General features: G+C 39.3%; 2 protein-coding genes and 1 long non-coding RNA gene across 8 annotated transcripts; 2 read left to right on the top strand and 1 right to left on the bottom strand.

Moving 5' to 3' along the window:
* Positions 1–62859: 62859 nt before the first annotated feature.
* Positions 62860–66617, top strand: LOC307163646 (uncharacterized protein). Its single transcript, XM_079879778.1, has 6 exons — positions 62860–63129; positions 63450–63578; positions 65005–65198; positions 65284–65431; positions 65722–65926; positions 66203–66617. Exons 2-6 carry the CDS (start codon positions 63474–63476, stop codon positions 66505–66507), a joined length of 957 nt encoding a protein of 318 aa, XP_079735904.1. The 5' UTR covers positions 62860–63129; positions 63450–63473; the 3' UTR covers positions 66508–66617.
* On the bottom strand, positions 66386–116270 carry LOC307164073. 2 transcript variants are annotated; one of them, XR_013822205.1, is made up of 3 exons: positions 78468–78711; positions 74342–74529; positions 66386–68270 (listed from the first exon to the last, which is right to left on the bottom strand). It is a non-coding gene; the product is annotated as an uncharacterized lncRNA (long non-coding RNA). The 2 variants fall into 2 exon arrangements; XR_013822204.1 differs by lacking the exon at positions 78468–78711 and adding an exon at positions 114570–116270 and having other exon boundaries at positions 67835–68270.
* On the top strand, positions 82765–114441 carry LOC307163222 (uncharacterized protein). Of its 5 annotated transcripts, XM_079879219.1 has the most exons (14): positions 82765–82951; positions 83699–83761; positions 84007–84057; positions 85938–85985; positions 87510–87578; positions 87984–88034; positions 91829–91934; positions 105763–105840; positions 106268–106381; positions 106493–106603; positions 106715–106825; positions 107069–107179; positions 107294–107326; positions 112056–114441. In XM_079879219.1, exons 2-14 carry the CDS (start codon positions 83702–83704, stop codon positions 112307–112309), a joined length of 1197 nt encoding a protein of 398 aa, XP_079735345.1. In that variant the 5' UTR covers positions 82765–82951; positions 83699–83701; the 3' UTR covers positions 112310–114441. The 5 variants fall into 5 exon arrangements, with proteins under 5 accessions (XP_079735345.1, XP_079735346.1, XP_079735347.1 ...); XM_079879220.1 differs by lacking the exon at positions 87510–87578 and having other exon boundaries at positions 107294–107356; XM_079879221.1 differs by lacking the exon at positions 105763–105840.
* Positions 116271–129757: the final 13487 nt, after the last annotated feature.

Here is a 129757-nt window from a genome sequence, read left to right as displayed (position 1 = left end):
TATTATTATTAAGTTGGCTTGAGAGAGCCAACATATTGAAATCCTATTTAAACTTATTATTATTAAGTTGGCTTGAGAGAGCCAACATATTGAAATCCTATTTAAACTTATTATTATTAAGTTGGCTTGAGAGAGCCAACATATTGAAATCCTATTTAAACTTATTATTAAGTTGGCTTGAGAGAGCCAACATATTGAAATCCTATTTAAACTTATTATTATTAAGTTGGCTTGAGAGAGCCAACATATTGAAATCCTATTTAAACTTATTATTATTAAGTTGGCTTGAGAGAGCCAACTTACTGAAATCCTATTTAAACTTATTATTAAGTTGGCTTGAGAGAGCCAACTTACTGAAATCCTATTTAAACTTATTAAGTTGGCTTGAGAGAGCCAACTTACTGAAATCCTATTTAAACTTATTATTATTATTAATCTTCTGTTAAAAACTGTTGACTCAAACTCGTCCTAGAGCTTTAACTCTACATACTCCAAACTCGGCTCAGACACTCAAACTGATCTGAAGTTAGTTGCTATATCTTTTCAGACTGATCGGACTTACGGTTTTCCTAAAAATGACGATCAAAACTCGGAAAAACTCCCATTGACTTACATTAGGGAGTTCTAAAAAATTCAAATTTAGATTCAAACTGACCAACCGACGAAAATTCAAATCAAAATACCTTGAAGACTAAACCAAACTGCCGTTCTATATACTATATGAGCCATTGAGACTCATTTAAACTAATGCACTCTAAACTCATACACTTATAAAGTAATTAACTTATAAACTCATGAATTCATAGACTTATGAACTCTAAAACTCATAAATTAATAAACTCTGAACTCTTAAACTCATTTAAATTTATAAACTCTAAACTCATTTAAACTTATAAACTCAAAACTCATTTAAACTTATAAACTAAACTCAAAAACTTGTACACTTATAAACTCATCCATTTATACACTTATAAACTCTACACTCATAAACTCTGTGTGTGTGTGTGTACACACACACACACACACACACACACTCTAAACTCATTTAAACTTATAAACTCAAAACTCAAAAACTCGTAAACTACTTTAAACTTCAAACCACTTTAAACTTATTAAGTTTAAAGCTCCCAGCTCCCAAGCAACTCCATAGCAACCAAACTTGAGTACCCTAGCAACCGTTTTGCAAGACCTATATCTCTGCATCAGAACATCGTATAGAGATGAGGTTTGGCTCTTTTGACTCATGCTAGCAAACAGCACTTCCAACATGCTACACATGCTAGCAGTGAATAGCTACATGCTAATAGCGATTAGTTAAGTGCTAAATCATACCAAGATCATGCTAAGAACTCTATAAAAACTCCATAGTAACCATCTGTGACAACTACCAACCACCTAGCAACACCATAGCAACCACCCAGAACACCCTAGCAACCAGCTAGCAACACCCTAGCAACCACCCAGAATACCCTAGCAACACCATAACAACCACCAAAACACCCTAGCAACCACCTAGCAACATCATAGCAACCACCCAGAACACCCTAGCAACCGCCTAGCAACACCATAGCAACCACCCAGAACACCCTAGCAACTGCCTAGCAACCACCCAGAATACCCTAGCAACCGCCTAGCAACACCATAGTAACCACCCAGAACACCCTAGCAACCGCCTAGCAACCACCCAGAACACCCTAGCAACCGCCTAGCAACACCATAGCAACCACCCAGAACACCCTAGCAACTGCCTAGCAACCACCCAGAATACCCTAGCAACCGCCTAGCAACACCATAGTAACCACCCAGAACACCCTAGCAACCGCCTAGCAACCACCCAGAACACCCTAGCAACTGCCTAGCAACCACCCAGAATACCCTAGCAACCGCCTAGCAACCCCCCAGAATACCTTAGCAACCGCCTAGCAACACCATAGCAACCACCCAGAACACCCTAGCAACCGCCTAGCAACCACCCAGAATACCCTAGCAACCACCTAGCAACCACCCAGAATACCTTAGCAACACCATAGCAACCACCCAGAACACCCTAGCAACCGCCTAACAACACCCTAGCAACCGCCTAGCAACCGCCTAGCAACACCATAGCAACCACCCAGAACACCCTAGCAACCGCCTAGCAACCACCCAAAACACCCTAGCAACCGCCTAGCAACACCATAGCAACCACCCAGAACACCCTAGCAACTGCCTAGCAACCACCCAGAATACCCTAGCAACCGCCTAGCAACCCCCCAGAATACCTTAGCAACCGCCTAGCAACACCATAGCAACCACCCAGAACACCCTAGCAACTGCCTAGCAACCACCCAGAATACCCTAGCAACAACCTAGCAACCACCCAGAATACCTTAGCAACCACCTAGCAACACCATAGCAACTACCCAGAACACCCTAGCAACCGCCTAACAAGACCCTAGCAACCGCCTAGCAACACCTTAACAACCACCCAGAACACCCTAGCAACACCATAGCAACCACCCAGAATACCCTAGCAACCACCTAGCAACCGTCTTGCAACCACCCAGAATACCTTAGCAACCGCCTAGCAACACCATAGCAACCACCCAGAACACCCTAGCAACCACCTAACAACACCCTAGCAACCGCCTAGCAACCAACCAGAACACCCTAGCAATCGCCTAGCAACCACCCAGAACACCCTAGCAACCGCCTAGCAAAAAACGTTCTGGTCCAAACTTTCTCAAGCCAACTTAAAGTTTGTCTCGACGAACTTTTGCATCTAGTTATTATTATTAATCTTCTGTTAAAAACTGTTGACTCAAACTCGTCCTAGAGCTTTAACTCTACATACTCCAAACTCGGCTCAGACACTCAAACTGATCTGAAGTTAGTTGCTATATCTTTTCAGACTGATCGGACTTACGGTTTTCCTAAAAATGACGATCAAAACTCGGAAAAACTCCCATTGACTTACATTAGGGAGTTCTAAAAAATTCAAATTTAGATTCAAACTGACCAACCGACGAAAATTCAAATCAAAATACCTTGAAGACTAAACCAAACTGCCGTTCTATATACTATATGAGCCATTGAGACTCATTTAAACTAATGCACTCTAAACTCATACACTTATAAAGTAATTAACTTATAAACTCATGAATTCATAGACTTATGAACTCTAAAACTCATAAATTAATAAACTCTGAACTCTTAAACTCATTTAAATTTATAAACTCTAAACTCATTTAAACTTATAAACTAAACTCAAAAACTTGTACACTTATAAACTCATCCATTTATACACTTATAAACTCTAAACTCATAAACTCTGAGTGTGTGTGTGTGTGTGTGTGTGTGTGTGTGTGTGAACACACACACACACACACACACACACACACACTCTAAACTAATTTAAACCTATAAACTCAAAACTCAAAAACTCGTAAACTACTTTAAACTTCAAACCACTTTAAACTTCTTAAGTTTAAAGCTTCCAGCTCCCAAGCAACTCCATAGCAACCAAACTTGAATACCCTAGCAACCGTTTTGCAAGACCTATATCTCTGTATCAGAACATCGTATAGAGATGAGGTTTGGCTCTTTTGACTCATGCTAGCAAACAGCACTTCCAACATGCTACACATGCTAGCAGTGAATAGCTACATGCTAATAGCGATTAGTTGAGTGCTAAATCATGCCAAGATCATGCTAAGAACTATAAAACTCCATAGTAACCATCTGTGACAACTACCAATCACCTAGTAACACCATAGCAACCGCCCAGAACACCCTAGCAACCGCCTAGCAACACCCTAGCAACCACCCAGAATACCCTAGCAACAGCATAGCAACCACCAAAACACCCTAGCAACCACCCAGAATACCCTAGCAACAGCATAGCAACCACCAAAACACCCTAGCAACCACCTAGCAACATCATAGCAACCACCCAGAACACCCTAGCAACCGCCTAGCAACACCATAGCAACCACCCAGAACAACCTAGCAACCGCCTAGCAACACCCTAGCAACCACCAAAACACCCTAGCAACATCCTAGCAACCACCTAGAATACCCTAGCAACCGCCTAGCAACACCCTAGCAACCACCCAGAATACCCTAGCAACCGCCTAGCAACAGCATAGCAACCACCCAGAACTCCCTAGCAACCGCCTAGCAACCACCCAGAATACCCTAGCAACCGCCTAGCAACACCATAGCAACCACCCAGAACACCCTAGCAACCGCCTAGCAACCACCCAGAATACCCTAGCAACCGCCTAGCAACACCCTAGCAACCACCCAGAACACCCTAGCAACCGCCTAGCAACCACCCAGAACAACCTAGCAACCGCCTAGCAACACCCTAGCAACCACCAAAACACCCTAGCAACATCCTAGCAACCACCTAGAATACCCTAGCAACCGCCTAGCAACACCCTAGCAACCACCCAGAATACCCTAGCAACCGCCTAGCAACATCATAGCAACCACCCAGAACACCCTAGCAACCGCTTAGCAACACCATAGCAACCACCCAGAACACCCTAGCAACAGCATAGCAACCACCCAAAGCACCCTAGCAACCGCCTAGCAACCACCCACAATACCCTAGCAACCGCCTAGCAACAGCATAGCAACCACCCAGAACTCCCTAGCAACCGCCTAGCAACACCCTAGCAACCACCCAGAACACCCTAGCAACCGCCTAGCAACCACCCAGAACAACCTAGCAACCGCCTAGCAACACCCTAGCAACCACCAAAACACCCTAGCAACATCCTAGCAACCACCTAGAATACCCTAGCAACCGCCTAGCAACACCCTAGCAACCACCCAGAATACCCTAGCAACCGCCTAGCAACATCATAGCAACCACCCAGAACACCCTAGCAACACCCTAGCAACCACCCAGAATACCTTAGCAACTGCCTAGCAACACCATAGCAACCACCCAGAACACCATAGCAACCACCTAGCAACCACCTAGAATACTCTAGCAACCACCTAGCAACACCATAGCAACTGCCTAGCAACCACCCAAAACACCCTAGCAACCGCCTAGCAACCACCCAGAACACCCTAGCAACCACCTAGCAACACCCTAGCAACCACCCAGAACACCCTAGCAACCACCTAGCAACACCCTAGCAACCACCCAGAACACCCTAGCAACACCCTAGCAACCACCCAAAATACCTTAGCAACTGCCTAGCAACACCCTAGCAACCGCCTAGCAACACCCTAGCAACCGCCTAGCAACACCCTAGCAACCACCCAGAACACCCTAGCAACCACCCAGAATACCCTAGCAACCGCCTAGCAACACCATAGCAACCACCCAGAACACCCTAGCAACCGCCTAGCAACCACCCAAAACACCCTAGCAACCGCCTAGCAACCACCCAGAATACCCTAGCAACCGCCTAGCAACACCATAACAACCACCCAGAACACCCTAGCAACCACCCAGAATACCCAAAACACCCTAGCAACTGCCTAGCAACCACCCAGAACACCCTAGCAACCAACCCAAATACCCTAGCAACCACCTAGCAACAGCATAGCAACCACCCAGAACACCCTAGCAACCGCCTAGCAACCACCCAAAATACCTTAGCAACCGCCTAGCAACATCATAGCAACCACCCAGAACACCCTAGCAACCGCCTAGCAAAAAACTTTCTGGTCCAAACTTTCTCAAGCCAACTTAAAGTTTGTCTCGACGAACTTTAGCATCTAGTTAAGTTGGCTTGAGAGAGCCAACATATTGAAATCCTATTTAAACTTATTATTATTATTATTATTCTTCTGACCGTAAAAATTTACAACTCAAACTCCTCCTAGAGCTTTAACTCCACATACTCCAAACTCGGCACAGACACTCAAACTGATCTGACTCGCGTTGCTATATCTTTTCAGACTGATCGGACTTAAGGTTTTCCTAAAAATGACGATCAAAACTCGAAAAAACTCATTCAAAAACTCCCATTGACTTACAGTGGGGAGTTCTAAAAAATTCAAACCGACAAAATTTAAATCAAAACACCTTGAAGACTAAACCAAACTGCCATTCTATATACTATATGAGCCATTGAGACTCATTTAAACTAATAAACTCTAAACTCATACACTTATAAACTAATTAACTTATTAACTTATAGACTTATGAACTCTTAAACTCATAAATTAATAAACTCTGAACTCTTAAACTCATTTAAACTTATAAACTCTAAACTCATTAAAACTTATAAACTCTAAACTCATTTAAAACTTCTAAACTCTAAACTCAAAAACTCTTACACTTATAAACTCATCAATTTATACACTTATAAACTCTAAACTCATAAACTCTGAGTGTGTGTGTGTGTGTGTGTGTGTGTGTGTGTGTGTGCGCACACACACACACACACACACACACACTAAACTCATTTAAACAAACTCTAAACTCATTTAAACTTATAAACTCAAAACTCAAAAACTCGTAAACTACTTTAAACTTCAAACCACTTTAAACTTATTAAGTTTAAAGCTTCCAGCTCCCAAGCAACTCCATAGCAACCAAACTTGAGTACCCTAGCAACCGTTTTGCAAGACCTATATCTCTGTATCAGAACATTGTATAGAGATGAGGTTTGGCTCTTTTGACTCATGCTAGCAAACAGCACTTCCAACATGCTACACATGCTAGCACTGAATAGCTACATGCTAATAACGATTAGTTAAGTGCTATATCATGCCAAGATCATGCTAAGAACTCTATAAAGACTCCATAGTAACCATCTGTGACAACTACCAACCACCTAGCAACACCATAGCAACCGCCCAGAACACCCTAGCAACCGCCTAGTAACCGCCTAGCAACACCATAGCAACCACCCAGAACACCCTAGCAACCGCCTAGCAACCACCCAGAATACCTTAGTAACCGCCTAGCAACACCATAGCAACCACCAAAACACCCTAGCAACCGCCTAGCAACACCCTAGCAACCACCTAGAATACCCTAACAACCACCTAGCAACAACCTAGAAACCACCAAGCATACCCTAGCAACTGCCTAGCAACACCATAGCAACCACCCAGAACACCCTAGCAACCGCCTAGCAACATCATAGCAACCACCTAGAACACCCTAGCAACCGCCTAGCAACACCCTAACAACCCCCAGAATACCCTAGCAACCGCCTAGCAACAGCATAGCAACACCTAGCAACACCCTAGCAACCAACCAGAATACCCTAGCAACTGCCTAGCAACACCATAGCAACCACCAAAACACCCTAGCAACCGCCTAGCAACATCATAGCAACCACCTAGAACACCCTGGCAACCGCCTAGCAACACCCTAGCAACCCCCCATAATACCCTAGCAACAGCATAGCAACCACCAAAACACCATAGCAACCGCCTAGCAACAGCATAGCAACCACCAAAACACCCTAGCAACCGCCTAGAAACAGCATAGCAACCACCCAGAACAACCTAGCAACCGCCTAGCAACATCCTAGCAACCACCAAAACACCCTAGCAACATCATAGCAACCACCCAGAATACCCTAGCAACACCATAGCAACCACCAAAACACCCTAGCAACCACCTAGCAACATCATAGCAACCACCCAGAACACCCTAGCAACCGCCTAGCAACACCATAGCAACCACCAAAACACCCTAGCAACCGCCTAGCAACAGCATAGCAACCACCCAGAACAACCTAAACCTAACTGATTTAAACTTCAAACTAATTTAAACTTCAAACTTCTTCAAACTTTCTGGTCCGACTTTCTCAAGCCAACTTAAAGTTTGTCTCGACGAACTTTCGCATCTAGTTATTATTATTCTTCTGACCGTAAAAATTTACAACTCAAACTCCTCCTAGAGCTTTAACTCCACATACTCCAAACTCGGCACAGACACTCAAACTGATCTGACTCGCGTTGCTATATCTTTTCAGACTGATCGGACTTAAGGTTTTCCTAAAAATGACGATCAAAACTCGAAAAAACTCATTCAAAAACTCCCATTGACTTACAGTGGGGAGTTCTAAAAAATTCAAACCGACAAAATTTAAATCAAAACACCTTGAAGACTAAACCAAACTGCCATTCTATATACTATATGAGCCATTGAGACTCATTTAAACTAATAAACTCTAAACTCATACACTTATAAACTAATTAACTTATTAATTTATAGACTTATGAACTCTTAAACTCATAAATTAATAAACTCTGAACTCTTAAACTCATTTAAACTTATAAACTCTAAACTCATTAAAACTTATAAACTCTAAACTCAAAAACTCTTACACTTATAAACTCATCAATTTATACACTTATAAACTCTAAACTCATAAACTCTGAGTGTGTGTGTGTGTGTGTGTGTGTGTGTGTGTGTGTGTGTGTGTGTGTGTGTGTGTGAACACACACACACACACACACACACACTAAACTCATTTAAACAAACTCTAAACTCATTTAAACTTATAAACTCAAAACTCAAAAACTCGTAAACTACTTTAAACTTCAAACCACTTTAAACTTATTAAGTTTAAAGCTTCCAGCTCTCAAGCAACTCCATAGCAACCAAACTTGAGTACCCTAGCAACCGTTTTGCAAGACCTATATCTCTGTATCAGAACATCGTATAGAGATGAGGTTTGGCTCTTTTGACTCATGCTAGCAAATAGCACTTCCAACATGCTACACATGCTAGCACTGAATAGCTACATGCTAATAACGATTAGTTAAGTGCTATATCATGCCAAGATCATGCTAAGAACTCTATAAAGACTCCATAGTAACCATCTGTGACAACTACCAACCACCTAGCAACACCATAGCAACCGCCCAGAACACCCTAGCAACTGCCTAGTAACCGCCCAGAATACCTTAGCAACCGCCTAGCAACACCATAGCAACCACCCAGAACACCCTAGCAACCGCCTAGCAACCACTCAGAATACCCTAGCAACCACCTAGCAACACCATAGCAACCACCAAAACACCCTAGCAACCGCCTAGCAACACCCTAGCAACCACCTAGAATACCCTAGCAACCGCCTAGCAACACCATAGCAACCACCCAGAACACCCTAGCAACCGCCTAGCAACATCATAGCAACCACCTAGAACACCCTAGCAACCACCTAGCAACACCCTAACAACCCCCAGAATACCCTAGCAACCGCCTAGAAACAGCATAGCAACACCTAGAAACACCCTAGCAACCAACCAGAATACCCTAGCAACTGCCTAGCAACACCATAGCAACCACCAAAACAACCTAGCAACCGCCTAGCAACATCATAGCAACCACCTAGAACACCCTGGCAACCGCCTAGCAACACCCTAGCAACCCCCCATAATACCCTAGCAACAGCATAGCAACCACCAAAACACCATAGCAACCGCCTAGCAACAGCATAGCAACCACCAAAACACCCTAGCAACCGCCTAGCAACAGCATATTAACCACCCAGAACACCCTAGCAACAGCATAGCAACCACCCAAAACACCCTAGCAACCGCCTAGCAACCACCCAGAATACCCTAGCAACCGTCTAGCAACAGCATAGCAACCACCCAGAACACCCTAGCAACCACATAGCAACCACCCAGAATACCCTAGCAACCGCCTAGCAACACCTTAGCAACCACCCAGAACACCCTAGCAACTGCCTAGCAACCATCCAGAACACCCTAGCAAACGCCTAGCAACCACCCAGTATACCTTAGCAACCGCCTAGCAACACCATAGCAACTACCCAGAACACCCTAGCAACCGCCTAACAACCACCCAGAACACCCTAGCAACCGCCTAGCAACACCATAGCGACCACCCATAACATCCTAGCAACCGCCTAGCAAAAAACGTTCTGGTCCAAACTTTCTCAAGCCAACTTCAAAGTTTGTCTCGACGAACTTTTGCATCTAGTTATTATTATTATTCTTCTGACCGTAAAAATTTACAACTCAAACTCCTCCTAGAGCTTTAACTCTACATACTCCAAAATCGGCTCAAACACTCAAACTGATCTGACTCGCGTTGCTATATCTTTTCAGACTGATCGGACTTACGGTTTTCCTAAAAATGACGATCAAAACTCGAAAAAACTCATTCAAAAACTCCCATTGACTTACAATGGGAGTTCTAAAAAATTCAAACCGACGAAAATTCAAATCAAAATACCTTGAAGACTAAACCAAACTGCCATTCTATATACTATATGAGCCATTGAGACTCATTTAAACTAATGAACTCTAAACTCAAAACGTGTGTGTGTGTGTGTGTGTGTGTGTGTGTGTGTGTGAGAGAGAGAGCGTGTGTGTGTGTGTGTGTGTAAACTCAAATACTCGTACATACTCATTTAAACTTATAAACTCTTAACTCAAAAACTTGTACACTTATAAACTCTGTGTGTGTGTGTGTGTGTGTGTGTGTGTGTGTGTGTGACAGAGAGAGAGTGTGTCTATGTGCGTGAGTGTGTGTGTGTGTGTGTGTGTGTGTGTGTGTGTGTGTGTGTGTGTTAATGAGCTTGTCTGTGTGTGTGTGAGTGAGTTAGTGAGTGTGTGTGTGAGAGAGATAGTGTGTGTGTGTGAGAGAGAGTGAGAGTCTGTGTGTGCATGCTTGTGTGTGTGTATGTCGAAAATTTAAATCTAAACACCTTGAAGACTAAACCAAACTGCCGTTCTATATACTATATGAGCCATTGAGACTCATTTAAACTAATAAACTCTAAACTCATACACTTATAATTAGAATAAGTGTATGAGATTAACTAATTAACTTATAAACTCATGAATTCATAGACTTATAAACTATTAAACTCATAAATTAATAAACTCTGAACTCTTAAACTCATTTAAACTTATAAACTCTAAACTCATTTAAACTTATAAACTCAAAAACTCATACACTTATAAACTCTAAACTCAAACACTTAAGTGTGTGTGTGTGTGTGTGTCTAAGTGTGTGTGTGTGTCTGAGTGAGTGTGTGAGCGAGTTAGTGTGTGTGTGTGTGTGTGTGTGTGTGTGTGTGTGTGTGTGTGTGTGTGTGCGTATGTGTGTGTGTGTTTATCTATCTATCTATTAACTTATTTATCTACCTGCCATAAACTTCAAACTACTGTAAATTACTTTAAACTTCAAACCACTTTAAACGTCTTACGTTTAAAGCTCCCAGTTCCCAAGCAACTCCATAGCAACCAAACTTGAGTACCCTAGAAACGGTTTTGCAGGACCTATATCTCTGTATCAGAACATTGTATAGAGATGAGGTTTGGCTCTTTTGACTCATGCTAGCAAACAGCACTTCCAACATGCTACACATGCTAGCAGTGAATAGCTACATGCTAATAGCGATTAGTTAAGTGCTAAATCATACCAAGATCATGCAAACAACTATATCAAAACTACATAGTAACCATCTGTGACAACTACCAACCACCTAGCAACACCCTAGCAACCACCTAGCAACACCATAGTAACCACCCAGAACACCCTAGCAACCGCCTAGCAACCGCCTAGCAACCACCCAGAATACCTTAGCAACACCATAGCAACCACCCATAACACCCTAGCAACTGCCTAACAACACCGTAGCAACCGCCTAGCAACCACCCAGAACACCCTAGCAACCACCTAGCAACACCATAGCAACCACCCAGAACACCCTAGCAACTGCCAAGCAACCACCCAGAATACCCTAGCAACCGCCTAGCAACCACCCAGAACACCCTAGCAACCGCCTAGCAACCGCCTAGCAACCACCCAGAATACCTTAGCAACCGCCTAGCAACACCATAGCAACCACCCAGAACACCCTAGCAACCGCCTAACAACACCCTAGCAACCACCTAGCAACCAACCAGAACACCCTAGCAACCGCCTAGCAACACCATAGCAACCACCCAGAACACCCTAGCAACCGCCTAGCAACCACCCAGAATACCCTAGCAACCGCCTAGCAACCACCCAGAACACCCTAGCAACCGCCTAGCAACACCATAGCAACCACCCAGAACACCCTAGCAACTGCCTAGCAACCACCCAGAATACCCTAGCAACCGCCTAGCAACCACCCAGAATACCCTAGCAACCACCTAGCAACCGCCTAGCAACCACCCAGAATACCTTAGCAACCGCCTAGCAACACCATAGCAACCACCCAGAACACCCTAGCAACCGCCTAACAACACCCTAGCAACCGCCTAGCAACCAACCAGAACACCCTAGCAACCGCCTAGGAACACCATAGCAACCACACAGAACACCCTAGCAATCGCCTAGCAACCACCCAGAATACCCTAGCAACCGCCTAGCAACCACCCAGAACACCCTAGCAACCGCCTAGCAAAAAACGTTCTGGTCCAAACTTTCTCAAGCCAACTTAAAGTTTGTCTCGACGAACTTTTGCATCTAGTTATTATTATTATTATTAAGTTGGCTTGAGAGAGCCAACATATTGAAATCCTATTTAAACTTATTATTATTAAGTTGGCTTGAGAGAGCCAACTTACTGAAATCCTATTTAAACTTATTATTATTATTATTCTTCTGACCCTAAAAATTTACAACTCAAACTCCTCCTAGAGCTTTAACTCCACATACTCCAAACTCGGCACAGACACTCAAACTGATCTGACTCGCGTTGCTATATCTTTTCAGACTGATCGGACTTACGGTTTTCCTAAAAATGACGATCAAAACTCGAAAAAACTCATTCAAAAACTCCCATTGACTTACATTGGGGAGTTCTAAAAAATTCAAACCGACAAAATTTAAATCTAAACACCTTGAAGACTAAACCAAACTGCCATTCTATATACTATATGAGCCATTGAGACTCATTTAAACTAATAAACTCTAAACTCATACACTTATAAACTAATTAACTTATAAACTCATGAATTCATAGACTTATGAACTCTTAAACTCATAAATTAATAAACTCTGAACTCTTAAACTCATTTAAACTTATAAACTCTAAACTCATTAAAACTTATAAACTCTAAACTCATTAAAACTTATAAACTCTAAACTCATTTAAAACGTATAAACTCTAAACTCAAAAACTCTTACACTTATAAACTCATCAATTTATACACTTATAAACTCTAAACTCATAAACTCTGAGTGTGTGTGTGTGTGTGTGAACACACACACACACACACACACACACACACACTAAACTCATTTAAACTTATAAACTCAAAACTCAAATTCTCGTAAACTACTTTAAACTTCAAACCACTTCTTAAGTTTAAAGCTTACAGCTTCCAAGCAACTCCATAGCAACCAAACTTGAGTACCCTAGCAACCGTTTTGCAAGACCTATATCTCTGTATCAGAACATCGTATAGAGATGAGGTTTGGCTCTTTTGACTCATGCTAGCAAACAGCACTTCCAACATGCTACACATGCTAGCACTGAATAGCTACATGCTAATAACGAGTAGTTAAGTGCTATATCATGCCAAGATCATGCTAAGAACTCTATAAAGACTCCATAGTAACCATCTGTGACAACTACCAACCACCTAGCAACACCATAGCAACCGCCCAGAACACCCTAGCAACCGCCTAGTAACCGCCCAGAATACCTTAGCAACCGCCTAGCAACACCATAGCAACCACCCAGAACACCCTAGCAACCGCCTAGCAACACCATAGCAACCACCCAGAACACCCTAGCAACCGCCTAGCAACCACCCAGAATACCCTAGCAACCGCCTAGCAACACCATAGCAACCACCCAGAACACCCTAGCAACCGCCTAGCAACCACCCAGAACACCCTAGCAACAGCATAGCAACCACTCAGAACACCCTAGCAACCGCCTAGCAACCACAAAGAATACCTTAGCAACCGCCTAGCAACACCCTAGCAACCGCCTAGCAACCACTCAGAATACCCTAGCAACCGCCTAGCAACACCATAGCAACCACCCAGAACACCCTAGCAACCGCCTAGCAACCACCCAGAATACCCTAGCAACCGCCTAGCAACACCATAGCAACCACCCAGAACACCCTAGCAACCGCCTAGCAACCACCCAGAACACCCTAGCAACACCATAGCAACCACTCAGAACACCCTAGCAACCGCCTAGCAACCACCCAGAATACCTTAGCAACCGCCTAGCAACACCATATCAACCACCCAGAACACCCTAGCAACCGCCTAGCAACCACCAAGAATACCCTAGCAACCGCCTAGCAACACCATAGCAACCACCCAGAACACCCTAGCAACCGCCTAGCAACACCATAGCAACCACCCAGAACACCCTAGCAACCGCCTAGCAACCACCCAAAACACCCTAGCAACCGCCTAGCAACCACCCAGAATACCCTAGCAACCGCCTAGAAACAGCATAGCAACCACCCAAAAGACCCTAGCAACCGCCTAGCAACCACCCAAAAGACCCTAGCAACCGCCTAGCAAAAAGCGTTCTGGTCCAAACTTTCTCAAGCCAACTTAAAGTTTGTCTCGACGAACTTTTGCATCTAGTTAAGTTGGCTTGAGAGAGCCAACATATTGAAATCCTATTTAAACTTATTATTATTATTATTATTATTATTCTTCTGACCGTAAAAATTTACAACTCAAACTCCTCCTAGAGCTTTAACTCTACATACTCCAAAATCGGCTCAAACACTCAAACTGATCTGACTCGCGTTGCTATATCTTTTCAGACTGATCGGACTTACGGTTTTCCTAAAAATGACGATCAAAACTCGAAAAAACTCATTCAAAAACTCCCATTGACTTACAATGGGAGTTCTAAAAAATTCAAACCGACGAAAATTCAAATCAAAATACCTTGAAGACTAAACCAAACTGCCATTCTATATACTATATGAGCCATTGAGACTCATTTAAACTAATGAACTCTAAACTCAAAACGTGTGTGTGTGTGTGTGTGTGTGTGTGTGTGTGTGTGTGTGTGTGTGTGTGTGTGTGAGAGAGAGAGCGTGTGTGTGTGTGTGTGTGTAAACTCAAATACTCGTACATACTCATTTAAACTTATAAACTCTTAACTCAAAAACTTGTACACTTATAAACTCTGTGTGTGTGTGTGTGTGTGTGTGTGTGTGTGTGTGTGTGTGACAGAGAGAGAGTGTGTCTATGTGCGTGAGTGTGTGTGTGTGTGTGTGTGTGTGTGTGTGTGTTAATGAGCTTGTCTGTGTGTGTGTGAGTGAGTTAGTGAGTGTGTGTGTGAGAGAGATAGTGTGTGTGTGTGAGAGAGAGTGAGAGTCTGTGTGTGCATGCTTGTGTGTGTGTATGTCGAAAATTTAAATCTAAACACCTTGAAGACTAAACCAAACTGCCGTTCTATATACTATATGAGCCATTGAGACTCATTTAAACTAATAAACTCTAAACTCATACACTTATAATTAGAATAAGTGTATGAGATTAACTAATTAACTTATAAACTCATGAATTCATAGACTTATAAACTATTAAACTCATAAATTAATAAACTCTGAACTCTTAAACTCATTTAAACTTATAAACTCTAAACTCATTTAAACTTATAAACTCAAAACTCAAAAACTCATACACTTATAAACTCTAAACTCAAACACTTAAGTGTGTGTGTGTGTGTGTGTCTAAGTGTGTGTGTGTGTCTGAGTGAGTGTGTGAGCGAGTTAGTGTGTGTGTGTGCGTATGTGTGTGTGTGTTTATCTATCTATCTATTAACTTATTTATCTACCTGCCATAAACTTCAAACTACTGTAAATTACTTTAAACTTCAAACCACTTTAAACGTCTTACGTTTAAAGCTCCCAGTTCCCAAGCAACTCCATAGCAACCAAACTTGAGTACCCTAGAAACGGTTTTGCAGGACCTATATCTCTGTATCAGAACATTGTATAGAGATGAGGTTTGGCTCTTTTGACTCATGCTAGCAAACAGCACTTCCAACATGCTACACATGCTAGCAGTGAATAGCTACATGCTAATAGCGATTAGTTAAGTGCTAAATCATACCAAGATCATGCAAACAACTATATCAAAACTACATAGTAACCATCTGTGACAACTACCAACCACCTAGCAACACCCTAGCAACCACCTAGCAACACCATAGTAACCACCCAGAACACCCTAGCAACCGCCTAGCAACCACCCAGAATACCTTAGCAACACCATAGCAACCACCCATAACACCCTAGCAACTGCCTAACAACACCCTAGCAACCGCCTAGCAACCACCCAGAACACCCTAGCAACCGCCTAGCAACACCATAGCAACCACCCAGAACACCCTAGCAACTGCCAAGCAACCACCCAGAATACCCTAGCAACCGCCTAGCAACCACCCAGAACACCCTAGCAACCGCCTAGCAACCGCCTAGCAACCACCCAGAATACCTTAGCAACCGCCTAGCAACACCATAGCAACCACCCAGAACACCCTAGCAACCGCCTAACAACACCCTAGCAACCACCTAGCAACCAACCAGAACACCCTAGCAACCGCCTAGCAACACCATAGCAACCACCCAGAACACCCTAGCAACCGCCTAGCAACCACCCAGAATACCCTAGCAACCGCCTAGCAACCACCCAGAACACCCTAGCAACCGCCTAGCAACACCATAGCAACCACCCAGAACACCCTAGCAACTGCCTAGCAACCACCCAGAATACCCTAGCAACCGCCTAGCAACCACCCAGAATACCCTAGCAACCACCTAGCAACCGCCTAGCAACCACCCAGAATACCTTAGCAACCGCCTAGCAACACCATAGCAACCACCCAGAACACCCTAGCAACCGCCTAACAACACCCTAGCAACCGCCTAGCAACCAACCAGAACACCCTAGCAACCGCCTAGGAACACCATAGCAACCACACAGAACACCCTAGCAATCGCCTAGCAACCACCCAGAATACCCTAGCAACCGCCTAGCAACCACCCAGAACACCCTAGCAACCGCCTAGCAAAAAACGTTCTGGTCCAAACTTTCTCAAGCCAACTTAAAGTTTGTCTCGACGAACTTTTGCATCTAGTTATTATTATTCTTCTGACCGTAAAAATTTACAACTCAAACTCCTCCTAGAGCTTTAACTCCACATACTCCAAACTCGGCACAGACACTCAAACTGATCTGACTCGCGTTGCTATATCTTTTCAGACTGATCGGACTTAAGGTTTTCCTAAAAATGACGATCAAAACTCGAAAAAACTCATTCAAAAACTCCCATTGACTTACAGTGGGGAGTTCTAAAAAATTCAAACCGACAAAATTTAAATCAAAACACCTTGAAGACTAAACCAAACTGCCATTCTATATACTATATGAGCCATTGAGACTCATTTAAACTAATAAACTCTAAACTCATACACTTATAAACTAATTAACTTATTAATTTATAGACTTATGAACTCTTAAACTCATAAATTAATAAACTCTGAACTCTTAAACTCATTTAAACTTATAAACTCTAAACTCATTAAAACTTATAAACTCTAAACTCAAAAACTCTTACACTTATAAACTCATCAATTTATACACTTATAAACTCTAAACTCATAAACTCTGAGTGTGTGTGTGTGTGTGTGTGTGTGTGTGTGTGTGTGTGTGTGTGTGTGTGTGTGTGAACACACACACACACACACACACACACTAAACTCATTTAAACAAACTCTAAACTCATTTAAACTTATAAACTCAAAACTCAAAAACTCGTAAACTACTTTAAACTTCAAACCACTTTAAACTTATTAAGTTTAAAGCTTCCAGCTCTCAAGCAACTCCATAGCAACCAAACTTGAGTACCCTAGCAACCGTTTTGCAAGACCTATATCTCTGTATCAGAACATCGTATAGAGATGAGGTTTGGCTCTTTTGACTCATGCTAGCAAATAGCACTTCCAACATGCTACACATGCTAGCACTGAATAGCTACATGCTAATAACGATTAGTTAAGTGCTATATCATGCCAAGATCATGCTAAGAACTCTATAAAGACTCCATAGTAACCATCTGTGACAACTACCAACCACCTAGCAACACCATAGCAACCGCCCAGAACACCCTAGCAACTGCCTAGTAACCGCCCAGAATACCTTAGCAACCGCCTAGCAACACCATAGCAACCACCCAGAACACCCTAGCAACCGCCTAGCAACCACTCAGAATACCCTAGCAACCACCTAGCAACACCATAGCAACCACCAAAACACCCTAGCAACCGCCTAGCAACACCCTAGCAACCACCTAGAATACCCTAGCAACCGCCTAGCAACACCATAGCAACCACCCAGAACACCCTAGCAACCGCCTAGCAACATCATAGCAACCACCTAGAACACCCTAGCAACCACCTAGCAACACCCTAACAACCCCCAGAATACCCTAGCAACCGCCTAGAAACAGCATAGCAACACCTAGAAACACCCTAGCAACCAACCAGAATACCCTAGCAACTGCCTAGCAACACCATAGCAACCACCAAAACAACCTAGCAACCGCCTAGCAACATCATAGCAACCACCTAGAACACCCTGGCAACCGCCTAGCAACACCCTAGCAACCCCCCATAATACCCTAGCAACAGCATAGCAACCACCAAAACACCATAGCAACCGCCTAGCAACAGCATAGCAACCACCAAAACACCCTAGCAACCGCCTAGCAACAGCATATTAACCACCCAGAACACCCTAGCAACAGCATAGCAACCACCCAAAACACCCTAGCAACCGCCTAGCAACCACCCAGAATACCCTAGCAACCGTCTAGCAACAGCATAGCAACCACCCAGAACACCCTAGCAACCACATAGCAACCACCCAGAATACCCTAGCAACCGCCTAGCAACACCTTAGCAACCACCCAGAACACCCTAGCAACTGCCTAGCAACCATCCAGAACACCCTAGCAAACGCCTAGCAACCACCCAGTATACCTTAGCAACCGCCTAGCAACACCATAGCAACTACCCAGAACACCCTAGCAACCGCCTAACAACCACCCAGAACACCCTAGCAACCGCCTAGCAACACCATAGCGACCACCCATAACATCCTAGCAACCGCCTAGCAAAAAACGTTCTGGTCCAAACTTTCTCAAGCCAACTTCAAAGTTTGTCTCGACGAACTTTTGCATCTAGTTATTATTATTATTCTTCTGACCGTAAAAATTTACAACTCAAACTCCTCCTAGAGCTTTAACTCTACATACTCCAAAATCGGCTCAAACACTCAAACTGATCTGACTCGCGTTGCTATATCTTTTCAGACTGATCGGACTTACGGTTTTCCTAAAAATGACGATCAAAACTCGAAAAAACTCATTCAAAAACTCCCATTGACTTACAATGGGAGTTCTAAAAAATTCAAACCGACGAAAATTCAAATCAAAATACCTTGAAGACTAAACCAAACTGCCATTCTATATACTATATGAGCCATTGAGACTCATTTAAACTAATGAACTCTAAACTCAAAACGTGTGTGTGTGTGTGTGTGTGTGTGTGTGTGTGTGTGTGTGTGTGTGTGTGTGAGAGAGAGAGCGTGTGTGTGTGTGTGTGTGTAAACTCAAATACTCGTACATACTCATTTAAACTTATAAACTCTTAACTCAAAAACTTGTACACTTATAAACTCTGTGTGTGTGTGTGTGTGTGTGTGTGTGTGTGTGTGTGACAGAGAGAGAGTGTGTCTATGTGCGTGAGTGTGTGTGTGTGTGTGTGTGTGTGTGTGTGTGTGTGTTAATGAGCTTGTCTGTGTGTGTGTGAGTGAGTTAGTGAGTGTGTGTGTGAGAGAGATAGTGTGTGTGTGTGAGAGAGAGTGAGAGTCTGTGTGTGCATGCTTGTGTGTGTGTATGTCGAAAATTTAAATCTAAACACCTTGAAGACTAAACCAAACTGCCGTTCTATATACTATATGAGCCATTGAGACTCATTTAAACTAATAAACTCTAAACTCATACACTTATAATTAGAATAAGTGTATGAGATTAACTAATTAACTTATAAACTCATGAATTCATAGACTTATAAACTATTAAACTCATAAATTAATAAACTCTGAACTCTTAAACTCATTTAAACTTATAAACTCTAAACTCATTTAAACTTATAAACTCAAAACTCAAAAACTCATACACTTATAAACTCTAAACTCAAACACTTAAGTGTGTGTGTGTGTGTGTGTCTAAGTGTGTGTGTGTGTCTGAGTGAGTGTGTGAGCGAGTTAGTGTGTGTGTGTGCGTATGTGTGTGTGTGTTTATCTATCTATCTATTAACTTATTTATCTACCTGCCATAAACTTCAAACTACTGTAAATTACTTTAAACTTCAAACCACTTTAAACGTCTTACGTTTAAAGCTCCCAGTTCCCAAGCAACTCCATAGCAACCAAACTTGAGTACCCTAGAAACGGTTTTGCAGGACCTATATCTCTGTATCAGAACATTGTATAGAGATGAGGTTTGGCTCTTTTGACTCATGCTAGCAAACAGCACTTCCAACATGCTACACATGCTAGCAGTGAATAGCTACATGCTAATAGCGATTAGTTAAGTGCTAAATCATACCAAGATCATGCAAACAACTATATCAAAACTACATAGTAACCATCTGTGACAACTACCAACCACCTAGCAACACCCTAGCAACCACCTAGCAACACCATAGTAACCACCCAGAACACCCTAGCAACCGCCTAGCAACCACCCAGAATACCTTAGCAACACCATAGCAACCACCCATAACACCCTAGCAACTGCCTAACAACACCCTAGCAACCGCCTAGCAACCACCCAGAACACCCTAGCAACCGCCTAGCAACACCATAGCAACCACCCAGAACACCCTAGCAACTGCCAAGCAACCACCCAGAATACCCTAGCAACCGCCTAGCAACCACCCAGAACACCCTAGCAACCGCCTAGCAACCGCCTAGCAACCACCCAGAATACCTTAGCAACCGCCTAGCAACACCATAGCAACCACCCAGAACACCCTAGCAACCGCCTAACAACACCCTAGCAACCACCTAGCAACCAACCAGAACACCCTAGCAACCGCCTAGCAACACCATAGCAACCACCCAGAACACCCTAGCAACCGCCTAGCAACCACCCAGAATACCCTAGCAACCGCCTAGCAACCACCCAGAACACCCTAGCAACCGCCTAGCAACACCATAGCAACCACCCAGAACACCCTAGCAACTGCATAGCAACCACCCAGAATACCCTAGCAACCGCCTAGCAACCACCCAGAATACCCTAGCAACCACCTAGCAACCGCCTAGCAACCACCCAGAATACCTTAGCAACCGCCTAGCAACACCATAGCAACCACCCAGAACACCCTAGCAACCGCCTAACAACACCCTAGCAACCGCCTAGCAATCAACCAGAACACCCTAGCAATCGCCTAGGAACACCATAGCAACCACACAGAACACCCTAGCAATCGCCTAGCAACCACCCAGAATACCCTAGCAACCGCCTAGCAACCACCCAGAACACCCTAGCAACCGCCTAGCAAAAAACGTTCTGGTCCAAACTTTCTCAAGCCAACTTAAAGTTTGTCTCGACGAACTTTTGCATCTAGTTATTATTATTCTTCTGACCGTAAAAATTTACAACTCAAACTCCTCCTAGAGCTTTAACTCTACATACTCCAAAATCGGCTCAAACACTCAAACTGATCTGACTCGCGTTGCTATATCTTTTCAGACTGATCGGACTTACGGTTTTCCTAAAAATGACGATCAAAACTCGAAAAAACTCATTCAAAAACTCCCATTGACTTACAATGGGAGTTCTAAAAAATTCAAACCGACGAAAATTCAAATCAAAATACCTTGAAGACTAAACCAAACTGCCGTTCTATATACTATATGAGCCATTGAGACTCATTTAAACTAATGAACTCTAAACTCAAAACGTGTGTGTGTGTGTGTGTGTGTGTGTGTGTGTGTGTGTGTGTGTGTGTGAGAGAGAGAGAGCGTGTGTGTGTGTGTGTGTGTGTAAACTCAAATACTCGTACATACTCATTTAAACTTATAAACTCTTAACTCAAAAACGTGTACACTTATAAACTCTGTCTGTGTGTGTGTGTGTGTGTGTGTGACAGAGAGAGAGTGTGTCTATGTGCGTGAGTGTGTGTGTGTGTGTGTGTGTGTGTGTGTGTGTGTGTGTGTGTGTGTGTGTGTGTGTGTGTGTTAATGAGCTTGTCTGTGTGTGTGTGAGTGAGTTAGTGAGTGTGTGTGTGAGAGAGATAGTGTGTGTGTGTGTGTGAGAGAGAGTTAAGCCGGCCGCACACCGGACGCGCAGCTCAGCGCCGCGCAGCGCAGCGCCACGTCTTTTAAATTCGAACACATTATTCTCTATGAGAGTACACACACCGGCGGCGTCTGTCCGCGGAGCCCAGCAACGGCTCAGGACCGTGTTCAAAACCCTGCCGCGCCACACAGCGCCATTTACATAGTTTTATATTAAATTTACATTTATGTGTCTCAAATCGTAGTTAATGTATATACGCACTTAACCCCGTGCTGCAATATACATTTAGTTTTATATTTATTTACAGAAATCAGAAAATTGCTGATGCTAACGGATTTTCAGGTGACAGTTATCCTAGACGTGGCGCTGCGCGGCGCTGAGCTGCGCGTCCGGTGTGCGGCCGGCTTGAGAGTCTGTGTGTGCATGCTTGTGTGTGTGTGTATGTCGAAAATTTAAATCTAAACACCTTGAAGACTAAACCAAACTGCCGTTCTATATACTATATGAGCCATTGAGACTCATTTAAACTAATAAACTCTAAACTCATACACTTATAAACTAATTAACTTATAAACTCATGAATTCATAGACTTATAAACTATTAAACTCATAAATTAATAAACTCTGAACTCTTAAACTCATTTAAACTTATAAACTCTAAACTCATTTAAACTTATAAACTCAAAACTCAAAAACTCATACACTTATAAACTCTAAACTCAAACACTTAAGTGTGCGTGTGTGTGTGTCTAAGTGTGTGTGTGTGTCTGAGTGAGTGTGTGAGCGAGTTAGTGTGTGTGTGTGTGTGTGTGTGTGCGTATGTGTGTGTGTGTTTATCTATCTATCTATTAACTTATTTATCTACCTGCCATAAACTTCAAACTACTGTAAATTACTTTAAACTTCAAACCACTTTAAACTTCTTACGTTTAAAGCTCCCAGTTCCCAAGCAACTCCATAGCAACCAAACTTGAGTACCCTAGAAACGGTTTTGCAGGACCTATATCTCTGTATCAGAACATCGTATAGAGATGAGGTTTGGCTCTTTTGACTCATGCTAGCAAACAGCACTTCCAACATGCTACACATGCTAGCAGCGAATAGCTACATGCTAATAGCGATTAGTTAAGTGCTAAATCATACCAAGATCATGCAAACAACTATATCAAAACTACATAGTAACCATCTGTGACAACTACCAACCACCTAGCAACACCCTAGCAACCACCTAGCAACACCATAGTAACCACCCAGAACACCCTAGCAACCGCCTAGCAACCGCCTAGCAACCACCCAGAATACCTTAGCAACACCATAGCAACCACCCATAACACCCTAGCAACTGCCTAACAACACCCTAGCAACCGCCAAGCAACCACCCAGAACACCCTAGCAACCACCTAGCAACACCATAGCAACCACCCAGAACACCCTAGCAACTGCCTAGCAACCACCCAGAATACCCTAGCAACCACCTAGCAACACCATAGCAACCACCCAGAACACCCTAGCAACCGCCTAGCAACACCATAGCAACGACACAGAACACCCTAGCAACTGCCTAGCAACCACCCAGAATACCCTAGCAACCGCCTAGCAACCGCCTAGCAACCACCCAGAAGACCTTAGCAACACCATAGCAACCACCCAGAACACCCTAGCAACTGCCTAGCAACCACTCAGAATACCCTAGCAACCGCCTAGCAACCACCCAGAATACCCTAGCAACCGCCTAGCAACCGCCTAGCAACCACCCAGAATACCTTAGCAACCGCCTAGCAACACCATAGCAACCACCCAGAACACCCTAGCAACCGCCTAACAACACCCTAGCAACCGCCTAGCAACCAACCAGAACACCCTAGCAACCGCCTAGCAACACCATAGCAACCACCCAGAACACCCTAGCAACCGCCTAGCAACCACCCAGAATACCCTAGCAACCGCCTAGCAACCACCCAGAACACCCTAGCAACCGCCTAGCAACACCATAGCAACCACCCAGAACACCCTAGCAACCACCCAGAATACCCTAGCAACCGCCTAGCAACCACCCAGAATACCCTAGCAACCACCTAGCAACCGCCTAGCAACCACCCAGAATACCTTAGCAACCGCCTAGCAACACCATAGCAACCACCCAGAACACCCTAGCAACCGCCTAACAACACCCTAGCAACCGCCTAGCAACCAACCAGAACACCCTAGCAACCGCCTAGGAACACCATAGCAACCACACAGAACACCCTAGCAATCGCCTAGCAACCACCCAGAATACCCTAGCAACCGCCTAGCAACCACCCAGAACACCCTAGCAACCGCCTAGCAAAAAACGTTCTGGTCCAAACTTTCTCAAGCCAACTTAAAGTTTGTCTCGACGAACTTTTGCATCTAGTTATTATTATTCTTCTGACCGTAAAAATTTACAACTCAAACTCCTCCTAGAGCTTTAACTCCACATACTCCAAACTCGGCACAGACACTCAAACTGATCTGACTCGCGTTGCTATATCTTTTCAGACTGATCGGACTTAAGGTTTTCCTAAAAATGACGATCAAAACTCGAAAAAACTCATTCAAAAACTCCCATTGACTTACAGTGGGGAGTTCTAAAAAATTCAAACCGACAAAATTTAAATCAAAACACCTTGAAGACTAAACCAAACTGCCATTCTATATACTATATGAGCCATTGAGACTCATTTAAACTAATAAACTCTAAACTCATACACTTATAAACTAATTAACTTATTAACTTATAGACTTATGAACTCTTAAACTCATAAATTAATAAACTCTGAACTCTTAAACTCATTTAAACTTATAAACTCTAAACTCATTAAAACTTATAAACTCTAAACTCATTTAAAACTTCTAAACTCTAAACTCAAAAACTCTTACACTTATAAACTCATCAATTTATACACTTATAAACTCTAAACTCATAAACTCTGAGTGTGTGTGTGTGTGTGTGTGTGTGTGTGTACACACACACACACACACACACACACACACACACTAAACTCATTTAAACAAACTCTAAACTCATTTAAACTTATAAACTCAAAACTCAAAAACTCGTAAACTACTTTAAACTTCAAACCACTTTAAACTTATTAAGTTTAAAGCTTCCAGCTCCCAAGCAACTCCATAGCAACCAAACTTGAGTACCCTAGCAACCGTTTTGCAAGACCTATATCTCTGTATCAGAACATCGTATAGAGATGAGGTTTGGCTCTTTTGACTCATGCTAGCAAATAGCACTTCCAACATGCTACACATGCTAGCACTGAATAGCTACATGCTAATAACGATTAGTTAAGTGCTATATCATGCCAAGATCATGCTAAGAACTCTATAAAGACTCCATAGTAACCATCTGTGACAACTACCAACCACCTAGCAACACCATAGCAACCGCCCAGAACACCCTAGCAACTGCCTAGTAACCGCCCAGAATACCTTAGCAACCGCCTAGCAACACCATAGCAACCACCCAGAACACCCTAGCAACCGCCTAGCAACCACTCAGAATACCCTAGCAACCACCTAGCAACACCATAGCAACCACCAAAACACCCTAGCAACCGCCTAGCAACACCCTAGCAACCACCTAGAATACCCTAGAAACCACCTAGCAACACCCTAGCAACCACCCAGCATACCCTAGCAACTGCCTAGCAACACCATAGCAACCACCCAGAACACCCTAGCAACCGCCTAGCAACATCATAGCAACCACCTAGAACACCCTAGCAACCGCCTAGCAACACCCTAACAACCCCCAGAATACCCTAGCAACCGCCTAGCAACAGCATAGCAACACCTAGAAACACCCTAGCAACCAACCAGAATACCCTAGCAACTGCCTAGCAACACCATAGCAACCACCAAAACAACCTAGCAACCGCCTAGCAACATCATAGCAACCACCTAGAACACCCTGGCAACCGCCTAGCAACACCCTAGCAACCCCCCATAATACCCTAGCAACAGCATAGCAACCACCAAAACACCATAGCAACCGCCTAGCAACAGCATAGCAACCACCAAAACACCCTAGCAACCGCCTAGCAACAGCATATTAACCACCCAGAACACCCTAGCAACAGCATAGCAACCACCCAAAACACCCTAGCAACCGCCTAGCAACCACCCAGAATACCCTAGCAACCGTCTAGCAACAGCATAGCAACCACCCAGAACACCCTAGCAACCACCTAGCAACCACCCAGAATACCCTAGCAACCGCCTAGCAACACCTTAGCAACCACCCAGAACACCCTAGCAACTGCCTAGCAACCATCCAGAACACCCTAGCAAACGCCTAGCAACCACCCAGTATACCTTAGCAACCGCCTAGCAACACCATAGCAACTACCCAGAACACCCTAGCAACCGCCTAACAACCACCCAGAACACCCTAGCAACCACCTAGCAACAGCATAACAACCACCCAGAACACCCTAGCAACCGCCTAGCAACACCATAGCGACCACCCATAACATCCTAGCAACCGCCTAGCAAAAAACGTTCTGGTCCAAACTTTCTCAAGCCAACTTCAAAGTTTGTCTCGACGAACTTTTGCATCTAGTTATTATTATTCTTCTGAGACTAAAAAAACTAAATTGGATCTCCTCCTAGAGCTTTAACTCTACATACTCCAAATTCGGCTCGGACACTCAAACTGATCTGACTCGAGTTGCTATATCTTTTCAGACTGATCGGACTTACGGTTTTCCTAAAAATGACGATCAAAACTCGAAAAAACTCATTCAAAAACTCCCATTGACTTTCATTGGGAGTTCTAAAAAATTCAAACCGACGAAAATTCAAATCAAAACACCTTGAAGACTAAACCAAACTGCCGTTCTATATACTATATGAGCCATTGAGACTCATATAAACTAATAAACTCTAAACTCATACACTTATAAACTAATTAACTTATAAATTCATGAATTCATAGACTTATGAACTCTTAAACTCATAAATTAATAAACTCTGAACTCTTAAACTCATTTAAACTTATAAACTCTAAACTCATTAAAACTTATAAACTCTAAACTCAAAAACTCTTACACTTATAAACTCATCAATTTATACACTTATAAACTCTAAACTCATAAACTCTGAGTGTGTGTGTGTGTGTGTGTGTGTGTGTGTGTGTGTGTGTGTTCACACACACACACACACACTCTAAACTCATTTAAACTCTAAACTCATTTAAACTTGTAAACTCGTAAACTACTTTAAACTTCAAACCACTTTAAACTTAAGTTTAAAGCTTCCAGCTCCCAAGCAACTCCATAGCAACCAAACTTGAGTACCCTAGCAACCGTTTTGCAAGACCTATATCTCTGTATCAGAACATCATATAGAGTTGACTCATGCTAGCAAACAGCACTTCCAACATGCTACACATGCTAGCAGTGAATAGCTACATGCTAATAGCGATTAGTTAAGTGCTAAATCATTCTAAGAACTCTATAAAAACTCCATAGTAACCATCTGTGACAACTACCTACCACCTAGTAACACCATAGCAACCACCCAAAATACCTTAGCAACCGCCCCGAATGCCCTAGCAACCGCCTAGCAACACCATAGCAACCACCCAAAACACCCTAGCAACAACCTAGCAACCACCCAGAACACCCTAGCAACCGCCTAGCAACCACCCAGAACACCCTAGCAACCACACAAAGTACCTTAGCAACCACCTAGCAACACCCTAGCAACCACCCAAAACACCCTAGCAACCACCCAGAATACCCTAGCAACCACCTAGCAACAGCATAGCAACCACTCAGAACACCCTAGCAACCGCCTAGCAACACCCTAGCAACCACCCAAAATACCTTAGCAACCACCTAGCAACACCATAGCAACCACCCAGAACACCCTAGCAACCGCCTAGCAACCAACCAGAATACCCTAGCAACACCATAGCAACCACCCAGAACACCCTAGCAACCACCTAGCAACACCAGAGCAACCACCCCGAACACCCTAGCAACCAGCCAAAATACCTTAGCAACCGCCTAGCAACACCATAGCAACCACCCAAAATAACCTAGCAACCGCTTAGCAACACCCTAGCAACCGCCTAGCAACCAACCAGAATACCCTAGCAACCACCTAGCAACAGCATAGCAACCACCCAGAACACCCTAGCAACCGCCTAGCAACACCCTAGCAACACCCTAGCAACCACCCAAAATACCTTAGCAACCACCTAACAACACCCTAGCAACCACCCAAAATACCCTAGCAACCGCTTAGCAAAACCCTAGCAACCACCCAGAACACCCTAGCAACCGCCTAGCAACCAACCAGAACACCCTAGCAACCGCCTAGCAACACCATAGCAACCACCCAGAACACCCTAGCAACACCCTAGCAACCACCCAAAATATCTTAGCAACCACCTATCAACACCATAGCAACCACCCCGAACACCCTAGCAACCACCCAAAATACCCTAGCAACTGCTTAGCAACACCCTAGCAACACCATAGCAACCAACCAGAATACCCAAGCAACCACCCCGAATACCCTAGCAACCAGCCAAAATACCTTAGCAACCGCCTAGCAACACCATAGCAACCACCCAGAACACCCTAGCAACCGCCTAGCAACCACCCAGAACACCTTAGCAACCCACTAGAAAACCCCCAACAACTTTTTAACTTTAAACTTCTTTAAACTTTAAACTAATTAAAACTTTAAGCTAATTTAAACTTCAAACTAATTTAAACTTTAAACTACTTTCAACTTTAAACTAATTTACTTCAAACTAATTTAAACTTTAGACTAATTTAAACTTTAAACTACTTTCAACTTTAAACTAATTTACTTCAAACTAATTTAAACTTTAGACTAATTTAAACTTTAAACTAAATTAAACTTTAAACTAAATTAAACTTCAAACTACTTTAATCTTCTAACTACTTTAAACTTCAAACTTTCCAGTACAAACTTTCTCAAGCCAACTTAAAGTTTGTCTCGACGAACTTTTTAATCTAGTTACACTTATTATTACCCAGTATTAGGGCTGGGCGATTTAAATCGCGATATTGTTATGCGCATCTCGTCAGTAAAGCCGGTTCCTTAATTAGTAGTAAATCACCATCACCTGCTTTCAGATGAAGCGGCATTTAGGGCTGAGGAAATAATTAAGTGATTAATTTAGTGATGATTGAGCATTATTGAAGACACCTGATGATAACAAGCAGAATCACTGAAGGAGCAAATCACAAATTGTAAGTTACCATTAAGGTGATGGGTGTTTGCTTTAGTTGGGCTCTAGACCATTATATGATTACTTTAATATTTACTGTTGTTCGTCTGCTGGTAATGATTTATAACAGTTAAATGAACAAAGTAAAATGTTATCTTATAGTGTTGGCTACGTTTTGACATAAGCATGCTGTGATCTGAAAAAGGAAACATATTGAGATAGTTTGGCTTAACTTGTTAGCAGCAGTTTTGTGATTCTTCAGCCTATGATTATCAGTACTTTACTTATAATTCAAATTTAATAAACATTGTTCTGATCAAAAAGACATTTAGATAAATTAATTTAAAACACAGACATCAATAATCAGCCTGTGAATCTCAACAATGGTGACAATAATAAAGCATGTTGCAGTGGCTGCCACCAATCACAACTCATTAATGGCTCCCATCATGCATTGCGGTATGAATAAATTATGATCTGAATTGTCTATGTAATTTACTTTTCCTCATTGAATATTCTGCTCCTCACCATTGTTGAGATGCATAGACTGAATCTTGACATCTGTGTGTGCCTAAAAGAATGATTTTTTTTTTTTAAACATCTTTTAAGAAATCCTTTAAATTACAGCAAAAAATTCTGGCCATTTATTCAGATTCACAGTTATGCTGTAACCAACAACATAAATCGAAGTCAGAAAGAAGGATTTTAAAGAGTTCAGTGATCAAGTTCAAATGATGATTGTCATAATATAACCAACACCATCAGATCACTTTTTATCCTTTGTTCAACTGGCAGTTTTAACTCAGTTACAACAGCCAAACAAAATCTAAAGTACACATAAAAGGGGCAGAGCCCAACTAAAGCAACTACCCATCACAATAATGGTAACTTACAATTTGCGATTTTCTCCTTCAGCGATTCTACTTGTTAACATCAGGTGTCTTCAATAATGCTCAATCATCACTAAATTAATCACTTAGTTATCTCATTAACTTAAACACTCTTGAGTGTGGACTCATACACTCCCAGGAGTGTTAATTTAACACTGGATGTTTCGCTGTGTACAAAGAGCCGTAGTTAACTGACAAGCTGAGCCATATCGCATTAAATATCGCTGGCGATACGTCCGCGATATTGATGTGATTTGGCTCAGCTTGTCAGTTAACTACGGCTCTTTGTAGTAAATGCCGCTCCATCTGAAAGCAGGTGATGGTGATTTACTACTAATCAAGGAACCGGCTTTACTGATGAGATGCGCATAACAATATCGCGATTTAAATCGCCCAGCCCTACCCAGTATGACTTTATGTCTGTCATACATCTACAGACGTTGTTATTGAGATGTTTAATTGAAAATGTTTGGTTTGAAGTTACCATTATAGAGATCAGTGTTTGCTTTAGTTGGGATGCTGACCCTTGATTTTTTAACATTAGTTTATCACTTACTGCTTGAATTGTGTTTTTGCAAGCCACACTTGTGCACACACATATTGTTTGTGAATGCAGTTTGTTATATTGATTATGATGACAAAATCATAAAATAGTCTGTCTCTTCACCAATCTCATGCAGCGTTTAATATTGTATCAAAAGTGTTACATTATCACCACTGTAAAACTACAGTAATGAGTTACTATGATGACATTTTTAACACATCATGCACGACCAAGGAAACAGAGCCTTTTTCTTGCAATAACAAACGTGTTTTATAAACTCACAGTTAAAGGTGCATTGCGCAACATTTCATGTTAAAAATACCAGTTTTTCTAACCCATACATGCTTAAACAATTGCCTGATGGGTTGAATGAGCCCTTCTATGATCACTGCGATTGCCTCTATAATACTGTACAGTAAAATAAATAAGAGGGATTCGGGTCGGAATCGACTGGGCGTGACGTCATGCGCGTTCACGCTCACCTGGCTATGTCTGGCAGGTTTGTGTATTCGCCGCCATCATCCGCATCAGCGAAGACAACTCAAGCGACTTTTGCAAAAGTAGAAGATGGATTCAAAGAGACCAGCTTCTAGTTCATCCCAAACCCCAACGCAAACTCCATGTAACCGCGTGCACAACTCTGGTTGCAGTTTTGCGTGTCGCCAGAAGGGGGCATAGTTCTGCAAAAACTCAGAGACTTGCGCAATGCACCTTTAAAGCAGCCAAAAAAAAAAAAAAAAAAACTAATGTTACGAAGGCAAGTGTCAAGAGCCCAACTAAAGCAAACACTGATCTCCATCATGGTGACTACAAACTTTATTGTTTTCAAAAAAACATCAACAACTAAATATCTGTTAATTCTCAACAAGAACTTTTGTACATGTATGAAATAAATAATGTTAAACTGGTTTCAAGTTCAAGTTGGTTGCATTGAAAAATTGTCAGTTATCTCAATTAAATAATGTGAACTGAATGTCTTTTAATATTGACACTTTAGTTGTTGAACCAACTGCACTGTAAATAACACAACTTGAAAAAAGTTGAAATTACTGATTTTGTTGTGTTGGTTCAGCAAAAATCCACACTGTAAAAATCTTGTACAGCAAAAAAAAAAAAAATCTTAGTAATAATTTCCCGTAGCTTTTTCTTGTTGACTCAACTTTTGTAAATAACAGTTATACGAACTGAAAATAAGTTGTCTGTGACACACACACACACACACAAAAAAAATTTTTAGTTGAGTCAACTTAACATTATTTGTTTTCTGGAGAGATGCATCTATTCTGTAACAAATATTTTGTAGTTGAGCCAATTCAACATTTTGTTTCTATTGGAAACATAAGTTCTTATTACACTGTAAAAAAGAATACATTGATTTTATTGATATCTAATTAATAAAAATGAGGCAACAGATTACAAGCAATATTATTAATTAAATTTAACAAATTAGAATTGAGTAATAATTAATCAAATGAATTCCTTAAAAGTTAACCATTTAAAATGAATACAATTTACAAAATATCTTTTATTGCCAACATTGAAGACACCTGGTGTTAACAAGCAGAATCACTGAAGGAGAAAACCATAATTAAAGTCACCATTATGGAGATCAGTGTGTGTTTTAGTTGGGCTCTTGACCTTAAATTATTAACTTTAAGTTTTGTTTGGCTGCTGTACATGAGTTATAACAGCCAGATGAACAAAGAGAAAAGGTGATGTAATGGCGTTGGTTGTGATTTAACATAATCATTATTTCACAATCATTTGACCTGAATCACTGAACTCATAGAGTCCAATTTATGAGTTAGGTGAACTATATTAATTATAGCAGCACTGACCTTGTACGGCATAATAATTTTTAACTTTTACAATGTAAGGCAAATAATTTCTTAAAAGTTTCTCTTATATAAAAAGGAGACACACAGAAAAACAATAATCAGCCTGTGAATCTCAACAATGGTGACATTTATAAAGCATGTTGACTGTTGACTAACAGTCAACATGCTGACTAACCAGACTGACTTTATTTCTGTCAGATGTCTGCAAAAGTTTTATTGAGAATTAACTCTAATGTGTTTCATTTGAAGTCACCATAACAGTGATTAGTGTTTCCATTAGTTGGGCTCTTAACTCTTATCATGTATTTTGTCTGTTTTTGGCAGTTGTGACAGTGTGTTTGTCAAACACATTTGCAGCAGCAAAGAAAGATAAATTTAATCAGGGCAGGTTATGTTGGTTATAGTGGTGGAAAGTTTGATTCTTTTCAGAGACTCGTTCATTTTCAGTTCGTTCACCAAAATGATTCGTTCAGACTCGTTCACTGATTCGTTCAGTGATAATTTCTTCATATTAGATATTATATACTGCAGCAGGTGGCGAAAAAGAGTGTATTTTATGTTATGTTTTAATGAACGTATTTACTTGTTACAAAAAAAAGGTGATTTGGCTTTGTTAAAATGTGTGCCTTATTTACTAAATTAATAACATAAGTCTAAATAAGTGGTTCAGATGACCAAACCAAGGTTTTCTTGCATAATATTAACATTTTAATTATTTAGTCAGACATACACATTCATAAATCTGGGATTATATTAAACGTTGATGTTCTGTATGCTGAATATGAATATAAACAATTATATGTGCACACCTATAACTGCGCTTTGAATGAGATTAAATCACATGCTAAATGACCGATCTACCCAGTACTCTCATTCACGAACGAAAGTACCAGTTCAATTCGTTCACGAACGAGATCTCTCCCTCTCGTTCAGACTCAAAACAGAGCGATCTCAGCAGTGATAGGCAAATTCGTTCAGTAGATCCAACCAAATACATGCCCCTTCACAGCCCGAACTGAAATGCTATTTGCTGACGTTATGAGACCAATAATACTGTCATATTTTTTTGGTTTGTTTTAGTTTTTAGAGAAGTGCATACATGAATAAAACGTAATGAATTCATTTTGATAATACAAAATGAACACAAGTAGTCAAGTAAATTGTTCAAATTGCAAAATACCACAAAACTAAGACTAAAACACACAACCAAAATATAAGAAAAGCAGGTAACGAGAAGTGTAAATTTAAATCAAGTAAACAGTCAAGTGCGCCCCCCTTAACTCAAACCAAGTAAAAAATGACGATGTTAATTTGTCTTTGTTATATTTAACCAATATATTGCGTTATTAACCTGTTTTCATTACAATGGTAAAGTGTAAATTTGATTATTTGATGCAAACATGCTAACTACACAAACCTAGCTCTATCGGTTCGCCATCATTATCGTTCAAACAACTGGTTATTTTCGTTCATGAACGACATACCAGTTCGTTCAACTCGTACACAAACGATAAGATCTCTCTCTCGTTCAGACCCGGTTCAGACTCAAAAGCAACTCGGTCAGTCAGTGAAGGGCGTATTCGTTCACTACATCCAACAAATCACATGCTCCGTCACATCTCATACTCGAAGGCTATTGGCTCGAGGTTCATTCTTTGACAGGTTGAAAACACCGGTTCACTGAGCTGCGCATGCGCTGCTAATAGCGCCGCGCTGCTGTGGAGGGAGGGATTTCAGTGAACGAGAAATATGAGTCAATTGATTACGTGAACGAGAACGATTCGTTCACCTAAAGGATTCGTTCAAAAAGAACGATTCGTTCACGAACGTAACATCACTAGTTGGTTACCTGTTGATGGCTTTGTAATCATAATGCTGTTGCCTGAATCATTGATGTAATTTGTATAATAAAATTGTATTGTTCAATTAATATCGTAAAACCTGTGTTACTGCAGCATGAGATCAAGCAGTATTATACATATCTGTTAAAATATTTTATCAATCATGAGAACAAACATTTTATTTATAGAGTGACACACACACTTATCAACAATCAGCGTGTGTGTCTCAACAATGGTGACAATCAAAAATATTCATATAAACTGATCAATTCTGAACATTACAAAAAAGCTCCTAAAGTCACTACAAAAACAACAGCAAAAAATAAAAGCAAATATTTAACATTAAACAAAATAATAGGACAATTCAGCTGCATAATTTATTCATGTTGCAATGCATGCTGGGAGTTTTGTACTATGCTGGTACCCAGCATGCATTGCAGCAAGGTACTTTTGATTGTCACCATTGTTGAGATTAATACGCTGATTATTGATGTTTGTCATAGTAGATTAACGGTTAGTGCTCAGGTTTATAAAATTCTTCTACCTGATTCTTATAATACTGCTGTATCTCATACTGTAATAACTCAGGGTTTGTGATATGAAAATATTAATGAAACATAACTGTTAGATTTGAAAAGCATCTGAGGAGCAGGATACTTCATGATGATTATAAAACCATCAACAGGTAACCATCATCACCTGATATCATTTCACTTTAGTTTTCTTTGCTGCTGCAAATGTGTTTAACAAACACACTGTCACAACTGCAAGAAAAGACATAATAAATAATAAGAGTTAAGAGCCCAACTAATGGAAACACTAATCACTGTTATGGTGACTTCAAATGAAACACGTTAGAGTTAATTCTCAATAAAACTTTTGCAGACATCTGACAGAAATAAAGTCAGTCTGGTTAGTAATAAGTGAAGCTGGTAATGCTGTTTGTGGAGTTGTTTAATCCTCCTCTGCTGAGATCTTCACAGATTTAATGTCTTCTTTTCTCTTCAGTTGATTTCATCTAAGACTGTGGCTGAAATTACAATTTTGTGGCTACGATAAGGTCCAGTTCTGGTTTATTTCTTTCCTCTTGGCTGACATGTAGTCAGAGGTGTAAAGTCCAGGTTCAGAAAGTAAAAGTCCTCCTCAGTATTTTGTTCCAATCACCTGGATTTGCTAATTCAGCCAGGAGAGAGAACTAATTAGTGAAATCAGCTGACTGAGTTCATGGGTGGAATAAACTATGGCAGGACTTCTACTTTCTGACCCCTGGACTATACAACTCTGGGCCTTTCCTTGAAATTTCAAACTCGAATGAGAGGCTACGGTGGCCGACGTAGGAAGCCGCGTCTTTTTCTGCTGCTTCTTATTCAAGTTAGTGATGAAACGCGCTCTGTAGCGCTGTCGGCTACGGTAGAAACATGACGTCACGATATGTCGACCTTCATAGAATGGGGTGGCCGCGGTTATGTACATATAAATGACTCATTCTAAGGTAATAAAAACATAACGGTTCATTAAGTAAGGTCTTTATACACCACTGAAAACATAGTTATGGATCTTATATTGCATTTCTGTCAATAGATCCTCAGAAATATCACACATTGCACCTTTAAAAAAGATCATTCTTTTAGGCACACACAGATGTCAAGATTCAGTCTATGCATCTCAACAATGGTGAGGAGCAGAATATTCAATTAGGAAAAGTAAATTACATAGACAATTCAGATCATAATTTATTCATACCGCAATGCATGATGGGAGACATTAATGAGTTGTGATTGGTGGCAGCCACTGCAACATGCTTTATTATTGTCACCATTGTTGAGATTCACAGGCTGATTATTGATGTCTGTGTTTTAAATGAATTTATCTGAATGTCTTTTGATCAGAACAATGTTTACTAAATATTTTGAATTATAAGTAAAGTACTGATAATCATAGGCTGAAGAATCACTAAACTGCTGCTAACAAGTTAAACCAAACTATCTTAATAAGTTTCCTTTTTCAGATCACAGCATGATTATGTCAAAACTTAACCAACACTATCAGATCACATTTTACTTTGTTCATTTACCTGTTATAAATCAATAACAGCACAGAAACAACAATAAATATTGAAGTAAACATATAATGGTCTAGAGCCCAACTAAAGCAAACACCCATCACCTTAATGGTAACTTACAATTTGTGATTTTCTTCTTCAGTGATTCTGCTTGTTAACATCAGGTGTCTTCAATAATGCTCAATCATCAATAAATTAATCACTTAATTATCTCCTCAGCCCTAAATGCCGCTTCATCTGAAAGCAGGTGATGGTGATTTACTACTAATCAAGGAACCGGCTTTACTGACCAGATGCGCATAACAATATCGCGATTTACATCGCCCAGCCCTATAATCTAGATAATTGATAAAGGAAATGTACATGCGATTTCTGAATTATTATGACCATGAGTTATGATTATTAATATTTCCAAAATTCCCTATATCCTTGAGCTAATTCGCATTGACCCAGAGTCGTTTACGTTACACTTTAGTAGGTCTCTTGTCCCTTGACTTCTTACCATTCATCTCTTTTTGGCTGCTGTAACTGTGAGTTTATAAAACACATTAGTTATGGCAAGAAAAAGCCAAGAGGAAGATGATCAAGTGTTTTAGACTGTTGAGATGATGCCATAATCATCCTGGACATGTCTGATTCTCTAATCTCTTAATATTTAGTGTATATCTGTTAATCTACTACATGAAATAAAGCAATATTTATGTAACCAATTATTCCGAAGGATATTGATATCATATAGTGCATTAAAACATTTTGAACTCTTGCTTAACTCAGACACACACAGACATCAACAATCAGGACATGAATCTCACAATGGTGACAATCAAAAGTACCTTGCTGCAATGCATGCTGGGAGTTTTATACTATCCTGGAACCCAGCATGCACTGCTGCATGAATAAAAAAAAAAAATAAAAAAAAAAAATAATGCCACCATTGTTGAGATTCACATGCTATTTTTTGATATCTCTGTGTTTCTACAATACAGTGTAGCTCTGTTTCATGATGTGTTAAAAAAAAAGTCATCATTGTAACTCATTGCTGTAGTTTCACAGTGGTGGGAATGTAACACTGTTAAACTTTGAATGAGGTTAGTGATTGAACAGGCTGTATGATGATTTTGGCATCATAATCCAGATAACTGCAATCATTCACTAACCATGTGTGTATGCACAAGTGTGACCTGCAAAAACACAGTTCAAGCAGCAAGAGATAAACTAATGTTTAAAAGTCAAGAGTCCGGACTTCCGGTGGCGCGCGCTGCAAGATGGCTGCACAGCACTAGGCTCCTGACTAAACCCCCCTAAATGAACGTTGTTTCTTCACGCTGAGGAAAAATATCATATGTTATCACAGCTGTACAAGTTTTATTTCAAGTATGGCAACTAAGAAATCGAGTTCACCACAGAAATCGGCAGCGGGCTGCAAACGACTCAAAACACTCGAGGATGACGTAGCCTCAATTGTTAACCATGCAATCGAAGCACAACAGGAGGCCATGCGCGAAATGGTCTCCCGCATGTTGACAGAGGCAATACAATCGGCCCTTAAGCCATTCAAGGACTTTATCGACGAAAACAACGCTGCTCTCCGTTCAATGAAAGAGGAAATGGATTCCGTGAGTAAAAATGTGGCGTCAATCACAACCAAAGTGGATAATCTTCAGTGCAATTTTCGCAGCACTAAAAAGGACGCGAACCTCTGCCTATCTCAGCTTGAACAGATGCAACGAAAATGCAATGACCTCGAAGACCGGTCACGTCGCAATAACGTCCGCCTGGTCAATCTACCAACTGGAATGGAAGGGGACGATCCGGTCGGTTTTCTACAGAAAATGCTACCTAAATGGATCCCCGACCTGTCGGCGCGCTCAAATCGGATCGAGATTGATAGAGCTCACCGAGTGTATTCGAGTTCCAACTCACCAAAACCACGATCGTTGATATTCCGGCTCCTCCGCTATCCTGACAGGCAAGCCATCCTTCAGGGAGCCCGGAAAGCAAAACCCACTTTGCCCGGAGGAGCGCGCCTGGAATTCTACGCCGATTACAGTCACGAGACAGCTCAAAAGAGGAAAGCGTTTTCGACCGTAAGATTCAAGCTTCATCAGAAAGGCGCAGAAACCTTCCTAATCTACCCAGCATCGCTGAGAGTCTCCCACAAGGGTCAGAAATACTCGTTTGAATCACCGGAGAGTGCTGAAAAATATCTCGAGGGTTTTGATGTTGACGCGTCAGTATCCACTGTTCGTAGATCCTTAAACTTCCCGCTACCGGAGGAAATGGAGGGGTAGACCTGACCATAAGGTGACATTGTTTGATTTTTTGCATCACAATACATGGACCAATTCCCTATCAACGTATACGGACTTTAGTTCACCAGAGTGAAATGGTAAATTATTTTATTTACAAATAATTGCATTGTGTCAAACTATTTTCAGTTTTCAAAATTTAATTTTCAATTTTCAAATTGTGCTGGTTGTAGATAGTTAATTATGAAGGTCGGGTTCTACTCAGAAAATGCGGACTAAATTACAGTCCTAGCTTAGTTAAATCTGGTTGCTGTAATTCTAGTTATGAGAATAGCGTAACCTATGTTTTGAGTTTGGAATATTTGTTCTCTAATTTAAACCTCCTCAACTGTCAAATTCATAGGGGGCTAAGAAGGTTATAGTGTTCAGACATTGCCTCGCGATCGCCACAGACGTTTGCTAAAAAGGGAAGGGGGGAGGGGGAGGGGGAGGGGGAGGGGGAGAGGGAGGGGACGCTTAGGCGTTTAAAGCACTCGGGACATTTTCTGTTTTTGTTTTTGCTCATTATTACGGTTGGAACTTTAATGGTACACTCAATAACTTGCTCTGACCATTACATGCTAATTTGTGATTGTCTGGTTACTACAGACTATGGTTAAAATAAACACGTTATCTTTAAACGTCAGGGGGTTAAACTCTCCTATTAAACGTACACGAGTGTTAGATCTTTTACACAGGAAAAAGGTTGATGTAGCGTTTCTTCAGGAAACCCACCTGACTGCCACGGATGCTAAAAGAATGCAAAATAGGTGTTATATCCCCATAGTATCATCTAGCTGTAAATCTAAGAAGAAGGGAGTGACAATTTTATTTAAACGTAATTCTAACTTTATTATTGAGCATACAGGTTCTGATGAGAATGGTAGAATTGCATATTGCTGTACGTTAATAGAAGGAAAGAGGTTAGCATTTGTTAATATTTATGCTCCGAACTCTTATGACGCCTCCTTCTTTCCAAATGTCTCCAAAATCATACTATCTCTCCAAGGCTATTCAATTATCATTGGATCTGATATGAATGCCGTGCTCGACACAGTTTTGGACCGTTCCAATCCTTCAGTTTCAGTAACACAAGCTCAGTCTTCTACAGCACTGAGATCCCTCATTAAAGATATAGATGTATGTGATGCTTGGCGTATACATAACCCAACAGCCAAAGAATACACCTATTTCTCCCCGAGTCATAAATCATTTTCAAGAATTGATTATATTTTACTCTCATCTTCGTTACTTTCAGGGCTAATCAATATTGAATTTCTACCACAAAGCGTTTCCTTCAGATTAATACATCTTGTAAACCATCCCGATGGAGATTTAATAATTTTTTACTGCAAAATGAAGACTTTCTTTCTCAACTGAGAGCAGAACTGATTGAATTTATCAATATAAACAAGGGCTCTGTTGCTAATCAGGAAATGCTATGGGCTTCCATCAAAGGGTTTTTAAGGAACAATGCTATCTCCTTTTCGGCTAAGCTTAAAAAAATTCATCTTGAACAAATATCAATGTTAGAGAGAAAATGTGGGGAATTAGAAAAGGAATTAAGCAATCAGTTTTCCAATGATACACAACAAAAATTACATTTAGAGAGGGTCGCACTTAATGATCTTTTGCGAAGAAGAGCAGAGTATTTAATGCACATTACAAAACATAAATATTATATAGATGGAAGCAGACCGAGCAGACTTCTTGCGCTTACTCTTAAAAAACATGAGCGACGTTTTAACATCCAAGCGATCCAGAGTTCAAAAAATGTTCTCACCTCACATCCCACCGAGATTAACACAACGTTTGTCATTTTTTGAAAAATTATATTCTTCAGAAACACAACCCAGTAATGATCAGTTAAAAAATTTTTTTGATCAGTTGAGCTTAAACATGCTTTCAAAGGAGGAAGCTGACAAACTTGAATCTGAAATCACCATAGAAGAATTACACTGCGCATTATTAAATTCAAATAAAGGAAAGTCCCCGGGAATCGACGGCTTACCAGTGGATTTATATCTAGCGCTGTGGGATCAACTTGGACATATCTGGTTAGATACTATAAATGAGTCCATATTCAAAGGCCGTTTTCATAAAGATCTCAATACAGCTCTAATCACGGTTATGCCCAAACCTGGCAAAGATCATTCAGACTGTTCTAATTATAGGCCCATCTCCTTGATTAATGATGACGTTAAAATGTACGCTAAAGTTATTGCCACGCGTCTACAGTCAGTGATTCATAAATTAATTGACTCGGATCAATCAGGATTTATAACAGGTCGTTTAGCTTCGGACAATGTTCGTCGAGTTTTACATATCATTGCTGAATCCGAGAAATTAGAAACGCCCAGCGGCCTCCTGTTTATTGACGCCGAAAAAGCCTTTGATCGGCTGGAATGGAGCTATCTATGGTATGCATTGAAGAAGTTCAATTTTGGTGACCATTTTATTAGAATGATTCAAACTCTATACGCAAATCCCATGGCCAGGGTTTCTACTGGTGGACTCATTTCAGATTCTTTTACTATTTGCCGAGGCACAAGACAGGGGTGTCCGCTTTCTCCTTTTATGTTCAACTTATCGTTAGAACCTTTGGCACAGTATATTAGACAATGTAAACGTATTACCCCAATTCAGTTAGGCTCAACAACCCATTCTATTTCTTTATATGCTGACGATACTCTGCTATTTTTATCTGATCTACAACGCTCACTTCCTAACGCCCTTCAAATTATAGACGATTTTGGCATATTATCAGGGTTTAAAATGAATCATCCTAAAACTATTTTAATGCCTCTCAATTCAGATGGTTTTAATTTTTCAATTCCAAGTAATATTCAGATTTCAAAACAAGTCAAATATTTAGGGATTCAGTTGAGACCTACTTTGTCCCTTATTTCCAAAGTTAATTATACGTCAATTTATGGGGAAGTTGAGTCAGATATTCAAAGATGGATGTGTCTACCTTCATCTCCATCCGCCCGTATGTCAACAATAAAAATGAATATTTTGCCCCGCATCAATTTTATTAGTTCTATGCTTCCTCTCCCCCCACCAGTGAATTATTGGAAAAAGTTGGACTCTTTATTGATAAAATATATATGGAATGGAAAGCGTCCTCGTATTAAGTGGTCTACACTTCAAAAAAGTAAAATAAAAGGTGGTATGGGCTGCCCTAATTTTAAATGGTATCACTGGTCTTTTATCCTGCTCTCAGTTTTGAAATGGTTTGATTCGAGCTCTCAGTCTTCATGGAAACAACTAGAAAAAGATCGTATTTCACCAATTCGTTTGCAAGATTTTTTATTTTCAGGCCTTTCGCACAGGAAATGCTCACTGTATTATGGTCCTATAATTTCCTACACTCTTCAAATATTCAAAAAGATTGAAGCCTGTTTTGCATCTAAAACTTTATGGCACACTCATACCCCGATTTGGCACAATTTGAACTTACTTTCTGGCGGTCAACCTTTCGTTCAACCTTCCTGGTCTACAAAAGGCATTCTAACATTAAATTACATAAAAGGGGAAGATTCAATTTTGGATTTTCGCGACTTAATAGGAAGATTTAATATCTCGTCTAACACTTTATTTTTATATTTCAAATTACGTGCCGTGCTAAAGACCCATAAGGTACCTTGGGGTGCAAATCTTCATACTCACCCGATGGTGAACTGGATCTCAAACGCTCCAAACACAGGAATTGTGTCATATTTTTATCTCTGCTTTCAAAATCTTAATACAGAGAACTTTTCTAAAGCTAGAGCTTGGATAATAGATCTGGAAGTTTCTAACAGGACAATTGAATGGGATACAGTATGGGATAATACATTTCATGCATCCACAAACCCAAATCACCAATTCATTCATCTTAAAGTTATTCACAGGGCATATCTAACCACACGCATACGACATGTAATGGGTCTTTCACCCCACCCATATTGTAATTTCTGTGGACCGGGTTGTGTGGACACTTTGATACATATGCTGTGGGACTGTCCAGATGTGCAAAAATTCTGGGATAGTGTGCTTGATGTTTTGTACAAGGCGTCGGGGATTTGTATCCCCAAAGATCCTGTTATTTTATTGTTGAATGACAAATCTCAATTTCCTCTATGTGAGAAGGTACGGAAATTCTGGTTAGCTGCCATGACCGCCACAAAAAAATCTCTTGTTCAACGATGGAAACCTCCCCATGACCTGTCTATTAAACATTGGCTTCACTCTCTACTGGATATATTATACCTGGAGCTGTCATCTGCACGGACCAATCACGCTAATCCTAGGTCTGTTTCGATGTGGGAGAACTGGATATCTACAGTCAAGATATTTTTGGCTAATTAATCTGCAGCTACGTATGGGTGTTATCATTAGCATTATTTTATTTGTCTTTCGCTATATGAATTTTATTTTATCCCTTGTTATTCAGATACTGCTCAATGTCCCGAAGTGCAATGGGGTACAGTAGGTGAGGGAGGAGGGCCTATAGGGGAATTAGTAATTGTATAAGTTTTCTTTACTTTAATGCAAATATTTTGTAAACTTTTTCAAAATAAATAAAAACACTAAATTACAAAAAAAAAAAGTCAAGAGTCCAGAACCCAACTAAAGCAAACACTGATCTCTGCAAACCAAACATTTGTTTTATCTCGATAACAACTTGTGTAGATGTATGACAGAAATAAAGTCATACTGGTTAATAATACTGTAAGTGTAATAATGTGTAATGGCTGGAAGTCAGTCGTAGTTATTGTGTTTCTCTATTTTGTGTTCTTGTGTTTCTCTTTCCTTCAGTGATTCTGCTTGTTAACAGCAGGTGTTCATCACTAATGCTCAACAATCCCTTACATATTCACTTAATTATCTCACTGCAACACTGAGTCAGTGTTACTTTTTACTCTTTGTAGTGTGGACTTGCCTGTGGGGTTGAAAGTAGGGATGGGCGATATATCGCACGATATTGTTATGCGCATCTCGTCAGTAAAGCCGGTTCCCTTGATTAGTAGTAAATAACCATCACCTGCTTTCAGATGGAGCGGTGTTAAATTAACACTCCTGGGCAGAGTTGTATAGTCCAGGGGTCAGAAAGTAGAAGTCCTGCCATAGTTTATTCCACCCATAAACTCAGTCAGCTGATTTCACTAATTAGTTCTCTCTCCTGTCTGAATTAGCAAATCCAGGTGATTGGAACAAAATACTGAGGAGGACTTTTACTTTCTGAACCTGGACTTTACACCTCTGACTACATGTCAGCCAAGAGGAAAGAAATAAACCAGAACTGGACCTTATCTGAGCCACAAAATCTGTGTATATTAAATATGGAGTCATTTCAGCCTTAATAAGCCTGTTAACAAGCAGAATCACTGAAGGAAAGAAGAGAACAGAAAAAGAGACGAGCAGAAACACAAGAACTACAGCTGAGTTCAGACACAGTCTTAGATCAAATCAACTGAAGAGAAAAGAAGACATTAAATCTGTGAAGATCTCAGCAGAGGAGGATTAAACAACTCCACAAACAGCATTACCAGCTTCACTTATTACTAACCAGACTGACTTTATTTCTGTCAGATGTCTACAGAAGTTTTATTGAGAATTAACAGAGGTTTAACTCTAATGTGTTTAATTTGAAGTCACCATAACAGTGATTAGTGCTTCCATTAGTTGGGCTCTTAACTCTTATCTTCTGTGTTTTCTGGCAGTTGTGACAGTGTGTTTGTTAAACACATTTGCTGCAGCAAAGAAAGCTAAAGTGAAATGATATCAGGTGATGATGGTAACCTGTTGATGGTTTTATAATCATCATGAAGTATTCTGCTCCACTGACGCTTTTTAAATCTAACAATTGTGTTCCATTAATATTTTTATATTACAAACCCTGAGTTATTGCAGAATGAGATTCAGAAATATATTATTTACACATCCATATTTTTTTTCAAAACACAAACCCTGTATTACTGAAGCATGAGATACAGCAGTACTATAGGTATCAGATAGAAGAATTTTATAAACTTGAGCACTAAATGTCAATCTACTATGACAAACATCAACAATCAGCGTATTAATCTCAACAATGGTGACAATCAAAAGTACCTTGCTGCAATGCATGCTGGGTACCAGCAGAGTACAAAACTCCCAGCATGCATTGCAACATGAATAAATTATGCAGCTGAATTGTCCTATTATTTTGTTTAACCCTCATGTGGTGTTCATGTCATTTTTGACTGGAGAAGATTTTCTTTTTCCTGAAAATACTAGTTAATGTTATCGCATTGAACTGAAACTTAATGACTTTGTTCACAGAGACTATAACAACTTGTCCAAATTTTTTATTTATTTTTTTTTTACTTTTTTTGTGTTGTTTTTTTCACCTTGTTACACTTATGGTGTTCCCGGTCAAAAATGACAGGCCTACACAAAATAGCTTATAAATCCCTCGTTATGCTATATTATCCCCAAAAATTGGATTCAATCTTTTTATCAACTTGTTTCCTTTCAATTAGGACTGGTTTTGTATTCAATTTTCAAACAGTTTAATTGTAGGAGTCATTTATCCGAGCTTATGCACCTCAGTTTTTGAGTGAAAAAAGCATTATTTGTTAATAATTTTGGCAATATTGAGAAAAATGCCTACTATCAAATAAATGAGGCCTATGAATAATCAGATGCAAATATAAATATAAAACCAGTCCTAATTGAAAGAGAACAAGTGGACAAAAAGATTGAATCCAAGATTGGGTGAAAATATGGTATAATGCGTGATTTATAAGCTATTTTTTATAGGCCGGTCATTTTTGACCGGGAACACCACAGGTGTTATAGTGTTTTGAACACCACATGAGGGTTAATGTTAAATATGTGCTTTTATTTTTTGCTGTTGTTTTTGTAGCGACATTTAGTAGCTTTTTTGTAATGTTCAGAATTGATCAGTTTATCTGAATATTTTTGATTGTCACCATTGTTGAGACACACACGCTGATTGTTGATAAGTGTGTGTCACATGATAGGTAAAAAAAAAAGAATTCTCATGTTTGTTAAAATATTTCAACTGATAGGTGTAATTCTGCTTGATCTCATGCTGCAGTAACACAGGATTTATGATATTAATATATTAATTGAACAACACAATTTTATTATACAAATTACATCAGTGGTTCAGGCATTATGATTTCAACACCATCAACAGGTAACCAACAGCACCTGTCCTGATTAAATTTTGCTTTCTTTGCTGCTGCAAATGTGTTTGACAAACACACAGTCACAGCAGCCAAAAAGACAAAAAACATAATTGGTAACATAAGAGTTAAGAGCCCAACTAATGGAAACGCTAATCACTGTTATGGTAACTTCAAATTAAACACATCTCAATAAGGAGTTCTAACAGAAATTAAGTCAGTCTGGTTAGTAATAAGTGAAGCTGGTAATGCTGTTTGTGGAGTTGTTTAATCCTCCTCTGCTGAGATCTTCACAGATTTAATGTCTTCTTTTATCTTCAGTTGATTTCATCTGAGGCTGTCTCTGAAGTCAGTTGTAGTTCTTGTGTTTCTGCTCGTCTCTTTTTCTGTTCTCTTCAGAGGTGTAAAGTCCAGGTTCAGAAAGTAAAAGTCCTGCTCAGAATTTTGTTCCAATCACCTGGATTTGCTAATTAGCAGTTTTTCAGCCAGGAGATAGAAATCAGCTGACTGAGTTCATGGGTGGAATAAACATATGGCAGGACTTCTACTTTCTGACCCCTGGACTATACAACTCTGCTCCTGGGGCTGGGAGTGTATATGAGTCCACACTCAAGAGTGTTAAAGTTAATGAGATAATTAAGTGATTAATTAAGTGACTATTGAGCATTATTGAAGACACCTGATGTTAACAAGCAGAATCACTGAAGGAGAAAATCACAAATTGTAAGTTACCATTGTGGTGATGGGTGTTTGCTTTAGTTGGGCTCTAGACCATTATATGTTTACTTTAATATTTACTGTTGTTTGTCTGCTGTTATTGATTTATAACAGTTAAATGAACAAAGTAAAATGTGATCTGATAGTGTTGGTTATGTTTTGACATTATCATGCTGTGATCTGAAAAAGGAAACTTATTGAGATAGTTTGGTTTAACTTGTTAGCAGCAGTTTTGTGGTTCTTCAGCCTATGATTATCAGTACTTTACTTATAATTCAAAATATTTAATAAACATTGTTCTGATCAATAGACATTCAGATTATTTCATTTAAAACACAGACATTAATAATCAGCCTGTGAATCTCAACAATGGTGACAATAATAAAGCATGTTGCAGTGGCTGCCACCAATCACAACTCATTAATGGCTCCCATCATGCATTGCGGTATGAATAAATTATGATCTGAATTGTGTATGTAATTTACTTTTCCTAATTGAATATTCTGCTCATCACCATTGTTGAGATGCATAGACTGAATCTTGACGTCTGTGTGTGCCTAAAATAATGGGTTTTTTTTTAAACAACTTTTAAGAAATCCTTTATATTATATCAAAAATTCTGGGTAATTATGCAGATTCACAGTTATGCTTTAGCCAACAACATAAATCAAAGTCAGAGAGAAGGATCATAATGAGTTCAGTGATCAAGTTCAAATGATGAATGTTATAATATAACCAACATCATCAGACAACTCTTTTCTTTGTTCAACTGGCAGTTACAATTCAGATACAACAATCAAACAAAATCTAAAGTAAACATATAATGGTCAAGAGCCCAACTAAAGCAAACACCCATCACCACAATGGTAACTTACAATTTGTGATTTTCTCCTTCAGTGATTCTGCTTGTTAACATCAGGTGTCTTCAATAATGCTCAATCATCACTAAATTAATCACTTAATTATCTCATTAACTTCAACACTCTTGAGTGTGGACTCATACACTCCCAGGAGTGTTAATTTAACACTGGAGTTTTTGCTGTGTACAAAGAGCCGTAGTTAACTGACAAGCTGAGCCATATCGCATTAATTATTGCTGCCGATACGTCCGCGATATTAATGCGATATGGCTCAGCTTGTCAGTTAACTACGGCTCTTTGTAGTCAATGTCGCTCCATCTGAAAGCAGGTGATGGCGATTTACTACTAATCAAGGAACCGGCTTTACTGACGAGATGCGCATAACAATATCGTGCGATATATCGCCCATCCCTAGTTGAAAGGGTTAACAGTGTACAATAAAAAGACACACCCACAAAATGTAGTTTAACACTAATAAACTAAGTTATAAAACACTGTTGCCAGTAGTTGACAGTACATATTTTGTTTTTTGGGTCACCATTGTGCAGAAGAGTAGAGCCTGTGCTTCAGTCCAGGAGAAGATCTTCAAACATTGAGGATTTGCTGCATTTTGCTTTATATAATAGGCGGTGACTGTGTAGTTGTTGGTCCACTTACTGAGCTGTTACTGGTATGTAAACAAACCTCCGTGATAACGCACCCTCGATGACAGCTACAGCCAGGCAGACTTGTTGGGTTGATGATGTTAGACAGTGGCCTCCAGTCACAGATGAAGGTACAAATGATCTTACAGATTATTTATGAAAATAGCTTGGCAATAACTATGCTAGCTAACGAGGAAACTATAAAAAGATCTGTCCATTTGGCAACAATAAATAAATGAATGATATCAAATAAACAAATTCATGTTTTTCATTTGTGACCATTATTTATCTCATTTTCACATTTCAAAAGGAAAGGGTAAGGTACAGCTAACTGCTAGCGTTGTTGGTTCTCAGAGTGAGAGTCACAGTCAAGCAAATCAAACATTAACAACAGACATAACATTAATATTACTACTGCCCCAACGCGCCCCTTCTGTTGTTTTAAAGGTATTCAAGAGTATTTTCTCCTTCACCTGGCATCCGATGATCAACAAAATGCCAACTACAGGTCACTGATAGAGGGTCAAAATGATCTGAGCTCCGGATGGGTTGGTCAAATAATGCACACTCTACCAGATGATAAACACATAGTTCTAAAAGGACCTGTCCGATTTTCACAGACCATTAACAACACTCATACTGTACAAATAACTCTGCAGAGGAAGAATAGGAAAGTTGTAGATGTAACGTTAGTGACAGTCGTAAATCGCGGGCTGTTTATTCCAGTGGACGCAACCAAACCAATAGGAGGCAATGGCGCAATGCTACCCAGCAACAGCTCAGTTATGGCGCCCACTTACTTCCGGTAGTTTCGCCGGATTCGTCTATAGTCTTCAGGGTCACGGAGGCACACAAGCCTCCCCACCACGACAAGGTAGCAACAACAGGGGAGGTTTCTTTTTGGTGTTTTTTATTTTAGTTTAGTTTTTTTTTTGTTTTTCTTTAACTAACCTAGATATTGCTGTAGCTAGCTTCTCATAACACTGCAAAGCTACTTTACAAATGGTGGAAGTCTGATGTGTGGCCCGCCTGGTCTGAAAATACTTGCTAACTACAAAAAGAGAAGCAGTTTTGGTGTCTGGCAAAATTATTGTAAAGAGCTGGAATGTCTGGACAGTGTGTCTATCTGGATCTCTTACGAGAGGTCTCTCGTACTGCGTAAGAGTATGAGTGTTCATTGTGGGCCTAGAGGTTCCCGCTGAAGGCTTCTTCAGACGGCGCGGCTTCCCTCCGGATCCAGCGATGCGTGTGCTTCGCTTGAAGGATGAAAAATCAGATATCAGCTGCCTGCGAGCCGTATTTATAGGCCTAAGCCACGCCTGTTTCGGCGGGACGTGACGCAGCGGGCGCAAAGCGCCCTCATTGGGTCTGACGTCACCCCAGGCCTCGCTCGATAGGCTGCTGCAGTTGCCGCAGGACAGCCAATAGGCACGCGAGCCGTCTTGCCTATGTCTGTATGCTGCCGCAACGCGTTTTACATTATTACAAAATTAAGGATAATTTTTGGCTTCAATATCTCGTGGAAAAAGGATTTTCCCCTAGCGTAAGATACTCTTACGCAGTACTCGTTCCCTCTACTAGAGAGAACCGAGGTTACGTTAGTAACCGAGTACATTTTTCATCTGTCTTCTGTGTGAGAGTGAATCGTTTAGTTGGTAAGAATGACTTCTGCCTCTAATCTCGTAATCTTAAAAAATTACGAGGTTACGTTAGTAACCGAGTACATTTTTCATCTGTCTTCTGTGTGAGAGTGAATCGTTTAGTTGGTAAGAATGACTTCTGCCTCTAATCTCGTAATATCAAATCATTTGTATCTAAAAATACCAATCATTTGTAAATCTACCAGCCCAAAATTTAATCTCACCACGTTACTAATGACTAAGATGGCTATTCTGACTTTCTTCTGATGTTATCTGTGGGGGAATGTCATTAGGTAAGGCTTGTTCACAAAAAAAAAGAAAGCAACTGGAGGCAATATTGTGCAATCAATTCTTAAGGTCAATATAAGTCTTTTTGTGGCAAGTGACCCAGGTAAGTGTGGCAAGTGACTTCAAATGTATCGTGTTTATGCATATTAACTTACTGAATGGACATGAATGTGTTAGTTATTTGGCCCCTGTTTTTTCTACTTGTGATTTTATGGTTTCTTGGCCATAAGTCAATTAGGCCTAGTGTTGAGCTCATTTGCATATTTAAAATAGATTTTTCAAAGAAACTTGTAAAACAAAAATGTTACTTTTCATGTATACTTTCACTCTGTGAGGTTTGATTGTGATAGGAGTAAAGGAAAAAAGTCCATTAGGGTGTATTTTGGGCATATTCGATTAGTATATTGCTCATTTGCATATTCAAATTCATTTTCAAAGGAACTTCTAATACAAAATGTTTTACTTTTCATGGGTACTTGCATTGTGTAAAGTTTCATTTTGATAGAAATAAAGGAAAAAAATAGCCCCATTGGGGTGTATTGTTGCCTGGCCTTATTGGCACACATCTCGGATTGATGAGAATTTAACATATTTCCTCAACTAGGATTTCTTAGGACTTTTAGTATGTTGTTCTGGACACCTCATAGAAATGATCTATGCTGAAAAAAAAATATTTTACAATTAGTTCTATTTTTGGCTCCAAAATGAGTTACTTTGCCTGGACTACGCACAGATTTGATCTAAGGGTAAGTTTACATGACAATGATATGCTTAAAACGGAGAAGTTTTTCCTTTGAGTTTTCCGCGTACAGACGACATCATTGTCAAAACGATCGTAGTACCCCAGAGTGCAGTCTGGACGATGGGGCGGGGCGACACTTTTAGGCGGGGCGACACGTGTCGCTCCGCCCACACCCAATTTAATTGGTTTATAATACCTCAATCTTATTGGTGTAGACGATTCAGGTCTGAGCATGCGCATTCCTTTAAGTACGATTTTATGAATGATTTGGCCGTATTAAAGAAATATTAAATGCTAACTTTAATCGTAGGCTATATGTCTATCTTGTCGGTTTACCATGGTAATTTTAGTTAAGATCTATTGGCTAATGTTTTATTGTAGGCTACTAAAGAAACAGAAGGGATGAAGTTATTGTTTAAAAACGAACGCAGGCAGGCCTACTTCAAGGAGATGTTTTACAAACTCGGGATTTTACGCAAAGGATGATAATTCACTGTAAGAATGTAAAAGCAGCTGATTTTAATTTTTAAAGCACAACCGTTTTTTGTTTTCATTTTTTTAACGAGATGTTGTCCAATGCGTGCATTATTTGGTAGGCTACAAAGTGCAAATACAATGTTTAATGGCAAACTCACGTTTCTTTGTTAATAAAATGAGGGCCTGTTGGTTCTGTAAATCCCTATGTTATAGTTTTAAAGATTCAACGTTTTCTATAAGTGTCAACCGTAGGCTACTTCGATCTGTTACTGTGACATCAGGCCATTGGGTTTTGTGCGTTGGCTACAATAGAATTAAAACCGTGTAGTGCTGAAATGTGAAAATAAATAAATAAATAAATAAATATGTATTAACTTAAACAGATTTATTATATTGATCTGGGCTATAGGGGAGAGCGGGGCACAAAGTAACGCCTTTTGACTTTCTCAGTTTGTGTAAATCTACTTATGGTTCAGAGTATTTATTTTTTCCCACATTAATTTCCCACGTCTACTACAATTATGTGTTTTTGTTTTATTAATACAGTATATGCTTTTTTCTTGATATACCCCGAAAGAATGGAAGTGAAATGTGACAACATGCTCCATAGGTGGGGTACATTGTAACATGTCGTGGGGCACATTGTAACATGACATATGGCAGCTTAAAATGTTATCTGATCTAATTAAAAAAATATACAAAACAAACAAAAATATTTTCTAAATATAATAATTAAAAAACGTTTTCATATAAAATAATGGCAATTTTTAATAATTAAATATAAACTCATTTTTGAGTTTTGACTACGAACACATGAAAACACAGCTATACAACATAGTTCAAATCAAATAAATAATTAGTAATATCTGAACATTGACTCTCAGTCTTTATTCACCTTTTTCTCAATAAAATTAATAAAAGTATAGAATATAATAGCATATTTCTAATAGGGGCACATTGTAACGCAGTGTTACAACATGCCCCCGCCTGCACAACTGGGATATAAACCCTGCTAGTGTCTTCTGCTAGTTAGCGAAGCATTAAAGAACTATCTCAACTGTTAAATAACATCTTAGAGATTAAAATAATATCAGATTTGTCTTATTTTAAATAAACACAAAAAATAGAGATGAAAAATTAACTTAAGTAAGAAATTTACTTTGGCTATGGTTTAATAAATGTCTATGGATATCTTCCAAAAAAACTTTTTTGGCGGAATTTTTTTTATATATATAGTGTTGATATGGCAACTAGTAAATACACAAAGTTTCGTCATCCAAGCATGTGCGGAAGTATTTAAAACAAGCGTGTTACAACCTACTATTTGGTAGGCTAGCCTATTATTGTCTTATTTGTCACTGTGGTTTTGCTTTAAAATAAAATAAAACACACTTTCGGATTTATCTGATGTTTTACTGAAATACAGTGAATTATCATCATTTGTGTAAAATCTCACTGATCCTAATGGAAAAACGAAGCATTTACGAATGATTTGAAATTCTGACATGCGGAAAAATATTGTCTAGCCTATATATCAGCCTATAGAAATGATCTCTCCTTTGATAGCCTATGCCAGTAATTTCATGCTGTCATGATCATTGCTCACTAAAAGTGGCACTGACTAGGCTAAATCTCAAACAGTAATTTATCAGCAACATATTTCGTGATATTGCCTAGCCCTAAAACTGCTCAATATTAGCCTAAAGCTTACAATATGATTTTTTGTAATTGTAAAGCTGGTTTGAGACGATGTGAATTGAGCGCTATACGAATACATTTTGACAGTAACTTCATCTAACTTGATTCGTAAATTCAGCAAAATATTATCCAATTGATCATTAGGCTACTGAAATCGGAAATCCCCATGGTTATCATCACTTAATATTTCTGTAGTATGGCCAAACAGCGTCGTAGTCATAGATCATTCATAAACTCCTACCATAGACTCGTACATAAAGGAATGCGCATGCTCATGCCTCAAGCGTCTACGCCAATTAGATTGCTGTATTATAAACCAATAAAATCGGGTGTGGGCGGAGCGACACGTGTCGCCCCGCCTAAAAGTGTCGCCCCGCCCCATCGTCCAGACTGCACTCTGGGGTTACTCAAACGATCCCCACTCACACGGATCCGAGAAAACGACTAAAAACGCTGTATTCTGCTGCCAGGCCACTAGATGGCAATGAAACACTATAGACTGAACACGTAATACGCATGTGCATGACCTCATCGTCTTCAGAGATTCGAGTTTTTGTCATTTACACAGAGACCGGTTTCAAAAACTTGCACTTTGAAACCCGTTTTCAAAAGTTTGCGGGGTTTTTTTGTGTGTATAAATTAATGGAAACACAGAAAAAGTTTTACGTTTTTACAGCCCCTTAGAGTGTGCGTATTCGCTAAAATCCACGCTAACGCAAACGGTCTTCGATACGGAAAAGTGCTCAGCGCCATGTCAGGGTCTGAGCAGACGTACACATTTTTCCTTGTCGTAGTACTGCGGGTTATGGAAATCTGAGCTATTCTTTCAGATCGCCATTCTAAATTAAACGATTTTTGAGGATGACTTGTGCTCTTTTATAAGTAAATGAGATTAATCAGGCGTTGTTTAAAAGGCGGAGAACTGAAATCAGCTTCAAGGTCAAGATCCTTTGCAATTTCTAGATTTCACATCTGAAAGAGAGGCGAATGCGCGTTTTCTGTGCGTACGTTCATTCTATAAATCACACCTACGCACATTTAAGAAATTAATGTACAATCAAATTTAGGATCGTTTCTTTGCAACATTATATAAATGAGGTCCTATGTGTCTGAATAACTTAATGTGCAATTTAAAGTGTTTTCTTTTTACCATGCCAATAATAAAGGCACAAAGTCCAATCATAACTGGATGCTTTATAAACCTGCTAATCAAACTTTTGGGCCAAAGTTTCACCAAATAGGTTTTGCCATTGCTTCAGAATTGGCAGGAAATTTAATTTTGGATGGCTGTTGTATTACGGTATACGGCCCAGATTATTTATTGGGACACCAGATTCAAGATCCAATCAGATTCTTTTAAACATGGATATTCATAAAGCTTCTGCCTCATCTGTACATTAATACATCATCAGCTCTTACATGTGTTTCAGTCAAACTCATTTTGAATCTTTCTCTCAGCTTGATTCACTCACGTTTTCTAAATCATTGCGCTGACAGTCACTCGGCTCTGATCTCTGAAAACATCTGAACACAGAATGACACTTATTAAATAAATATTGTATTTATTATAGTATTTCAATGTAGGCTATTCAGAGAGATGTTAAGATATTGTTTAGGACAGAAGTTTTCAAAGTGAGGTTCACAAATTAATTTACTATACTAATTTACAATAAGTTTATACATTGAACGCTCAGCAGCTGCGTTCAGTCTTACCCAGTAATCAACAGGGCACTCATTTACTTTGGGTCGAGTCGCGTAAAAGTCAGCTAGCGGTTGACATGATCCAGGACTTTCACTGAAGTAATGCCTTAACACTTCATAGATGGTTACAGGGGAGATGGCTTCGTCAGGGCTGCTTTTGAGTCTGACCTTGACAATGCTCTTAGCCCTGCCTACACTCTAAAAAGAGATGTGTTAAAAATGACACATGTTGTGTCAGTTTTAACACATGTAGTGAGTGTGCTCAGGGACAACACATGTTGTGTCAAATTTAACACAATAAATGTGTAAGTCATGTTAACACACAAATTGTGTCATTTAAAAAAATAAAGCGAAAGGGCCAGATGCTAAAATATTAACCGTTTAATTAATAGTCGAGTACAGAATGCATGTGAACACAAAGTACAACACAATGTTTCAAGCTCAATGACTGGACAGACTCACTGTACTGGACATTATTCAGTTATTCACACTTCAACCCCTAATTGATAATATAATGCTGCTATTGACAAAAGTTCATGAAGAGATAACAGTTATCAGAGTTTGCACTTTGAATTTAATTAAACTGTAGCAATTGACAAAATATTGTATATAAATAACTTGTATTTACACTGGCCTGTTTGTTTGAGAACATAGCAAACACTGCATACCATTCACAGTGATGGTGAGTGTCAGCGCTCTCTTATAAAATTATGAGGTGAAAACAACACAACCTCTAAAGAGATGTGTTAAAAATGACACATGTTGTGTCAGTTTTAACACATGTAGTGTGTGTGCTCAGGTACAACACATGTTGTGTAGATTTTAACACATGTAGTGTGTGTGCTCAGGGACAACACATGTTGTGTAGATTTTAACACATGTAGTGTGTGTGCTCAGGGACAACACATGTTGTGTAGATTTTAACACATGTAGTGTGTGTGCTCAGGGACAACACATGTTGTGTAGATTTTAACACATGTAGTGTGTGTGCTCAGGGACAACACATGTTGTGTAGATTTTAACACATGTTGTGTAGATTTTAACACATGTAGTGTGTGTGCTCAGGGACAACACATGTTGTGTAGATTTTAACACATGTTGTGTAGATTTTAACACATGTAGTGTGTGTGCTCAGGGACAACACATGTTGTGTCAAATTTAACACACAACCTGTGTCGATTCTTAACACATCTCTGTGTTTATAAGGACTACACATTGTGTATTACCTTTAACACAACTAATGTGTTATTCTTCTTACACAGAAGTGTGTTGAAACCTTTTACAAACTAATGTGTTATAGTTACACAACTTGTGTCAGATATGTGTCACATGTGACTGTAGTCGGTGTGTATTTGCCAGAGTCACTTCCTGTGTTTTTACAACTGAGTGTTTGGACGAACACTGAAACATATTGTTAACTTGTGTTTATGGAGTCCAGTGACGTTTAATAAAGAGTTTGTTTGAACATTTGGATGGTTTAGACATCATGAATCTACATACACTGTAAAAAAGAATACATTGATTTTATTGATATCTAATTAATAAAAATGAGGCAACAGATTACAAGCAATATTATTAATTAAATTTAACAAATTAGAATTGAGTAATAATTAATCAAATGAATTCCTTAAAAGTTAACCATTTAAAATGAGTAAAATGTACAAAATATCTTTTATTGCCAACATTGAAGACACCTGGTGTTAACAAGCAGAATCACTGAAGGAGAAAACCATAATTAAAGTCACCATTGTGGAGATCAGTGTGTGTTTTAGTTGGGCTCTTGACCCTTAAATCATTTACTTTAAGTTTTGTTCGGCTGCTGTACATGAGTTATAACAGCCAGATGAACAAATAAAAAAGGTGATCTGATGGTGTTGGTTGTGATTTAACATAATCGTTACTTAACAATCATTAGACCTGAATCACTGATCCTCATATAGAGTCCAATTTATGAGTTAAGTTAACTTTATTAATTACAGCAGTGTAATATTTTTAGCCTTTTCAATGAAATCCAAATGATCAAATCAATAATAATAAAAAAATTTTTTTTTTTTTTTTTTTTTGGCACAAACACACATCAATATTTTGCGTATGAATCTCAGCAATGGTGACGAACAGATCACCTCTGAACATAAGCTCATTATTTATTCATGCAGCAATGCATGATGGGAGCCATGAATGAGTTTTGATTGGTGGAACCCAGAATGCACTGCAACATGCTTTATAAATGTCACTATTGTTGAGATTCACAGGCTGATTATTGATGTCTGTGTGTCTCCTTTTTATGTAAGAGAAACTTTTTAGAAATGATTTGCCTTACATTGTAAAAGTTAAAAAACATTATGCCGTGTAAGGTCAGTGCTGCTATAATTAATATAGTTCACCTAACTCATAAATTGGACTCTATGAGATCAGTGATTCAGGTCAAATGATTGTGAAATAACAATTATGTTAAAACACAACCAACACCATCAGATCACCTTTTTTATTTGTTCATCTGGCTGTTATAACTCATGTACAGCAGCCGAACAAAACTTAAAGTAAATGATTTAAGGGTCAAGAGCCCAACTAAAACACACACTGATCTCCACAATGGTGACTTTAATTATGGTTTTCTCCTTCAGTGATTCTGCTTGTTAACACCAGGTGTCTTCAATGTTGGCAATAAAATATATTTTGTACATTTTACTCATTTTAAATGGTTACCTTTTAAGGAATTCATTTGATTAATTATTACTCAATTCTAATTTGTTAAATTTAATGAATAATATTGCTTGTAATCTGTTGCCTCATTTTTATTAATTAGATATCAATAAAATCAATGTATTCTTTTTTACAGTGTAGACAAGCTCTTATTGAGAATTAACAGAGGAACAGATGTTGATGTTTCATTGAATGTTTTATTTGAAGTCACCAGAATCGTGATTAATGGCTCCTTTATTTGAGTTCTTGACCCTTTACTCTTCTTTTAGTTTTTCTCTGGCTGCTTTAACTGTATTTTAATAAAATACATTTGTTATGGTGAGAGAAGATATAATCAGATGTTTCTTGATGATGTTATAATCAGCAAGTGCTGGTCTGATCAAGTTTATGAGTATATGGGTGGTGCGCCTTTAATTTATTTATGTGCTATTAGGTATAATGATCTTACGACACTACATCATGCTGTCCAGCAGTGCAGAATAAAAAAAAAAAAGTTTTCTAAACATTTTAATCTGCGGAAGAAACTAGTCAAACACAGACCTCAAGAATCAGCGTATGAATCTCAACAATGGTGACAAACGAAAAGCTTCATGCCGCAATGCATGCTGGGAGTCATGGATGAGATTTGTACTATGGTGGCACCCAGCATGCATTGCGGCATGAAGCTTTTTGTTTGTCACCATTGTTGAGATTTATGTGCTGATTCTTGATGTCTGTTTGATACCATAGTTTGTAAGGTTCTGTACAAACTGTGTATTTAAAATTAAATTTTAAGTTAATTGCAATATGCTAATTTGTTTAAATATCATCTTTTATATATTACACTCATCTTTAAAATATGAATCTCTTGCTAAGCTTAACAATCTTACATGTCCATGATGATAATATTATCATCTGAGCATATTTTTCTCATGATTAATTCTGCTGTTTCAAATGTGTTAAAATAAAAGCACATTTACAGCATTCAGAGAAAACTAATGTTAAAGAGTCAAGAGTCAAGAGCTCAAATAAAGCTGACACTAATCACGATTCTGGTGACTTTAAATGAAACATTCAATGAATCGTTAACACCAAAACCTGTTAATTCTCAATAAGAGCTTCTGTAGAGTCTGACAGAAATAACGTTAATCTGGTTATTAATAACAAGTGAAAGCAGCATTTGAAAAAGACATTGAAAAGAGGCATGGTGTGATTGGCTGCAAAAAAACACCCGTTAATCTTTAAGTTTTCATGTATTAAGATTTAATTTATTTATTTGAATGTATTGCTTTATTTATTTTGGAGTATTTTATGGGATACCATATAAAATATACCTATAATTTTTTTCATAAACACAAACTGCCCTCCACCCAGTGCTATTCTATCCAGAGTTACATTTTAACACACATTGTGTGCTAAAATCTACACAACATGTGTCAAAATGCTATCTACACAGTCACATGTGTTGTTTTTTGACACATCTCTTTTTGCAGTGCACATACATGTAAAGCTGCCTAGAGTAGTAGGTCTGGCCAATGGAAGACTTAGGCAGAGAGAGGTTCAGCATCATGTCAAAGCAGACAGTAACTGTGTCCTCCACTGCATTTAGCAATGTGTAGAACACCCGGGCTCTGCATCGGTGGAGCATGACAGACACGATCTCTGCCTTCCTCTCTTCCTCAGTAAGGTGAGGATCTTTCATACGGAGTCTTGAGCTCATACAGGTGGCACAGCAGTCCTTTGCTGGATGCCCAAATCCCAAGTTGAATGAGGTGCAGAAAACATTGTAATACAGGGAGTAGCTGATGTCCTTGTGGTTCTGCTCCTGGAACAGCCGGTGCATTTTGGTTACTGACATGTCACTTGGGAGGTACTTCCGTCCAGGTGGGTCAGGGTATATTCTGGCAAACCGTTTGCCAATCACGTCTAGCAATCGGCAGAGCAAAATGTGGTACACCCCGTTTACCGACACGCGATGAATAACTCGCAAAGCACAATGTTTTTTGCTGTTTCCCCAGCACGGTATCATAGTACGGCATAAAGCAAGAGGGTTAAGAAGTAAGAGGCGGGGCACCAGTTTAAAGAAATTCAAAATAAAAGTTAACGCAAACCGGTATTAATAGTCAAGATTTAATCAAATAATGATTGTTTATAGCTGAATTATTAGAACGCAATTATATTTGGAACATTAGAATATAGCTATTAATCAAATAAAGAGTAAAACGGCATAAGATAGTGGCATGACAGTCCCATTCTTATATGGTAACGTTATATCTTAAAATGTCGAATTTCTAATATATTTAAGTGCACACCTCCATTGTGTAATATTATTGTAAAGTCCTTTAACATAGATTTAAACCTAATATTGGTTCTCAAACTGGTCACCATGCCCACTGCAGGTGATGTGTATAATAACCTTGATTATTTTCCAAAGAAGATGACTTGAGTCAATAAATATATCTCTAGCTACACTAGACAAAGGATATAGTTTTATTTTTCACTTTGTTTTGAACATGAGAGTGTAGGCTATTTACAGTTTTAATAATACATGTTTGTTGTAAATGTTATTTTATTATGTTTTATTTGAATATTTGATTAAATCTGTCAGTTGCAAAGGCTGGTGTGACTGGGATTGCATGAGCAGACCAAACTTAGATTGGTCTGGGATCCCAAGACCCTTGTGTGTTAATGTGTTTGTTAAAATAAATGTAGCTCTTTTTTAATATTATTAAAATTTAAACTCTTATGATTTACTTTTATCTTTGATGTTTAGATTAAATGTGCAAATTACTACATTGGTCTATTTATTATTTATGTGAACATTTTAATTGTTAAAAAGCCTTTAGAATAGAACTAAAACATTTCTTTGTGAATATCAGCAAAATCCCTAGTGTTGAATTAACACTCTCTGTGTAGGCTACATATAGGTTAAATGGACCAAAAAAAAAACTAATCCTGATTCACCGTGCAAAATAATTTTGAATGTTAATGTTTTTTCATTTTCTAAACTAAATGCATCGTTTTTGGGGGAAAAAGCTTGGGAATGGTTTTTGATACTAAAGAAATAATAACACTTCACTTTAGGATTTAGATAATTTTGCTTACCAACTGAGCAAGCAATGTAAAACTAACAGAACAATCACAGCAGTGTGCATAGCCTATGTCAAATTACCATATTATTAACAACAATCCTCATACTTTTGCCAATCATGTCTTCTCCATATACATTTGTAAATAAAATAAAAACCATTAGTAATTTTTAGGTTTGTGGTTGATCAATTTAACCACTTATAATAATTTTAACATTTTAATTGTTGTCGTAAGCTAGAATGGGATGTTTTTCAGACAAAAATGCTTAAGTGTAGCAGTATTGCAATAAAATCAGCTTTGCAAATAGTTTGGGCACCCTTTCAATTGCATGCTTAGTCACTTAATACTATTGACTGCACCAAAACAAATTTGATTGGCTCAATAAACTTTACACTGCAAACAGAAGTGCAACAAATCATGAAATTGTTTTATTTAAAGTAGCTAATTTAGTTGTGCTTCTCCTTACTGGTAAACAACATGGGAACCTCAAAAGAACTCAACAACTTAAAAACTAGGATTATTTATCATTATGAATTAGGAGAAGGATAAACAAAGTTTTTTAAAAAGGTTTAAGGTCTCTGTCTCGACAGTCAGAAAAATTGTTACAGAATGGAAGGCAACAGAAACCGTCCTTGTGAAATAAGATGTGAAAAAAAATAGGCAAAGGTGAAGAATTAGAATAGTCACAGACAAACCACATAGCACCTCCAAGCAGCTCCAAGAACATATTGCTGCTGATAGTTATTGTACACTAGTGCACAGCTCAATTGAAGGGTGATGTGAAAAAAGCTTATACTGTAACAAGCATGAGTTGTTTGAGTTATGCAAAGGCTCATCTTGACAAGCCAGAATGATTTAGGAACAATGTGCTGTGGACAGATAAACTAAGATTCTGGTCACAATCAGAAGCACTTTGCATGGCAGAAAAAGGACACAGCATCACAGGAGAAGAACCTGCTCTTTATTGTACAAATTGTTGAACCATGCTATAGGGCTCTGTTGGCAAGCACAGGTCATGGAATCCTTGTCAAAGTTGAGGGTCGCATGGATTCCACCCAGTATCAGAAGATTCTTGAGCAATGTTAAAGAATCAGTCAAAAGGTTGAAGTTGTGCCAGGGTTGGTTCTTTCAGCAGAACAATTGATCCAAAGCATTGTTCCAAATCTACCAAGGAATTCATGCACAGACACAGATACAATGTTCTGGAATGACCATCCCAGTCCCCAGGCTATAACATCATCGAAAATCAATAGAATGATCTGAAGCGGGCTTTCCACACTCGGAAACCATCAACCCTGACTGAACTGGAGACATTTTGCAAGGGAGAATCCAAAATACCTGCAACTAGAATTTGTGAACATATCAGTGGCTATAAACGTCTTCAGGCTGTTATTTCAGCAAAAGGAGGATCTACTAAATATTGATGTAATTATTCCATTTGGGTGCCCAAATTTTTGCACCTCTCTGTTTTTGTTATGATTCACATTGCATTGTTACTGTTGATTCAATAAATGTTGTTTTAGAACTGAAATGTTACTGTTTCCATATAAATTATATCCAAATGAAGTTACTGCTTCGAAAGGCCAGTTGATTATTAATTGAAATTATGATTTGTCAGGGGTGCCCAAACTTTAACATAATGCATTTATACATGTAAAAAAAACATAAACTTTTCTCATTGTGTTTAATACTTATGTCTGGTTGAAGTTATGCATGCTATCAAATGACAAATTTAAAAAAAAAAAAAAATCACAAATCTAAAACTTTATTATGCCACCACAGATAGGCCTACATTCATACCAAGTATATCAAGTCATCAAATTAAATTACTAAAAGACCATCAATGCAAATTAGAATAAAAATAATAATAATAAAAAAAAAACATGATGTCTGTTGGCTCATCATATTACAAACGATAGGCCACTAATCATTAAATTATATTCACTGTGTACAAACTATTGAGAATAGCCTACAACAGTTATGCTACCAAAAAAATAAGTTTAACTTCATTCAACATTGAAACACAGACACAATCACTTTATGTGATTATAGCCATGAAGAGAGTAACACTAATATTTTCAATAACACAAAACAGGAAACTCCTGAATATTCAAGTAAGCTCCGCCCAGACACCGGAAAAGATTGTACCATTGGATTTTACCGGAAATTCGAAGGGGGCGCGCAGTGCGTATGAGTGCAGACACTACGAAAACTGTATATCCCGCGTAATTTAAATACAGTCTAGTTAGTCGGTAGCTCGTTACAATGAGTTTATTAGCTTATGAAGACGTTATAAAGAGCATGTATGAAGATGGACACACAGACACGGAAATTTCATATCGTTTATCAGAGCTTGGTATGCAGAGGGGAAATTCCGTTCTGAAAAAGGCCTTAAAAGAAAATGCATCTCCGAAGACGAGTTGGAGTTGGTGGTTTCGCAAGCTGTTGTAGAGGTGAGATTTTTTTTATTGCTACTATTTGCTACAGAGAGTTGTTCAATTAAAATTGGTTATTGTAACGTTATAGAGAATGTGAACCTACGTCACATTGCGTTATTCTGGGGCTGCGCATATTGTATATAACTTTACCGGTAAACATTATTATTATTATTATTATTATTAAAGATTTATAAAAATATGCCTAAACATCTGAAATATTTTTTACTACTTGAAAAATAGAAATTGAGTTTTGCAATGAATTGCTTTACATGTATGTAATCATCTTGTATCTAAGTGACTATTATTGGTTAATTTTGACTTATTTGTCTATACAGACTGGACCATATTACGGACGTAAAATGATGACAGGTTATCTTGCTGCACAAGGAGTTCGTGCATCAGAGGTTCGAGTGGGTCGGACATTAGCACAGATGCATGAACCTTATCATCAAGCTCGATGCCAGGTAGACTTGGGTGCGATAGTAAAAAAAAACAATTATCATTAAAAATAATTGTCATGTGTTATCAATTTAATATATTAAACATTACATAATAATACATCAATGTCTTTTTAGTCTTTAACTTTGTCTATTTAGTCTTTAATTTTCAAAAGTAGAGATAAAATCTACATTTGAAAATGACATGGGTGCAGGATGTGTATAGAGTCGGTTTCCTGGGCAAGGTTTATTTAAGCTTGGACTAGACCTTAGATATATATTTTAGGACTTTTAAATTGTTTTTTACCAACATGCCTTACAAAAAAAAAAAAAAAAAAACATTATTGGTGTGCATCTTGAGACAAAACAATGAAAATAATATATTTTAAGATATGTCAGTGCAAGCTGTTTTAAGTTAAGACAGCTCAAACATGCATTTTAGTCTGGGACTTTTTTTCACCGCTAGGGGTCGCTAACCTCTTACAATAACAAAGGCGTAGTTTGATGACGCAACACTTGCTTAGAAAATTATGGATGTTGTCGTCAAATTCAAGCCGGCCAATCTAATATTGTTTATGGATGAGTAAATACATCAATGTTTTTATCATGACTGTGATATGAAGCAGGAGCGATTGCTAAGAGACAGCTATCAGCTCCACACGCGACGTAAGTTCCACGGATATAAAAGGAATATGGACATTTCATTCTACCGAACTACACGCAAGTGCAGAATTACTACTCACAGGTCAGTTTATTAGACGAATGAAACTTGTGAGGTAACGCAGCGCTGTTTCACTTGGTCTAACATTACACTATCACACTAAACTGCATTTGAATGTGTTGAAATTTATGTTATTCTATGTGTTAGTTTCTCTGTAGGAGACTGGCAGTAAGCTAGATCAACATTAGAATAACATACAGATCATATTCTAACATTTTATCAATGTTGAACTATATAACATTGATTCGTTTTATATAAATGTGCTCACCTGTCTAATAAAGTACATGTAGGAGCGGTTGAAGTTAGTCTCGGACGTGGAGCTCTCGGCATCTCGAAAACGGCGCGCTGATATTGATTCTCATTTTAGTTGTCATTTTTTATCCAAAGTCTGCTTGCCATGGTCCATAATGTTTGAACGAAACAACAACCGCGTGCAGATAGACATTACGAACTACACAGTTGTCCACGTCAGTCGCCTTGGTTATTATCAGAGGGCTCTGGTTACTATGGCAGTACGAGCGGAGTACAAACGTAGGGATATTGTAAGTAATCAACTTAACAAAATATATAACATTGGCCTAGTGGTTTTGGGATATTTTACTGCAAAATTATTACATATTGTGCCTTTAAACCCTGTCCATGAAACCACCCCATAATCTCTACACCAGTGCTTCTAAAACTAGGGGCTGAATACTTTCTATATGTAACCTAATTAAATCTGTTTTGTTTCAGGGTGCACGTAATTTAAATCCTGTCCCATATAATGCTGAGTACGTGGGTCACAAACTTCATATGGACCAGAACGAGAAACTTTGCATGTTTGGTGTGACCCATGTCATAGCCATTGATGGGTTTAGTAAAAAACTTGTTGGACATTCTACCATGCCAATAAAAAACTATTTAACAATTTATGAAGAGGTGTACAAGTAAGTCTAAGATTTTCTACTCTAATCTTACCATATTTTTGCTACACTCAATAACATCAAAATTAAATTATATTTTATTTCCTAGAAATGCTGTCCTTTCCCATGGGATGTGGGATCAGGTCAGAGTGGACCATGGTAGAGAGTTTTATCTAACCCTCTTCATGCAAGACATCTTGTCAGAATACAGGCATAACCAGCAACGACTGCCTTACCTCCAGACAACATCAACTAAGGTGAGATTGAATTATTTATTATTATCATTTGTATGACATGTATACTGTTCTGAGTAAGGTATTGGTAACAGTAAGGTTTTATTTGTTAACCTTAGTGGATGCATTAGCTAACACAAGTTAAAAATGAACACTTCTACAGCATTTATTTATCATTGTTTATTGATTTCAGCATTTACTAATACATTTTAAAAATCAGAAGTTGTAATGAACTAACATGAAAGTGTATTTTGTACTTTATACTGTAATTTGAGTTGTGCTTTACATTGTGGGAATGCTCTTTTACTCGACAGAACCACACCGTAGAGAGAATATGGCCTGAAGTCAATAAGCGGGTAAATTTTCCAATCAAGACTGCACTCATTCAGATGGTTGACCAGGAGGCTTTGGATATGGAGGATGGGTTGACCAGATACTGTGTATCCAATCTCACATGTGAGATCAGCCAGATTGGGGTACAGAGATTTGTTCAGGCATGGAATAGCCATAATATTCTAGGTATGCGAGATATTGCTTTGATATCACTTCTAAAATTGTGTTCTAATCTAACTGCCAATATATACACAATGTTTTGGAGAGCTAGTTCCTACAGTTTAGCTCCAACCCAAATCTAACCTCCAACCCTAAACCAGCAAATGAAGGTCTTCAGAATGACTTGACAATTAGTTACAGTAAGTGTGTGCAAGGCAGGACCTGAACTCTGCAAGACTGGTAGGATGTTCTTACAGTATTTTTATTTATTTTTACTTACAATTCAAATGTTTCTATTTATAGGCAAAGGCATTCCCAATCTGCTGGCCAGAGATGGCTGCAAGTCAAGGATTTTAGAGCAACTGCTGCCGAGGGCTTCAGAAGCTGCAGAGCTTTACAGACAGGAAATGGGAAACAGTTTGACCACTCCATCAGCATTTGGCATTGACCCATTTCAGTCTGAAGAGGACAAAATTAGGGCGGAGACAGAGTTTAATTCACTTTATTGTGACCTGGGAAATGTATTCAACTACACTGTAAATGAGCATTACAGGTATTACCAAGACTGTTTGACTGACCTAATTAACATAACAAGAAGATGTGCATAGAACTGCTTTATCTTGTAGCACTACCTTGACTACCAAAACTGATCTTGTCATGCATTATTATTTTTTATACTGTAGCATGAACTGTATACTATATTACGAGGGGTTAAAGTAAAAAAAAAAAACCTAAGCATGAACCTTTGTGTGTGTGTGTGTTGGGGGGATTTGAAGATTGATCTTCAATGTCACCACTTATGTAAAAAAATAATTGATGACAGGCCGTCAAACTATTAGAACAATAATGCACACCCGAGGTGGTACAGAGGTCATGAAGCGGAGTGGCCGTTATCTTGGCTGTGCATTATTTGTTTAATAATTCAACGGCCTGGAGTCAATTGTTTTGCTTATACTACCGTTATATAGAATCATCGTATTTTCTGTTGTTGACTACGCAAAGTGATATGGAACAGTCCTGCCTGGAACTACTTTAGCCGTGCGTTTCCCTGAAAATAGTGCACACTTTATAACGTTTATCACACAATCAGATTCAAGCATTCAACGGCCCTGTAGTGTAATTTCGGCTATATGTTAATGGATCTTTTTATGAATGAAGGCCAGTACCACTGATATTAGTATAGCTACTGATGTATTGATGAAATTTTACTAAAAAAATTACGAAATTTACATTTGCTAAGCTTCAAAAACTATATTTTTTAATTTAAGTGAACTTAAAACCATCCTCACTTTAACCCCGTAACAAATGTAATTTTTACTTGTACCTTTACTGTCTGTCATATATAGAAAATGAATACGGTTAAAAAAAACACAGCTGCAAAAAATGTAAATTAAATTTAGATTAATCCTTAGATGAAATGGACAGTTTGGCTTAAATCTGTTATTGGTCGTTCAAGCGCAATACTGCCGCGCGTGTCTTTCTGTGCGTCGTGTGTGTGTGTCAGGACAATCACAGCGCATGTTCTCTTTTGTCTTATCGCTCATTACTGACTTCCTGTTACTGTATGTGCATTCCTGTTAGACGTGATTACAATGGGTGTGGGTACCTGAGACTTTAGCTGCTGGCAGCTGGTGAATGAGATGTTTTATTATTCTATATTGTTTCCATTTTTAGTAAGCTACACAGAATGTTCTACATTTAATATTCAGAAGTTACCTATCAGAAGATTTTCACAAGTGTCGGTCCCCATAGGAAATTACGCCCGTGGGGACATCCTCCCCAAGCTTCATGAACTTGCGCTCCACGCTTTAACAGACAACGCTAACGTGCGTGTCAGGACCTCCCCTGCTCTGCTTGTAAAGTATTAGTTTGAGCTGCGTCCCTCTCATATGATTGGTATGTGAAATGAATTGACTTGAAAATATTAAACAACATGCAAGTCTCCCAAATGTTTTATTAAAAACAAATTCCTCACGGCCGCACACCGGAGATCCGGCACGGTGCCGGAATACTTTAGTTATATTAACTGAAAAAATGAACTAAAAATAACGCTTCTGGTGGCATTCAAACATGCGCTACAATATTAAGAGACCACAATTATATTCTGAGTTATAATGAAACATTTGAACAGCAACTGAACATTTGAAACAACTACCACAGCAGGAATTTTAATCTGAACTGAATTGCTCTTCTAAGGCCCTGATAACATTTAGCACTTCCGAAAGGCCAGCTACAGCAACCAGGGATTCTCCTGTGATTGCAGACCGACATTTAACACACCCTTGACCCTCCTGCAGTATAACGTCGACACATTGTCGACAGCCAATTAAACTGCGACAGCAGCGTGCCAGCACAGGGTTGTCCATCACTCCTGTAACAGACATTATACATAATTAAGAATCAGATTTAAAAATACCATTTGCAATAAAAGAAAACTTACAGGACATTATTACACAGCTCTTTGTGACATTTGATGCTGATGGTTATTTGTGACATTCAGCAGTCAGATATCTTTTAATATACAACACTATGGGGCGGTTTCCCGGACAGGGTTTAAGTAGTCCCAGACTATAATGTATGTCAGAACTGTCTAAACTGAAAACAGCTTGCACTGACATATCTTCGAGCCATTGTTTTTTCTCAATATACACAACCTGTTATGTTTTTTTGTAAGGTAAGTTTGTAAAACCTCTTTAAATGCCCTAAAAATACAAACGCAAAGTCCTGGCTTAATCTAAGCCCTTTCTGGGAAACCACTATGATAGCAATTTTATGATATTCATTGATCTTTAGTAAAATATAGATGATTCAAAGAATGTCACATATGAGTCTCTCACTTGTAGTGAGAGAAGATTCTGTTTATGAAATTTATGTATGTTTATACATCTGAAGTGAAGGAGCGAGACACTGGGAACGGCTGGTCAGAGGTCATCTAGTTTGTGGGTGGGCTTAAGGGTCAGCTAGCCATAAATTGAAGCTAGCAGTAATGGGTCCTGGCCTGTGGAAAACTACTAGGAAGAGCAACTGAAGTTAACCTTGAAATGGGTATAAAATGTGCACAGCCCTCCCCATCTGGGTCTCACTCACTTCACAGGGCACTTCTGTGTGGTGACAGGGAACTTCTTGCAAGAATAAATCATTTAAAAAAATTACAATTTGATTCAGAGTGTCTCTTACGCAGTGATGATGTTTAAGGAGAAAAATTGCCACAACACCACACCTAAGTGTCAGACTAATGATCCAGGTAACTGACATCAGTGCTACTATAAATCACTTGTTGGGATCCTGATCATCCATTTTGGGTTTATTTTGTAATAATGACCAGATGACAACACTGTCCCTTACATACTGCCCATATAGATTATAGGCATTATGTGTATGAATGAGTGGGTGAAAGTGAGGCAAAATGTAAAACACTTTGGTGGCCATTAGTCTGTGAAAGCGCTATATAAATACAGTCCATTTACCATTTATAGTTAATATTAGGGCTGTAACGTCCCAGTCGATTATCCGATTAATTGGTCGATACGGTCTGGTTCGACCAAAATTCTGATTGGTCGATTTTTTGCCGCGCTCATTTCATCAGTTTTGCCGCGCTCATTTCATCAGTGTGGAAAAAAGTGTGGAATGGAGACTGATTGTACTCTCTGTGAGTGAGTAGTAGTGTTGCTTTCGTCAACGAAAATTATGACGAAATATTGTCGTCAACGAACCTTTTTCACCTGACGAAAACGAGACGAGACGCAACGTAAATGCTGGTCATGTGACGATGACTAAAATAAATGTATAATGCAATATCGTTGACGAATAAAAACGAGACTAAATGTGGTTTAGCAAAATAAAAACTATGCTAAAATGTCTCTTCATTTTCGTTGACCAAAACGAGACGAGACGAAATGTTATAACGTCACGACAAATGAGAGAGTTGTGCGTGAACCCGTTTTCTATGGCGTGAACCCATAGCTTTGTCGGCTTTAAATTCTGGTTTGCGATCTGGTCACCCGATTATCAGCAAATTTAACTATATTATTCCATTAGTTATTCCATTAAAATGTCTCATTGATATATTTGACACATTCATAATCATTACTTTTGCCGGTTCTTTTGACAGCTGTTATGTGTGTTATTGGCAGCATCACCCTCTGGTTACATGAACGCATCAGCACAGAAAACATGGAGTTTATTTTAAAGAATAATCGCACAACCTATTCGATATTCTATAATTAAATAAACTAATCGAATATTCAAAAAACGTGACTCATCCCTGCATGGAATCTCTTTCTTTTCCCAAATCTTCACTCACGTCTCACCCATTTTCTAAAGGGATTAAACGTTTCTTCATTGTTAATAAGGCCTATTATATTCGTATTCTTTACTGTGGTAAAGTAGAAAACGCTGTAGGACAGATAGCCTACATTTGTACTTGAATGTCAAATTCTACAGTTTGTGCTACATGGTAAGGCGCGTCAAGTTTAGTTGTAAAGCGCGTTTCACACGCGCGGGTGATTTTTTGTTTCACTTTCTTTGGCAGCGCAATCTCAAACATAGCCTAAATATCTCGCCCTTGTGGAGGATAAAATTCGCTCTTCAGACCATTTTTCATCAAGTTGAAAACATGAAGATATCAGAAAAGAGATCGATGGACTCTTTCCTGCTCGTGTCCCACATCCCTCTCAAAGCGCATTGTGGTAGGCTATATCACGCGTCTTTGTGTGGAAATATAAAACGAGTTTTTATTTTTTTTAAACAACCCCCCCCCCCCCCCCCCCCACCACCGCTGGTAGTTGGTCCATTACCAACAAACTGCCACCGCCACAGCCCTAAATATAATAAGATAACCTTGTTTGAAATACTATATTGACTGGGTTAAATATCATTGCATTACTAAATAGAGACTAAAATACAATTTTCATTGACTAAAACTAGACTAAAATGTCATCAGTTTTCGTCGACTAAAACTAGACTAGACTAAAAAGAGTATGAACGTGACTAAAACTAATAAAAACTAAAACGACAGCTTGACACAAAGACTAGACTAAAACTAAAAGTAAAACAGGCCGCCAAAAACAACACTAGTGAGTAGCCATTTGCTTATTTAATTGTTTTTACATTATTTCGTTTTGGACATTAATCAAATGTTATAATTTTGCACATTTATTTAAAGTATTATTGGATTTGGGCACTTTATTTTTATTTGTTGTAGCCTAACGCGCAATTGCGCTGTGCACACTGTTTGTTTTAGTTTTGAGCCTATGCTTTATTTATTTTTTGCACTTTATTTCGTTTTGGACATTAATAACATTTTATAATTTTGCACATTTATTAATTTTAAACACTTGTGGATTTGGGCATTTGATTTATTTATTTTTGTATTTGTTCTGAGTGCAGCTACCTTGTTGTTGTATTCACTTTATTTGGTTTTGTTTAAAATTTGGATGATTATGTCATGATTCTGCCATCTAGTTCTTGTTTATCTTTAGTCTTGAGGCAGGATCATGACAGATCCATGTTTCATGTGCAAACACATGGCCTTTTGTTGGGCTATGTGCTTGTGTTGTCTCGTCATTTAGCCCCACCCTCCTTGTTATCCTCGTTTAGTCATTATTGCTTCCCCGCTATCATCTGTTCCCCTCAGGGACGTCGTTAGGCCTATTTTAGGGGGGCTGAAGCTACCCCAAAATGTTCCTAAGCCCCCCTAAATGATAATAAGAACAGCAATAACAATTCGATGTATCAAGAATTCTCTCTATGGCTCTGGTCTGAAGTTATGCACCCTCCCGCCTACACACACCGATACACACGCGTTCACACCTGACCAAACGTGAATAGAGCGTCTGGCGCGAGTGATTTACAAAGACGCGTTTATGCGCGTCTGGAGGTCCTGCGGCGCGAATGAGGCGTTTAGGCGCGTCAATTTCGCTTCAAACTTTTGCTTTTTACGTGCGTCAGTTTAGCTCTGGACACGCGAATGGATTCAAAATGTTCAAGCGTTCAACTAGACGCGAATTTGACGCGCTATTCGCGTTTGGTGTGAACGCACAGTATGGTGAAAGGAAGATTACTGCTAAAGGCCTCATTATACTTCTGCGTCGGACCTACGCCGGAGCCTATACGCCGTAGGCAACGTGTTGGTTTTAATTTATACTTCTGTGTCGTTGTCCGCGTTGACGCGTACCTAGGGAGCGTGTGAAACCCCGAGGGAGGAGTTCTGGCAGACCAATCACAGCGCTTGTGTCCGCGTAGAATTGACGCGTTGTTACATTTTTGGAGAGGTGCACGTCAGGGTACGCCGTAGGGTACGCGCGCTACACACAGCCTACGACGTAGCTACGGCGGCAGTTCGACGCAGAAGCATAAAACAGGCTTAAGTGTCTTGATACAGAGTGAAACTGTAAGTTGTTTTTAATTACCTGCAGCTACGTTTTCTTGAGGTAAAGGAAAGGGGATATTTTGGTTTGCTATGGAAAACTGCAGTCTAGCTAGAGTGAACAAGCAAAATACACGAAATGCTTAACTTAGCATGACATAAGTGTAGCTCTAGATGTGAGTGCAAAGATTTTGCAAATGCAAGTTACAAATACCCTGGGGGCTAAGCCCCCCCTGTCTTCCAATCCTAGTGACGTCCCTTGCTTCCCCTCATTAGTTTCTCCCTATTTAATCCCCCGCAATTGCGCTGTGCCCACTGTGTGTGTTAGTTTTGAGCCTACTGCGCAATGTGACGTCGTAGTGACGTCATTTTCATGTAATTTTTGGACGTCCAAATTTGGTCCATTGAAGGGGTTGTTTTGTAACGGCAGGCGACGTCTTTTTTCGACGTCTTCCGCACGTCTAATGTTGACGTCCGTCCACAAAAGTTTGTTTGTGGGAAGAAGGAAGGAGACGGGGTCGGCTTGCTGTGGATTGTGTGTTTTATTAGATATGTCTTTTTCAAACAATAATCGCGCTCAGTGCTCTCAAACAAAACAGTGGCTTTTCCCACACACACACACACACACACACACACACACACACACACACACACACACACACACACACACACACACACACACACACTTCTTGTTTTACCTGGGAATCGAACTCATGATCTTATGTTCCAAGCACCAACGCTCTACTGTTTGAGCTACAGCATCAGACTTTTGTATGCGTCTCCAGTTATCAGTCTAAACATGTTGAACAATGATTATTAAATCAAACAACACAATTGTTGATAATTTAGGCTAAAAATAGGTTCGGCGCTTATCGCGGTTTGGAAAGAAACTGCATCTTGCAGTACATTTTAAATATAGCGATTTGGAAACGTGGATGGAGCAGTGAATAGGTTCAGTACACAGCAAAATGACATGACAAACTTGCGTTTTGGAAAAGAGCTCTTCATTTGTAAATTAAAAAAATATTAATAATCATGTAAATTTCCTGCACCTGTCATAGACGTCCAAATGACGTCCAAAAAATTACCCAGTTCAGGTCCAATGTTGAACGTAAATATGACGTCCAAGTTGGGTCATGGTTGGACGTCCAAATAGTGGACCTAGATTGGACGTCGAAAAAAATTACCCAGTTCAAAGGTCCAATGTTGAACGTCAATATGACGTCCAAGTTGGGTCATGGTTGGACGTCCAAATAGTGGACAACTATTTAGTGGACAACTAAATAGTGGTCGAATAGATGTCCAGAATTGGTCATGGACCGACGGACCCAATATAGACATGATCTGCACGTCTATCCGACGTCCAATGTTTAGTGGGATAAGATGCTTTATTTTTCAGTTACGCACTTTATTTGGTTTCTGCTCTTGTTTGTTTAATAAATATAATTTTTTTATTAAAGTGGACGTGCCTTTTGTGTTTATTAAGAGTAAAAGCTTTAAGTCTATTCGTGTCTCAGCCGCGAAGCTGAGCAATTATGTTCAGCCTCGCTCTGTGCGAGCTGCGCAGAGCGGCTGAAATGATAGTGTCTGACAGTTATACTTATAACATATGACAAAAATAATTTTCTAAATTATGTTGCACATTCCTCAAAAGTTCTTGTGATATCACTAGTTGACAACATAGTACTGTTTTCAGAAATCACAGGCTATGATATTGCACAGGTGCATGTAATGCACCGCTGTCAGAGACGTCACTCATTTCAGTGCAAAATAATTAGGTCAAAAACGATTTAATATACTGCAAATAGCCTATTAGTTTGTTTATTTATAATTAATTTAGGCAGACAACAAGGCTAACAAGTACTGAGCACAGTGCGCATCTAATTAATGTAACATACTTTTTTTTTTTTCTCCACAACGTCATTTTTAGTCGAAAATTTCAGGACTTCAGTCGACCAAGATTTTCTTTGGTTGATTACAGCCCTAGTTAATATTATATGAAAGTGCTTACCCAAGGACCAAAGAATGGTTGCTCTTTTAATCTACAAACATGTGATGTCTGGGTGATTACTTGCCTCTGCATACGTTGCACTTAAATGAGGTCCTCAGAATTTCGCTTTGATGCTCTGTTAGACCCTTACTGTGTTTGCACAGCTCCCTGAGCTTGGCTGACACAGCTGGTAACCCTTCTGACGCAAGAAGGACCTCCTCAATCTTGTCTCTTAGTTCAGATAGCTCGGATCCCTCATGTCGAGAAGCTTGCCTTTAACAAATGAAAGACAATCAACAGAAGAATCTCAAACCACATTTAGACATTGTTTTCAACAACATTTGAGTTCCAATTCCTATCAACTGACAGTGATGAGTTTGCCGAAAATTATCTAAATTGTAAAATAATTTGTATAGAGATTGTGCAAGAAATAACAGACTTGGCACATTCAGATGGGTTTAAAATGAGAAACTATGTATGTAAAACAAATTTCTCTAACCACGTTAATTAGTTTACTAATTCATATATATTTTATTTCATTTCATTTTCATTTTATTGTCCACAATGTGGAAATTTGCCTTCGGTCTCAACAATCAACAACAATCAAACCAACAACAACAAAAACAACAAGAACAACAAGACTAACACACCGACATCTTCAGGGCAAAATGCAGTACAGCAGTAGAAATTACGTTACAATACATCAACGGGACGTGTTGTTCAGCGTCCGAATTACATTAGGAATAAAATAATTTTTAAAAATATTACGATTTTCCCTAGGTACTTTGTAACGTCTGGCAGAGGGAAGAAGTTCAAACTCCCTATTCACCTTATTTTTAACGGAAATACGGACGCAGCCAGTTGACGGTATTTTGTGCGAGACTTCCGGTCAGGCACTTCCGGTCACTGGCGCGCTAACTCACTTTTCACCATAGCGGTTAATCAAACAAGTGTTCATAACAACTAACTCATCGTTATGGGTTCGAGGAAGACCGGGATTGTTTGTGCAGTTAGAGGTTGTCATAATAACTGGTACCAAAGAAAGATTTACTTGGAGCAGGAGTGTTTTAATCATCGAAATCATTGACATTTTAATTATCAGGCGCCCTACGACCGACGACACACTGGCTGCGTGGCGTTTCTGTTGCGTGGCGTTTTACATGTCTTTGCACACCAAAAACGTGTCTGACGCGGCACTGCTGCTGCTAGGTGACATATGATACTGGTGATATATTCGACATAATGGGGAGAGAGTTGTGGAAGGCCTAGACTTAATGTTAAACATAAATATATAGCAGCAAAGACAACGTCGGCAGTATTGACGGCAAAATAGGCTACAGAATATTTCGTTCTGTATTGACAGGTGCAATATTAGAAAATAGAGCTTTTTTTTTTTACATTGCATTTATATCTGCATTTGTCAAAACCTAAACTTTCAAACATCAACATGTCATTTATTAATATGTATTCGTGTCAAAATGACATACAAACATCTTTTCCTATTCTATTTGGCCTGGAAACGCTTCCAAAACGCTTGCGTGTCTCGTGAAATGTCAGGGGTTGGTGTGGCGCAATGGATAAGACACATGCCTTTGGTGTGAGAGACCCGGGTTCGAATCCACTGTGAGACACCAATGTGTCCCTGAGCAAGACACTTAACCCCTTGTTGCTCCAGAGGCGTGCGACCTCTGACAAATATAGCAATTGTAAGTCGCTTTGGATAAAAGCGTCAGCTAAATGAATAAATGTAAAATGTGAAAAATAGGCGTCGATTCTATTTCTAGCATGCACACGTTATTCCGCTCGGCCTGAGACACGCGTCAGACGCAGGCAGTGTGCAAGCTCTAACCTGTTAACAATGTAGCCGAAATAAAAACGGACCACCACGCAGCCAGTGTGTCGCCGGCCTGATCCCTTCGCCTGTGGTTAAAAGCTTTACATTTGAAGAAACTATCGAAACGACCGTATGTTTGTTCTTTTCATTTCGTGAACACAAGACCTACAGAAGACCACCCGATACCAGAAAAGTGGCTGCATGGGCTATGAAGTCTCAATAAAAACCATGATAAAAACTCCAAGGAGAAACAAAATCATTATAGTAACCCCTGTATAAAATCTAGTGATAATGGCATGATCATGGCATTTATTTTGTATGATTTACAATTATTTATAGCCATCTATTGCTACTTTGGTTGCATTCTGATGGCATTATTAATACATTTGACATGACAAAATACCTCCATAGATATATTAGTCCAGCATTGGCTCGACCGTGTTTAGGGCGGTGCTGAAGGCGCCCGCGAAGTTTTGGCACTCTGCCAGCTAGATGCATGAGTGTTTTCAACCAGGTCCGGTACCCGAACTGAGTGAGGCGGGGCTTTAGTTCTTTGTTGTATTCATCTGCTATGGCATGTGTAACATTTTTCTGTCAACTCTGCATAATCCTTCGCGATCAATATCGTTATTTAGCCCAGGGAAGCGAGGAAACGGAAGTGCCGCACAAAAAACGGATATTGGACCCATGTTTACTTCCGCGTTCGAAAATAAGGTGAATTGAGTGGATGAGAGGGATCGTTTGCTATTTTAAAAGCTTTTTTCCTGAGAACTTCCTCGTACGTGGAACTTAATTGTTTCTGACTTGTCCCTATAATTTTTGAGGCGAGGTTTACTATTCTCTGCAGCTTGCTTCTCCGTTTTACGTTTAAATTACCATACCACATCGCCATGTTAAAGGTTAGAATACTCTCTATCAGATTCTTATAGACTATTTCCAAAATGTGCTTGTTATCCTGATTTGAAATGTTTATGAGATCAAAAGTGATTTAATGTAATGTCCAATCATCTACTAACTCTTAACCGCTGCCAAACACAGAATTTTCCGGGTTTTATATTTTAAAAAACCCGCTTTTTCGGGTTTCCTTTTTTGGTGGTATACGTTAAGGAAGACCTGTGCGCATGCTCTGAACGATTTTATATATGATGGAAACGACATCTGAATGTATTCTGCTTGAAAATGCACTTGTTTGATAAAATGCTCAGCTTTTTTGTCCAAAATGTTGCGTTTTTGGCAAAACCTACCTATGTTCAAGTGGCAATAAAAAAAAGAACAAATTAAGATAAAATAGAATCGTTTTTTGTTGTTGTTGTTGTTGTTTAAAAGCAAAATCTCAGATCATTATTTTGAATGTTAGAATGTTCATATATTCATAGAAGAAAATATTCTGTTGGCCATTAAAGTTTAGCGAAAATCGTCAAAAACCCTGGCGCTGGCTGACAATTTTTTTTTTAAATGCTGGCGGTGAAAGAGTTAAACATGCGGTTTCTCAATGCCTCCATTGGCTTAACAAATCTAAATAATAAAACTTGGAGGAATGGCATAACCTACTGATCTCTGTTAAAGTATAAATATTGCTGTATTGATTGTGGGATCAGAGCAGCCAAGGAGTGTTGAAGCTAACTTCTGCTGAGTGAACTGCAAAGAATTCTCTTCAGTAAAAAAAAATATATATTAATGGTCTGTTTTGTACATCTAGTCCAAATCTAACTTGTACATAAAATCACAGATGTCAATTGATAAAAAATTACAGTCTATGGACTATACTAATTGCTACAGTTAGGGATGGGAATTTATAAGAATTTAACGATTCCGATTCCCTTATCGATATTGCTTATCGATCCGATTCCTTATCGATTCTCATTGAGTGAGGGAATAAGTACAAATGTGTTTGTTTGTATTAACTCGCTTTAATATCTGATCAGAAGACACAGCACAGAGTTTACACAAATTATGTTTAGCAACCTCAGAACTAACCTAAAAGTATGTGAGCTACTTCTCAAAGTAAAGTCCAGGGATCTAAAGCCTAGGGCAGTGTTTCTCAACCAGTATGCCATGTACGCTAGTGTGTGTCTAGAAAGATTATCAAGAAGAGTGCCTTAGAATTAGGAAATTGTTAATTTTGACATTCATTGGTCCAGAGAACAAAAAAAATAAACAATAATAATAATAATAATAATAAAAACTGCCATTTATGCGCCATAAAAACTAAAAACACAGACTGAAAACAGTCAAGGAAGAGCTTGTGCCTTTTGGAATATTAACAACAATTAACATTGTTGCTTTTACAGCTAACACTAAATGATATTCAGTCACATTATACACGCTTTTAACATTAAATAAAACACATAAACAGTACGTTGTTGTTACCACTTACCAGTGATAATATCATTGCCACACTTTGAGTTTGTTGTTCCAGCACGAAGTCAAAGAAATAGGATCCGTTTCTAAAATAGAATCGTCCCGGCGTGGCTGGTTAGGACAAAAACTCTGATAACATGGAAAATATACCTTTTATCGTGTGTCGCGCCGCGTGTAACGTTAGTTAGGACACAGTTTAGAGCGCTTCTGGCTCGATACCATGTTGCTGCGTTCTGAACCAAAACAACATAAGCGTGTGTGACGTCATTTGCAACGAACGGAACCAATAAGCGGAATCGTTAAGCAGGAATGCTAACGGTTCCAAAGAATCGATTCACTGGGCACCGGTTCTGAAGAATCCCATCCCTAGCTACAGTACTTCGATTTTTATTTGCATGAATATATGAAAAGTTCAAAGAAAACTACATTCTTCAAGATGTAAAAAATAATGAGCTAATAAAAATAATGATGTTCAACTAGTCAAGTGATTGTGCCTTTTTTATTATCCATTGCTGATTTGATTTCAGAAAGTTCATTTGAATTTCAAGAGAAAGTTATATTCTCGAGCAACTTATTTTCTCTTTCATTTACTATCTCTTAGATCCCTTGACGTGAGAAAATTGCGCTAAAACACTCACTGAGTTTTTATTACTTGTTTGGGTTCCCAACCTTTTTTGTGCCAGGGACCAGCATATTCATAAAAAAAATTCCAGGGACCAGTTGTCAATTTTAAGATGCACCGTTTGGAACATATCACTGTGTAAAACAGTAACAGCCTATCATTTATTTGCATAATGAACTATGGCAACAAAGGCTACTTGTATGAATATACCAATCTTTTTAAACTTTCAGACTGGTTCACAAAATATTTCCCTTTACTGCCATACAATTAGGTCTACTTCAAAAGCAACTCACACAGCACTCACTCACTAGCAGGTGGCAGTAATGGCAAATTGTATGAAAATACCAGTCCATTTCACCTGTCAAATCTCTCCAGAACCACTAAAGACAATCACTTCAACAGCAACTTAGTGTTTTCACACACCAACAGGTGATAACAAAGGCTAATTGTATGAAAATAAGTGCCAGTTTCAACAATCAGACAGTTTCAGAATACAATAGCAAACACATAACTTAGTGATTTCAGCCAATCATTTTTAAAGTATAAAATTAGAGATTAAACTTTAACCTTTAACAAAAAATACCAAATCAGACCAATGAGAACAAAACTATTTTAATGTGAGCATGAACTGCTTATTGATATTACTATATTTGTAGCTGTGCACAAGACAAGCTGTTCTTCCTGAGCATCCATAAAAAACATATGCATCCAAAACAATGCACACAAATTCCAGGATACAATAAAACGAAATTTAAAAAGGTCTGCTTTACAAATATGAACGAAAACCAGCTTACAGTTTTTCACCACAAATAATACACAACGGATTTGGCGCCACGGAATCGCCTGTTGTCATAAATCCATACCTAATGTATGAGGTATCGTATTTATGAAGCGTGACTTTTTCTCTCTCGCTATTTTCGAGTTGGTCATCGCCTTTCCTTTTACCAGAACTGTCCGCAATGAAATTAGCCATTGAAAAAAATATCGCGGCCCGCTCATCTCTCCACTTCCCTGTCACTTCAGGTGCAGCGCGCTTTTTTGCAGTCCGTCCAGATATGACGCGTTGCTAAGCAATCGCAAGGCGCTCAAAGAAACACATTTTAATCTATTTATTGTTTAGGTTTTGGATTAAATAACATGACGTCATAGCACTTAAAAAAGCATATAAAAAAGAAAATTATTATTATTATAAAAAAAGAAAAAAGAAAAAAAGAAACATTATTCTGGGAATATTTCAAGGCCCGGTACTAACGGGTCCACGGACCGGCACCGGTCCGGGGACCGGGGGTTGGGAATCACTGTGTTAGATCACAGTTCAGTTCACTTCTTACTCCAATGCTTTCCAACACAAACACAGTGTCACACCAGAGACCTGCATGATCTCTTATTTTCTTGACATCAGTAACTTTAAATATCTCATATGGAGGAATCAGCACCTCTTCCTCATCAGGAAACCTTGAATATTTTGCCACATAAGCACCTTCACAAGTTTTGATTTCAAAACAAGATGTATTTCCATATGCTTCTGTTTCTCTACGATCAAGAGAGGATGAAGAAAATAAGCCGAAACGAACCTCTGTGTTCAGAACACTCTCATCAAATGTAATATTTGTTCCTCGATAAGTTGACTTGCATCCATTTTGTGTTTCCTTCAGAATCTGTATTGCTTCTGTCAGCAAAAACTGAAGTGAATACCATGTGTATGTTCTGTTTTTGTATTTTTGTTTATCACTACCAACAGCATCATTAACCCTCTGATGGTCTTTATTTATGTCTACACTCTGGGTTTTGGGGTCTCTAGAGACCCCAGAAAATAACATTTAATTTTGTAACAAGATAATAGTTTTTTTTTTTTACAAATGTAATTTTATTCTGTTTGTTAATGTTTTTACTCAACATTTGTGCAGTTTTTGGAGAATTTATGATATTTTTTAAATTTCTATAAATAAATTAATAAATAAATATTTAAATAGCCTTTTTACAAAAAAACAGCATTTGATGTAAAATTCACTTTATAAAAGACCCAGATTTCTAACTTTCATTCATGGGGATAACATGGATGATTTTAAATGGTTTAATGTAACATTTTTGCCCATTTTTTGGAAAATGCAGTTTTAAAATAAAAAATAATAATTTTAACCACTAGATGGCTATAGAGCTCCAGTATATGCTATTTGCTATTAGACTACCTGAAAGATATCTTTTCACAAGTTGGATTCAGTTGGATTCATATCTAAATATTATAAAATCACAATTATAACAAAAATAAAATATTTTTGTCAAAGTTTAGCATTTTTTTGTACCAAAAAACCCCCCAGTTTTTCAATAATGTTACATTATGATTAGAATCAAACCTGAACAAAATGTTACAAAGAGAAATGTTGGAGTCTTAAGATTTTATCATTTATTTCAATCATTTATTTTTAATCTAATTCTAGATTCTAGACACACACAATTGCGTGTGTGTGTGTGTGTGTGTGTGTCTGAGAGATAAAGAGAGAGAGAGTGTGTGAGTACACATTGTCGATGTGCCAGTGTCACCACACCACTTTATATTTGAAGTGGTTTAGCATTTTGGATGATTTTATTTGACAAATTATAGCCTTACAAATGTTCCTGTGTGTGTATGTGTGTGTGTGTGTGTGTTTGTGTGTGTGTGTGTGTGTGTGTGTGTGTGTGTGTGTGTGTGTGTGTGTGTGTGTGTGTGTGTGTGTGTGTGTGTGTGTGTGTGTGTGTGTGTGTGTGTGTGTGTTTACATTTTCAATGTGTCAGTGTCACCAATTTATTTTTGTGGTGGTACTGCATTTTGGATGATTTTATTTGACAAATTATAGCCTTACAAATGTTCCTGTGTGTGTGTGTGCGTGCGTGTGTGTGTGTTTGTGTGTGAGAGAGAGTGTGCGAGTACACATTGTCGATGTCAGTGTGACCACTTTATATTTGTGTTGGTTCTGCATTTTGGATGATTTTATTTGACAAATTATAGCCTTACAAATGTGTGTGTGTGTGTGTGTGTGTGTGTGTGTGTGTGTGTGTGTGTGTTTTTGTGATTTATGAGGACATTTCATATGAATACACACCACACTATGAGGACATTTTGAATTATGAGGACAGAGCCGGTGTCCTCATAATTCTGACAATGTAGAAGTGTTTCTATTGCTAGGGGGAGCTCAAAGTCAAAATTTCAGCTCATGTCCCCATAGTTCACAATTACCTGATTTTGTGTATCAGCTGTGTATCGAGACAGCGCCTCTGTAGGTGGGTCAGTGGTACTGCATCTCCTCATGAATATTCACTCATGTGTATGGAATTGAGGATTGTGATTGGCTGATCGCAAGAAGTCCTCATAATTTCGGGTTTTGTCAAACCACTGTGTTAATCTAATTGCCACATAAACAAATTACTTCGAATGAAAAAATTATATTAACAACAATAAAAGCTCAAATAAATCAATTAAAAAGGATTAATTACACAACACCACGCTTTTTTTTTTTGATGATCCGGACCTGTTCTGCCACGATGGGAAGTTCGGATCATTTTAAATTTGACTCTCTTGTTCGATCTCGTTCATCAAAATGAAGGAATCTTTTTTCGAGTCATTTCGTTCATTTAAGGGGCTTTAAATGTTATACTTTTAACAGGCAAATTCCCAAAACACATCCACCTACGCAATCTTGATCATATTCTGAATTAAGAAATCATTATAATGCAGTAAAAAATAATTCACAGGTAACATAAATAATAACTTTACCTTCCGAGTCTTTCGTTCATTTGTCACGTGACAGACGCAATGAACGGATCTTTCATGAACGATTCATCACCTGTTTCTGAGACAGCCAGCCACGTGCGGATCAGTCTTCACGGTGAAGAGACGTCAGGTAAGAATTGTGTTCAAATTCCAAGCACCCAGCTACACTTCAAGTCTAAAAACTGTATTAATATTATTTTTATATTCCGTTGGTAGTAGTTTGAAATATTCTAAAGTTAATTTGAATTAGCAGTTAGGCTATACGCTAGCTTTGGTGACACGTGTCTGTATTTTCACAACGCGTGAGGATTTAATTTAATATTGAACTAATTAATCACGTTATTGCCATATTGAGATCATATTTATTTCGTGGAACATTTGGGCAGTGTAATGATCTAATGAGGTTGACTTGTGAATCAGTATAGGTTAATGTTAGTTCGATAACCTACTCGCTGTCTAGGTTCCTGTCGTGCAATTTAGGCCTAACAATTATTTAGTATCCCGAAGCATGGTGATTATTTGTAACTGAAACTTTGTTCCTTAGCTAGTCCTAGTTTTTAAGCTGAGGAAGGTGCGGTGTCTGTATATGTTAGTCAAATTATAATGGTTAAATTTAGGGACATCTACAGTGTGTTTGAGAGAGAGAAGCAGCATGTTTAAAATAAATTAAAAAAATAATTCACTAAACACAAGATTCATGTTTTTACTGTACTAGTAAAACTTCTTGGTATTACATCCTGGTATGTAGCCTATAATAATCGTTATTGTTAATAATTTCACCGTTCATTACAAATAAAGGTGTAAAACAGTTGATTATGTCAGTGATATCTAAAAGTCATGTTGTAAACTGATTAAAAACATAATGTGGCCTTTGCAGGAGATGGCAGCTACAAGGTCCAGGAGGACCAAATTAAAAACTAAAGAAGCAGCAGCCACGTCTGTATGTCCTCATATTCACTGCTGGTGTCATATTGTGTATTGAGAAGGATAGACAGAAGTTCAGTATTAGTCAGATTGGACCATATTTTGTGTCTGTATGTCCTCATATTTACTAGAGTACTGTCACTACAGTACAAACAGTGTTTCTCTTACTTCAGTACAGTCGGATTGGACCATAGTTTGTGTAAAAGCAATTGTGCAAATTTATGTATTTATAATCAAACTGTTTTCTTTGTTCCTCATAAGATTTCAACCGAGACGGATCCTCAGTTGAGACTTAATGACACCAATCAACAGGTAATTTATGTACCATTTAAAGGGGTGGTAAAACACGATTTCACTTTTCTAACTTAAGTTAGTGTGTAATGTTGCTGTTTGAGCATAAACAACATCTGCAAAGTTACAACGTTCAAAGTTTAAAGCAGGGTTCACCAATCTCGGTCCTGGAGGGCCGCTGTCCCTGCAGAGTTTAGCTCCAACCAGCTCCAACACACCTGTTTGAAAGTTTCTAGTATGTCTAGTGAGACCTTGATTAGCTGGTTCAGGTGTGTTTAATGGGGTTGGAGCTAAACTCTGCAGGACAGCGGCCCTCCAGGACCGAGATTGGTGAACCCTGGTTTAAAGCAAAGGGAGATATTTGCTTTTAAAGAAATCAATTTCTAAGAACTACAGAAAACGGCCGATAGGGACTACACGACATTCCTGCGGGCTTGCTGACATCACTAAGCCCAATATTTACATAAACCCCTCCTCTGGAAACACAATAAATAAAGGGGGCGAGGCCATTTTATGTTGCTTTGGAAAAGAGTTGTTGTGGCAGTAGAGTATCGTCGAAACGCTGTTATTTTCACCCAGATTGCAGGTCCACTTTGTTCAGTCTTCCTAAGAACGGTTACAATTTATTTTTAACTCGGCCCCTCATAATTATAATCCAAATGTCGTTCTCTATGCTGCACATTTTCCGGAGAAAAGCTTCCTCAATCTACGCGAGTTCAATGTAGGATTCGCAAACGGCATGTCCTGAAAGATCGAGCAGTTCCGACTTTAAAAACAGAAGCTGTTGTTTACAAGCCACAACCTGTAAGTATGATTTTTTCGTTGATGTGTTTTCCTGTAATAGTTCATATTGTTAATTGTACGTTGTAGCGAGGAAGTAAACGAAGGACAACGCTGTTTGGCTCCACAGACCAGTTTGTTAAATGCTAATTCATACGTATCCGACAAACACATACAAACTTCTGTTTAATATCACCAGCGCAGCGAACTTGGAATGTTTGAGGTTGTTGTCGTTTATGTGATCAGTGTAAATTATTATTTGATTATAGCTTTTATGTATTGTTTATCTACATGCTTGTTTATCTACAGGCATGCTAAACATGGTTTGTGTTTGATTTGGCTACTGTTGTAAAGCCAATGTTTAAGTGTTCGTATTGGGTTAATAGTTCTGGCGACAGATATTTAGCTAAAATCGTTATAAATATACAAAAGTAACAGTGTCATATAGCGATCACAATAGATCTGCAGTCTTAAAAAAAACATACCTTTCTGAAACGTCCTTTAACAGCCGTTCTTGAACGGGTTCTGCTCCACTAACATTCTCTCCACTAACATTCTCTGGGTCTGATTCGGGCTCATACTGGTGTGGCAATATTAACGCCGTTGTTTACTGAAGCACAAACTACCGGTAAGGGGTGTGACGTTTCCGAACAACGCGCACTTGGCGGTTAGCGAATCACAGCACACTGGGCCAGCTAACCAATCTGAGCCCATTGCGTATTTTTGAGGGCGGGGCTTCATAGAACCCGGAAATCATCCGACTGTTTTTACAAGGAGGGACAAAGCAGTGTAGAATAATGGTTAAATATGTGAAAAATAATGTGAATTTTTAACAATGAAGCATGAACACATGTTACAGTGCACCCCACAAACACAATCAAGCCTTCGAAAAAAGGTGTTTTACCACCCCTTTAAGTTTTGGCAAAATCATGTAGAATCTCCATACGTTGAATAGTTTTTCATGTAGATAAGATACTGTCCTCACACAAATCCATACCAGTGAGGACTTTGTGCTAGAGTACATTCTCACACACATTAATTGTTAATCTATGAATTCATCTGTATTATCTGTTATTCTGAAATGAATCTTCATTAAACTCCTTTTTTCTCTCTCCCACAAGATCTCTACTCTTGATCCTCAGCTTACACTTTATGATCCCTCTCAACAGGTAATGTTTACCATTGGAAATTTGCGTTTATTTCTAATGTTTTTTTTAATTGTCAAAGACGTATTGATTTCTAATCCAATAAGGCTTTTAGAGTAAATGGTTAGTTATAAGAAATGTTTTCATATTTCTCATAAAGCAGTACACATGATTTTCTGCTTATCTGTGTTTACAAATAGTGGTCGACCGATATGGGATTTTTAATGGCCGATGCCGATGCCGATATTGAGAAAGCAATCTGGCCGATATGAGGCCGATACAATACATGTGAATACAGTAAATGAGAGACATAAAGAATATTGGTGAAACTAAATGAACATTTATTGTACATACTATTTATGCAAAATTCTTTTTGCAATAAAAAATATTTACTAAGAAATTAAAATGTAAACAAAAAGTTAAGATAACACTTCAATAAATAAAGTTTTAGTGCAACTTCTTGTCTGCTTTAATATTTACAGTCATTTTTTCAGTCACATAAATAATTACTGTTGCTTACTGCAGGTTACAAATAACATTTATCATTAATGAACCAATCAAAACAATATTCATAAATTAATGACAAAATAGTATGTGAAATTAAATTACATTTTATGTACAATACAAAATATAAATCTCACATAGTTTATTTACACTATTTACTTTAAAATAGTTTAAATAGTTCAACCTTTTTTTAAGGTTGTTTTACTTCAAGTATATTCAAATAATAATGATTTATGTGTTTAGTTTTGCTTGTTTGTTTCTTTAAAACGTTGCAAGCCGTCACATGTATTTGCATGACATACATGAACATATGAAAATGTATACTACACACGATATTACGCCAATCATGGATAAATAAATACAGTAGATAGTGAATAACATTTTCAAGGATTTATTTCCAAACGTAATATTATTACATAGTGTTCTCTTCTCATCCACCTCACGCGACCAACTGATCTGTAATGCACGCGACTCAGCTTTTCCGTGCACGCGAGTCCGTTGGAAAACAGTGTCTAGTAACCCGAGAACAACACGCGTATCTGAGGAACAGCCAGTCACAGGATTTTTGACTGTTTGTGAGGTAAAATGTTTTCAGTTGTGTTTGAATTCGTTTATATCACATCTGTGACCCCCACTGGAGCTACCGCTGGGCTGCGGATCTGACATATCACGGTACTGTTTGAATAGACTCTGCTGCACGCCGGAGTGTTTTTGTGTGTAACACAATGTAGCGTCAGGTTAGAAAGCGAATGCGAACGGTCATTTACTGTGTCTGTCAGATGTCTGCTTCACTTCTGAGTGGCTTGTTTTACGTTGCTGGGCGGAGCAGAGCGAGTGTATTCAGTTCATTCACGTTCGCTCTGTTCGCGTCAGTGGAAAAAAGCGCTAATGCACAGTCACAAACTGTTTTGAAATATATCGGCCAAACGGAAAGATTTATCGGCCGATGCCGATATCTAAAAAATTCCAAATATCGGCCGATATATTGGCCTCGGCGATATATCGGTCGACCACTATTTACAAATGTTTAAAAATATTTCATAGGTGATATCTGAGACAGAACAAGACACCAAGGGTTTTGTCAGCGGTGAGGCAGATGATGGATCAGAGAAGGTGATTTTAATTTGTGTGTGTGAATGTAACCTAGAAAGGGTTTGCCTAAGGTAAGGGAACCCTGCTCCTGGAGAGCCTCTGCCCAACAGAGTTTAGGTTCCACACTAATTTAACACTGCTGTTTGAAATGGTCATGTTCACAATAGCTAGACATGTAATCATTTCTATGAGCACTCAGCCAATATGTACCATGGTATTTAGAGAAGTCTCAGCAGATTTTTCACTACAGTCAGATTGGACCATATTTTGTGTCTGTATGTCCTCATATTTACTAGAGTACTGTCACTACAGTACAAACAGTGTTTCTCTTACTTCAGTACAGTCGGATTGGACCATAGTTTGTGTAAAAGCAATTGTGCAAATTTATGTATTTATAATCAAACTGTTTTCTTTGTTCCTCATAAGATTTCAACCGAGACGGATCCTCAGTTGAGACTTAATGACACCAATCAACAGGTAATTTATGTACCATATAAGTTTATAACGATACAGCAAACCCACGATTCGGATCGTATCATGATTTTCGACCAAAGATTTGATACAAACCGCAATGATTTTTTCTTCTTCTTATTAATTATTATTCTATTGTTTATTAATAAACAAGTGTTTTCTGTGTCAAAGATGAAGTTGACTATGCTGACTCGCGATCTTCGCAGTAGTGAACTCGCCGGAGAGAAATGCACATACGGATTACATGTGCCGAGAGCAGTCTGTTTTCTGTCTTTCGTTTTGAATTGTTTTGTTTAAAAGTAGGCTACACATTCCAAGCTTTCTATCGATATATGTCTCAGGTCTGTGAGGCAAGTAGCTTATATGCTGAGTTTCGGTTCATTTATGAGACGAGCTCCAGTTCACGCGCCTGCGCCTCCTTGTCCTGATTATTTTGCCTGCTATATTTCCTTATTTATTAAATCCATTCAATTGGTTGATGAAACATTGATTAAAATTAAGATAACAAAATTTAACAATTCACTTTAAAGAAAGGCTTTCTACAAAAACAAATTTAATGAAGTGGTCAATCATGTCTGCCCACTCGTCTCCTGATATACTGCGCATCTTATGATCTTACTCACGCTTTTCACTTTTCATATAATCAACATAGATGAAATTAAAAAGTGTATTATTTTATTTAAACATAAATATGAAACTAAATCGTTTTCTTTAATGACTGGGCTACAACATGTAGGCCTATAAGCCTACAGTACAGAGACATTCAATGTCGGAGCGGGATTTGAGTGAACGCCGTCTTATCGGTGAGCAGGTACGATTTTCAAACAATCATCGACTATTATTTTACTTGATATGCCAATCCTTAATATTTGGTGTTTTAAATGCGTATTTGAGGTCTCTGTGAAAGTTTGAAAGCTTCTAGTGCCGCTTTTAAAGTGCTCACGTCCGGAACAGAGAACTGTCACATCCTTAACATTGTTTTTTCCTCATAAATGCGAAACACGATAAATAATTCGTAGAAAGTTCTGTGGAGAGCCAACCCTTCTTCATTCAGTGGGTAGTATTACTTTTGGTTTGCGCAGTTTAATTCACAGAATTACAAAAAAAAATTTTGCCACCTAAAAGTTAAAGATTTTTTGTGTCACGTCCGTATAGCCTATTTCCCTTATATTAAATATAAAAAGCATGTGTAAACTGATATTTTTCTAATGTCTGGACTCCTTTATTAAGGGAGTATGGATATATAAACAGACGTTTCAATATATTGGTATTAAATGCGTTTTCTGAGAATTTATATTTCAAGTTTTGACTGCAAATGTCACGTCTCCCAATAGTAATTTAAAGATGTGGTAGCTTTGGATCTAGAAGGGAAGGATGACTCTAGGAGTTGGAAGGGTGTGTCGCGATTCTGCCTTCTCACAACGCAACACAGGATCGTAGATCTGAGTATCAGTACATTCTCACACACATTAACCCTCTGGGGTCTGAGGTGTTTTGGGGGTCCTTGAGATGTTTTGTCATGCCCTGACATTTGTGCTTTTTTCAGTTGCTTATAAACATATTAATGGCAAAGGTATAATTACACTCTATTTAGCACAAACAGGGCTACCATAATATGTGAGCAACATGTGTGTACATGTTTGTATTTTTGAGAGAATAATGTTTATGCATGGTTATTGAAAAAACAAAAAATTAAAGTTTCTGAAATAAGGCCAAAAAAACACATACTAAATATGTGTCCACAAGACTTTTGAATAATAGATGTTGTCGCCAAGAGTTTTTTCTTCAAAATGATCTGAAAATCATCCTGCCTAATCATTCACATAAAACAATACATTGATTTAAACTTTGTAAGACACATTTTGTTTGGAAAGGCAATATGCATGGGGGCGTGATTCACACCTGAGAAGACAACGACCCGCATAATGAGCCGCATAACGAGCCTTTCATTCAGGTGTGTTGCAATATAGTTTGGTAAAAGCTAAACTAGTAGATGTGTTCATGTAAAAATAACATGTTTACTAATGTAAGTGCAAGTGTTAACGAAAGGCACAAATGCACGCTGTTGTTCACAGCTGTAGTAAACATCTGTGCCGTTCATTCATTCACACACAGACACATTCATATTCAAACAGTCTTTTTGCGTTTACCGACACTATTGCATATCGTGATTAGAACAAAGCACTTAAGAATAAAAAACTTACTACAGTCCTCTGAATAGCTGAATCCGTTTGTCCTCGATGTGAAACTAAATTATTCCTAAGGATTATTCCTCACAGCGAAGCAAGATGACATAAAGGGCACAAGTCTGATTAAACTCGCAGTGTGTTTTATCCAGCTGATGTGGGCGTTGACACGTTTGCGTGGATCTCTTCAGATAATTTGCGTTTGAATAGCGCGTGCTCTCTGTGGGCGTTTACATTAATACTTAATGAGCTATAATGAGCTGAGATGAGAACGACTGACATCTCTCTCTTTTCATACAGATTACATAAACTGAGAATATTTTTTTTTATATATATATATAAATGACTTCATTTAAAAGAAGTTAATTCAAGCTTTATGCCTGTGTGTCTGTATGCCTGTTTGACTGAGGATTTGCTGAGTTACAGTTCATTTTCGGACGCGTTTCAAAATGCACTGACAGAAAGAAGGCAGAACTCGCATGTTTATTTTTCTTTATTTGGCAAAAAGCACAACACTTAGTTTTTATTGTGAGTATACACAAAAAATAGGATCGAATGATATATAACACTTGTATGCAAGATCAAAATCGAGTATTTTGAGTCTCTTTTGCACTGATAAGAAAAAAAGCGAGCAGATCACGCCGGGGTGATTGCCGACCCCAGAGGGTTAATTGTTACAACTTCAAATAGATTTTCCCCACTCAGTGAAACACCCACTTAGAATCCTGTTGAACGTGCCCTAGTTATTGGCGATTCTATTACACGGAACGTGAAAATAGAGACACCAGCCACCATAGTCACATGTTTGCCGGGAGCCAGAGTGCCTGACATCAAAGCAAATTTAAAAGTGCTGGCTAATTCTAATCGTAAATTCTCTAAGATTATTATTCACGTCGGCGCTAATGATGTTAGACTCCGCCAGTCGGAGATCACCAAAATTAACATTAAAGAGGTGTGTGAACTTGCAAGTACGATGTCAGGCACTGTAATTTGCTCTGGCCCCCTTCCTGTTCGCAGGAGTGATGAGATAGTTAGTTAGTAGATTGTCCTCACTCAATGACTGGCTGTCTCGGTGGTGTCCCCAAAATAATTTAATCTAAATTAAGCTTTGGTACCGAAATTGGTACCGAGAACTGTGGATTTTCACTGGTATTGGTACCGAATACAAAAATTTTGGTACCGTGACAACACTAGTAGCTCTGTTAGCTCGGTAATTTAGACAAGGCTGTTGACAGAGTAACGTTAACGTTGGTAATGGCTGTTATGTTTTTTTTTTTTTCAATGACATTTGTTGTTACATGTTCATTGCTGGATTTAAGGAAAAACATCAACCAATATTGCATATCCATAATTATTATAATTGATATAATTAAAGAATACTTACACTATAACGTAAATTAGAAGTGTAACGCAAAAAAACTGGATTTTTACACCTATTTAGAATTTTACTCGAATACAAATACAAATACTTTTCCCCCCTCAACAAATACAAATACAGATACAAATACCGGCTGCTTTGCACATCCCTACTAGAAATGTAATCATGGTATTTAGAGAAGTCTCAGCAGATTTTTATAACAAGGAATTAGGCTAATATTCTTTTTTTTTCAACAGAATTGCAAACATGATGTAATCTCCACGGCAGTATCAACTTTGAATAAATGTAACAGCTGTAGTGGACCCTTTTCTGCTTTTAAGTGGATTGGTGTAAGGTGTAAGGGTAAGTATTTTGTTCTTATAAGTAATATATTTTCTTTATTCCTTTCTTTTTTTTTTATATAAGACTCTCCATTTCTCTGCATATGACCCGCCCGCCATCCGCTGATTGTTTTGCGGTCTATGGACGATGCAATGCTCTGCTGATGCGAGCCACAAGAAAGCCCTTGTCTGTTCTAGAAAGAATGCAGCAAAGATATTTAATGCTATTAAGGGCTGGGCGATAAATAGATTTTATCGATTAATTCGAATGTGCAGTTTACGTAGATTTTTTTGAATGAAAATCAGTTTTCTCTTTAACATTCGCCGACACTCCCCTCTGGGCTCCCGTAGCTCCGAACGGGCTCAGCTCTTCCCCCGCGTGTTTGGCATAGACAGTGTTGGGAAAGTTCACTTTCTACATGAACTAGTTCAAAGTTCAGTTCACAAATTTTAAAATGAACAAGTTCAGTTCATACTCAAAATTTTGAACTAAGTTCACAGTTCCAAAAATGAACTAGTTCAAAAAATAGTTCATAGTTCTATTTTCCATGTTGCTGCGAGATTATTTTTCTAAATGATTGCCACAGCCCATATAGAACCACAGACAATTATTTTATCAGTTTTAACACTGAAGCTATGCGTCAGATTTTTCCCATCCTCACCGACCTTGTCATAAAACTCGTTTAAATGATCATCATAGGACGCCTCTGTCAGGATTCCATCTCCACCTCTCCGCCCATTCATCAAGTCACCCGTTCACTCTCCCCTGACTACTGATCACCGTCACCTGTGTCCCATCACCAGCACTCCCCATATAACCCACAGTCAACCTTCACTCAGTGTCTGGTCTCGTCATTACATGACCCACAGACTCCCGAACACTTACCTGGATACCTACCTGCCATTCATCCTCTCCGATCCGTCCTGCCTGCCATTCTGTTCTGCCTTCAGCCCGATATCATCTGCAAAGAGAAAGAAAGAGAAAGACATTACCAACCAGCTAAGCATCCACTGTTATTCTGTGTTGCTGTTACTCCCCTTCTGTCTGCATCTCTGCACTATCTGCAATAAAAGCATTAACCTTACCATCTTGTCTGCATCCTCATTTATGGTGCTGGAGGAGTCCACCGCGGATATCATCCTGGGACGGCCATGGTTAATACAACATCAGCCAACACTCCACTGGGAATCCGGAGAGGTTCTTCGTTGGGGTGAAGATTGTCACGTATCCTGTTTTAGTTCTATCAAGAAAACTCGACCTTCAGCTCGTTCCAAGTCATCCATGGGTGAGTTCAGTTTCCCTGTCTGTTCTACCTCGGTGGAAAGCCCCGAGCCACAGATTCAAGTCGAGATCCCAGTGGAGTACCGGGCGTTCCAGGATGTTTTCAGTAAGGTCCTGGCAACGAAGTTACCACCTCACCGGCCATGGGACTGCGCTATCGACTTGCTACCCGGAGCCATCCTTCCCAAGGGCCGCATTTATCCTCTGTCCATCCCGGAACAGAAGGCCATGGAGGAGTACGTTAAGGAAGCCCTGGAGCAGCAGTTCATTCGACCATCTACCTCCCCTGCCGCTTCGAGTTTCTTCTTCGTGGCCAAGAAGGACGGAGGCTTGCTGCCGTGCATCGATTATCGTCAACTGAACTCCCAAACCATAAAGTTCCGTTATCCCCTTCCTCTGGTCCCAGCCGCCCTGGAACAGCTTCGTGGTGCGAGCATCTTTTCTAAACTGGATCTTCGAAGTGCTTACAACTTGATTCGTATTCGACGAGGGGACGAGTGGAAGACCGCCTTCGTGACCCCCTCAGGCCACTACGAATACCGGGTTATGCCCTTCGGACTGTCCAGCGCTCCTGCAGTATTCCAGGGCTATATGAACGAGGTCCTTCGTGAGTTTCTCAACCGGTTCGTAGTGGTCTACATTGACGACATACTCATCTACTCTTCTTCCATGTCCGAGCACCGTCATCACGTCATTCAAGTTCTGGAGAAACTGAGAGAGCACCGATTATACTTGAAGTTGGAGAAGTGCGAATTCCATATATCTACCGTGCAATTCCTGGGTTACATCATCAATCAACACGGCATCCAAATGGACCAGAGGAAGGTGGAAACCATTCAGAACTGGCCACAACCCTCTACAGTAAAGGATCTCCAAAGATTCCTGGGCTTCGCAAACTTCTATAGACGATTCATCCAAAACTACAGTCAGATCAGTGCTCCTCTCACATCTGCTCTCAAGGGCCGGCCCAAGTCTCTGTCCTTATCCCCCGGTGCCATTCAAGCATTCCAGCATCTGAAGGACGCCTTAACCACAGCTCCTATCCTCGTCTATCCAGATCCTGATCTTCCATTTGTGGTTGAGGTGGACGCCTCTTCCACCGGGGTAGGAGCTGTCCTCTCTCAGCGGCAGGGTGAGTCACGTAAACTCCTTCCATGTGCCGCCTTCTCCAAAAAGCTGTCCCCGGCGGAGCGGAATTATGACATCGGTAACCAGGAACTGCTGGCCATCAAACTGGCCCTGGAGGAGTGGAGACACTGGCTGGAGGGAGCTAACCACCAGTTTGAGGTAATTACGGACCATCGCAACCTCAATACCTCAGAAAAGCCAAAAGACTGAACCCTCGTCAGGCCCGCTGGGCTCTCTTCTTTACCCGGTTTGATTTTGTAGTGTCGTACCGACCTGGAAGCAAGAACTGTAAGGCGGACGCACTCTCCTGGCTTCATCACGCATCTCAAGCCGACCCTCATCCTGAACCCATTCTCCCTCCAGCCATGATCCTCAGTCCCATCCTCTGGGACATCGACCAGCAGATCACCCAGGAGGTAGCACGCCAACCCGCTCCGCCGGGAGGTCCAGAAGGGCGACTCTACGTACCTCCACATCTTCGGACACCCCTTCTGGACTCAGCTCACACCGTTCCGGGCTCTGGACATCCGGGTAGCAAGCGTACCCTCTCGCTCCTAAGTCAACGGTACTGGTGGCCATCATCCATCTCCCAGGATGTGTCCAGATTCGTCCGCGGATGCTCAGTCTGTGCCATAACCAACACCCCGAGGAGACTTCCTGAGGCAAGCTAGTGCCATTACCTCTTCCTCGGCGACCATGGTCCCATATAACCATAGACTTCATGACTGATCTACCCAATTCAGAAGGCTTCACCTGCGTATTCGTCATTGTGGACCGGTTCTCCAAGGGGTGTAAACTAATTCCTCTACCTGGTCTTCCCACAGCCTTTGAATCCGCCGAAGCTCTCTTCAACCATGTCTTCAGGAATTTTCGGCATCCCTGAGGACATCGTCTCGGACAGGGGACCCCAATTCATCTCCCGGGTATGGCATGCCTTCTTTAAGCTCCTCGGGGTCACTGTCAGCCTCTCTTCTGGTTATCACCCTCAGACTAATGGACAGACTGAGCGGAAGATCCAGGAGATAGGAAGATATCTGCGTTCAGTACTGCCACCAGTACCAGGACAGCTGGAGCCTCTACCTCCCCTGGGCAGAATACGCTCAGAACTCCCTGCGGCAGAACACCACCGGGCTCACCCCCTTCCAATGTTTCCTCGGATATCAACCTCCACTCTTTCCCTGGTCGGGTGAGCCCTCGGAGGTTCCAGCTGTCGACTTCTGGTTCCATCAGAGTGAGAGCGTATGGGACTCAGCTCACGTGCACCTCCAACAGGCTGTTCGGAGGCACAAAGAACATGCGGACCGTCGTCGTCTTGATGCACCTCAGTATCAACCTGGACAGAAGGTATGGCTATCAACTCGAGACATCCGCCTCCGACTGCCTTGCCGTAAGCTGAGTCCTCGATTCATTGGACCATTCACCATCCAGAGGCAGTTGAACAAAGTCACTTACAGGCTCAACCTTCCTCCCCAGTATCGGATTTCCCCTTCTTTCCATGGACATCCTGGATCCTGCCCTATTGTCCCAGTTCCACGAAGACCATCCTGACCGTCCAGCACCCAGAGGTCGGGGTCGACCTCGCCACCGGCAGCGCTCTTCTCAGGCGTCAGGAGCCGCCTCGGGAGGGGGGGGTACTGTCAGGATTCCATCTCCACCTCCATGCTCATCTTCACCTCCGCCCACTCACTCTCTCTCTCCGCCCATTCATCAAGTCACCCGTTCACTCTCCCCTGACTACTGATCACCGTCACCTGTGTCCCATTACCAGCACTCCCCATATAACCCACAGTCACCCTTCACTCAGTGTCTGGTCTCGTCATTACATGACCCACAGACTCCCGAACACTTACCTGGATACCTACCTGCCATTCATCCTCTCCGATCCGTCCTGCCTGCCATCACCAGAGTCAGTAGACACTGGTGGCTGGTATTGCCAGATTGGGTTTTTTCCCCGCTACATATTAAGGCCGGTTTACGGTGTGTTTTAGCTGGGTTTTCGCCTGGAATGCTCTATAAAAATCTGGCATCCTATTGAACGAAGTTAAACTGAGAGAGCGTGGCGTTCACAGACACCAGAATGAACGAGTTCACAGTAACGTTCATCAGGCAGTAATACAGTACGTTCAGTTCACGTTCACCCAAAATATGAACGAGTTCATGAACTATCGTTCAATGAACGCGTTCAGGCACAACACTGGGCATAGAGATACACAAACACGGCAAGACCGCGGCAGCACAAACACACCCGCCAAAAAACAACCTACAGTCTTACAAACTGAATCCGCAGAGCTGCCAACTCTCACGAATTCACTGTGAGACTCACGCAATCGTCACTTTTTAAACGCTCTCACGCCACATCCATTTTCTCACGCAGATAAAATTCGCGAAGCAAAGAGGACACTGACACCGACAGACAAGACAGAGGTTGCTATTGCTATGAAACAAATTCTCAGCTCTCAGATTCTGTTGATTTAATTACGAAATTCAAACAATAAACACCATTTTATATAAACACACATAGCCAATTTTTGTCATTTGTATGGCTATGACTAATTTGATGCTCGTTAACTCATAATTCGATCCTGCGACTTTAGCCGGGGTTTCACAGGCGGGGTCACATATACTAACCGTCACACCCCTACAAATGACCATATGTTTATTTTATCCTCTGTCTAGTTTGCTCCTGCTTTTGGCATAAAAGTTGCTATGATAAGCATGTGAAGCCCAACCCTGACCCTTTAACACCGGTAAGTGTATTTGATCAAATTCTCTCTAAATGAATTGATTAACCCAAAAATGAACATTTACTAATTATTTCCTATCATGGCTTTTTGATTAAAAACAAATGTCATGTGTATGTTTGATGGCCAGGGATCGAGTAAATAACTTTTTTTTACTTTTGGGTTAACTTTTCCTTCCTGAAGTTTTTATTTTTTAGATGTGTAAAAAAATTTCTCCCCCCCAGAATTCTGAAGAACAGTTTTCCTGTGAGGACTTTTCCGATCAGGACTATATACCTGATTCTTTAGACAGTTCAGAAGAGAGCACAGTTTCTTTACAACTTGAGCATCCTAAACAAATCTCGAACAAACAAATCTCGAACAAACAAAATGTGTCCTGCATTGAATCAACTGGAGAAATTAAAAATGGCAGGCAATGTCAAGAAAATCTCATAGTTACACATTCTCTGCTGAAAGATCCAGTTCAAGTATCAGATGTCCACAATACAAAAATGACTAGTAGTACTGATGAAAAGTCCGTAGAGGATAGCACAAGAACAGGAGAAAATCCATGTGTACAGTCGTCTAATGTATCCTCTCCAGTAAACAAAAATAATTACTGCTACATTTGTGACAAACCACAGTCGAAATTTGCAAGGCACTTAAAAATCCACGAAACAACAAACGTGGATGTTGCTCGGGCCTTGGCACTGCCAAAATGTTCAAAAGAACGCAAACAAATGCTGGACAAACTGAGGAACAAAGGGAACTATGAACACAATGCTGGGGTTTTATCGAGTGGGACTGGGTTGTTAAAACTCAGACGGACACCCAAGAATAAATATAAATCAGAAGATTATGTTCCTTGCATGTACTGCCATGCCATGTTTCTCCGGAGAGATCTGTGGCGACACATTCGAAATTGCCTTTCCAAACCAGTGGAAGTGGAAGCGGAACGGGCAGAGCCAGGAAGGACAAGGGTCTTATCATTGGCAACCATGTCTAACGCAACCCTGTGTCAACCAATATCACAGGGTGTTTGGAAGCTGTTGACTGTAATGAAGGATGATAACATCACTGCTGCCGTCCGGAGTGACTTCTGCATTCTTCAGCTGGCCCAATCGTTTTTTAATAAACATGGACAGGATCCCACTAAATTTGAGTATATTCGTCAGAAACTGCGGGAAGTTGGTAGACTTCTCCTGATCCTACAAAGAGAATTTAAAATACAGACGCTTGAGGATGCTGTTAAACCTGCAAATTTTTATGTGCTTATCCAAGCTGTCAAGAAGGTTTCCGGCTTTAATGATGAAAAGCACTCATACCAGACTCCAAGCCTTGCTCTCAAGTTGGGCCACTCACTGCAAAAGATCTGTGACATTGTACATTGCAGGGCTTTGATGGCAGAAGACACTGAGGGGATAAGGTCAACACAGACCTTCCAAAAACTGTACAGTACAAAGTGGGCTGAACTTATTTCCCACACAGCACTGATTACTTTAAGTGAGGCACATTTCAACAAACCCTCCACCATCCCATTCACAGAGGATGTTCAATGTCTTCACCGGCATCTGGAAAAGGTTGCAGATTCAGCATCTGAGAACTTGAAAAAAAACCAATCAGCACAAGCCTATGGGGAACTTTCCAGAGCAACACTTGCAAAAATAATTCTTTTCAACCGAAGGCGTGGAGGAGAGGTTGCTAAGATGAAACTAAAAAACTTCCTTGAAAGGGACACAGCTCCCCTCCATGCGGATGTTGCTACTGGCCTAACAAAATTCGAAAAAAAACTCTGTGCACATTTTAGTCGGGTTGAGATTAGGGGGAAAAGGGGTCGAAAGGTTGCAGTTTTACTATCGCCAGACATGGTTGATGCCTTAACACACCTCGTTAGCCAAAGAAAAGAGTGTGGAGTTCCTGAAGAAAATGCATTCCTCTTTGCGAGACCAAGTTGTTTGACTCCTTATCGAGGACAAGATTGTCTGAGGGTTTATGCCAATGAGTGTGGAGCAAAACAACCTGAATTCCTCAAATCAACACAACTGCGAAAGCATGTTGCAACTCTTTCTCAGGTGTTAAACTTAAAAAATCACGAACTCGACCAAGTTGCAGACTTTCTGGGCCATGATATTCGTGTGCACCGAGAGTACTATCGACTTCCAGAGGCCACAACACAGTTAGCCAAGATATCAAAACTGTTACTTGCACTGGAGAAAGGCACCCTTGCAAATCTTCAGGGGAAAACGCTTGAAGAAATTGAAATTGAAGGTATGCAGGATAATCCTTTATATGCAGACCTTAGATCAGGGTTCTCCAACCCTGCTCCCACAGTAATTATCAAGCAACCCTGAAACACCTTGATTAACTGATTTAGGAGGATTTGATTGAGGTTGGAGCTGAGATCTTCAGGACGTTAGCTCTCCAGGAACAGGGATGGAGACCTCTGCCTTAAGCCCGGGACACACTGCACGATTTTTGGCTGTCTCAGACAAAAGATTGCCATCGTGAAACAATCATGGCAATTTCTGAGATCTGACCCCTGTCAATGGAAAAAAATGGAAAAAGTACCTTCCATGGAAATAATCTGGTTCATCCAGTTGATAATTCATCAAGTGGTTCATTCATCACAAATAAAGTATGTTCCAAATTAGTGAAATAATGAGATTCCAAAATACATGGCTAAAAATGACTAAATTTGGGAGTATTAGCATGTCAAACCGCAATACCACAATATCATGAAAGAGCATTCAGACGATGATTGATGAGCCAGTCAAAGATTAGAGCCAGTCAAAGATTAGAACCACAATGTTTAATGTATGGTGAAAACAATGGTCATTACAAAATGATCACAATTTCAATTAAACGTACTAGTCATCATCGTCCTTGGTATCAGACTCTGACAGCTGTGGAGCGGGCTCTTCCTCAAGGTTGATTGTTATCGGGTTTGCAGCTTGCACAAGTTAGTGCACCTCAGACTGTTGGCGAGGCAAGTGCAATCCGGTAGCTTGCACGACCTGGTGCACTTGTAGGATAGTAGCTGAAGGAAAGCATAAGGTGCTGGGGCACCTCGCATCAACTGGATTGTCGGCTGCCCTTCTTCATCTGTGTTCCACCCATGCTCCTCGGGACTTGGCACAGCCGGCATGGTTTCCAGAGACTGCCTCCAGATAGCAGCCTGGTAGTTGGCTCGGATGGCGTGCATGAGAAGGCAATCTTCGCATGGAGGAAGCTGGCTGGATTCAACCTCTCCACGCCTTACACAGAGTAGTTGGTAGCGAAGAGCGTTGACCTCTGCAGTGCTGGTTGATGGCACATACATCTTACAGATGGTTGCCTCTTCCCAGTGCTCTTTATCCAGTGTGGCACGCTGGAGAAAAGAGCCCAGGAGCAAAGAAGTTCCAGCTTTGAAAAATCATCAATTATGAATACTTCCACCTGTTCACCCTTCAAACATGGAACCTCTCACAGCTGTAGCCAATAATGGCCCATGGAGGTCACTATAAATCTGGGATCTGTGCTTCACTTAAAAAAAAGATGGTCCTGGGTGCAGACAACCCCAGGACAAGGTGAAGAAGCACAGGGAGGCCTAGAGTGAGACTGGCTGAAAAGAAAGACACAGTTAATCTTGTAGCCTCTGCTTTACCAACTTTGCCTTTTGTTTTTTCCTGTCTTCCCCCTTCAAGGAGGCCTAGAGTTCAAGCAGACGGTAGGAACACCGCTGTCACGAATACCCCAGACCGGGAAGAACCTAAGTTTCAATTTGGATCCCTTTTGGTCATCCTATATATTTTTTTGTTAAATAAAAGACCGTTTATGTTAATGCTGCCCCCGTCTCTCTTGTGGTTGTGTTTTGTGGCAGTTGAAACCTCTCCTTGCTTTTGGGCGTGTCACACCACCTTGAAGCAGTCTTCGCCACATGTGAGGTACAGAGTCTTGTCTTGGAGCTTCTCTCTGTGTTTGGGCTCTTTACATTCTTCAACCAAGTAGGCGATCAGGCTTGTCTTGTTGGTAGCGCTGGAGAGCAGTCTCCTCCACTGCTGGATCTTGTGGCCTGACACAATGTTCTTGAACTCTATTCCCGTGAGCCTTGGGGCAGACATCCTAGCAAGCAGCCAGGCTAGGTTCTTTGCCTTTGCCTCCTGGACCTGTGCACCATAGTCGACGTCAGCAGTTCCTGCTCCACTGATGGTCTCTTCCAGTCGGTCAATGTTGTCATATGCCAGCGTGGTGAAGATGCCTGGGTAGATGTTCGCTGGCAGTGGAGTACCATCCTTCGACAAATCATGAAGACACAGAAGACATCCTTCTGAAAACACAGAGCCGTGTCAACAACTTCCACCTGGGAATAGGAAACACTGTGACCGAGCCGATTCAGAGTGTGCACCAGTTCTGTGTTACCCATCAAAGATTTTATAGCAAATAGCATAAGAAGGTAGCCTGGAAATCCAGACCTAAATCTAAAAGATTAATGGTCTGGCATCGACTAATGAAAATCGGCCAGCTCGAGAGGCGGCACCAAGCATGCATTTGAAAATCTCACTGCACGCAATTGGATAACACTACGACCAATCACAACAAGTTATCGCTTAGCTACCAGCAGAGCTAACTGGTAGATTAGACTCTTACCGTATCCGGTCGGCAAAACAGCAAAAATGTCCTTCTTGCAAAATAACGATTCGAGCGCCGTCTTCTGTTCCTCTTTTAGAGAAAGTCTAAATCTTTCATTGTAGCGGCCAAAGACGTTTCAAACAAATGGTGTTCATCTATAGCCATCTTGCAATGTTTACTAATGACTTCGACGTCACAACGCTGTCATCATCTCGCCTCTGTCCCGCCTATATCAGATAACCCAATGTGATTGGTGCAGCTCAGATAGAGGGGCCTATTTAACGAGCATCATTACTCGACACCAGAGTAACTTTCTGAGCAAATTCAACTTATGCTCTCTCGAGAACTCTGGATTTCCAGGGTAATAAGAAGGTGCTTTGGCGGTTTGATCCGGACACAGGTGACAGCCAGGACTAGATCACTGCCAAAGGAGGTATCAAGTCGCTAGACTCTTTCAGGAGGACTTCTGCGCTCACTGCCTCCAGTCAGAAGTGTATGCATGAGTCACGGGTCACAGATTCAGGAATGATGCCTTCATCTCGTTCTACATCTGGTGGCCACACCTGCTTGGTGTCGTGGTTTTTTATGTCGTTTCTCATCAGCACTGCCACTTTCGTTACAACATCCTCAGATTTGATAAATCTGGCATGCTGTAGTTCAGTGGTTCTCAAACCTGTTCTGGAGTACCCCCAACACTGCACGTTTTCTCTGTCTCCCGAATCAAACACACCTGATTCAACTCATCTCATTAACCCATGTGATAAGTTGGGGGTACTCTAGGACAGGTTTGGGAACCACTGCTGTAGTTCCATCTTTAAAGAGTGCACGGTTTTCACGAGCTCGGCCATGGTCAGGCTATCGGGATAGAGAAGAAGCCTCCCATTGTCATCAGGTATGATATGAATGGACCCACTCTACGGTGAAGGTGTTTCTTGGTTGAGGACTTGATCTCGGTGACGGCAAGGGCCTTCATGGATCTTTCATTGTAGCGGCCAAAGACGTTTCAAACAAATGGTGTTCATCTATAGCCATCTTGCAATGTTTACTAATGACTTTGACGTCACAACGCTGTCGTCATCTCGCCTCTGTCCCGCCTATATCAGATAACCCAATGTGATTGGTGCAGCTCAGATAGAGGGGCCTATTTAACGAGCATCATTACTCGACACCAGAGTAACTCGCTGAGCAAATTCAACTTATGCTCTCTCGAGAACTCTGGATTACCAGGGTAATAAGAAGGTGCTTTGGCGGTTTGATCCGGACACAGGTGACAGCCAGGACTAGGTCACTGCCAAAGGAGGTATCAAGTCGCTAGACTCTTTCAGGAGGACTTCTGCGCTCACTGCCTCCAGTCAGAAGTGTGTGCATGAGTCACGGGTCACAGATTCAGGAATGATGCCTTCATCTCGTTCTACATCTGGTGGCCACACCTGCTTGGTGTCTTGGTTTTTTATGTCGTTTCTCATCAGCACTGCCACTTTCGTTACAACATCCTCAGATTTGATAAATCTGGCATGCTGTAGTTCAGTGGTTCCCAAACCTGTTCTGGAGTACCCCCAACACTGCACGTTTTCTCTGTCTCCCGAATCAAACACACCTGATTCAACTCATCTCATTAACCCATGTGATAAGTTGGGGGTACTCTAGGACAGGTTTGGGAACCACTGCTGTAGTTCCATCTTTAAAGAGTGCACGGTTTTCACGAGCTCGGCCATGGTCAGGCTATCGGGATAGAGAAGAAGCCTCCCATTGTCATCAGGTATGATATGAATGGACCCACTCTACGGTGAAGGTGTTTCTTGGTTGAGGACTTGATCTCGGTGACGGCAAGGGCCTTCATGGATCTTTCATTGTAGCGGCCAAAGACGTTTCAAACAAATGGTGTTCATCTATAGCCATCTTGCAATGTTTACTAATGACTTTGACGTCACAACGCTGTCGTCATCTCGCCTCTGTCCCGCCTATATCAGATAACCCAATGTGATTGGTGCAGCTCAGATAGAGGGGCCTATTTAACGAGCATCATTACTCGACACCAGAGTAACTCGCTGAGCAAATTCAACTTATGCTCTCTCGAGAACTCTGGATTTCCAGGGTAATAAGAAGGTGCTTTGGCGGTTTGATCCGGACACAGGTGACAGCCAGGACTAGATCACTGCCAAAGGAGGTATCAAGTCGCTAGACTCTTTCAGGAGGACTTCTGCGCTCACTGCCTCCAGTCAGAAGTGTATGCATGAGTCACGGGTCACAGATTCAGGAATGATGCCTTCATCTCGTTCTACATCTGGTGGCCACACCTGCTTGGTGTCGTGGTTTTTTATGTCGTTTCTCATCAGCACTGCCACTTTCGTTACAACATCCTCAGATTTGATAAATCTGGCATGCTGTAGTTCAGTGGTTCTCAAACCTGTTCTGGAGTACCCCCAACACTGCACGTTTTCTCTGTCTCCCGAATCAAACACACCTGATTCAACTCATCTCATTAACCCATGTGATAAGTTGGGGGTACTCTAGGACAGGTTTGGGAACCACTGCTGTAGTTCCATCTTTAAAGAGTGCACGGTTTTCACGAGCTCGGCCATGGTCAGGCTATCGGGATAGAGAAGAAGCCTCCCATTGTCATCAGGTATGATATGAATGGACCCACTCTACGGTGAAGGTGTTTCTTGGTTGAGGACTTGATCTCGGTGACGGCAAGGGCCTTCATGGATGACTCGAATCGTGATGCAAGGTATGTCATCGGCAGTACCTGTGGGTTTGTAAAGAGTTCGTTCCTGATGTACAAGAACAGTCCTTCATAGGAATACTTTTCTGCTGTCTGATATAGTTCTTCTGCATTCCCACTGTGTTCCTTTGCCTTGGAGCTGGCGGCAGGCTCGGCGACACGCGTGTATGCTCGGTAGCAGGATCTGTAATGTCCCTCAGCAGCAACAACTCTCTACTAGTGATAAGCATCTGCTGGTCTAACTTGATGCCTGCTGCCTTCCGGATACGGTCATCTGCACAGAACTCTGAACATTGTATGAGAGGTTCCCTCGTGTTTTTGCCCTTGTTGTACTTGCTTGATTTCTCACAGAAGATACACAGTTCATCATAAACCCTTGACGTGCTTGGAACACCCCGAGATGCCCTTCTTGAAGTCCCTTCTTCTGCATTCTCAGAAGCTGAGGAAGATGCCTCTCTTACGATAGTGTTTAAGAGTTTCTTCATCATGAAAATGCTACAGCACTGGTGGAAATTCTTTCTTGATCGCTCAACTCTTTGGCAATGTCCAGAATTGGGATATGTCCTCTTATTATCTGCTGCTCTCAACAAGGTTTTCATAAGTCCAGGTTCTTGGGTGACACCAGGTGTGAGTCGGAATCCTCGTCAGGGCAGTGGATAATGCATTCCGTGCAGGACCGCTTCCTTGGCAGGATGCCTTTGCCAGGACTTGCCGAATCCATCACGTATTCAGAGAACGGCTGACTTTCCAATTTAGACAGTGTAGAGTCAACAATACATGTGGTGTTTTTCTTTTATATTTTTTACATCTCAAAACAACAAAATATCAGATATCGACTTTATTTTTTTGCTTGGGATTAATATTAAATGACTGTTATTATGGCATTGGAAGTTTGTGTATTTTTTAAAAATAATTCTAGTACATAAAAGTAGGAAAATTACCAATTAAAAAAAAAAAGTATTAAAAACGGGGCCTGTGGAAAGGTTATCATATTATAATTAACTTATATTAACCCCATAAACAATTTAGTATAGGTAAGGTTTTGCCCATCAAGATGGAACCAATATCTGGTCTGGCCCATGGACTATATGTCATTATAGTGAGAGAGGTTCAAAGACGGTCATTGTTACTGTCAGAAAATTGTCGTAGGCTATCTTTGGTCTCAAGACTCATAAATTCAGCATGATCACCACAGGGTGTGTTTGCTGCTACGACCTACCTCTACTAACCAGCCATGTCGCACAGTGTGATTTGTAATGATCATATAGGATTGCTTAAATCATGCAGTGTATCCTTGATTTAAGATCTTTCACAAGTGTAATATTCATCAAATTTCATTGATCATTATGTAACAATTGCAATGTAAACTTTATGCTTTTTTTGTCAGATAACTTGGACTTTACTGATTCAGAGCAAAGTGAAGACAGTGATGCTGAGACATATCCACAGACAATAACAGAAATGAGTAAAATCACACAAATATTCAAAGATCGAAACATTAAATACAACATATTTACATCTACCATATAGTGCACTAAATATTATACAGTAGTTTAGATATGCACAAATGTTACTGAAGTAACATGGCTTTAAAATTTAAAATAGCAGTTAATAGGCTGAGTTTAAATTGCTTATTACACTTACACATTAGACCTACCCCAAAAATGAGCTGAATTATACTGTACCTGACAGCCAGTTCAACAAAGTTAAGTAGTGACCAAATCACTGCCCAACAAAATAAAATAAAAAATGCTTAGTTTTAACTGTTTTTGTTTGTGATACAGATATCTTTCTAGACATTTGCAGTTTCATCTCAATGTACAACAGTTTGTTTGTGTGTGAATTGTCTGAACCTGTGACACTAGTATTGAGCTCTACTGTTCATACCACAGGAACAAAGAGAGCTAGTGGACCTGTTGAGGAACCTCCAGGCTCCATAGGTAGTATGAGCATCTCCAATACCTCAGTCCAACAGCATGTCCGGAGGGAAGAGACTGAACAACCAGGTAAAAGCCCACAAATACACTGCACTAGGAAGAGGTATAGATCAAGAATCAGTTCATGTAGGCATAGCACAACTTCTGTTGGCTTTTTTTAAAGTATTTTTCCATTCACAGATGTTGACTCTGCCTTGGGAGACCCATCTCAAGATATGACAAGAATATACGACAACACTGGTGGTAAGAAGGACAAGAAGCGCATCAGGAGGGAAGAGACTGAACAACCAGGTAAAAGCCCACAAATACACTGCACTAGGAAGAGGTATAGATCAAGAATCAGTTCATGTAGGCATAGCACAACTTCTGTTGGCTTTTTTTAAAGTATTTTTCCATTCACAGATGTTGACTCTGCCTTGGGAGACCCATCTCAAGATATGACAAGAATATACGACAACACTGGTGGTAAGAAGGACAAGAAGCGCATCAGGAGGGAAGAGACTGAACAACCAGGTAAAAGCCGGTGTTTGGTGTTTTATGCCCCCAACGGCGCCTTCCAGGCAGCGAGGGGATGGGTAGGTTTAAGGTTAAGGGTAGGGTTAGCTGCCTCTAAGGAGCCATTGGGGGCTTAAAACACCATCGAGCGTAAAAGCCCACAAATACACTGCACTAGGAAGAGGTATAGATAAAGAATCAGTTCATGTAGGCATAGCACAACTTCCGTTTGCTTTTTTTAAAGTATTTTTCCATTCACAGATGTTGACTCTGCCTTGGGAGACCCATCTCAAGGTATGACAAGAATATACGACAACACTGGTAGTAAGAAGGACAAGAAGCGCATCAGGAGGGAAGAGACTGAACAACCAGGTAAAAGCCCACAAATACACTGCACTAGGAAGAGGTATAGATCAAGAATCAGTTCATGTAGGCATAGCACAACTTCTGTTTGCTTTTTTTAAAGTGTTCTTTTTCCATTCACAGATGTTGACTCTGCCTTGGGAGACCCATCTCAAGGTATGACAAGAATATACGACAACACTGGTGGTAAGAAGGACAAGATATATACACACACCTCAATTAAGTACATTTTGAAATAATATAATAATAATAATAATAAACAAGGCTCAAACATCCATTTTGTAAAAGACATGCGTGTTTATTTGAGCACTTGCGTCAATGAAACATCATACTAAAGCCTTTAAAGCATTGAAATAAATATCAGTAAATAATATTCACTTAAATATAACAGGTAAATATCTAAAAAACATTTTTTATATTTCCACACAAAGATGCTTGATATAGCCTAATAGCTAGATTACCTAGCCAGATATAGCTCTGCGCTTTGAGATGTCGTTTGATGAGTCGCAGTCCGTGCCTATATTGGCCTACCGATGGAAAAAACGCGAGAGTGCCAATCGACAAACTGGCAACAGCTGCCATATAACTAATCTGGCCGGTGTCATTTTCTAGATGTGTGGACAGTTATTCCAGGCTGATGCTGTGTTTATGTACTTACTGATATGTGTTTATGCCGTTATCTTGCCCTGTATCCTTCAGTGCAACTCAGGGGAGCGAGGAGATTGTGTCCTTCACACAATGGTTTGATTGTGTCCGTGGGATCTAGTTCTAGTTTTGAGGGCTCTATTTCTACCACCATTCGAGCCCCTAGCTTTGATTGCGGTTAAGGTGCTTCCCTGAAAACGGCCTTACTTCTTGCTCTCGCCTCGGCGAAGGGCATTGGTGACTTGCACGCCTTCTCGCTCGGCCGCCTTCCGTCAGTCGGACCAGCTGTCCGTGTGCTCTGGTGGATGTACTTAGGGACATGCTGTCTCAAAACAGAGACTCACTGGGTTGTGGATGCTAATGTATTGGCTTATGAATGCCAGGGGAAAGATTGTCCCCTTAACATCGGGGGCCGGTTTCACAAAGCTATTTTAGACCAGTCTATAGTGTTAGACAAGTCTAAAATTTGCTCATAGACTAGTCTAATGCAAGTTAGACTGTTTCACAAAAATAAAGACTGACTTAATTTAGACCAAAAAAATTAGACACCTTACGAGAAGGACAACTCGAGGTATCGCACACCGGACGTGCATTTTCTCAGTTTATAGCCAGCAATATTGTTATGTTTAAGGACATTATGGAATTAATATAATGTCTGTACTATGTTATGATTGTACTGTACAATTAAATACAATCGTTGCAAGCTAAAGTCTGCAGTCTGAACAGTTTACCTCAGAGCGTCCTTTAACTGAATGAATTGAGAATATCACCTGAAAGTCCGATAACGTCAGCAGTTCTGTCAGGACCACTACCGTCAAATATGATTGACAATTAGCATACAGTTTGGATTGGCGCTATGGTTCCGTTCTGGGCGAGAACTCCCTGCGCATCCATGCAGCCTAGCATGGATAAGAGCAGGGAGAGCAGCAATAATCCCCCCTTGGGGTAAACAGAACAGAACCAACATGAAAATTTGCAAATATATTTAATTCAAGATTTTAAGTACAACATTATTCGATAATTATTCTGATTCAAGGGGAATCAGAATGTCAAATCCTGACTGGGTGAGAGGAGGAGCTGGCGATGACGTCACAGATAGGCAGACTGAATCGAGTAACGTTTAACGCCTTTATCATTAAAAGTGCTAAGAAAAAACATCCTTATAAAGTCTGACGTGCTTAAATCCAATGGTCTAGTCCGCCCATGCATTTTATACTGCCCGCGAACCTGTCAGTATTCGCATGCTTTGCGAAAAGTCCCCAGCTGGCATTAGCCCATAAGATTTCAGCTAAAGTGGAGAAGGCAGGAGTTCCCATATACGTCAAGCTGACGTAATGTCTCGTTCCCGCCTCTCAGGGAACCGAGGTTACGATAGTAACCAGAGACGTTTTACGTGCAAAAGGTAATCCATCATTCCTACTGCGTTTTTCTACTTTATATAGTAAAGAATGTGAATATAATAATAGGCCTACTTAACCTGTTAACCGTTGCCAGTGCGCCCGCGCACTGAAGCGTTTTTTATTTATTTAATTCAAAATTACTATCAGATTTAATGTTATACCTTGACAAACTATACATAATTAAAAAGATATAATACTCAAGTTTCAGTATTTGACCACTATTGTATTCTGAGAAACTCATAGTGACAGTTATGTCTTAATTTGTGTCAGGAGTTATGAAATGAAAAAATGAGTCGATACCTTTAATATGAATTATGAGCGTCAGCCGCTTTCATTCATAAAAAACTCCCGTGCTGTCGTCATGACAGCGATACACAAAACAACGTCCCTCAAGGCTTTAGCTCAAAAATGTGCAGATTTGGAGAAATATTGATAGATTCTCATAGATTCACATCATATTTCTATAGACAGGAATAATATTTAATGAATTTATACCCAAATGCGTCGATGTAATCTTTATGAGCGTTTGGTACTCTGATACTGTGTTTTCAATTCATACCAATAGCCTGAGGGCGCTATATGCACAATAATAGTCCATATATAGAACATGAAGAAGAGCCATGATCATGTGACATTCCAGGACGTCACTGATACACACAAAGCTAACAGAGATCGCGCTGTAACATGCACAGACGTTTTGAAGACAATAAACATGATTGCAATGATATTTGAGTTACCTGTGTTTTTCAAGACATGCCAGGTATTTCCATAATAATAGATTATATTTATAATGTAATGCTAATCTATATAGACTTTCAATGTGCAGAATACTATACCATAGTATATTTTCTGTCAGATTTTTTTATCTGAAGCCAAATTAAATCACAGAAGATTATTTAAAATACTCTACTTGCGTTATGAAGTGAGCTTCTACTTCCGTGAGCACTTAACCTCATGAAAAAAAAAAAAAAAAAAAAAATTGTTCCCTTTGAAACATTTGAAACATTTCTTTCCCTTTGAAACATCACTTATCAGGCTTATGCTACTCTGAATAATGCCTGAACTTCGTATCTTGAGCACTCCTTGCGTTGTTGTTGTTTTTGCCTCTTCATGATGACTCGCTTAATTTAGTCCTAATTTGTAAGTCGCTTTGGATAAAAGCGTCTGCTAAATGACTAAATGTAAATGTTATGAAGTAAGTTTGGAGCACAAACATGGTTTTAATCTCATAAATTGTCGTGTATTGATGGTGTACTAAGCTAACATGCTAGCTAGCCCTAGGTGCACCTGCCACTAGGAGTTATACTTTTATGATATTTTGAATGCTTACTGAAATGTTTCAGTTCAAGAAATGCATTTGATACAGTTTAAAATGTGAGGTGAACTTTGAGAAAAGAAATTAGGGACTGAAACCCTATGAATAGCCTGTGGATAGCCAGTCGTTAGTAATTATAATGCAGACAAAAGAAATGCATATTTAGAGCGATAACCAGGCTGGAGAAGTGTGAATGTGTGCAGGGGGAGACTGACACTGAATGGGGATCGTTTGCACCACAAAACAATAGAGACAATATACTGGATAGATGGTTAGAAGATGACAATAAACATCAGAAGCATCTTAGCGTCAAATCAAAATAAAGTCATTTGACATGGTCTTGAAAAACATGTAACTAAATACAGAGTTTTGGACTTATTATCTTCAGATTTTAAACATAAAATGTTTAGACATGTGGCTTTAGCTGTAGTGCATTTCTAGATTGCTACAGTGCCAACTTCAATTTTATTTTCATGAGGATATTTCATAAAAATTAATTTCTAATAACTTTACAAAACTTTGAAGCTATTTATAACAATTTTTGTCATTATGACAATAATTAGTTCTACATTTACAATAAACTGCCAGGTGTCAGCTTTCAAATGAGATCATACTTGTGCTTTTAGTACAAAGGGTTCATGAACTGTATCTGTTTCAGTTTGGGTATGTCATTTCTGGGGATTTTTCAAAAGTGGGGTTGCAGGTTAACAGGTTAAAAGCGAACCAAAGGAAGAAACGTTTAAACGTTTTCCCCTGCGAAAATGGGTGAGACTTGAGTGAAGATTTGGGAAAAGAAACAGATTCCGTGTTGAATGGAATAACTAAGGGAATATTGTTAAATTTGCTGATAATCGGGTGACCAGATCGCAAAACGGAATACGAAGCTTAAATTTATGGGCTCACGCACAACTCTCTCATTCATCATGAATCCAAACGTTTCCATGGCTGCGATTTAACATTTAATTGCTAACCTATTATTTATTTTGTAAACAAAGCTTTGTGCTTCACTCCTGTCATAATATTTATGTACAACAGCATTCACATACAAAAAAATGTGTTTTGGCGGGCCACCGCAGTGGTGTGGTTGTCAAGTTTACCGGCACAGCCCTAGTTTAGATTGCTTTGGTGAAATTTTTTTTTTTTTTTTTCGTCCGTCAGTCCATCCATCCAAATTTTGATTGCATTATGTGCAGTTTATTACATTGAGTAGTCAGTTGCTAACACCAGGAACATAATGAGTGGAAGCACTTCCCATTATTTATTGCAATCAATCTGCTCTTGTAATTCAAGCAAAATGATTGATTTTCACCTGACTAATACAGTTACATGTTAGCTGTTACATTTGTATCAGGGCCAAAAAACTAAAAATTGTTAAACAAAAACAGAAGCCCATCACTTTTGACTCAGATTAGAAATCAGTAAACTAGACTCAAGATGAGGGTGAGGAGTGTGTGGTTGGTTGAGACAGACTGAATATGCGTTCTGGCCTTCGTCGTGTTCAACCCAATCTGTTCTTCTTTTGTAGTGATTTTTGATGCAGCCAAAACACACGATGCAAGAAGGAAAGCGAAACAGACATGGTCTCCAACAGAAATTGCAGCAGTACTGAAACATTTCCGGAACCACATTGCAAGGGGTAAACTTGTCAGTAAAATTGAATGTCAACAGTGCAAGACTGCCGAGTATCCTGCTTTAGCTGGTCGCTCTGTGCAAAACATTAGAGACTTTGTTAGGAATCGGGGCGTATCACTGAAAAGGAAACAGGTACAAAATGTTTAAGTTTATTATTTTATTTTATTTTTTGTTTGTTTTTTGTTGCCGCTGTTTTGTTCTAATGTGGGAAAAATGTTTTAAACTTCTGTTGAAGGCTGTAAATGGATAGTTTACAGGTAATGGGGCGTATCACTGAAAAGGAAACAGGTACAAAATGTTTAAGTTTATTATTTTATTTTATTTTATTTTTTGTTTGTTTTTTGTTGCCGCTGTTTTGTTCTAATGTGGGAAAAATGTTTTAAACTTCTGTTGAAGGCTGTAAATGGATAGTTTACAGGTAAAATAAAATTGGATAGATAAAATGGTCATTTTCTCACCTTAAAGTTGTTGTAAACCTGTAGAAGTTATTTTAAGGAATGTAACTATCCAAAAACATTTGACAGTAGCCACTGACTGCTGTAGTGTTAAATTCTCTCTCTCCATGCATTAGTTGTTGTGGTTGTTTTTTCCCTTTACACAAGAACATTAGTGTATTTTGTGATTTGTTTAATATTGTCAGCAACAACTGTAATGTTGAAAATAAGCTGTAATTAAACAACTTCTTGTTCACTTAAGGTGCATACTGTTATATGTCCTCATGTCTTTTAAAAGGTCATGTGGATATCATATCACACAAATACCAGATTCTTAAAAACACCCTATAAAAGACTTGGCTGAATTAATATTCAAAATATCAGAATATAATAGTTTTAAATGGTTGGCTCTGTTGTCTGTTGGAGTATGAGCCCACAGGTGAGGATGTGTTTGCAGTGCACAGTATTGTGTTTTGTCCTCATAAATCAGGTATGTCCATTTAATGCACAGTGCTATCACTTTTGTGTTTAGCCATGTCCCATTAATTCATGTTTGTCCCTCTAATACACTTAAATGACATTTTTGTGTTGTATAGCAACTGTCCTTATAATATTGTTTTGTGTCATGGGCGGGGTTTAGACACCTAATTATATTTGTCCTCATAATTAAGTATATTTTCAGGTTGTTACATTATACGTTGTGTTGTGTGTAAACAAACTCTGAAGTGAAATCTGTGTTGTATGGCTCAAAACAGATTTTTTGATACCCTCCCCATCTCTGTAGAGCAAGTGGAAATGGGTGTCCCCCTAATACACCAACAGACTGGTTTGGGCTGAAGTGTCCTTGTAATTCACAAAAACCCGTATGTGTGTGTGTGTGTGTGTGTGTGTGTGTGTGTGTGTCTGTGTCTGTGTCTGTGTCTGTGTCTGTGTGTGTGTGTGTGTGTGTGTCTGTGTCTGTGTGTGTGTGTGTGTGTGTGTGTGTGTGAGTACACATTGTCAGTGTCAGTGTCACCACTTTATATTTGTGTTGGATCTGCATTTTGGATAATTTTATTTGACATTATAGCCTTACAAATGTGTGTGTGTGTGTGTGTGTGTGTGTGTGTGTGTGTGTGCACATTTTCAATGTGTCAGTGTCACCAATTTATTTTTGTGGTGGTACTGCATTTTGGATGATTTTATTTTACAAATGATAAGAGAACAGTTTTTATAGTCTCAAAAATGTATTCCTCTATATGTGTGTGTGTGTGTGTGTGTGTGTGTGTACACGCGTGTTGTGAGCAATATAATTTAGCATTGTGGATGTTTTTTGCATTGGTGGAAGTGTGCCACTTTATTTGTGCCATTTCTGTCGATGTGTTCTGCGTTGTTTCTGATTTTGATGATGAATTTTGTCTATTTTGATTGCGGGGTCTCCAGAGACCCCGAAGACCACGAGTGTCACAATTTTTGTCACGCTAACATAAAAACAGATATCATTCCACTTTATTTTTTTTTTGTAGATCTAGAAAGTGTTAAGAGCCGTAGAAGGTTTCATACCATTTGGACAAAGGGAACATTTTTTTTAATTTGAGTAAAAGTCATTTGGGGTCCCAAAAGACCCCATAAACCATCAGAGGGTTAAAATCCTGATATAGATCAAAATCCGAGTTAGTGTAGACATGAATGGCGATTTAATGAATCTCCGTCAAGTTATCTGCTGGAGGCGTAAAATTATGTACAGCAATTTGCCAGGACCTATTGAATTTAGGCGAGTTATTGAGTTCATGCTGTAGCAATTCTCCCTCAACCAGACATTTCATGGTCTTTTTGCAACCGACATAAAGGTCATCAACAGAATTCAGTGCCATATCCAGTGGAAATATCTGTCCTTCATAATCAGCAGTTCTATGATCCTGCAGTAACAGGAATCATAATGATCAATCATCAGTATTCATGTCTGTAATATTCGTACTCAAACACAAGCTCACCTGTCCTAGAACAGCTGAAATGAGAAGAAGAGCTTCAATGATCAGCAGCATCTTGATTCAGTCGAATCCCTGATCCAGACCATCTGAAGCTCAGATACTGAAAAACAGCAAACAATCTAAGACATAAGGCAAGATAAACCCAACAAAACAACGAAAATGTTATGTTAATCTTTTACTCTATCCTCCTAATAATCTGGGATGTTGTCTTTTCATGAGGTTCTTCAGGAGCTCAGGGGCAATGATGAGAGGAGAGGATCAGAAAAGGCATCAAGCCAGACGACAACAGCAGTATTCAAACCAACAGATGAGGAAGTTCGCTTTTTCATATCACAAAAATAAACCAAAAAAAACAATGTGTGTGCGCAATGGTTCCGGGAAGAGGTCGAACATAACACACGTACTTGTTGTTGCATATTAAATATAACATGGATAACATTAAATACATATTTTTATCAGATTAAATGTTGATTATTAGTCAGTCAAATCCCTTTATCTAAACCTCTCTACTTAACCATCTGTCGTGTACACCCAGCATGTTTGTAGTTTTTTAACACTTTTTACTCGTGTTTGTAGTTCCTCCTCCAAAGCGCAATGGGTTGTGGGCAATATTAGCCTTAATAGTGTGCACTGCAGGGAACTACACTTAAAAAAATAAAAAAAAATAAAAACATTTTTTAAATAAGAATTTTTTTTTAAGAAATCATTTGGATTACATTGTAAATGTTAAATTATGCTGTTCAAGGACAGTACTGCTATAATCAATAAAGTAAACCTATATAATAATTTAAAGGTCAAGAGCCCAACTAAAGCAGACACTGATCTCCATAATGATGACTTAAAGGATGATTTTTTTCTCCTTCAGTGATTCTGCTTGTTAACATCAGGTGTCTTCAATAATGCTCCATCATCACTCAATTAATCACTTAATTATCTCATTAACTTTAACACTGCTTCAGTGTTACTTATAACACTCTGAGTGTGGATTATATGTTTATATAATATAGTGCAGTGTATTAACACTCAGCAGTGTTAATTTAACACTGGAGATTTTGCTGTGTATCCAGTGGAAATATGTCAAGTCATTTTCATTTATATAGCGCTTTTAACAATGTAGATTGTCTCAAAGCAGCTTTACAGAGATAAATGTATAATTTAACGTAAGATTGTTTTGGCTTTATAGCGGTTCTTTAATAAAGTTATTTTCCAGCTAAAGTTAGTTTTGATTGATTCGCTTCCGTCGCAACGATCATTTGTTTTTAAATTAGGGCCGCCAAGACGACACCATTCTCTCTACACAGACTTTAAACGCGAACCTGTGAGAAACGCTGATGGCGTTCAGATGCGCATTAAATATGTGTCCATCATCATCATCATCATCATCATTATCAGCAGCAGCTCTGTGATCCGTAACAGGTAACAGGCAGTAACAGGAATCATAATGATCAGTCATCAGTATTCATGTCTGTATTCATACTCCAACACAAGCTCACCTGTCCTAGAACAGCTGAAATGAGAAGAAGAGCTTCAATGATCAGCAGCATTCAGTCCAAACCAATTAGATGATCCAGACCATCTGCTGACATACCGATACAGATCCAATACTAGGGCTGTGGTCAAGACCACCTTTGTCGAGTCCAAGACAAGTCCAAGACCAGGACTAGTCGAGTCCAAGTCAAGACTGAGTCCAAAGAGATTCGAGTCCAAGACAAGACCGAGTCCAAAAAGGTTTGAGTCCGATCAAGACCGAGTCCAGAACAGGAAAAAAAAAGTCTGCTAAAAAATATAGCCTATAGAAATTAAATCATTATGTAATAATGAAATAATAAATTATTTTAATTTTATTTAAAATAATTGACTAATTCTAAGAACAACAAAAAAATAATTATATAGGCCTTAAGGAGCACACAAATTCGTTTCAACTGTCTGATCAGCCTCACATTCTGTTCCTGTCAATCATACACTCAATGTCGACCAATTAAACGGCATGAGGGAGGGCCGAGCCAACTCTCACACACACACACACACACACACGCACTAGAGATGCGGTTAAACCACAGATCGAGCGGATGACGTGACGACAAATTATATTTTAATTAAATTCGGGCGGGTGGCGGTAGAACCAAATGAAAAAAAGTTTGCCACTAAGCAAACCTGCAAGCTAGGAGCCCAGCTGTCAGTGCTATTGGAGGAGGCCTAAACATCTCGTAGATGAGACTGCTGGGTTATTTTGTTTCGATATTAGCTATATTTTAAAACAGCCAGTCATTGGAGCCTACCACTCGTGGAATAGGCATTTAAAAGAGAGGCAGATTATGGAGTGATATGACTCAGAAATTACATCGGGCAATGTTCAGATGTCATTCAGCGCGATGTTCAGAAGAACGCAAGAGCTAAACTTCTACAAGCTCAATATAGGCGGTGGGCCGGTGTGACGGATAATATGGTTACTCGGTGTATTGGGTCCGGGCGAAGGACCCCATTAGTATGCCAGTAGTATGCCTGATCTAAATATGTTCTCGCGATAACTTGAAGCTAACGTGAGCTGTTTTAGTGTTATTATGTGGTTGCTTTATGAATGCTAAATCCCGCTGGTCTTCAGAGAGACGCTATATGCAATGTAGATTAAATTAAATTTTATATTGTACATGTAAATTGTGTATATTCTATAGCTAATATTTAAAATCTCAAGTTGCGTCAATAGCAGGAGAAAGACCGCGAAATTTAAAAATACTACTGTTAATGTGTCACGAAATGTAGTTTTAAGAGTTTTTCAGTCGATAATGTAGTTGTTTTAATCTCAAATATGTTGTTTGTTTATACAGATAGCGCCTATTTAAAAATTTGATCTGACGTTTTCGGAGACGGGAGATCCAAGGGATCACCGGGCGCTCAGCGCTCACGTATCCCGCCTGAAAAAGCCTTATCTCGGCTAGAGCTGCTGCTGCTCTCTAGTCTAGTGGAGTGGTATAATTCGTCTTGTGTAGGCTATGTCTAACGGACGATCTTTGATATCATTAATTTGTTCCCTTGCAAATCGTTTTGGCCGAGGGCAAAGTTTAGTTTTACAACTATGGCTACTTATTCTTTCATAGTTGCTATTATTGATCAATAAAACTAAAATTTAACAAAAAGAGACAGGGTTGTGTCATTTTATTTCATATAGCCTATGTAAGAATATTTATATATATATATATATAATTATGATATCACCAACACAGCATGTATTTTTTTTTTTTTTCATGTTTGGGATGGGAAGTAATTCAGAGTAGCCTATGTTGTCTTGAAAGAATTCAAGCATCACTGACAAAGGCCCAAAAGAGACCATGACTTTCTAAAAGATCTTTTAAATGCAGATTGTTTGTGTTTTTGTTTTACTTTTAGGACTGGAGAACATCTAGCAATGAGATGTCACGACTTTTTCTGTTTGTTAAATGCTTAGTTAGGGTTGGGATCTCTGCAAAGGAATACCTTCTCACAACATAGCGACACTTTATAGTTAACTTAATGAATTACTAACGTAATGATAGCAGGAACACCAAAACGTACTTTGCAAGATTAAGTGCTGTTTTATATGGATTAATGTTAAGGTAAAACAATAACTAACAAAACAGCATCAGGCATAAGAGACATCAGGATTCAAATTGTCCTTAAAAGATATTGATTTCTTGCAAAAAATGTTCCCAGTCTACCCACAGTTCAGCTGCAGGCAGAGTGAGCCTCAGAGCAGACCAGCATTTTTACAGTGTTATCTCTTGTCACCCACCACAGCACAAGGAACAGAAGGGACCCCCCCCCCCCCTTGACCCCAGAACAGGAATTCTCTCACCTCTGAAGTCACACACACCCTGCAGCTGTACTAACATCATAAAAGAAACTTAAAATACAGACAAATGAATGTATAGCATTCATTTGTTAAATCATTGAAAATAAAATATAGAGAAAAGATACATATTTTTTTCTATAACAATTAACCCTTTCATGCATAGTGGTCACTACAGTGGACAGCTATAAAAAAAATCTTAAATTTGCACGGGTTTTGATGGCATAGTTGCACATCATCCTCTTCAGTGGACCCACCCTGGTGCATCATCCTATATAAATTTAAACCAAGTGGCAAGCCGTTGTGTTTCAATTTTTTTTTTCCCCCCAAACCAAGATGGCAAATGGTCAGTCAGAAATGCCAAATTGCTCCAGAATATCCACCCATTCCTTCTGTCCTAGGAGACTCTTGTAGGTAAAACAAATATTGCAGCATCAAGCAATATCTAATGAGTCCTATCACAGTTGGGCCATTATATGTAAACGTGCCATTTTGTGTCTCTTAGGGGGAAAAAAGCTCTGTAAATCTTAATAAACCATAAATCAAATAAAATATTTTATAATTTAATTTCCATAATATAATAATAAATTAATTTCTGTTTCTTTTGTTTTTAAAGGATTTTAATCACATTTTTGTGTAAAGCATCTTGCAGAAATGTTGAAACTGGCATGTCCCTCAGAATGATTTTTCTACTTCTGCTTGCATCATCTGCCTTTGATGGTAGAAGACAAGTGTTCTCTTCTTTTCTTTGAGTTTATGTAATATCTGAAAGACAGAGACATGCTCATTGTGTCAGCCCTGTTACCAGAAAAGCATACGTTAAAAAGTTTTTTTTAAAAAGGGATCTCCATATCTCAACTCAGGAGAGGTGTAGAGAGGCAGGACTTGCACTCCTCTCTACGCCTCATCGCCCTCTATCAGAATCCAAGGTTTCAAGAAGATCCGAGAAACTTTATTTTTCGACCCAAAAATACTATAAGGACTACCCCTGTCGTTTTTTTTTGGGTCGAAAAATAAAGTTTCTCGGATCTTCTTGAAACTCTGGATTCGGATTGAGGGTGATGAGGCATAGAGTTCAACTCCTTGTTCTCTACACCTCTCCTGAGCTGAGATATGGTGATCCCACGAAGCATTTGTTACACTGTGCAGACTAGTGGTTTCGCGGACAGTGGAATTTTGGGATGAATCGAGAAAAACTGTAAAAAAAATAAATAGAGGAGAAAGTAAAAAAAAGAGTAAAACAGGAAAAAAAATATTTTTGTGTGTGTGTGTTTTCTGTGTATAAATAAAAATGTGCCAATGTATTCACTGTTTGTCTTTTGTGTTCATCATGTGAAAAGGTTTGTGAGGGGGGGAACCACAAGCAACATACACTCAAAAAAAAATTTGTGTCTAAACATAAGATTTATGTATTTGAATTGCATAACAAATTCCCATGCATTTGGATTACATAGTTTTAACATGAACCAATCAATACTCCTGAATGTGATTCACATGTTTAAATCATACATAAATGAAACAGATAAGATTTATGTAATTGTATTAATAAACTGAATGTGATTTATATTTGTCAGTCGTATGTAAATGAAAAAGGTAAGATTTATGTTATCTGTTTCATTTATATATGACTTAAAAATATGAATCACATTCAGATTATTGATTGGTTTATGTTACAACTATGTAATCCAAATGCATGGAAATTTGTTATGCAATTCAAATACATAAATCTTATTTTTAGACACAATTTTTTTTTTGAGTGTAACTTACCAGTTTTGGAAATTTATTGCACCAGTGTCTTAGACTATGTTGTAGTGTGTGTGATTTTGAGGGCTTGTTACAGGGCTCTGACCTGTAATGCTGCCTGGATCATAATCATACACTGTTCGCTCGTTGGCCAGAGGAGAACTGGCCCCCGACTGAGCCTGGGTTCTCCCAAGGGTTTTTTTCTCCATTCTGTCATCTGATGGAGTTTTGGTTCCTTGCCACTGTTGCCTTGGCTTTGGCTTGCTTAGTTGGGGACATTTAATATTCAACAATATTATTGATCTGCCTAATTAGGGTGGACAATGATGCAATTTTCTTCTAGAAACAAACTTTGTTGTATTATTTTCATTTTATCAATGTGAAGCTGCTTTGATACAATCTGTATTGTAAAAAGCGCTATATAAGTAAAGGTGACTTGCCTTGACAACATGAATTTACTTCAAACTAAAGATTTGACTTTCATACAGCAAAATACACTGCATCTATTTGTCTCATTAGCTCTCAAAAAACTTTAACCTTACAGTTCATTAAATATTTTAACACAGCTATCTCAACATTAATTGTTTTTAAATCTTCACAATGTATAGCCAGAGGACTATCACAAAAGTGTTTAGGAAAGTAAAGACATACTAGAGTATGTTTGTTTAAAGCTGCTTTGTATTGTTGTGTATTTTAAAAAGCTCTATAAATGTCCTAAAACGATGTGCATTTTGCTTGTAGTTTTGTGTTAATAAAAATGTAATATATTACATCTCATAATTCAGTTTCGGAATTCATTATGTATTGTATTGTGTAATTTAATAAAAATTTTATATAAGTTTTGATTCTCTAATTTTATTACATTAAATGTTATTGTGTTGTATGATGCTCTGTATTAAGAATTATTATGACATAAATCATATGCATTAGTACACAAATGACATGCTTGTAATAAAAAAAGCATATTATGCCCTATTTCATTAAAACAAATAACTTCGTCACAAAACATACTTTAACATGTTATTTCTTTAAAATAAAGATTATTATATGAATTAAGGGGTTTGATTAATTACATTAAGATTGTGATTCCATAATTATATTATAGTGTTCTTTAGTCAAGGCTAGACAACCAATTAATATTTATGCCCACAAAACATAGCTAGCATTCTGTAATTTATTTAAATGTAATAGTAAAAATAGTAATATACACAAATAAATATTATTTTAAGGCTCTTTTAATAAATAAAAGTGTACTTGTAACATATTGCGCTGATTATTGAGGATAAAAAATACTCACATAATTATAATTGCATTACGAATGGCTGTGAATACGGTAAGGCAGTATCAGTGCAGTTTAAGCTCATAGCACGATCATCGGATAACGTTAGCTGTATGCTATGCTATTATCTAAGCTAACTAAAAAACACACGAACAACGAGAAATGTTTAATTTCACAATCTATAGCTTCGGTTAAATACTAGTATATGAAACGTATCATTTAAAATACATTAAATACATTAATGACTCGTTAAAACGTAGTACAAACGTCTTCTATAATAAAATTATTTTGTATGATTTATAACCAGGCACTAAAGCGATTACCCATAAAACGGGCTTTGAGCCAATCGGATTGCTAGGGTCCTACGCCCGGACCCAATACACCGAGTGACCATATTATTCACCACACCGGACCTCGAAATTACGAATTTAATACTTACCTCACAGCTGTCTACGTTTTTTTTTGCTGAGGTCATGTAATAAAATCGTACAAGTACTATAGACATTGTTTCCAACTTTGTTGTATGCACATTTGACGCAAAATGTCCTTACAAACTCTTACTTTTTTAAACCGGCAAAGAAGCAGGAGTACTAATCATAACGTTAGAAAACCTCCCGTTTCCTTGACAACCAATGTAAATAATGAACACAGATTCTACGGCGGAGGCATCTTTGTCAGTGGCCAGAAAGCTGGGCCATATAGTGAAACTGACGCATAGCTTGTCTAACGGCAGATGAAGTAAAACCGTAAATCTCTGTAAAGTCCTAATCATAAATACAGTGCATGTTCACAATAACGGTTTAAATAAATAAAATAATACATGTTTTACCTCTGATATAAACATTTAGATTAAATATGCCATTCTCATTAATGGTGTTAAACACTTTAACTACATGAAATAATTACTGAGAAGTTACAACATTTTTATATTCAATAAATATAAATATTTGTTGTAGATGCAATGCTTTTGAACACTTCTCCTCTGGCATGCTGTGTTTTAATGTTTTAACTAATTGCTTATGATAATAGCAGATTGTCTGAGAAAATGGTTTCGTGCAAATAATGCACAACAAGGTCTATCTGTTTCCATTAAAAATAGAAATCAATTAAAAATACTATTTGGCCAGTGGAAAAGATTGAGAAAAAAATTTGATTTATTCATTCAAAAACAAGGCAAGGATAGGCTACTAAATTATTTGTATTAATAAAATGAGAGCATATGAATAAAGCGGAGCGGTGTGACGCTTAAATATAAGTTAAAAAACTTAAACATACGTTTAATTTATATAAGTTTAACCCCTTACTAGTCAGCCCCAATTTTGGCAAGTGATGCATACATGACATACCCCAAATAAAAAGGTAGCTGCTCAGAAGTCATTCTGAATAGACACAACCAATATATATTTAAAAATCCAACCCTTGAGAGTTTACAATTCAAGACTCAAAATTAACCAGACTGTTATTAATATTGAGATAAATAAGCTCAAACATAGAAACGAAAACAACAAATATTAAGAATATATTTATTAAATGTATAAAAATTTTATGTGAATTTAGGATTGAAACTTATAACCACAACTAAAACATGGGGATTTTTTAAAGACAATCATCCCGCACATCCTATTCTATAATAAAATCAGCTAATTGAATATTCGAAAATCGTGACTCATCCCTAATTAATATAGTGTTATTGTGTAAGTGGATGACATGACAAGCAGCAAAAGGCAGTGCAATTTGTGTGTAAGTGGGGTCAAATGTTCATAGCAAATTTCAAAATAAACCAATGTAGCGGCATCATAGTGTAAACTACCAGTGTATTTGTGCAAGAGTCAATCAGCTGCCCTTAGGTTATTGGAGGGTGGGGGTGGAAGGAAGAGGCTCTCTATGATTCCCCTATAGAAAGTTAAGAGGATGGATTTTTGGGAGATGAGCCTTCCTCAACTGTTGGTGCCAGGTTCTGTTGGTGGTGTCGATAGATCAAGATGGGTCATCTGTGATGTGGATACTAAGCAACTCTGTGATCTTGACCTGCTCCATCATGGTGCTGTTGATGTGATGATTGTCAACGATCACCTCTGTTGTCATTTGGGTGTGGAGAGATATGTATGATGTTGTCCTGTCCGTGTCTGTGAGTTAGATAAACAACTGAATTATATTCAGATAAATAAACACAGAAAGCGCACATTACTCATTTTAAATCACACTTTTCATCTTGACATTTGTATTAAGATGCTAACCATCTTAAACGAGCTTGCCAAGACTACTGCAGTTCTGACCACAAATAATTTTGTTAAATAACTCAAAAACAGCCATCTTTAACTAAAATATTTTTCCACCATACAGTATACCTGTTCTGTTATGTAGGTGAAGCCCAACCACTATCAATCGTGACAATCAACCATAATTGTCTTAAATAACTCCATGACTACCACTATAAAGTTGATTTGAAATCATTTCTTTGTTTTGGTTTGCACTCTTTTTAGCTGATAATTAGTCTAGCTTACTTGTAGCCTAGGTAGCTTGCTGTAACCAACCTGGACACACCCTCCCGTTTACCCCGTGATTCTCCCTTAGTCAGACTTATTTCCTGCTGTCTTCCCGTTTAAATATTTTTCCCGTAATTATCCCGTATTTGAATACTCTTTGCTTAGTTCATTGTGTATGTACCGAATGATTATTTTGGATTAGCCTAAGCAACATACCGTTAGACCTAGCTTTACTGCTCCACTACCAACATTCTTTCGTGGCTAACGTTACTGTTTTCATCAAAAAAAACATTTTATAGCTTGCAGTCTTAAATACAACTTATATGAAAAGCATTAAGATATAAGGGTGTATAATCATTGCAAAACAAATCTTACCTTGACGTTGTCTTGCCGAGACACAACGGTCTCTCCAGGGTGGGTTGGTTGATTTGGCTTCAGACTGACGCGACGCCGGTTCAACGAATAACGTGATTGGCCAAATCAATTCAACAAGGTAACAACACGAGCGTTGATTGGATCTCACTCCGGCCAACGTTTGTGATCAGCTAGCGAAATTAAATCTATTTTTATACTTTAATGTGCAACAATTGGCGTTGGAAACAATCGGTAATCTTTTTGTGAATTATTCATACAGACAAATAAAAAAAATGAGCCAGACAGCTGCTGGGTAACTGTCAAATCAAAAACTAAACGAGATAGACGGACTTGGCCCACCGCCTAATAACATCCACATCAAACAAACAAAAAAGAAGGTAAGAAAAAAAGTTGTTTCGGGTTGTTTTGGACAATTAAAAATGTGAATATTCACGTTGCACTAGCAGTGGACTTTCAACAAGTTTATTTAAACATTTTTTTTTTTAAAGAGACGTTTGTGAGTCAAACGAGCCGGCTCACGAAAAAGAGCCGAAATGCCCATCACTAGTTATTAGGTGACCAGTGTTTCAGTGTTTTCCCTCCTATATTATTATGTTCCCAGGAAGCACACATACGTTGTGGCGACGTATGTGTGCTTACTGGGAACGTAATAAAGACACCTGGACTCGGTCAAGACCAAAAGCCATATTTGGCAAGACCAGTGGCCGAGACCGAGACAAGTCCGAGTCCGAATACCAGTGAGTCTGAGACAAGTCCGAGACCATAGAAAACCGGTCTCGAGTCCGGACTCGAGTCCAAGACCGGACTCGAGTACTACAGCCCTATCCAATACCATCTTTTTCTCCCTCTTAAACAATTAAGCTGCTAATAACACATTTGTCAGGAGGACTCCTCTCTCTTTACAGCAAGCATGTCGCTCATGTGTTGTTAAGCATTTGTATGGCAATTTAGGACTACTGTGTCCTAACCAGACGCGATGCGATACGATTTCAGCGACAAACAGTTTGCCTGTCCACAGACACGACACGACTACAAGATATGACAAAATCATTTCAAAATCCACAGCCAGTCAGAACCATGTGAGGACAGGGTATCAGTGGGTATCAGCAAGTGAAACGTTGTGCATGCGATAAGATCTCTACCCAGACAGCAACATTGTTTCGGCCCAGAGCCGGCCCACATCTGGCACTTGTGAAATCATGATCTGGCCCATATGCAGCGTGGAATGATGGCACTTGGGCGGACCACTCCTGTTTGCCAGATCTGGGCCACAAGCAGGCCATAGCAATGCCACATGTCAGCCAAGACCAAAGAAATAAACCAGAACTGGACCTTATCTGAGCCACAAAGTCTGTGTATATTAAATATAGAGTCATTTCAGCCTTAATAAGCCAGTTAACAAGCAGAATCACTGAAGGAAAGAAGAGAACAGAAAAAGAGACGAGTAGAAACACAAGAACTACAACTGACGTCAGACACAGTCTTAGATGAAATCCACTGAAGAGAAAAGAAGACATTAAAGGGATAGTTCGGCCAAAAATGATATTAAACCCATGATTTACTCACCCTCAAGCCGTTCGAGATGCATATGTCAATAATTTTTCAGACGAACACATTTTCAGTTATTTTAGAAAATGTCTTGGATCTTTCAGTGGTTATAATGTCAAGTTATGGGGTCCCAAAAATGTGCATGCATCCTTCACAAGAGTAATCCATCCGGCTCCAGGGGGATAAACGAAGGCCTTCTGAGGGTAATCCGTGCAGTTTTGTCATAAAAATATACATATTTAAAACTTTATAGTTGAAAATAACTGGCTTCCGGCAACGGTCGACGCGCGTTCACGGGAGATGGATGCCGGCGTATGATGTAGGACGTAGCGTAGGAAGCGTCGTGACGTAGAACGAAGTATAGCTAAATCAAATGCTACGTCCTACGTCATACGCCGGCATCCATCTCCCGTGAACGCGCGTCGACCGTTGCCGGAAGCCAGTTATTTTCAACTATAAAGTTTTAAATATGTATATTTTTATGACAAAACTGCACGGATTACCTTCAGAAGGCCTTCGTTTATCCCTCTGGAGCCGGATGGATTACTTTTGTGAAGGATGCATGCACATTTTTGGGACTTGAAGGAGGTGGACCCCATAACTTGACATTTTAACCACTGAAAGATCCAAGACATTTTCTAAAATAACTGAACATGTGTTCGTCTGAAAAATTTGACAACAAAAGATTGACATATGCATCTCGAACGGCTTGAGGGTGAGTAAATCATGGGTTTAATATAATTTTTGGCCAAACTATCCCTTTAAATCTGTGAAGATCTGTGAGGATTAAACAACTCCACAAACAGCATTACCAGCTTCACTTATTACTAACCAGACTGACTTTATTTCTGTCAGACGTCCACAGAAGTTTTATTGAGAATTAACAGAGGTTTAACTCTAATGTGTTTCATTTGAAGTCACCATAACAGTGATTAGTGTTTCCATTAGTTGTGCTCTTAACTCTTATTATATCTTTTGTGTTTTTTGGCCGCTGTGACAGTGTGTTTGTCAAACACATTTGCAGCGTCAAAGAAACCTAAAGTGAAACCTAAAGTCTTTGGAATCTAACAATTGTGTTCTTCCATTAATATTTTCACAACACAAACCCTGTGTTACTGCAGCATGAGATCCAACGATATTATAACAATCAGTTAGAAGACTTTAAAAAAAAAATGAGCACAAAAAGTCAGTTTAATATGACACACACAGACATCAACAATTAGCGTATGAATCTCAACAATGGTGACAATCAAAAGTACCTTGCTGCAATGCATGCTGGGTACCAGCATAGTATAAAACTCCCAGCATGCATTGCAACATGAATAAATTATATTTGCTTTTATTTTTTGCTGTTGTTTTTTATGTGAATTGGTAGCTTTTCAGTGATGTTCTGAATTAATCTGTTTATCTAAATATGTGTGATTGTCACCATTGTTGAGATTCATACGCTGATTGTTGATATCTGTGTGTGTCAGCATAAGTTTATTTTTTTTTATCTCATGTTTGTTAAAAGACTTAATCTGATTGTTATAATATTGATGGATCAGGCAGTGTTGGTTATGTTTTGACATAATCACAATTTGATCTCATGCTGCAGTAACACAGGGTTTGTGATGTGAAAATATTAGTGGAACAACACAACTGTTAGATTCAACAGACATCAGTGAATTAGACTGTTTCATGATGATTATAAACCCATCAACAGGTAACCATCATCAACTGATCTCATTTCACTTTAGTTTTTTTTGCTGCTGCAAATGTGTTTGACAAACACACTGTCACAACGGCCAAAAATGATAAAATATATAATAAAAGTTAAGAGCCCAACTAATTGAAACACTAATCACTGTTATGATGACTTTAATAAAAACTTAAAAACTTAAAAAAAAATAAAGTCAGTCTGGTTAGTAATAAGTGAAGCTGGTAACGCTGTTTGTGGAGTTGTTTAATCCTCCTCTGCTGAGATCTTCACAGATGTAATGTCTTGTTTTATCTACAGTTCACAAACATTTTCTACTTTACCTCACTGAGAAGCACTACTGCTCAACCCTCATAGTTACAACGCGGACTGTTGAGCAGGCGCGTCTCAAGCCTATTAGTGATCCAACGCTGGATACTCCTATAGGTTACGTCCGTGGATCACGGCTGAACGCGTCTTCTCAACACTCACTTACAAACATTTTTTTGCCTATCGTGCGTCTACTCTACACCCGTACCACTAAAAAGACGGATTATATCTAAGACTTCAATCATAAATTACAACGCGGACTGTTGAGCAGGCGCATCTCAAGCCTATTAGTGATCCAACGCTGGATACTCCTATAGGTTACGTCCGTGGATCACGGCTGAACGCTTCTTCTCAACACTCACTTACAAACATTTTTCGCCTATCGTGCGTCTACTCTACACCCGTACCACTAAAAAGACGGATTATATCTAAGACTTAAGTCATAAATTAGTATTAATATTGATAGTATCACTGGTAGCTTTGTTGCTAACTTACTGTCCATCTGTTAAAATGGCGAATATATCAGATGTAAGTAGTCTACCTTTTGGTGCAGGTGAGGACACATTTGAGCTGCATGCACTGCAGTCTGAGCTGGAAGCTGTTGAGAAACAGATCCACGACCTTTTATTGAGACAAGCCGAGCTGATAGACCGGCGGTTAGCTCTTGAAACATCACGCGCCGATGCACACAAATCAGTGATTAACGTTACTAACCCGCTGACTCCGACTTCGTCTACTCCGTGCGTTTCTCAACATCAGTCCCGAGTGCCGAGGTCGCGATCAGCCATGGTCTCGTTCACTCCGGCTCCAACACGCCACCACGAAGCCTGGATATTAATAAAAACTTTTGTAGATGTCTGACAGAAATAAAGTCAGTCTGATTGGTAATAAGTGAAGCTGGTAATGCTGTTTGTGGAGTTGTTTAATCCTCCAGTTCTGGTTTATTTCTTTGCTCTTGGCTGAGATGTGGCATTGCTATGGCCTGCTTGTGGCCCAGATCTGGCAAACAGGAGTGGCCCACCCAAGTGCCGTAAGTCCACGCTGCATGTGGGCCAGATCATCTTTCCATGTGTGCCAGATGTGGGCCGGATCTGGGCCGTCACAATGTTGCTATGTGGGTAATGTCATGGTGCAATGAGCAGAAACTGCTCTTTGTAAATAATTGGAATCTGTTTTGGGAGCGTCCTAGGCTTTTCCGTGCTGATGGCTTACACCCAAGCAGATTCGGAGCAGATCTTCTGTCGGATAACATCTCCAAAATGTTAAATACCTTTTGACTAGTAACCAAAAGTCCAAATCATAGTCTCTGCTGCACCAATTTAACTGATATAAATACTAGTGTAGAATATTGCATAGAAACCGTGTCTATTCCTCGTTTAGTGAGATCAAATAATAAATCCACTGCAGGATCTAGGAAAAATCTAATTGTTATTAAAACAGAAAATGTTGCTATTAGTAAACAAAAACAATCTCTAAAGCTAGGTCTTCTTAACATTAGATCACTCACACCTAAGGCAGTTATTGTAAATGAAATAGTCACAGATAATAGCTTCGATGTACTTTGCCTTACTGAAACCTGGCTTAAACCAAATGATTATTTCGGTCTAAATGAGTCTGCTCCTCCTGGATACTCCTATAAGCATGAGCCCCGTCTGATTGGTCGTGGCGGCGGTGTTGCAACAATCTATAGAGATATTCTCAATGTTACTCAGAAAGCGGGTTATAAGTTTATTTCGTTTGAAGTACTTGTACTAAATGTTACGCTCTTAGATGTTAGAAAAACATCCCTATTATCTCTAGCCTTGGCTACCGTATATAGACCGCCTGGGCCTTACGCTGATTTCCTAAAAGAGTTTGCAGATTTTCTCTCAGACCTATTAGTCAATGTCGATAAAGCATTAATTGTTGGAGATTTTAACATACACGTAG

This window comes from Squalius cephalus (genome assembly GCF_949319135.1).
Source record: "Squalius cephalus genome assembly, chromosome: 1".
Taxonomy (NCBI): Eukaryota; Metazoa; Chordata; class Actinopteri; order Cypriniformes; family Leuciscidae; genus Squalius; species Squalius cephalus.
Note: the sequence above shows the minus strand (reverse complement) of the source record. Positions and strands in the feature narration are given on the sequence as shown.

What these genes read in the sequence shown, in the direction of transcription:
- LOC307163646 (XM_079879778.1), top strand. Translation starts at nt 63,474, where the DNA reads ATGATGACAGGTTATCTTGCTGCACAAGGAGTTCGTGCATCAGAGGTT. An exon ending in ATTTATGAAGAGGTGTACAA is followed by an intron (nt 65,199 to 65,283) that starts GTAAGTCTAAGA and finishes TTTATTTCCTAG; the next exon opens with AAATGCTGTCCTTTCCCATG. An exon ending in GAATAGCCATAATATTCTAG is followed by an intron (nt 65,927 to 66,202) that starts GTATGCGAGATA and finishes TTCTATTTATAG; the next exon opens with GCAAAGGCATTCCCAATCTG.
- LOC307163222 (XM_079879219.1), top strand. Translation starts at nt 83,702, where the DNA reads ATGGCAGCTACAAGGTCCAGGAGGACCAAATTAAAAACTAAAGAAGCA. An exon ending in AAGAAGCAGCAGCCACGTCT is followed by an intron (nt 83,762 to 84,006) that starts GTATGTCCTCAT and finishes GTTCCTCATAAG; the next exon opens with ATTTCAACCGAGACGGATCC. An exon ending in ACAGACAATAACAGAAATGA is followed by an intron (nt 105,841 to 106,267) that starts GTAAAATCACAC and finishes TTCATACCACAG; the next exon opens with GAACAAAGAGAGCTAGTGGA.